At 36.8% G+C, this 122,346-nt stretch overlaps 3 protein-coding genes and 1 long non-coding RNA gene across 9 annotated transcripts; 2 read left to right on the top strand and 2 right to left on the bottom strand.

Annotated features, from left to right (window-relative positions):
* Positions 1-11,533: 11,533 nt before the first annotated feature.
* Positions 11,534-21,595, bottom strand: LOC141404668 (uncharacterized). Its single transcript, XM_073988226.1, has 2 exons — positions 17,449-21,595; positions 11,534-12,071 (listed from the first exon to the last, which is right to left on the bottom strand). The coding sequence occupies exons 1-2, from the start codon at positions 17,469-17,471 to the stop codon at positions 11,606-11,608; spliced, it is 489 nt and encodes a 162-aa protein (XP_073844327.1). The 5' UTR covers positions 17,472-21,595; the 3' UTR covers positions 11,534-11,605.
* A 4,553-nt stretch (positions 21,596-26,148) lies between these two features.
* On the bottom strand, positions 26,149-31,730 carry RNF220 (ring finger protein 220). The gene is made up of 2 exons (XM_073988210.1): positions 31,133-31,730; positions 26,149-31,015 (listed from the first exon to the last, which is right to left on the bottom strand). The coding sequence occupies exons 1-2, from the start codon at positions 31,496-31,498 to the stop codon at positions 30,080-30,082; spliced, it is 1,302 nt and encodes a 433-aa protein (XP_073844311.1). The 5' UTR covers positions 31,499-31,730; the 3' UTR covers positions 26,149-30,079.
* A 7,746-nt stretch (positions 31,731-39,476) lies between these two features.
* LOC141404591 (transmembrane protein 47) lies at positions 39,477-103,804 on the top strand. 6 transcript variants are annotated; one of them, XM_073988046.1, is made up of 7 exons: positions 39,477-39,644; positions 40,131-40,539; positions 89,898-89,973; positions 95,434-95,620; positions 95,769-95,918; positions 97,344-97,406; positions 97,483-103,804. In XM_073988046.1, the coding sequence occupies exons 2-7, from the start codon at positions 40,220-40,222 to the stop codon at positions 97,641-97,643; spliced, it is 957 nt and encodes a 318-aa protein (XP_073844147.1). In that variant the 5' UTR covers positions 39,477-39,644; positions 40,131-40,219; the 3' UTR covers positions 97,644-103,804. The 6 variants fall into 6 exon arrangements, with proteins under 6 accessions (XP_073844147.1, XP_073844164.1, XP_073844154.1 ...); XM_073988063.1 differs by having other exon boundaries at positions 39,478-39,538; positions 40,133-40,539; XM_073988053.1 differs by having other exon boundaries at positions 39,478-39,918.
* A 521-nt stretch (positions 103,805-104,325) lies between these two features.
* LOC141404585 (uncharacterized) lies at positions 104,326-122,007 on the top strand. Its single transcript, XR_012413054.1, has 2 exons — positions 104,326-116,866; positions 117,031-122,007. It is a non-coding gene; the product is annotated as an uncharacterized lncRNA (long non-coding RNA).
* The last annotated feature ends 339 nt before the right edge of the window (positions 122,008-122,346 follow it).

Below are 122,346 nucleotides of genomic sequence, written 5' to 3'. Positions count from 1 at the left end.
CAAATCAATGAAAGTGCAATAGAATTGTGCATATTACCACGATTTATTTGCAATTAAGAATTTTATCGTATATGGAGATGTACAGTCATAACTATTCAATTTTCAATTTCAAAATCTGTAATTTGAATGAAATCAATAATAGGCCCCAGGAATATAGGAATTTGGTATGGAAATCAAGGTTGGGAAGTGGTGCTTCTAAAAGGAAATGGTTTGGAAAATTACCAATCATGTGTACGAAAAGTACTAAATTTAGTACAATTTAGATTTGGGTGAACGTAAAGAGCTGGAAACCTGAAATTTGGAATTAAGGTTACTGTTGTAGTGTAGGATTGAGATATGAGGGTAGTTTTGGAAATTCGTGCTTATGTGTACGAAAAGTACTAAATAGTACTAAATTTGGTACAATAGGGATTTGGGTGAACCGATAGAGCTGGAATCCTGATATTTGGAATTGAGATTACTGTTGGAGTGTAGGATTGAAGAACTTTTGGAAATTCGTACTTATGTGTATGAAAAGTACTAAATGGTACTAAATTTGATACAATGGGGATTTGGGTGAACGGATAATAGCTGGAATCTCGAAATTTGGAATTGAGATTACTGGTGGGGGTGTAGGATTGAGGTAGTTTTGAAAATTCGTACTTATGGGTACGAAAAGTACTAAATGGTGCTAAATTTAGTACAATTTGGATTTGAATGAACGGATAGAGCTGGAAACCTGAAATTTGGAATTAATATTACTGTTGAAGTGTAGGATTGAGATATGAAGGTGGTTTTGGATATTAGTACTTATGTGTACGGAAAGTACTAAATGGAACTAAATTTTGTATAATGGGGATTTGGGTGAACGGATAGCGCTGGAATCTCTAAATTTGGAACTGAGATTACTGGTGGAGTTTAATATTGTGGAAGTTTTGGAAATTCGTACATAGGGTACGAAAAATACTAAACAACACTAAATTTTTTACAGTTTCGATTTGGGTGAACGGATAGGGCTTGATTCCTCAAATTTGGACTGAGGATCACTGATGAAGAGTAAGAAAGATGCACCAAAGGGTTTTTGGAAACTTGAGTGTACGAAAAGTAATAATTGGTACTAAATTTAGTACAATTTGGATTTGAGTGAACGGATAGAGCTGGATTCCTGAAATTTGGAATTGATATTACTGTTGGAGTGTAGGACTGGGGAAGTTTTGGAAATTCTTACTTATGTGAATGAAAAGTACTAAATGGTACTAAATTTGGGACAATGGGGATTTGGGTGAACGGATATAGTTGGAATCTCGAAATTTGGAATGGAGATTACTGGTGGGGTGTAGAATTGAGGTAGTTTTAAAAATTCGTACTTATTGGTACGAAAAGTACTAAATGGTACTAAATTTAGTACAATTTGGATTTGGGTGAACGTAAGTATGTAGCTGGAAACCTGTAATTTGGAATTAAGATTACTGTGAAGTGTAGGACTGAGATATGAGGGTGGTTTTGGAAATTCGTACTTATGTGTTCGAAAAGTACTAAATTTGGTACAATAGGGATTGGAGTGAACGGACAGAGCTGGAATCCTGAAATTTGAAATTGAGATTACTGTTGGATCATAGGATTGGGGAAATTTTGGAAATTCGTATTTATGTGTACGAAAAGTACTAAATGGTACTAAATTTATTACAATTTGGATTTGGGTGAACGGATAGAACTGGAATCCTAAAGTTTTGAATTAAGATTACTGTAGGGGTGTAGGATTGAGATAGTTTTAGAAATTCGTACCTTTGAGTACGAAAAGTACTAAATGGTACTAAATTTGGTACAATTTGGATTTGGATGAACGGATAAAGCTGGGATTTCTGAAATTTGGAACTAAGATTACTGTCGGACAGTAGAATTGAGGTAGTTTTGGAAATTCGTACTTATGGGTACAGAAAGCACTAAATTCGGTACAATTTGAATTTTAGTAAACGGATAGTGTTGGAATTAGGAATTAAGATTACTGTAGGAGTGTAGTATTGAGGAAATTTTGAAAAGTCGTACGTGTGCGTACGAGAAGTACTAAATGGTACTAAATATGGTACAATGTGGATTTGGGTGAACGGGTAGAGCTGGAATCCTGAAATTTTTGTTTGGGAAAGAAATGGTACTAAATTTGATACAATTTGGATTCGGGTGAATTAATAGAGCTGGAATCCTGAAATTTGGAATTACGATTACAGTCGAAGAGTAGGATTCAGGTTGTTTTGTTACGAAAAGCACTAAATGGTACTAAATTTAGTACAATTTGTATGTAGGTGAACGGATAGCGGTGGAATCCTGCAATTTGAAAGTATGATTATTGTAGCCCTGTTGCGTTGAGGAAGTTTTGAAAATTGGTACGAAAATTCTAAATTGTTCTAAATTTAGTACAATTTTAATTTGGTTTAACGGATAGAGTTTGAATCCTGAAATTTGGAAGTAAGATTACTACTAAAGTGAAGGATTGAGGTAGTTTTGGAAAATCTTTCTTATGGGTACGAAGAGTTCGACTTGATACTAAGTTTGGTACAATTTGGAATTGGACGAACGGATACAGCTGGAATCTTGAGATTTGGAATTACTGTAATTATTATGGAATTTACTGTAATTATTTTGTATTAATGTCCGTGTATGGCTGAGATATGTCGTCGAAATACGTACCATAAGTATACGAAAATTACTTAATGGTACTCAATTTATTTTTGGGTGTAGGGACAGTGCTGGAATTTTTATTTTTTGGAGTTAGGGTGTGTATTGGTGTGCAACGTTGATCTCGCTTAATGTGTAAGGGTGAGATACGGCTGATCTTTTTTAAAAACGAACTTGAGGGGTACGTACAGTACTTAGATAAAAATAAATATTGATTAAAATTGGTATTAGTGCGACCAAATTTTCAGTGTTTGTCATTTCCATATTATATATTGTTTATTTGTTTTTTTATATCCTTTCCGCATACGAAGTAGCGGGCATTTTGCTAGTAAAATATAAACAGTTTTCTCTTTTCTAGGATATCGTTTTTCCTTAGCCCTAAATTTTGATAATTTGCTATGAAATATGATATTATTGCACACAGCAACAAAGATTCTGTTCGCAATTATTGAAATTTATACTAATATTGCAGAAAAAGTTCGATATTGACCGGGTTTTTCCCAAAATATTTAACAAAAGTTACAAAAACCGAATATTTTTGACGCATAGAAAACAGGGTTAACAACTTCTTCTTTGTTATTCTCGCTTATAGGGTTGCCATGGATTTATGTTACCTACGTTTTTTAATTGCCACAGGACCAACATTTTTTTATGTATTTGGTTTATTGAATATTGGGAATGGGCTTCTAAAATACTGAGGTGTTATTATTGGTGAAATTGAAAACCGAATATTTTTGACACTCACTGTATGTTAATTTTAAATTAATTTCAAATTCATTTTATTTATTAATAATATGCAATTAAGTAATCATATGAAATATAGAAAATAAATAATAGAAAATTAATATAGAAATATAAATATGAATTAATTAAATTTGATGAGTGAGAAATTAAGTAATGAGTTTACATGTTTTTTTTTATAATTCATTTGAAATTTTAAGTAGTTACATGTTAATTAATTATTAATTATTTGATGTGATCTCAATATCGCCCAAATTTAATAAGTCCACTGAGGCCACTGTGGGACATCTGGCGATGTTGCGGCAGCATCTGCGTCCATCGTCTGTTGGTTGCTCATGTTGTTGGCGATTGTAAACGCCGCTATTATTTTCACACCAACCATTGGTCGGTTGCTGGTACCAGCCATGATTCAATTGATCTCTCTGGGGTTGTGCGCCGTACCAACCATTGTCATGGTATAAACCATTATTATCCCAGCCGCTCTGGTGTTGTTGGCGGTACCAACCGTTTCCATGATTTATACCATTGTCATGGTATAAACCATGACCACTACCATTATCCCCACCGGGTTGGTTGGCGGCGGTACCACAAACTGGTCTGTCGTGGTCTTCGTTTTTTGTTTTTCGGCTTGGGTTTTGATAATGTCTCTGCTGGAACCACATACACGATTTGGGAAGGGGCCTATAAAACAAACAAAAGAATTAGTAGGAAATAAAAGCAATTGGTCTGTTCCAGAACTTGCAGGAACAAAAATTGGCTTCTTGCAGGTTCTGGAACAGGCATATCTATATATATAAATGAGCTTGGTGATAAGTGATTGACTGACTGACTGACTCATCATCAACGCCCAGCCAAAACGGCTAAAGCTAGGAGCTTGAAATTTTACCAGTGGGTCACTGTTGACGCAAATGTGCGAGATAAGGCCGGGTTTTAGAAAATTCGTCCTGGAACCACAAAAAATAACAACAACAAAAATCCTTATTTTTCATTACTATTACGTACTTATTAACTTAGTTGGCCCTCTGCAAGACATGTGTAAAATTAACAATGCCATAACTTCTTGATATCGTAAGAGATCACACATAATTTCAAATTTTGTAGTTTACTTCTAGGCGCACTTATTTTATCGTAAACCACTAAATAATAGAAAGACAAGACATTTGTTATCTTCCATTGCAACAGATGTCGCAGTTGGTGATAATGGTGTATAAACATCAATTACGCAAATGAACAAATGAGTTGCTGTTGAAGACAACATTAGGGGAATAAATTCAGAAATCGGCCAGAAATAACAACAACAACTAAAAACTGTATGGACCTGACTTTTTGGTAATAACTAAATGTTTGCAAATCAATGAAAGTGCAATAGAATTGTGCATATTACCACGATTTATTTGCAATTAAGAATTTTATCGTATATGGAGATGTACAGTCATAACTATTCAATTTTCAATTTCAAAATCTGTAATTTGAATGAAATCAATAATAGGCCCCAGGAATATAGGAATTTGGTATGGAAATCAAGGTTGGGAAGTGGTGCTTCTAAAAGGAAATGGTTTGGAAAATTACCAATCATGTGTACGAAAAGTACTAAATTTAGTACAATTTAGATTTGGGTGAACGTAAAGAGCTGGAAACCTGAAATTTGGAATTAAGGTTACTGTTGTAGTGTAGGATTGAGATATGAGGGTAGTTTTGGAAATTCGTGCTTATGTGTACGAAAAGTACTAAATAGTACTAAATTTGGTACAATAGGGATTTGGGTGAACCGATAGAGCTGGAATCCTGATATTTGGAATTGAGATTACTGTTGGAGTGTAGGATTGAAGAACTTTTGGAAATTCGTACTTATGTGTATGAAAAGTACTAAATGGTACTAAATTTGATACAATGGGGATTTGGGTGAACGGATAATAGCTGGAATCTCGAAATTTGGAATTGAGATTACTGGTGGGGGTGTAGGATTGAGGTAGTTTTGAAAATTCGTACTTATGGGTACGAAAAGTACTAAATGGTGCTAAATTTAGTACAATTTGGATTTGAATGAACGGATAGAGCTGGAAACCTGAAATTTGGAATTAATATTACTGTTGAAGTGTAGGATTGAGATATGAAGGTGGTTTTGGATATTAGTACTTATGTGTACGGAAAGTACTAAATGGAACTAAATTTTGTATAATGGGGATTTGGGTGAACGGATAGCGCTGGAATCTCTAAATTTGGAACTGAGATTACTGGTGGAGTTTAATATTGTGGAAGTTTTGGAAATTCGTACATAGGGTACGAAAAATACTAAACAACACTAAATTTTTTACAGTTTCGATTTGGGTGAACGGATAGGGCTTGATTCCTCAAATTTGGACTGAGGATCACTGATGAAGAGTAAGAAAGGTGCACCAAAGGGTTTTTGGAAACTTGAGTGTACGAAAAGTAATAATTGGTACTAAATTTAGTACAATTTGGATTTGAGTGAACGGATAGAGCTGGATTCCTGAAATTTGGAATTGATATTACTGTTGGAGTGTAGGACTGGGGAAGTTTTGGAAATTCTTACTTATGTGAATGAAAAGTACTAAATGGTACTAAATTTGGGACAATGGGGATTTGGGTGAACGGATATAGTTGGAATCTCGAAATTTGGAATGGAGATTACTGGTGGGGTGTAGAATTGAGGTAGTTTTAAAAATTCGTACTTATTGGTACGAAAAGTACTAAATGGTACTAAATTTAGTACAATTTGGATTTGGGTGAACGTAAGTATGTAGCTGGAAACCTGTAATTTGGAATTAAGATTACTGTGAAGTGTAGGACTGAGATATGAGGGTGGTTTTGGAAATTCGTACTTATGTGTTCGAAAAGTACTAAATTTGGTACAATAGGGATTGGAGTGAACGGACAGAGCTGGAATCCTGAAATTTGAAATTGAGATTACTGTTGGATCATAGGATTGGGGAAATTTTGGAAATTCGTATTTATGTGTACGAAAAGTACTAAATGGTACTAAATTTATTACAATTTGGATTTGGGTGAACGGATAGAACTGGAATCCTAAAGTTTTGAATTAAGATTACTGTAGGGGTGTAGGATTGAGATAGTTTTAGAAATTCGTACCTTTGAGTACGAAAAGTACTAAATGGTACTAAATTTGGTACAATTTGGATTTGGATGAACGGATAAAGCTGGGATTTCTGAAATTTGGAACTAAGATTACTGTCGGACAGTAGAATTGAGGTAGTTTTGGAAATTCGTACTTATGGGTACAGAAAGCACTAAATTCGGTACAATTTGAATTTTAGTAAACGGATAGTGTTGGAATTAGGAATTAAGATTACTGTAGGAGTGTAGTATTGAGGAAATTTTGAAAAGTCGTACGTGTGCGTACGAGAAGTACTAAATGGTACTAAATATGGTACAATGTGGATTTGGGTGAACGGGTAGAGCTGGAATCCTGAAATTTTTGTTTGGGAAAGAAATGGTACTAAATTTGATACAATTTGGATTCGGGTGAATTAATAGAGCTGGAATCCTGAAATTTGGAATTACGATTACAGTCGAAGAGTAGGATTCAGGTTGTTTTGTTACGAAAAGCACTAAATGGTACTAAATTTAGTACAATTTGTATGTAGGTGAACGGATAGCGGTGGAATCCTGCAATTTGAAAGTATGATTATTGTAGCCCTGTTGCGTTGAGGAAGTTTTGAAAATTGGTACGAAAATTCTAAATTGTTCTAAATTTAGTACAATTTTAATTTGGTTTAACGGATAGAGTTTGAATCCTGAAATTTGGAAGTAAGATTACTACTAAAGTGAAGGATTGAGGTAGTTTTGGAAAATCTTTCTTATGGGTACGAAGAGTTCGACTTGATACTAAGTTTGGTACAATTTGGAATTGGACGAACGGATACAGCTGGAATCTTGAGATTTGGAATTACTGTAATTATTATGGAATTTACTGTAATTATTTTGTATTAATGTCCGTGTATGGCTGAGATATGTCGTCGAAATACGTACCATAAGTATACGAAAATTACTTAATGGTACTCAATTTATTTTTGGGTGTAGGGACAGTGCTGGAATTTTTATTTTTTGGAGTTAGGGTGTGTATTGGTGTGCAACGTTGATCTCGCTGTTAATGTGTAAGGGTGAGATACGGCTGATCTTTTTTAAAAACGAACTTAAGGGGTACGTACAGTACTTAGATAAAAATAAATATTGATTAAAATTGGTATTAGTGCGACCAAATTTTCAGTGTTTGTCATTTCCATATTATATATTGTTTATTTGTTTTTTTATATCCTTTCCGCATACGAAGTAGCGGGCATTTTGCTAGTATATATATATATATATGTATATATATATATATATATATATATATATACAGTGAATCACAGTCAAAAGTAGCCACTTCAGTTTCTTTCATTAAAACTGCGATTGCTAAGAACTGGTTAATGATAACGATTTCATTCCTATTTATATTTTTAAATTAGTGTCTTAACTTAAATACACTCCGGTTCATCTGAATAGAACCAACCAATATTTGCCTACAAGTACCGTTATATCTGACGATAGGAGAAGAATTGTAAAGTATATAGTTGTGGACATGTAGAGCATATAGTAGCCGATATTTTCAATACCTAACATATTTCACATATGCGTCATAACGGTACTTTTTACTCGCCTTCTGAAAAAATGTCAAAATATTAGCATTTTTAATGGTTCACCAGGACAGAACCACCCTAAGAATTTACACAAATCCTTTGTTAGATGTGGTAAACTTTAACAAAAAAACTATTTGTAATTATAAATAAATGCCGTGAGTGTTAATTGCTATCAAATATTGTGCAAAAATTTTTATTAGGGTCTTGAAATTTGATGAAAATCGATGCTTAGGGCTCCAAAAAATATTTTTATGAAGAAATCGGTAGAAATAATTTATAAAGGCAAAATTTTATAGTGAATTATGTTCAAAAATTTCTATACTACAATAAAATTGTAAATCTATGAACGCCAAAATAATAGGAAAGTTTCGTATGAAAGTTTTAGCGTGTAACATAAGAGAAAAGACTAGATTGGAATTTGCCTTAATGTTATAAGCTGTGCTCCTTTACTTACCTGGGGTTACCATTTTTAACCTGTAAAGCGTTCCTTAACCCCGAAAAGTGGCAGAACTGGAAGCAATTTTGAAGAGAGTGATAGTGGAGAGATATCGAAAATGGCTTTCTCTTCTACCACAGGATAGCAGCAAAATTTCTGCAGGTAAAAAATGGCAGAACTGATTTTTCGACTTTTGTTTGACGATTATTTCACAATGAAAAGGAAAATGGACGAAAAAGAGAAGAAGAAGTCGAACGCCGACAAAACTAAATTAAAAACTGTGAAATAAAAGACGAAAATTGATTTTTTATGTTTCTTTTTGACATTGTTGCCAGATCTACCATTTCTCCGTTCCTTTACTTTTCTGGTAAAAATGTTCATGATAGCATAGAGGCCATAGAAAACAGCTGATTACAATTTTTTCTATTGCTTTGCTTATTCTTTCAAATCATTATACACAAATGGTCTGTTCCAGTACTGCAAGAAAAAGAAAAGCGTTAAGTTCGGTCGGGCCGAACTTTTTATACCCTCCACCACAAATTTCAGCCATTTCGGTGGATTAATGTGGCCACAACCTTCAAAATACCGAAATTAGGAAGGTACCGTTCTATGGGGGCTATATGATGGCGTGGACCCCTACCTACAAATTTCTGGGGGAAAGTTTTATACGCCTAAAGAAGACTAAATACCAAATTTCAGCCATATCGGTGTGATAATGAGGCTAAAACGTTCAAAATATCGAAAATCGGGAGATATTGTATTATGGGGGCTATATCAACACGTGGACCTATATAAACATTTAATGGTAGAAATGTTTCTTAGCCTCTGGAAACACAAAATACAAAGTTACAACCGATTCTTTGGTCAAATGGGTCTAATACATTCAAAATATATTAAAATGACGCGTACTTTATAAGGGGTCTTATGTGGGGACTATACCAAAACGTGGACCTATATAACCCAACTTTGGTAGGAATGTTTTCTGGCCTCTGAAGACACAAAATACCAAATTACAACCAATTCTGTGGTCAAATGGGTCTAATACATTCAAAATATATTAAAATGACGCGTACTTTATATGGGGCCTTATATGGGGGCTATACCAAAACGTGGACCTATATAACCCAACTTTGGTAGGAATATTTTTTGGCCTCTGGAGACCCAAAGTACCAAATTACAACCAATTCGGTGGTAAAATGGGCCAAATATCTTAAAAATTCCTTAAAACGACGACGCGTCACGCGTTATTTTGTATGTGGGCTATACGAAAGCGTGGACCTACATAGCTCGCTTTCAATACCAAAAGTCCTACGTAAATATAACATATTTTCCCAAAATTTCATCAACCTACGTCAATCCGTTCGGACGCTAGAGTGATTTCCACAGACGGACAGACGGACGGACATGGCTATATCGATGTAGAATTGCACGTTGATCAAGAATATATATACTTTGTGGGGTCTACAATGATTATTTCGAGTAGTTACAAACGTAGTGACAAACTTAATATACCCCCATCCTATGGTGGAGGGTATAAAAATGTTATCGTAGTAAAAAATAGTACCTTCTTGTAGGTTCTGGAACAGAGCATATCATACCCATTGAAATTGAACATTTAAGATATAAACCCTCGAATTTATTTTTCAATTTTTATATAGTATTGAAATTTAGTTCCCTTCTTCCAGTTCCTTCGGGTCTCTATACGGTACCCATATGGCATTTTCGGGTTACTTATGGATTCGATTTATGCAATTTTGCATAAATTGTTTACATATTCTATAGACGGTGTCATGTCGTTTGTCAAGTTGTAGAAGATTACATCAAGAGTTTTTCTGCTGCCTATAGATGACTTAAAAAGGACTTGTCGTCTATTGAAGACCTGGGGCCTAATTATGTGATTCGATATCGAGTTGTTTCGACCTGAGTACTCAAAGTTGGGATGACAACACTCGTTATCGAGTAAAAATATCGAATAATTGAGCATAAATTTGCGATTAATTTCTCGAGGCCAAATTGCCTATCGCAAACAAATAAAATGAACGATTTTTTGTTGTCTTTTTGTTTAAAATGTAAAAATTGTTGTTTGTTGTCGTTTTATAGAAGAAAAACGATGTTAGTAAATAATTGGCAGCATTTTTTAGACAATATAACAAGAGAAATTGCGAAAAGTCCTTTGTAGTCGTTTTTAGAAATTGTAATAAATTTAGAATCAAAATGCAAGCAATCATTAACCATTAGTTTTGCAGTCATTAAAAAAAGTTGAAAAATAAGCATTTTTGCAAAACAGAAAAAAATATTTAATATTAATAGCCTTTATTTTATAAGTGAAGTACATTATAAACATTTCATCCCCCGTTGTTTACCAAAGGAAATATTCTCTCAGAGAGGCTAATGCAAAACACCCACCAAACTCTCTCTCATTTATTTTGAGAGAGGATTATTAAGGTAGATGTACTAGCAATCTGTTACTACAATGTCAAAAAGATTTTGCAAGAATTATTCATTTTCTTTTTTTTCTTAGCACAACTTCATTCAGAAATTATTATTCAATGTATTGTTAAACAAGCATTTACATTTTTCATTCATAATTTTGTTTTTATAGTTCTTCCTTTCAAACAAACACCATTTTTTACATCTACCTTCATAATAATCCCTATAGTACACATAGGTTTTCATAGTTCGATTACCGGTTACTCTCGAAACATTCGATCAACGATTTCGATCGAATCTCGTCATGCCGCTTTTTTATCGTGTCGAAATCTTTTTCACGAGCAAATACTCGATCGAATCGAATCACGTAATTAGGCCCCTGAAGAAGTTTCTGTCGCCTATAGCATCCGAATTTGGTCGGTCCCTTGACCGGTCTTGATACTGTATCTTCAGATCCAACCCTCTATATTAATAAATAAGTACAAAATTAATTTCAAATTCATTTTATTTATTAATAATATGCAATTAAGTAATCATATGAAATATAGAAAATAAATAATAGAAAATTAATATAGAAATAAAAAATATGAATTAATTCAATTTGATGAGTGAGAAATTAAGTAATGAGTTTACATGTTTTTTTTATAATTCATTTGAAATTTAAAGTAGTTACATGTTTACATGTTAATTAATCATTAATTATTTGATGTGATCTCAATATCGCCAAATTTAATAAGTCCACTGAGTCCACTGTGGGACATCTGGCGATGTTGCGGCAGCATCTGCGTCCATCGTCTGTTGGTTGCTCATGTTGTTGGCGATTGTAAACGCCGCCATTATTTTCACACCAACCATTGGTCGGTTGCTGGTACCAGCCATGATTCAATTGATCTCTCTGGGGTTGTGCGCCGTACCAACCATTGTCATGATATAAACCATTATTATCCCAGCCGCTCTGGTGTTGTTGGCGGTACCAACCGTTTCCATGATTTATACCATTGTCATGGTATAAACCATGACCACTACCATTATCCCCACCGGGTTGGTTGGCGGCGGTACCACAAACTGGTCTGTCGTGGTCTTCGTTTTTTGTTTTTCGGCTTGGGTTTTGATAATGTCTCTGCTGGAACCACATACACGATTTGGGAAGGGGCCTATAAAACAAACAAAAGAATTAGTAGGAAATAAAAGCAATTGGTCTGTTCCAGAACTTGCAGGAACAAAAATTGGCTTCTTGCAGGTTCTGGAACAGCCATATAATATATACAGTTAGGCAAGAAATGTATTGCAAAAACCAAAATTGTAGAAAATTTCATATTAATTGTTCGTTTATTGCAACAAATTATGTAAAAACTATACGGTTTTTTTTTGCAAATCTCTTGCTATAGGTCCTTACAACAATATTCCGTCAAAATATGCAAAGGTTATTTGCGATTTATAACAAATACGGTCAAAAATAAGAATTAACTACTATTTGGGGGTGACAATAAAAGTATTGCAAAAATTACAAAATCGATGGTTTCTTCGAGAGTTACCAAAGGTGTGTTCCTTAATGAGTTGTCTATCCACTTTGGACATACATTGGAGCATTAATGAGCTTAGTTGGACCAAAAATTAAGGCTCGGTATGTTCCACTCTAAAGATACTGGTTCCCCAATTTTTAGTAAATCTTGATCCTTCGTTGGAGGATGTTTTTGGAGTTTTTTTTTTGTTAAATTGGCCCAAACATTTTATGAGGGTTGATATCAGAATGTTGGCCCGATGTATTTATTGTGCATGGTAGAATAAGAAAAGGTAGCAGCAATACACAGCTGACTGAACTGGGTTGTAACGTTAGTGTCAAATTTCATATGACATTTTATACATTTATTTATATTTCGATGTACATTAGGGACATATATTTTTTGAGAAAAAAATATATCATTCGGAAAAAACCATTTCCCAGAAAGACTTCTTCATATCAATGATATGTAACCTCCTCCAAGTTCGAACGACAAGCCGCGCAGTAAATCCCCGCTTGCAGAGGTGATACAACGTTTATTAATATTTGAGGTATTTTGTTAAAATTTAAAAAATAAATCCCTAATAAACATGTGCTTCTTTGATTTCTAAAACAAAACATTGAAACAGCTTCTCCTTTTTCTATGAATTTCCAGCGACCCCAAAGTTTTTTGCAAGAATTCGACTTTCTGCGAGAATTTATGCATTTAGTGGAATTGACGTGGAAACATAAAAATTTAAAATGTAACGAATTTTCATTCATGTTTTCCAATATATTCAATCAAATGTGAAAAATTTTTAGTTTTTTAAATTCCAATAATTTATAGACATTTCCTTGTTTTGTTTACAAATACAACTGGCAGTAACGTTACAAACAAAAACAAATTCCTTTGTGGTTGTTGTTCGAGTTGTATTTGTTGTAGTATTAACTTTACCTTGTATTTGTTCTACCATGAGTTTTGTGTTGTTATATTACATCGGCAATTTACACAAATAAGATTAACATGTCATTATCTGGTCTTTGGAATGGTGGTAGTTGACTTTGTTTGAGCTTACGAGATCGATTTTTCCCACTTTCAGACTAATGACTATTAAATATTTCTTAATGATGTCAGTGGGGATGTCTTCCCAATCATTATTCTATCCGTGGACACAATTTCGCATACTATTTTCCATGGTAAAGAATATAGTATCCAAATATTCGGTATTCCAGCTTCTCCAGTAGCGGTTTAATTTCCATATTTGATGGGTTTTATTGGATTTGGCGCAATTTTTGGATTTATTATGATAGCAGAGGATAATGTCTATCCACTTAGTAAAAATTAAATCATATCAATTCCATTGAGAGGCGAAATATTGCTCTGTCGTAGGTCGTTTCAAAATACTACACTGGTGTCAATTTTTTCCATATACTTTCCAGAGGTATTTCGATGTTCTCAAAGCCAAAATCGGACTGTTTTGCATTGTTCCATTATCGTACAATAATTCATTCTTGGCATACTTTCCTGTGGCCGTTTCGTCATTGTTTATTGTTAAATATGGTCCCATGCGTTTTTTACCTGTCTGAAGACACTCCATGACCACATTTTTTATCACTGAACTTTATTACATTCAATACTGTTAGTCTATTATTCGCCGCAAAAGTCATAAAAATGCATAATGACCGCAAAAATTGTATAGTTTTATAGTACTGATTTTCCCGTTGTAATACTTTTATTGTCACCCCCCAAGTAGTAGTTAATTCTTATTTTTGACCGTGTTTGTTATAAATCGCAAATAACCTTTGCATATTTTGACGGAATATTGTTGTAAAGACCTATAGCAAGAGATTTGCACAAAAAACCGTATAGTTTTTACATAATTTGTTGCCATAAACGAACAATTAATATGAAATTTTCTACAATTTTGGTTTTTGCAATACATTTCTTGCCTAAATGTATACAGTCAACCAAAAAAGTCTACATACACCCTATAAATCTCGAGTTTTAAGGGTAAGGAAGCATTTTTATGAAAATCCAAGTACATAGTTCTATTTCATATCCCTAATAAACAATATTGCATACAACAAAAATATATTCCATAATACGAATAACGGTAAATTCTATAAATATTAAAAAAATGATAGGGAAAAAGTGTACATACACCCAATGAAATATTAAGATTACCGTAAAATTTATGGAATAAGCAATACAATTTTTTCATTTTATTGCTTTATCGAATGTATCTGGATGTCTATAATATATTTTAGACAAAATAGGAACATATTTGTGCTTTAATTGGCGTTATTTAAGGTCAGACTTCGCGTATAGCTCGTTAAGGCGGACCCTTGCAGATTTCTTTGAGTTTTTCAGTCTGGTAGTTTATGAAACCCCAGAAAATACAGTGGGACTAATTATTTTGAGATCCTAGGGAGCTTTGAAGTTGTTCTTATGGATAATATATGCTCCTGAGCTTCGCTAAATATGCGAATTCCAGAGTTTTTCATAAATTTTATAGTTCTATTCACATGGTAGAACAAATACAAGGTAAAGTTAATACTACAACAAATACAACTCGAACAACAACCACAAAGGAATTTGTTTTTGTTTGTAACATTACTGCCAGTTGTATTTGTAAACAAAACAAGGAAATGTCTATAAATTATTGGAATTTAAAAAACTAATAATTTTTCACATTTGGTTGAATATTTTGGAAAACATGAATGTACATTCGTTACATTTTCAATTGTTATGTTTCCACATCATTCCACTAAATGCATAAATTCTCGCAGAAAGTAGAATTCTTGCAGAAAAGTTTGGGGTCGCTGGAAATTCATAGAAAAAGGAGAAGCTGTTTCAATGTTTTGTTTTAGAAATCAATGAAGCACATGTTTATTAGGGGTTTATTTTTTTAAATTTTAACAAAATACCTCACATATTAACAAACGTTGTATCGCCTCTACAAGCGGGGATTTACTGCGCGGCTTATCGTTCGAACTTGGAGGAGGTTACATATCATTGATATGAAGAAGTCTTTCTGGGAAATGTTTTTTTTCCGAATGATATATTTTTTTCTCAAAAAATATATGTCCCTAATGTACATCGAAATAGAAATAAATGTATAAAATGTCATATGACATTTGACACTAACGTAACAACCCAGTTCAGTCAGCTGTGTATTGCTGCTACCTTTTCTTATTCTACCATGTTCTATTCAGATGAACCGGAGTGTATTTAAGTTAAGACACTAATGTAAAAATATAAAAAGGAATGAAATCGTTATCATTAACCAGTTCTTAGCAATCGCAGTTTTAATGAAAGAAACTGAAGTGGCTACTTTTGACTGTGATTTACTGTATATATATATATATATATATATATATATATATATATTATATGCCTGTTCCAGAACCTGCAAGAAGCCAATTTTTGTTCCTGCAAGTTCTGGAACAGACCAATTGCTTTTATTTCCTACTGATTCTTTGGTTTCTTTTATAGGCCCCTTCCCAAATCGTGTATGTGGTTCCAGCAGAGACATTATCAAAACCCAAGCCGAAAAACAAAAAACGAAGACCACGACAGACCAGTTTGTGGTACCGCCGCCAACCAACCCGGTGGGGATAATGGTAGTGGTCATGGTTTATACCATGACAATGGTATAAATCATGGAAACGGTTGGTACCGCCAACAACACCAGAACGGCTTGGGATAATAATGGTTTATACCATGACAATGGTTGTTACGGCGCACAACCCCAGAGAGATCAATTGAATCATGGCTGGTACCAGCAACCGACCAATGGTTGGTGTGAAAATAATGGCGGCGTTTACAATCGCCAACAACATGAGCAACAGACGATGGACGCAGATGCTGCCGCAACATCGCCAGATGTCCCACAGTGGCCTCAGTCGACAACTTCCCAGCAAAAAATTTGTGTGGTTGTGCAATTGGAGTTATGATTTCACAACATCTTTCTATGTAGTCCAACATAGCTATGAAAAATGCACTCCGTTTGATACATTTTATAAGCAGTTGCTGTAGAGATCCCTAAAGAAAAAACAGTTGGTTGATCCCTGCACATTTCTTCAAAAGAAAAACAAGAGTGTATACATTTCGAAGAATTTGTTATAATATAAAGAAATAACAACTTAAGTTGCGAACACTTTTGCGGTAATTCACGAGACCGAAATTTTTAATGGAGTGGAGTTGGAGTCCATGTTGAAAGCTGAACTAGTGATGAGAAGTCAACATAAAAAACCTTTAGAATGATGAAGCAAAATTAGATGCGCTTGTATGAAATCGAGAACGGAGGAAGTAAGCTCAAATGTGATTGAACTTAATGAAAACTTTTTTTAATTTGCGTTCATATAATAAAGTTCTTTTTTATTATTGTTTTACACAAATAATAAATGCATTTTATTTATTTTGGGATATTTCGCAATGGCTTGCATTTTAATTGCATCTTTGGACTGATTAAAAATGCAACTCGAAGAGTGCCAATAATAATACATCAAAAGCTGTGATTTGGATCGAAAAGCAAAGTGCATCCTAGCTGCGCGGTCTCTTGTAAAATTCATAAGTGAGTTCGTAGGAAAAGATGAACTTCAACGGCAAATGTCCCAGCAAAAAAATTTTGAAGTTGTGCAATTGGAGTTATGATTTCACAACATCTTTCGATGTACTCCAACAGAGTTATGAAAAATGCACTCCGTTCGATACATTTTATAAGCAGTTGCTGTAGAGATGACTACAGAAAAAAAACAGTTGGTTGATCCCTACACATTTCTTCAAAAGATAAACGAGAGTGTATACATTTCGAAGAATTTGTTATAAAATAAAGAAATAACAACATAAGTTGCGAACATTTTTGCGGTAATTCACGAGACGGAAATTTTTAATGTCGAAAGCTGAACTAGTGATAGGAAGGCAACACAAAAATCTTTAGGATGAAGAAAGAAAATCAGATTCGCAATGGCTTGCATTTTAGTTGCATCTTTAGACCGATTAAAAATGCAATCCGAAGAACGCATATAAGCTGTGTTCCTTTACTTACCTGAGGTTACCATTTGTTACCATTTTTAACCTGCAAAGCGTTCCTTAACCCCGAAAAGTGGCAAAACTGGAAGCAATTTTTAAGAGAGTGAGAGTGGAGAGAGAGCTAAAATGGCTTTCTCTTCTACCAAAGGCTACCAGCAAAAGCTTCGTTCCCGTACTTTTTAATAGTAAAACTCGTAAAAGAGAGAACTGCGAAAAATTTGTTGTCACACACAAGTTTTTTGAAATAGTTCGGGAACGGAAAAATGGAAAATACGTCAAAAAAAAACTGGAACAAATGTCAAAGTCGGCGCATCAGCCAATCAGACGCCGGCAACCATGTTACTATTTTTTTGCTCGCCCAAATTTGTTGTGTAAAAAGTTTTTAAAGAGAGCGTCATTCAGCGTCATTTTTGTTTAAAGAGAAGTGAACATTTTACAACTTTTTTGTGTACGGGAACGGCTTTTGGAGTAAAATGTGTAAAAGTCGTGAAAATTGTAAAAACTTTTTAGTTCTGGAACACAGCTAAAATTTCTGCAGGTAAAAAATGGCAGAACTGATTTTTCGACTTTTGTTTGACGATTACAGAAGAAAAAGTCGAACGCTGATAAAACTAAATTAAAAACGGTGAAATAAAAGACGAAAATTGATTTTTTTATGTTTCTTTCCGACATTGCTGCTAGACCTACCATTTTCCGTTCCTTTACTTTTCTGGTAAAAATGTTCATGAGAGAGCAATTTTGACACTTTTCTCTTTAACCACCCTTACCATTAAAAAAAGTAAAGGAACAAAGCTATAAATTCAATCCAAAACACTACATCAATAGTTGTGATTTGGATCGAAAATGGAGTGCATCCTAGCTGTGTGCTGTGGAAGCAAAGTGGAGTGCATCCTAATCTCCATGGAAAAAGAAAATTCAACACTATATAATTTCCTCAAAAGGAAATTGACTTTAGAAACAACAGAGTTAACCTGCATAACAAAACTTAGATCTTTGTCTATCCAAACACCCAAACACTTAAAATGGTCAACAAACTCAATGTCAATATTATTAATTCGAACATGAACGGACATATTAGACGTTGCTCCAAATTTAATAGCTTTTGTTTTAGTTTCACTGATAGATAACTTATTATATTGCATCCAATGATTTAATATAGAAGTTCCATGATCAATAACTGCTTGTAAAACATCCAAAAGGCCAGAACTACATTTAAACAATATCTGAATATCATCAGCAAAAACATATGGTCTGCAATTAACTGAAGCAAGACTCTCAAAAAGATCATTCGTGTACAATATAAACAATAATGGACCCAAGACTGAACCTTGGGGGACACCACTTAATACAGGCAACAAACTGGAACTACAACCATTAACCGAGACATACTGAAATCTTGAACACAAATAAGAAGACATCAGACCACAAGCACTAGGAGAAAATCCATATAATGAATTAAGTTTTTTAACGAGCAAAGTATGATCCAGACGATCAAAAGCTTTTACAACATCAAGTGACAGCAAAACACAACAATCACCATCACTAATTGCTTTCCTAACCGTATCAGTTAAGCCAAGTAACAAGGACGTAGAACTACGATTACGTCGAAATCCCATTTGACAATCATGAAGTTGGCCAGATATGGGGGCATGCTCCATAATCTGCAACTTAATGAGTCGCTCAACCATTTTTGATAATATGGGCATTATTGAAATAGGCCTATATTTCATAGTATATACGTCAAATAAATCGTAGTTCTAAATCCACTGGATTTTGTTTGACGTATATTGTATGTCGATGGTCAGACTAGCACGATTTCAACATGGCGACGTCAAGTTTATTGGCGAGGGGTATGAAGTAGTGAAACCCATGTACATGGTTTCCTGTGTTTGTTGTGTTGCCTCTTCTTGTTATTCGTTGCATGTTTTTTCTTCCATTTTCTTTCATTTTTATTTTCTCAAGCAAACGTTAACAACAAAGCAAGCATAAAAAGATGTAATAAAAACATTTAATTAATGAAATAGTGAAAATTTAACTATTAATATTAATTTAATTATTAATGTTAATTATTTTGTGTTGTTTTTTACAGTGTTTAGTTTATTTATGTTTGTTTTGTTTTTATTGGTATGAGAAACACAACAAACGCGAATGGTAAGATAAAGAGGTCACACAAAAATCTTAAATTTCACGTTAACGTGTGTGGACACTAGCGAAACTTGAAAAGAAACTTTAACGAAATTGGTTTCAAGAAACCTTGCTAGTCTGGCCATCGACTATGGGATTGACAGTTTAAATCATAGTATAATGTCCAATTTACATTAGCAACTTTTTCGTCATTTAGAGCTGTTTCGTCATTTATTTGCTAAAACAGGCAACATTTCGCGTCATTTACCATATGTTGGAGGAGATCATCATTTAAATGTTTTGTGTTTTATGTCGATTTGTTGTCCATTTTATTTTGTATAAATTATTATATTTATTGGGTCTTAAATCTTATTATTGTATTTGAAATTTATTAATTATTCATTTTTATATTTTATTCGACCCACACTAATGTTCTATTTGTTCGTCCCACCCTAATGTGTGTAGTACTTGTACTTACAGGGTGTTTTTGTAAAAATGCTTGCCTGTCACACGAACCGTTCGTACTAAAACGTAAACGTTCAAAATTTGGTTCTTGTAAAATTTTACGAACCATTCGTTTTTATCTGAAAGCTTTCGTCTATTTCATAAAAGCTTTTATATTTTAGGGTTTCCATGATACTTATTTTGTGAATATTGCATAGGCATCTGCACGTAAAATGTGATACTTGATGGCAACCCCGATAAACAGATGAAAAACAAAAAATAAGAAAAAAATGTAATCAAATTTGTCTAAAAATAATTCTGATAATATGAAGAAACGGATGTACATATACGCGTGTGCTTCTATGGAAATAAATAAAATTGCATTCCCTTCCAGTTTTCGTGTGTTTTGTGCCATTTATTACTCAAATTATTTAATTTTCATTCAAAACGATGGGTCTTTTCCATTCGTTTATTTTTGACGTATTCGTTCGTCTGATTTTGTTACGAAAACCAAAAAAATTACGAAAATAAAAAGCTTTCATTTGTTTGTCAAACGAATACAAACGTCAACCGCAATGAAAACCAAATTGTGTCTTCGTTCATGAAATTGACGAACGAATGGGCAAAAACTTTTTACAAAAACACGCTGTTAGTGCGTTTTCAGACGATAGGGTTTGACCATGGTACAATAATACAGGTAGCATTATCATGCCAGCTGATGGTAACATAATGTGTCAATTGCATTGAAATGATGTCAAATTTTGACATCTTATGTTGCCAACAATTGCCGATGCGGCTACCTGTGTATTTGTACCATGGGTTTGACTGCTCAAAAACGTGATTTCCGTTTTGACTCTCATTCGTAATTTCCACATCTAGTGTTGCGTTTTTGAAGTCAGTTTATAAAAGCGTACTTTTTGAACAAAAAGAAGTACGGTTTTACATAAATGTACCAAAAAGGTTTGTGTGTATTGTACATGAACATTTAAAAATGTAATTAGTAATAAGTAATAATTGGGTAAAATGTATGAGTTGCTAAAGTTGTTGCCTCATATCGCATGTCATGTAAAAAATAAAGTAACAATTCTTAGGTAAGATGATACTTTGGACGCCGAACTTTGTATAGGTTTTCGTGTTCTTGATATTTATTAATTAAAATCTCTATTAAATTTTTATCCCACATGTCACTCCTTACAGCATTTAACACAAAAATAATTATTTGTTTACATTTTTATTCCTACACATTTCGCACACACATTCACACATTCTTCGTTTTATAAAAATATGTGAGGAAAAAGTTATTACTTATACCATGATGATATTTACATTAGGCAATTTTCCTTGACGGATTTTTTCTTCTTTTATACAAACAATTCTGTTCGAACATTTTTTTTATTTCAAAACATTTAAAATAATCTCAATTACGAAGACTATATAAGAAATTAATTAAAAAATCATAACATGTTGTTGAAGTAATGTTTGTATAATATAAAATAAATAAAAAAATATTTAATGAACGAATTTATCAAAAAAAGTACTTTATGTACGTTTTCGTTCACTTACTTCCACAGTTTGTTTCAACACTGGCACAATTTGCGAATGATAACCAAAACGGACAACACTTTTTTGAGCAGTCAAACCCTATCGTCTGAAAACGCACTTAGAACGTTTTCAGACGATAAGGTTTGACTGCTCAAAAACGTGGTTTCCGTTTTGACTCTCATTCGTAATTTTCACATCTAGTGTTGCGTTTTTGAAGTCATTGTATACAAGCGTACTTTTTGAACAAAAAGAAGTACGGTTTTACATAAATGTACCAAAAAGGTTTATGTGTGTATTGTATTTAAAAATTAAAAAAGTAATTCTTGTGAATCCCATAAAATTGGGTAAAATGTATGCGTTGTTAAAATTGTTGCCTCATGCGCGCATGCCATGTAAAAAATAATGTAATAATTCTTACCACCTTAAGGTAAGATGATACCTGCGTTACCAGCGTAAATTTTTCAAGAAAGATTTTTATGAAATAGGGAAATACCTTTGTTATTAACAGGTACATAGAAGTCATGTTTTATAGAACACCTTTATTTGTTAAAAATATGATGAAACAGGTAGATAATATCTTACATGCTAGTGTTGTATGTATGGTACTTTATGTACGTTTTCGTTCACTTACTTCAGCTTCGTTCCCGTACTTTTTAATGGTAAAACTCGTAAAAGAGAGAACGGCAAAAAATTTGTTCTCACACACAAGTTTTTTGAAATAGTTCGGGAACGGAAAAATGGAAAATACGTCAAAAAAACTGGAACAAATGTCAAAGTCGGCGTATCAGCCAATCAGACGCCGGCAACCATGTTACTATTTTTTTACTCGCCCAAATTTGTCGTGTAAAAAGTTTTTAAAGAGAACGTCATTCAGCGCCATTTTTGTTTAAAGAGAAGTGAACATTTTACAACTTTTTTGTGTACGGGAACGCTTTTTCGAGTAAAATGGGTAAAAGTCGTAAAAATTGTAAAAACTTTTTAGTTCTGGAACACAGCTTTCCACATTTTGTTTCAACACTGACACAATTTACGAATGACAATCAAAACTGACAACGCATTTTTGAGCAGGCAAACCTTATCGTGTGAAAACGTTCTTAGTAACGGTGGCCCTTCTCTTTGTTTTGTGCGAATATTCTCGTTTCTGATGTTTCGATCGTTTTGTTTGTTTTGATCGTTTTAATTCGCATGTGTTCCTTTTTTATTTATGTGGCCCTACAAGAGGGATTAGAAATAAGGAAGTTTAGTTGATCTATGACCGGCAAACCAATCAAAGCAAAATAAAATTGTGAATTCTTATTGGAAGAAACTATCGTGTTTTCATTTATTGTTTTCGGGCTCAAAATAACTTTCTGTGCGAACACCATACAAAAATAAATGACGATAGCTGCGTCATTTATTCTAAACAACGCACGAAAACACCATACTATTTTACGCAACCCTGCTTTTTCGTCATAAACTACAAAAAAATGCAACTGTTTTATGATGTCTTTGTTTGTTTGTGTGTGTTGTAGAAAAACAAAAATACTCAAACGATGACAAAAGTGTAAATAAATGGTTAAAAAACTTGCAAAAGTTATATTTTTTAATTTTGAATTAATTCAAGTTAGTTGATAAACATTAGTGTTGTGAAATTTTTATTTTTCGGAATTAAAATTATTGTGTGCGTGTGTATGTGTTATTGTATAAGTGTATATGTGCGATTGTGTGCGTAAGCAAATGACGCAAAAAACAGATGTAAATACACTTCATTTGTTTCTAGGATTTCGTAAAACGAAATCATTTAATGTGCATATGTAAATTGGACTTAAGTTCATATTCTAACAGGCGTTTAAGGTAAAATGCGAAGTTATGCTTGGTTTACATTTGCGAAATCCACTCGATTTCATCTGTCAATTCCTTTGTGTATACGTCAAATGAAAACTCATCTGAAATCGATTAGATTTCATTTGACGTTTGAGCAATGGAATTGACATTTGAAATCGAGTGGATTTCGTAAATGTAAACATAGTATTAAACAGTTCCGGAGATACTTTACCGCCTTGACAAACACTAAAGTATAGTACACATTGACAAGCAAAACTGACAGTCATCGAGGCCTATTTCGTGAATATCAAAGCCTAACTGAAAATTTTCTTTTGTAATCCTAAAAGTACGCTGACTGTCAGTTTTGACTGTTAGTGTGCACTCCCCTTAATAAGGGGTCGATCATCGATAACAATTATCGTTGAGTGGCGCTGCCAGTTGTCAAAATTGATCCACGTATAGCAACTCTCAACTGAAGTTGCGAATCTCAGTTGACGAAGCGGCTGTTTTTCAGCAACCACCAATTTTCAGTTGCAGTGAACATTTTCGAAGAAACAGGAAGTAAAATAGAAGGAAAAATAAACATTTTATTAACAATTATTGATTCTTTGCATCATTAATTAATTTTGTGTATCAATATGGTGAAAATAACGACAAAGCAGCAGTTCGAAATATTAATTGATAAACTGAGTGAAAATCCAAACTTATACCCCGTTTATATATAACGGAATTTAACAAACCGACTGGGTTTTAAATGTCAATTCCATTGCTTATATTTCAAACAAATCCTCATAAACAAGGTTAACCCTGCAAAAGGCTATAATATAAACGCCGTGTTAGCCCGAGGAGTTCGGGAGTTTTGGTGAAACCAAAGCCACAGCGGATGAAGCGTGGAGGTCCATTTCGGACAGTTTAAACTGCCATGAACCTCCAACACGAACACCTGAAGAGTGGCAGAGTCTGGATTCACTTTAAAGCAAAGTTGAAAAAGAAAATGCCTCAAAATAAAATAAACTTCAACGACACTGGTGGTGGTCCATACAATATGTGAATTTATCGCCTTTGGAGCGGACAGCAACAAATCTTTTGCAAATTAATTTGGTGACAAATACAGTAGGTTCAGTTTAAGTACAAATGACGAACATCCTCCATCTATATAGCCAACTACACCAGAGAATTTCGTTTTTGAATAAAAATGGTTTTTATTTTGCCTTTTTTCCTCCTCTCTTCGAAACGATCCAATTTTGGCACAATTTGTCCTCTATCAAGTGGACAACTTCCTTCAATACTCTCGACAATTTAGATTGAGCCATGCAATTGTTGAAATCATTGCCATGGGACTTTTGGAAACTTTCCTCCTCCAAGAATCGCAACGCTGCGCACACTTTTAAACGTGGGGGTATTGCTGTTGATCTGTAACTTACTTTGAAGTCATCCTTACGTTTCCACAACGTAAACTACTGTATCCTTTGGCAATCGAAAATACGCCTTAAACCTGAAATAATTTACTGATTATACAGATCTTTCCACATGATCATCAGCTTACAGTGCAGATGGCAATTCCAATGGATTCGACTTGTCCCTCAAATTTCCTCTAATAGATGCAATGTGCTGTACATTTTCTTCATCATCAAAAAATAATTCCACCGAACTTATCATTTTTTGGGACAGCAAATAAAACTTGACGATCCGAAGATTCAATGGGCAGGTTATATTCCAATCTTGGGTTGTTTTCCAAATTTGCTCGAAAACTCAGCCAAAATATTAAAATATTGTCCAGAATACACAAAAGAGTTATCCAAAGCGCAATTATTTTTAAAACGTTTTTTTTTTTTTTTTTGGAGAATAGAAGTCACAAGTTTGAAAAAACACGGATCGATAACATGTTTATCGACCACCCAGTTGAGTTGACATTAATGGTACAACATTTCGTCTCAGTCGCGCAGACAACTGACAACGCAACTCAAGTTTAGTGGCAATACAAGATAGACCCATAAATTTCACACAGCAGAGCTTGCACTTGTTGCTCCAGAATCCCGTCGACGTTTCAAACTAGTTTAGAATATGATTTGTGAATTTCTTTAAGGCCATGTTTATATTACAGCCTTTTGCAGGGTTAACCTTCTTAATGAGGATTTATTTGACGTATACACAAGGAAATTGACATTTGAAACCCAGTGGGTTTGTTAAATCCGGTTATATATAAACGTATTAAAACATTGTGATATGATTGACGATATTAATGACATTTGGTAGGTCGAGTGCAATCAACACTGTTCTGTGTCAAAATTCATTGCAGTTGTTGTACTCCTCTCTTTGTGAAATGCATGCAGAGGATCGGCAACTGCATAGCTATTTGTAATTCTGGGAGGGAGTTTATGACTTGAGGGTATTCGTTACGCATGCTCAAAGTAAAATTGATCTGCTTGATTTACCTTTACTTTAGGTTAGGTTGTAAGGTGCACAGCTGCGCTTGTTGTAGAGAACTACTCCATTCGGTGAACTGCGGTCCATTGTGAGGGCGTGAATAGGAAAAGAGAAACGGGAAGGGGGGAAAGGCACCTTTTCTAGCCGCCTTGTCTGGATTCAGTAAAGAGCTCAACCTGTCCGTTTTCCAGACTTCGCGAACGATGAGGGTGTTTATCGACAAGTGTATTCGATTTTTTTAGCATTGTTATTGAGATTGCGCCTGGAAACCAACGGTTTGTTTTCTATGGTTATACAGTGGTATTACTGTTCCGGTCAAGTAAATTCCAAAATCTTTCCAGTGTTGCTTTCTATGAATATGAAAGTGTCCTTTATCTTGTGGTAGATTATGATTTGTGTTCTTTATTTTTTTATTATTATTGTTGTTGTTATTGTTTATTGTAACTGCACTGACGAAGTCTTAAAAGCTAAACACAATTTTTATTTTATTTATTTCTATAAAATACCTGTTTTTTATCGAGTTCTTCTGTTAGCCAAACAAAATATAAAAGTTATTTTTTTGTTAAAAATTATGGAACTTACACTACTCTCTACATAATCAAATAATTTATGTGAATATATCTCAAAGGACATACATACACATGTTGTATATAATAATGGAATATCTAACTTTTAAAAAGGGTAAATTAGAAAAAGAAGAAAAAAAAAACAAACATAATAAAAAACAATTCAAAGCAAATTAAGCGCCTCTATGGTTGTGGGGTTAAAGTTAGGAGTCCCAGAAGGTAGATAAATGAGCTACCCACAACGAAAAAAATCCCTATGGTACTTCGAGAAGTGGCTAGTTTTGGTTATCTCTAGTTATACAAAAACTAAAATATGGAAAAATACTTGGTTTCTTAAGAAAACCTCAAAAGAGTCGTTTTCATCATAGTTTAGTCGCCGATACGAAACGACGGGGGCCCTACCGAATCCTACTAATTGAAAGAAGCATTCTCACCTTCAAAACGACTAGTCCTAGTTTTACCATAGTTGGTGTCCGATTCGAAACGATCCGATTCCCTCCTTCATCTTAATGGATGCGGTCTTCTAAGGAAGTTCATCCAAACCCGAATATGCCAATGGAAGGCCATCTACCCATGTACAACGCACCGTCTTCTACGACTGTGAATGAAATAAAGCCATCCATATTATTGGATATAGATGATATAAGGATATTTTTGATATTTGATAGCATGTTTAATTCGTCTTCACTTCCTATAGTTGCTTCAGATACAAGTTCCTCAAGACCTGTTGTGCGATTCTTTAACTCATTTTTTGAGTTACCGATTGTCGGTAAAATTAAAATGCTTATAATTTCGGTAATTACCGGTGTTTTTCGGTAAGTTAGCGACGAATAAAAAGCAGTCGTAAAGGTCTACCGATAGCAAGAGTGTTGTCAACTTTTATTTGAACTTTTTATTCATAATTTTGCGTTTTAATTTTACCTATTTTTGTCGGTAACTCAAAAAATGTGTTAGAGAATCGCACTACTGGGGGTTTGTGCCGTTTAGCATTTGAGGTAAGGGAAAGAAAATCTGTGGTATGATATGTAGTGTCGTTATAGTCCCCGAACACATGTGCAGCCCAATGGGGGAAAAGAAATGTCAGAACGTTGCTCTGAGGACTGCAACAGTGTACCTCCATAATCCCTCTGTGAACCAGTTACATGAGGAGACAAAGATTCTTCACAAACGTCAGCAAAAACAAATGCTCGTTGCATGTCTGCTTTGGTAATTTCTTGGAAGTCATCGTAATCATCATATGGTGGATAAGACCTCTGTGGTCAGGCGTGTCAAGAATGATTTTTAAGATCTTCGATCTTGATTAAGTTTGAGAGAAAATTTACGATGGGCAAATATTGGACCAATGCCAGTAATTGGTTATGAATTTTATCGTCGATACATCTTCGGACTTGGTTTAAATTTGAGAGAAATATTACGATGTGCAAAGCTTGAATCAATATCAGTAATACCTTTCGATAATTATCGTTCTCCTCCAGCCTTTTATGTTGGCCACAGTACGATTTTTAACAGCTTATTATTTTGTCAGGAAATATGGACATGCCCACGAAACACATTATATGTGTGTTCGTTTACTCAAAATTTGTACGAATTTTTACTGGATGTTGTTCGTTTACTCTACAGTACAATGGAAAAGACCTTAATCGTTTACAAGAAGTTACTGGACTCGTACAAATTATTGAGTAAACGAACACACTTTATGTCGCTGTAAACGGGACCAGAAGTAGTAACTTCGGTAAAGATTTCAAAGGAACCTCGAGGAGGCTTTATACTTGAGATAAGCGAAAATTTTGAGGTTTTGTGCGGGAGCTACCGTAAATAGCTATCCGACATAGTTCACCTTCGAACTTAGTTTAAATGGAGGAGAAAAATTACGACGTGCAAAGGGTGTATCAATCCCAGTCACTTCTTCTATCCTGCCATTTTGTTTGGCCGCAGTAGGATGTCTTACAGCTTTTGGACCATTTTTCAGGAAATATGGACTTGCGCAAGAAAAACATTATGTAGCTGTAAACAGGGCCACAAGGAGTATCTTCGAAAAAAATTTCAAAGCGATCCTCGAACAGTCCTCAAACTGCACTTAAGCGAAAATTTTGAACTTTTGTAAGGGAAGTACCCGGAAGGAAGGTAGACTTTTGGCAAGGCTGGAAGAAATATTTCAATGTGCAAAGTCGGATATTCAATTGGTAAATTACCGTACTCATCAGTCATTTTAGTTGGTGCCCGGAGGGGTTTTTACTAGTGTTGGGCAATCTCGTTCATTGAGCGGATCGATCTTTTTCATTCCGTTCACCAAAAAGATCCGGGTCGTTTACTTCGTTCGTTGGCTCTTTTTCGTTCAACAATACATTTGACTTTATTATTTTCTTTTGATGTCGATCGTTCTCTGCTGCACATGACTCTGTCGCTCTTTTCACCGAATCGTTCTTTTGAAAATGTTCGTTCACGAATGACACATTGTGTGATAATGGGGGTGGTTTTGTTTCTGAACGTAGTGGTGGTGGTTTTGACATGAAAGAACCAGATGAACGAATGATGCAAAAGAAAGATATGACCGAGATGTGCTACTGAACGAGGTGAGTTACTGAGCGAGAGTAGCTCTCTGAATCATTGTTTGTTTTGTGTGGAAATTTGTGCTGTTTGCGCTAACGCAGCATTTGTTTAGAGTTTGACTGCAAAACCAATGCTGCTAATTTTGTAAGCAGCAATGATTCGTCCATCGGGGATCTAAATGAACGATATAAAAGAATGGGCTGGATACGGATCCGTTCGTTCTTTTCACGGAATCGTTCCTTTGAGCCGGTTCGTTCATGAACGACGCAACTCTAGTTTTTACAGCTTTTGGACCATTATGTCAGGAAGCATGGACTTGCGCTAGGGAAAACTATATCACTGCACTTAAGTGAAAATGTTGAACTTTTATGAGGAAGGTACCTGAAGGTATTGTCCGACTTACGATTTCGGCTAAATTGGGCACACGGATACCTAAACAATAGTGCTCATAATCTCAGGAATTAAAGACTTGTTTACGAAAAATGTTATATTACTGCTAACGGGATCAAAAGGGTGCCTCCGATACAATTGGACCGTCGTAATATAGGGGTTGCGTAGACAATCTGCCCTAAAATAGGCAAAACGAACTGGTCTTAAACTGCATATTTGCCAAAGATTATGAAATGTTGATCGAGGCTTATATATGTCAGGAAGAAATTTTACCATATGAAACGCTTGGAACATGCCGGCAAAGTTTTTTTGTCACTAAATCAGAAGCAATAGACTTGCGAACCAAAAGAATTGTACCATCGTAAAAGAGACCGCGAAGACAACCTGTTAAAAGAAATTTCTTCACGATCCCATAGCTGGGGTAAAACTGCATTTTTGCCAAAAATTTTGTGTGGAAGGTACCCGAAGAAGTACCCCGATACAGCAGCCTATATTAGAATATGATACATGTCTGGAATAAATATTGCAACGTGAAACGCCTGGGGCAAACCGTTTACTCCCTCCTAGAATTACATAAACTCTATTCCACTGCGACGTAGCCACATTTTTTATGCCAAGTCATCCTAAGTACCCATTTTTGTTTTTTAATCATATATCGCTGGGCAACAGCTACATAAGAATACACACTGAATAACATAAATCCCACAACTACCTTCTTCTCTGCTTAACAAAACTTCTTTGGGGAACTCCTTCTAACTTCACTCCACACATGTTACTTGTAAAACTCTAGTAAAGCTCTCCTTACATATAGATACGCCTCAAATCTTTGGGTGTTGTAATTAAGTTACACTGGGGACATAGTTTACGTGCACCTAATGAACGCAACCAACACTGTTCACAATGGACATGCCAACAGGCTACTGATATTGCTGGATTACGATAATCATCTAAACAAATTAGACACTTATACTTTCCCGGTATACACTGCTGTTCATAATGGCGTAATTTAGCCTTTAAGGAATCAATAATTTGTTGATATTGAGCAGGCGTTTTGGGTTCTTGATCGTCGACGACACTTGATGATGCTGACGATGTTGAGGCTAATATTGACGATGCTGTTGCTGTCGATGGTATAACTTTATCTATACTAATGTCATTATGGATTATAGATGAAGTAGCTGACAAGTGGGTGGAGGAATTCAAATTTAAACTATCAGTAGTGGTAGTGTTTGTGGTTCTACTAGTTATGCCGCCGCCGCCGACGGTCTGTGATGATGAACCTGCCGTTATTAAACGTCTCATATATGATGTGACATCACTTTCATCTTCATCCATTATGTGGGATGGTATAACATCACTTTCACCATACTGGGACGGCCCATAGATGTGTGTATCATCTTCATCGACATTTAGGTCTTCTTCATCGTCATCAGCTGCTGACGCTGTACACTGGCCATTCAGACGATTACCATTGGTACCAATGCCTATTGCTGCATAACCACCTTGTAATAAACTTGAGACACGTATACGTTTTTGGCCAGCCCATTCATATTCTTCATACTCCTCACTAGGCTCATCATCGTTACTGGAATGATCATCACTATTACTGCGCCCATTTGCAGTACGATTACTACGACGCAAACATTCTTCGGCATGTTGTTGAATTTCGTCTTGGGGGAAATTTACATTGCAGACAGGGCATGGATGTTCGGGTAAGACAGGACGTTTGCGGTTACGCTGCAAGTACGAAACAAAAATAGTAAAATTTTCTCTCACATTCTACTGCAACTTGCATCCGGCTTAAAGAAGCCATACAAATACCAGAATTGGCTGGCTTGATACTTTACTACTCACCTTCATGCGTGATTGGCGATTTCGTTGTACCCTTTGAAATACTGACCAGGGTTTACGTCGTTCATTAGTGGTTCCTGCATCTGCAGCATTAGAAGACGTTGTACAATCTTCACTATGATCCATGACCTCAGCAGCAGCTACTTTCGCTGTGGCCATAAGTGGTGTTTGTTTGAGCCGCATCATTTCTTCGTTAACATGACCAGCAACTTCATAGGGAAGCAGTTTCTTTTCACAACTCGGACATTCTATTGCCCCAGCAACAACACCATTCTCTGGAGCCAGTAAGGATGACGCTGTCGTCGCGTTCGCAGTTGTTGTTGTTGCAGCTGATATTGTTGTTGTTTTTGGTGTTTGTGCAGTAGCCATGGAGGATGGGATTCAGTCTGGGAATTCTTACAAAGCCATATGACAATAATTAAATAAATAACACAATTTGCAACACTGATTTAAATATTGTAGTTTTTTATTCTATTTTTTGCAATATTTATTTGATTCTCAAGATTTTTTGTGATTCTTCATTGATGTGATTTGCTGCGCGAATGAAATTCACTGTCATTAGAACAGAGTTGCCATTAGCCATACAACTTTATTTACGAATGAAACACAAAGTGCAATAACAATAACATGAATGGTATGGAATGACGGAATATGCGATTGAGTGGTCTTCTTCATTGCGAATACAAAGACATGAATACAAGATAAGACATTTTTGTTCCATCATTCTTCAGTGAATGGCTTTTGAATTGAACGTAATAGTCCTGTTCGAGGTGTGTTTACACTAGCCATCAATGTCATATGACACGAAAAAAAAACATTACATATCTGCCCACACAGACAATATGGAGACGTAATTTCACTACATTTTTGGTGGTGTGGACGCAATAAGTAAATGGCGCAAGGAAAATCCCCAATATTGCACACATTAGCGACTGTATAACGATGGAAAATTTCAGGTCATAGGACATTGATGGCTAATGTAAACACCCCTTAACTTCGCAAGTGAAAAGTAAGTCGATATTTACATTAGGCAATTTTCATTGCGGCAATTTTCAGTTCGATGGATAGAGTGGTGAGGCACATGGTAACCCTTTGCTTCTCAACACCCTCTCTCACCAACAAACTGGCAATTTCCGCAATGAAAATGGCTTAATGCATGATGAAATTATAAGGTGGCGTAAAACGGCCAGCTGATTGGTTTCAATCTGTCAAATATTTTGTTATTGTGAATAAATTGTATGAAAACGTAAACAAACATTTTGACATATTGAAGAATTTTCGGCCAAAATAGAGTTGTTGTTGTGCTACTTACGTGACCTGTTAAATAGATCTTGGCTTAATGTAAATATGGACTAATTACAAGTTCTTGCAACTACTTCTCATTTCTCTTTTACTGAACAAGTTTGTTATCGAACAGCATTTTGTAAAAGTTTGTACAAACTTTTGAGTTATCGTACAGACCTAATGTAATTTTACGATATGGTAAAATAACATTATTTTCATGAAATGTTCCTCCTAGATTGCTTTGATGGCTAGTGTAAACACACCTTACATTTTTTAGCAAGTCGGGATCTATAGTTCGAAAAATGGGTAGGCATATGGATCTATAGATTGAAAAAATGGGGTAAGGAGATGGATCTATAGATCGAGACGTCAAGGGTTGGGACGATGCGATAAATTTATGGCCTGTTCCCTTAATTTGTAATGTGGTATAAGTCGTAAAAGATTTTCATATAAATTTTGTGTACAGGAACGCAAAATGTGTTAAAGTGGTAAAAATTGTAAAAACATGGAAGTAGTTCTGGAACAGAGCTTTATTATTATGTCCGTGTTTATACGTTCAAACTGGAAAGGCAAATTTTCTTCTCCATTTGTTAAAAAATTTGCTTGCAGTCATGGCACAATTACCTAGGTCAACCGAGCTGATCGAATTTAAAACCTCAAAACGTTTTTTTTTTGTTCAATTTATTATTCATCACAAAAGTTTTTAATTCAAATGTATGCGTTGTTGTTGTCGGAGCAGGAAATAAAATGAAAGAAAATGCAGAATAAAACTGCGAAGAATAAAGAAAAAAACAGAATTTGCGAGTACTCCCTCTCCCATAAACTCAATTTTTTTCCCATTAACTTTGAACGTCTAAACACCGACTATGAAAAAAGCGAGCACTTCAATTATTTTTCCGATTTATATACAGATGGAAATGTTAAGGCCTGTGTACATAAGCTGCTTCGCATGGGTGCCTTGCTTTTATTCTTTTATTATGTCAGAAATGAAGCAGCAAAGCAAGGCAAGCAAGCGAAGCTGCTTATGTACCCATGCCTTTACTGTCTTATTAATCTGAAATATTTACCATAGATAGATCTCCATGCCCTGATTACGAATATTTACAATTTTACCGGCGGTCATCCGGTTATTGCAACCGAAAGTTTTCAGAACCGATATCCGTAGCAAACGAAAACTTATAAAAACACCTATCCAAAAATGTAACATTTCCATCTGCATATAAATTGGAAAAATAATTGAAGTGAATTTATTGTTCGCTTTTTTCATAGACATAGTTGAGAAAATAGTGCGTAAGATTGTCCGGTGTGTTTTTCAACTGAGAGTACATGCCCATGTTCGAGTAATTGAGTTAACTTTTGATTTACTTGGATTAAGTTGTCGTGGTTACATAGATCTACGTACAGTCTTACATTTCTATAAAATTGTGAAACAACACAACAACCTGAAATTTTAGTAAGTGAGTTCTCTTTTATAAATTCTTCTCGTAATATGCAAATTGACGTTCCCCTAGCTCGTACTTCTGCCCTTGATCATTCATTTCTGGTGCGTGTTTATCGAGTCTGGAATTATCTACCTAAAGTGCAGTACACATTGTCAGTTTTTAATGTCTATATTTCGCAATTATCGATAACTGTCAAACCGTCCAGCAACCACAAAACATTTTGTGGTTGCATGATGAATGACAAAAATGAACGGCCACACTAGCAAGCAACAACAAAGCTGTCATTCAAAACTGACAATGTGTGCCCAGCTTAACTCGCTTAAAATGTTTTGCTACGCTTACCATACTTTTAAAAGGAAATAAAAAGCGTTTTTAAATGATGGTTCTACTTAATTGTGAATTTCTTGAATTATATATTGCCGCTGCAGGACTCTTTATTACTTTTTTCTTATTTTTTCCAATTGAATTCATTTTTTAAATGGTGTTGAAGTTCAAATGGGCTTTTATAATTCAATTCGACTGACTTTCAGTCATATGGCAACCCTCCTTGTCAGAAATAGTCTACTACGTAAATGGTGCCACTTTGCGCTTTCGGCGCAAAGTAATATTGACATATTCTGACAAGAGAGGTTGACAGTTTGCCCGCCAAAGTCTAGTTAAAGCTGCGTTTGAGAGAGTGTGTTATTCGACACTGGACTTAACCAATCGGTTTCGGCTATTTCTAGCCAAATCTCCTCCATTGAGATAGGGTCTTCATTCAATAGACATTTATCTGTCAATGTTAATGCTTTGGTTCTTCCAGAACTCTCCAATAATTGCCCGTCTATTTCATCTGATATTGATCTGTCTTCTCGACTGCAAAATATACGTTTGGCAGATCCAACTACGTTGGATTCCGGTCGAGTGGATCTCCTACTAGGAGCGGACATTTATCCTAAAATAATTACTGACGGTATCATCCACAACGTAATTGACACTTTATTGGCACAAAATACTGTCTTTGGCTGGGTTCTAACGGGACCAATTCCATCATCAAATAATCGAACGTCTTCGAAATCAAACGTTTCCAATAATTGATCTTCCGGATTAAAGTTTTATATTTCGAAACATTTCTATCGATATCCGGTCGTCTTATTTTAAAACCGCTTCGCAAAATCTACGATAAACTATTGTAAGACGATCATTACCATGATCTATGCTAAGGCGTCTCCTCTACGGGAGTTTGCACTCGCCTTTCATAGTCACCATTCTAGGACTTTCGTCCTGAACGGCAGTAGACACCCTTCTGGTACTTCTAGCCGCAACTTAATGTCTTTCGACAAGATCAGCACGCTCCGCTCTCTTCTACGAGAGATTGCACAGCGGGCTGCTCCATATCAAGGCTTCGCCTGGACTATGATACGGCGTCTCCTCTACGGGAGATTGTACACGTCTTTCATAGTTCTTCAACAAATTAATATCTACAAACACTTGCTGGGATCATCGTCCCGGAGCCTGCTCTTCTACGAGAGCTTGCACAGGCGCTGTTTGTTTGATTAACCGTTAACTATGATAAGGCGTCTCCTCATCGGGAGTTTGCACTCGCCTTTCATGGTTATTCAAGAAGTAAATACCTTCAAACACTTGCTGGGATCATCGTCCCGGAGCCTGCTCTTATACGAGAGCTTGCACAGGCGCTTTCGGCGCAAAGTAATATTGACATATTCTGACAAGAGAGGTTGACAGTTTGCCCGCCAAAGTCTAGTTAAAGCTGCGTTTGAGAGAGTGTGTTATTCGACACAAGGCAGAATAGACGAACTTCGTTCACGGACTCCGTCCACTTAACAATACTAACAACAATTATTGTTTACGAAAAAAGGTAAAAGCTTTACGAGCAAAAATCCAATAAATATACCAAACACCAATACTAAAAACCCTTGTGTTTTAATTTCTCTTTGTTTTTCGTTTATTTACACCGCACAACCTCTACGAGGCAACCAACAACAAAAGCTACGCTTTAAAATATACAGTCCACTCATCATTTGGTGTCCCACCTAAACTTTCTACTTTCGCAGCTAAACATCTGGTCTCTTCAGGCTGGATTAAACAAATGGCCTTCTGCCATGAATCTAAATTTTAATTGTAATCTCACAATACATGTAAAATTGGCCTTGTAGGCTTTCTTTGTATTGATATTGAATAAATAAATAAAAAATATATAATAATAAAGGCCTGGGTACATAAGCTGCCTTGCCTGGTTTATTTCTGACATAAAAAAATAAAAGAATAAAGAAGGCCGAGCCAATTTCGAACTTGGTTGCCCTTTTCGGAACAAATTTCCTTTGCCGAAAGTTAGCAAATTTTTTTATTTTTCAAAAATCGTAAGGTTTTTTAATAGCCGGCCTTCGGCCGTGGATTTGAGTCTTTCTCCAATGGACAGGAACCAATCTCGAGAACGGGAACAACATTTTCTTTTAAATTAAAATTTTTCTCTAAGTAGCCGGCCTTTAAACAAGGGAATTTTCGGAACTTCAGAGGCCCATATCTCGGGAAGTACACATTTCCCCAACAAAAATTATACAGCGTTGGAATCAGCATAAAAAGCACTATCTGTGATAATGTTTTCATATTTTCCGAGGTTTTTACTGTTATAGCCCATTTAGATATGACTTCATTAGCCGGATTTAGCACATTATCAGGCTTTATTTGCTAAATCCAGCAAAAATCTACCAGATTTCCCATACAAAAATAAATCCTCGTATTGGGTGGATTTGTTTTAAATCTGGCATAATTCCTCGTATACAACTCTGTTTTCTGCAACATGTTGCTAGAAAATACAAAAAGTTGCAAGCTGGCACAAGAAACAGTGTAGATGCATCCATGATGAAATTTTAAGGTGGCGTAAAACGGCCAGCTGATTGGTTTCAATCTGTCAAATATTTTGTTATTGTGAATAAATTGTATGAAAACGTAAACAAACATTTTGACATATTGAAGAATTTTCGGCTAAAATAGAGTTGTTGTTGTGCTACTTACGTGACCTGTTAAATAGATCTTGGATGCATCGGTGAATTGCTACACTAAAAACAATTTAAAATGTAAAAATTTGTAAACAAGGCGGAAAACTAAATTTTTTTTGATGTGCAAAGTTGAATTTAATCAACAAAGACGAATATTTACGATGTCTAAAAGATAAAATAATTCGTCTATTTATTTTAGATGGGAAAACTGTGATAATATAATTCTTTATTTGCTCTTTAGTTAGCATTAGTAGCATAATGTGCTAACATTTTCAGTAATAAACAATAAATTTGTAATTTGACGTATGTTTTTTGAGACGAATTCAATTTACACAAAATTCTTTTGACGTTTCAAATTGGATCAGATGGGCTGATGCATCTACCTTGGTAATTGTGCTATGAACAAAAATCAGCTGACTGCCGTTTAAATCCTCCAAAATGTATATCTAAATGCAATGAGATTTGTACTGGATTTATTAAATCCAGTCGAGGATTTATGGCTAGTCTAAATGAGCTATTAGATTAATCTGATCCATGGTGGAATAAGAAGGTGTTACATCACATCAAACTAAACGTCAAATTTGATCAAAATAATGCATTACTGCGAATTGCTTGTTTACATTTTGTATGCGTTTTTATTCACAATAAAGCATTTTGGCAACTAGTATGATGATCAGCTGTTTTTGGCGTTGTACCTTTAATATTGTGCCATGATCTGATCTATAGATCCATCCATGGTACAATAATACAGGTAAAAGCAAGTCCCAGCTGATTAGGTTCACCCGTAATACTAGTGTCAAATATAATACGAAGTTTATGAAGTTGTTCTTTTCGTTAATTGTCAATTAATATTTATATTTTTTTTTACTTTCTGATAAACAAACATTAAACACATATTTTTGAAGTTATAGACTTCACGAGTAATATGTACGTGCGAACTTCGAATAAATAGATCCACAGGATGCAACTTTCGAATAGTTTAGCAATCTGTAAGGATGGTGTAAGAGAACAAAAGGCCGTGTAAAATGGTGTGTCAGGCATTGGGGGATAGAGGTCAGTGCTATATTTATTTAGGGTCAAGTGAGTATTTATGCACTTAAAAATATCACATTGCAGACAAGGATCTGATGGAAAACATCATGAATGAAATCTCAATATATTGGATGCACTGTGAATTATACGGAATAAGACAATTGCAGAGTATGGTTAAACTTCTATTATGGAACCTCAGTCGTGTTTTTTGGTTATGACGAATTAGATTTGTTCAAAATATCCCTAGTAGGCCCCTCTTGCTAAGGAAGAGTTATCAGAACAGCAGTTTCGTCTCAAGTGTTGCTGTGGTTGGCATTACGAAACCAGTCCTATGTGGTTCTTGTTTTTAGATGGATTAAACAGAGCATAAACCCACGTTCAGATTTCGTAAATCTGAACTTACTATAAGGCACGTTGAAACTCTCCTTTCGTTACACCTGTAGGATGAAAATAGTGAACCCATTTTGCATCTATGAACTTCAGCCAACAATTTTTGGGGATAATGTCCAAACACACTGATTTTATTTAAAACATATGTACATACATAGAACAAAATATATTTTATATATCGAATTGAGATGTTTCATTTGTTTATGCCGTATAAGGGAGTCAGAAATAGAGATGTTTGCTTATCCTGGCAACATCGGGTGCATTTCCTATTACATCAGGTATGTAGTTTTCTGCCGTACTGCATCACCATCGGCTTTTTTGATTTGTTTCTAGCAGTGTTTATTCATTAATGTTTATAAATTTCATTCTGAATCGTGGATTTCATCTTTTCTTCGCATAGTCTGTGTTTAAGGCCTGCGTACATAAGCTGCCTCGCCTGGTTGCCTTGCTTTCCTACTTCATTTCTGACATAATAAAAATAAAAGAATAAAGAAGGCCATGCAAATTTCAGACTGGGTTCCCCTTTTCTTTTTTATTCTTTTATCAGAAGCAAGCAAGGTAAGCAGGAGAGGCAGCTTATGTACGCAGGCCTTAAGACACACAAATTTCTCGGGAAAGTAAATTGAGTTTTTGGGAGAGAGCGGAGAGGAAAGAGCTCCTCAATACTCTTTCCTACCCCCTATTGCCTAAAAACTGAATTTACTTTCCCGTGTGTCTAAACACGGACATATAATATGTTTGGATTTGGTTAACTGAAAATTGTGATTCAATGTGCCCCATCTGAAATTAACCATGAATTATTAGTAATTCTGGATATTTAGATGCAGTGATACTTACCACTGTCAACATTTTTGGAGACAAGTTATACGCGGAATTATTATTGATGTTAGTTTAAATAGTTTTTAATTCATTTATTAAATTTACATATATTTGTATTTCATTAAACCAATATTTGTGAGACTTCAAAGCATATCGATATTTTATATTTTTGTTTACAATTTTCAAAAATGAAGTTGACACTAGTATTACGTACAACAACAAATTTCTATGTGGTTGTTGTATCGATTGTTGTACAACAACACTTGCTTTTACCTGTAATAATTGTACCATGAGATCCATCTACTTACCCCATTTTTCGACCTATAGATCCATATGTCTACCCATTTTTCGAACTACAGATCCCGACTAGCTCAAAAATTTTAGTTACACGAAAGTAAAGAGAAGACAACAGACATATAGAACGGACGGGAAAAATAATTGAAGTGAATTTGTTGTTCGCTTTTTCCATACACAATTTATAATTTTTCATCATTTTTTCTTTTCAATAATTTCCGTTAATTTCTCTCGTGTGTGTGGGTGTGCGCAAATGTAAGATGATTAAACAAAATATCACCAACCAAAAAATTAAAGAAAATTTATAACAAATTGTTTAAGCGAAAGTTAATGAAAAGTGAATCGAAACAAAAAATTAAAATAAATAGAACAAGTTGACGCCATTTTGGCCAAAAAGAAGAAGAAAAAATAACAACAACAAGCAAAGTTAGCAAAAAAAGTTTATATTAGAAGAAGAGCAATAATTGTGCGTGCCACAGTTTTGTATATATGCGCTGCGTTTGTGTGAGTGAGCGCGAGTGTGTGTGAAGTGAGTTTGTGGCCAAAAGGAAAATTGCAAAATATTTTTCTATTTTTAATACCTTTGTCGATGTCGTTTTCTCACAAACAAAAATATTAAGTAAAAAATATTGAATGAAAATTTAGTTAGCAAAGTAGTTGTTCCCCCTGTTAAAAATAGCGAAATATTTTAGTGCAAGAGAAAGAAATTGATGTGATTTTTTTTCTGTGTGTCAAAAATAGAGAATAAGAGAAATAACAACGAAGGACTGAAAAAGGAATAACAGCAACAACAACAGCAACGACGACCGAAGTATACAGCACTACAAACAATGGCTAAAGTTTACGAAAAATCCATTTCTCAGCTTAGCAACAATTCGTCGCTACAACCACAACAGCAGCATCTTTTGGTAGCTCAACTTTTACAACAGCAACAACAACGTCAACAACAGCAGCAGCAGCAACAACACCCAAATGGTTTGCAACAACAACAATCCTTGTTGAGCAATTTAAGCAATGGAAGCCGTGTCAATTTGAATCTTAGCAACAATGCCAATATTATTGGTGGCATGAGTTCATTCGATGATGATTCCCTACCAGATTATTCTGAATTTGATTCAGAATCGGTAACATTGGACTACTTCAAGGAAAGGTAGGCCCTTAAATGTCCTTGTGACCGACCGACGTGTTGACGTCGTTGTTTTGTGCTCGCCTGCCTGCCATTTTTGCCTGCTGGGTCTGTTGACTGTCCAGTTTGTTCCAAGTCCAACCCAAAAATCAAGGGGGAAAACTTGGAGTGCAAGAAAAAACATTAAAGATATTCTGCAGTTGTTTTTTGCTTTGTTTATTTTTGTTTTTATAGTATAAATGATTTGTAAAGTTTTGTTTATTTTTTCTGCTGTGTGTTGCCAAATAAATATGCTGCTAGCTTTCCTTTGAACTTCATTCGCTTTGTTTACATACTTTATTGTTTTCATTTCTTAAGACATTGATTTTCATTTGAACAACAACAACGTTATCTTAGTAATAATAATCATCATCATCCTTGTGCCACCATTATCATTTTGTGTCATGTTCGTTCCTTCTTTTTTATTTTGTTTGTTCAATGCCGCCCAACCCATTTGCCCGCTTTTTCTTTTTGTTGTTGTTTCCTCTCAGTTGCGTTTTTCTCTGTTCTGCTTGTTTTGTGCATTTTCCAACGACCCTCTTTTTTATTAACAAGTGTGTGTATGAATGTTGTTTGTTGTCTGGTGTTTAATTATAAAGAAGAAGAGTACATGCAATTGGAGATGAAGAGCATTCAATCTCATTTCATCAATGACATTACTCTCACTCTGCCTAAGTTGCTTTTGTTTACATTTTTTCGAATGTCGACATAAAATTTATTATTTGCCATCAAGTTTTTCTTTGTCTAGAAAATTAAACAACTCTTTCAACAAATATTTTTTTACATTGTTCGCGTCTACCCATAATCGTTGATATCTCTACACAGGTGTATTGAATGAAAATAAAAAGGGGAGAAGATTTTGTACCCATACAGACAGCAGTATGTGGATAGTAATGGAAAGATAATGGTGCATTTTTTGTTGGAGTGATTAAAAGCTTTTTTTTTTTTTTTTTTTTTTTTTGTGCTTAAAAATGTTGTTGTTCCCTTAGGGCTTCTTGGTCACGGCATTACCACAGCATATGTTTTAAAGGTACGCAAACCTTGTAACTTTAATGATGTTGTCCTTCTTAGACAACGGTTGTCAACAAAGACTTCTTTCTGAAGTAAAATTCACTGGTTAAACTTGATTCTCCTTGAGAAATTAACTATTATTGTCGAGGCCAAACTTGTTCATGAAATCAACGGTGGTTCTTGAGTCTTGAGTATATAAAAGGAAATCCTCTCGTTTGAGAAATTCTTCCGATGAATGAGGATAAAAAATTATCAACAATGACTTCATTCTTGATTTAAATTCACAGGTTAAAATCGATTTTCTTTAAAAAATTAACTAAGGCAGGTGTTTTATCTAGTCCGAAATTGTTTATAAAATCAGTGGTGGATCTTGAATCTTGAATAAGTGGATGTAAGCTTCTCTCGTTTGAAAATTTGTTGCATTGAAATAGGATATGATCAACATTTTCCTCTACGTCGCATGTATCACATAAGGTTGATGGCATAACATTCATTCTTCCAAGTGAGGCATTACAAAAGGCATGATCAGTCAGAATTCTGTTTATTTGCTTAGTCTCCAGAGGGTTAGTTTTGGCATTTTTGAACCATGGGCTTTTGAGTACATCAGGGAAGATGGCAAAATAATGAGAGGAGCTGGTCAAACCACGGTCCCTGTATTCCGCTGACCAAGCTGACCATAAATCTTCTGTTATGTGGATTATGGCATCAGAGATCGTCAAAGGTGTCTTTAATTCAGTACCGATTTCTTTGGCTCTTTTTGCTGCCTGATCTACAATTTCATTTAAGCTAATATTAGCATGGCCAGGAATATAATGAAGTTCTATAACGCCATTAATTTCGTTAGACAACCGCACTAACCTGTCAATTAAGTAGTTTCCTTTTCTATTATTTTTTATTGCTAGCAACCCACTTAAACTATCAGTTAAGATTGCCAATCTCGAGATATTATTACTTTTCGCATACTCCAATGCCTTTATCATGGCAATGATCTCAGCCGACATAGATGATAATTTGTTGTTATTATAAAAGGAGAAAACTATACCTGGTCCTTCATGAATAAATGCAGAACCCGTACATTCATCCATAACTGACCCGTCCGTGAAAAAGATTTCCAATTGTTTACTCTTAAGACAAGCCATTTTTTCTTCAAAAACTTGCTTTATAATGGGCAGGCCAACTTCAGACTTTTTATTCGAAACCCCTTTAAAAAAATCGTCATCAATTATTATTTTATTAAAATCAGGGCCTAAAGGTGATGTGGTGCCAACAGACTCCATTAGGCTTCTGTATCTAATGAAAATTTTATACATTCCCGTATTTATAGGGTGAGTTAAATTCCTGAAAGTTTTTACAATTGGACGTTTGTACGCAAAGGACTTCACAAGTTCCTTCGCCGCTGTTAGCTGAAATCTATATTTAGGCGGAAGTTCTGCAGCCAAATGGTACAAACATTCCACAGGGGTGGATCTAATCGTACCAAGAGCTTTTCTCAGGCATGAATTCGTAACTGTTCTTACCTTATTAAGCGAACCCTTGTCCGCGTTGGCCAGAGCGGCAGACGCATATTCTACTTTTGACCTTATACATGACTTATACAGCAACAAGGACTTAGATGGGTCCATACCTTGTTTACACCCCCCTACTATGTTTATGTATTTATTCCTTTTGTCAATCTCATTGAGTGTATGTTGGACATGCTCTTTAGCTGAGTTGTTTGATGCAACATAGAAACCCAAATACTTAATGCTACTAACCTGACTTATATTAATACCGTTGTGTGTCAAGTCCAACTGCCTAGGCCTCCTGTTGAAGTGAATAGTCGTTGTCTTATTTAAATTAAAATTCAGATTCAAATTATTGCAAATACCTGAAAACTCCGCAATCTTAGTTTCTAACAAATTTTTCGCTGTCTCAAAATCAGGATGAAAAACTACCATAAAAAAATCGTCTGCAAACTGATATAGCAAACAATTCGGTGACACAATACTATGAAGTTTAATAGTGTAAGAATTAAAAAGGATGGGGCTAAGAGCACTACCCTGAGCTAGACCAGCATTAACTGTAACCTTATGTTTTCCCAGAATGAGGTTTCTTCTTTGAAGAAAATCCACCACCCAGGAGACTACCGCACCATTGATCTGAAGTTCCTCCAGTTGTTCCTTAAGAATTCCCACCTGTACATGGTCATAAGCCTTCTCTACGTCTACACACAAACCCAAAACCTGATTTCCTTTAGCCTTCAACGCACAAACAGTGTTTATAACATCGTTTATGCACATGGACGTTGAATGTCCCGGGCGAAAGGCATAACATCTTTCTGGGAGTAGATTATTATGTTCAATGTGCTTCTGTATTAATTCTTTGAGCATTGCTTCTACGCATTTAAGCGGCACAGATAGTAACGAAATGGGTCTGTAGTTTTCAACCTTAGTTAAGTCCTTTCCAGGTTTTGGAGTCGGAGAAATTTTAATATTTCTCCAAACCTCCGGAATTTCTCCCTTCTGCCAAATTTCCGATAATATTTTGAAAAACTTATACAAAGCTTCAGGAGTTAGTTTTTTAAGATAATCATAGGAAACCAAGTCCACACCTGGTGCTGAAGCGGAGCTTCTAGATTGGAGAAAACGCTTAAAGCTTTCATAGGAAAGTTTTGGTTTAAAAACAGTCATATCCGGTTGATTCTGATGCGAGTCGGGTTCACTTGGAAGTGTAGCAGGGATGGCCGCAAGGTCCTCCCCAGAGAAATTAGCAATTAGTACATTATTTTGTTCAGTCTCATGCGATGTCCCTGTACTCACTGAAGCGTTAGGGTCAATAGTCCTTTCCTCCGGCGCATCTAACATATCATTAGATGCTGTGTTATTTGTTTGATTATGCGATTCTATATTAGCAGAAGACGCAGCTAAAATTTCCAAATACTCAATTTTTTGGTCCTCATCCCAAGACTGATTAACACTCTTTGGTTGCTTATATTTTCTCATGTTTCTCATGGTTCTCCAAAAATTTTGGGAGGAAGGGTTAGTCGAAAGTTCATTTAACACATTAGCTAGATTCTCATTTTTTAGTTCTTTAATTTTTTCGCTTAAGGCATCTGCAGCCTTCTGATATTCCACGAGATCATCAAATTTTTTTGTTTTAAAATATTTTCCCTTAGTCGCTTGCCTCAATCTAAACAGTTTTGAAACTTCATCATTCCACCATCTCTTTGGAACATACCTATTTCTAGGATGAATAGTAATAGTATTTCTATCCACTATATTATGGATATTATCATTGAATTCCTGGATGGATGAACCCACATCCATTCCCGCAATTTCCTCAAAAACTGCTCTTTTTTTAATTCTCCTAGTTCCTTTAGGTGGATTTGAATCAGATTGAAGCTCTATAATTATTGGTAGATGATTACTACTCGTTAATTTAACTGTATTGACTTTCCATGTAGGTACTGTATCTAAGTTTTTAGCAAAAGTGATGTCAAGAACTGAAGCATGTCTATCTTGCAAACGAAAAGTTGGCTGCCCATTATTTAAACTAAAGAAACCACACCTTGTTGCTATATCACCCAAAATTGAGCCACGAGAGTCCGTCACCGAGTCTCCCCATGACATAGACCTGGCATTAAAATCACCCGCAATTATTATTGGTAGAGAGGAATTCTCAAGGCGAATAAAAAGACTATTTACAAAAAATTCAAATTGAGAACGAGGGGTATTTGGCGGTATATACACCACTACTAAAATAAAATTTTTTTTAAGATTAAGAGTTTTAATTCCAATGGCTTCCATATCGATATCAATATTTACTAAAGAGAACTGAATCTCTCTTCTTATATACATACCGACCCCTCCGTAACCATCGGGACGGTTTTTAAAAGCATAATTATAATTGCATATATTTGACGACGCATTATCGCGTAGCCAAGTTTCTGTAATCAATGCTATATCTATAGCATTGTTTTCTAAATATAATTCTAGTAAATGTTTATTATTCTCATTATATAAACTTTGTATATTATACTGTAATAACTTCATGATTATTATATATTATTATTATTGTTATCATCTGCAATTCCTCTTTTTATATTCTCTAAGTCAAAATTAATACGACCACTATTTATTTCCCCTCTTAATTTTTCAATAATGTTAAGTTCCTCCTTCTTTACATTTTTGGAGGTAGCCACATAAGTGTTCATCATTAGTGTGATATCACTCATAACTTTCTCGAAATCTAAAACTTTGTCTTCCTCTAATCTTCTAAGTGCAGTGCCATTTGGCGACTTATAAGTTTCTCCTTCATTTAAAGCATCCTGGTATTGTTGCTGAATTCTCCTTGTCTTCTCATCCTCCTTTTCTTTATTTTTGTTAGATTTGGCTATGTTTGAAAATGACTGGTAACTATGCATGACTCGGGCAGATTCAGCAATGTTACCCTGAGCTGGTTTGTTTTTATTGTTATTGTTCGATCTTGGTACTGGAAGTGTTGGGAAGTCCCCTTCAATGTCATGATCCAGTAAATAAAATCTATTACTAAAAATAGTCGGGTATTTGGTCTTTGTCTCGTTAATTGAGAGGTTTTCCAACGTCATTATTCGTTTAATATTATATGCCTTGGTTCTAGCCGGGCACTTTTTCTCAGTTGGCTTGTGGTCATGATAACAGTTTGTGCATCTAACTGGCTCATTACTGCAAGCATCTCTAACCTCATGAGGTGTAAAACACATTGGACATATAGGTATTCTCTGCTTACAATGTTTAGCGAAATGATTATATCTATAACAGCGGTAACATTGAGCAAATGGAATAATCGGACGGACATTAATTTTCGATATGTTATATATCTTAATTTGAGCAGGCACTTGCACCCCTTTGAACAAGATTTTAACGCGTTTTGTCTTTATTAACTCATCCCCTTCTTTCCTCATAACTCTTTCTATCTTTAATATTGGCACTGGGCTAATAAAATTGGCCTTTATCTCCTCATCAGAAATAATAGTGTCTACTGGATAGATCAATCCCCATTTGGATAAGAAATGTGGAAAAATCTTAGGCTGCAGACCAGCTGAGATCATTCGTACATCCTTAACAAAAACATTGGCAGCGTTTGCATTTTTGAAAGAAACCTTTCCTCTACCATATCCAATCTTGGTAACGTCTATGACATCTTTGATGTCCAAAGATTTAACGAGCCGCGCCAAGGAAACAAGACTAAGCGGTTGTCTAACGCCATTTTTAGGCTCGGTATCAACATATACCACATAAGGACCTCCATGGGAGTCATCATAGAAAGACAAAATGTCTGTGTCAACAGATCCCGCTGAGACACCTTCAACCACATTTATGTTATTACTCGGTTCCACTGTAGCACTGTTAGTGCTCTCACTGGCCATTACATTATTAACTGATGCATCAATATTCATTGAATTATTTGGTAAAATATTCCGTGCTCTAGTTACACCCCTGATGACTTTTCTGCCATCCTCCACTCTTCTCTCTTTTGGTCTGGCCATCAGCCTCTCATTACTAAGACTCCTCTTACCTGTTACTCTCTTCCCATTGTTCTCCTCGCCTACCACATCCCCAACAGGAGGTGGAGGATCACCCGGATCCCCCGACATGCTTCACAAGACCACTGCAGATGTCACTCCAAGTTTAAAGCTTCGTATGAATTGTTGAAACAAATTGAATTGGTTAGTTCTTGATTATGATTGAAATTAAATTCTTGATGGATTCAGATTCTATGAAAAATGATGATGAAATCCAATTTCGGTATAAGGCTCCAAAAAAGACTGCGATTGATTGATGAAATGGCTTGATGAGATGAAAATTATGGAAAATGACTTGCAAATCCAAAAAATTCAATATGCAATTGATATAAAAAATTTTTATTTGTTTGGTGACGCTTCTAGAAAATTTCTCAAAGCACGCTTTGTTTTTTCTCTCTATGTGTACTTCACCTTTCGGTGGTTGCGACGAGAATCGTGATTAAAAGCTTGATTATGATTGTATTTTGTATGAAGTCAATGGAACCTGTGATGATCTTGGACAGGCAAAAGACTCTAGCATATTTCCTTTCTCAAATTATGTGATTATCATTTATCTTCGGAAATTTTTGTTCACTTTATGGACTTTATGGGCACAACCAGGGATGGAAAATTAAAAAATTCAAACAGTACTAAAATGGTACTTTTTTCATTGAAAAGGTATTTTTTAATATTTTTTTAGGAAAAAAATAAAAATTTGTTATTCAGTAAAAAAACAACAACAAAGGCAATCCCGCGACGGCCGGTTCTATGCACCGGATTGACTCGGAGGAATCTTCGACCAGGGGCCGTCACCTCAACAATTATGTGTTTGTGTTCGTGTATTTTTTTCACCATGGGAGCGGTAATTTATCCCGGAATGCCTGCTCCGAGGTCCGTGCCGGGATAGAAATGAACCCCGGGCCAGTATGGATCTGTTCCGTTTGCCAGATCCGCATCCACCACATGTCAACAATGGTGAGATGTAATGGATGGATGGAATGGGTGCATTTTCGTGGGTGCTCTGGCCTTAGTAGCACCCGGGATTACAGCGACAGGTATGTTGCTGCTTGCTGCGTCAGCGCATCACCCAGTTCGTCTTCTACGTCGTCGTCTGACTCTTCGTCGTCGTCGGAATACGAGACGCCCCCGCAGTCTCCCCAACAACAACAGCAAATGCAGCATCTAACACCACATGTTGTTGTTCAACGGCCCGGGAATGCATCATTCCTGCAATTCAATTGCAACGGTCTCCGCAATAAGGTCAGTGAAATTGTGGACTTTATGAGTCGGAAAAACATCATGGTCGCCGCGATCCAGGAAACAAAGCTCACCCCCACCTGTAGCTTACGTTGTGATGGTTACAACGTTTTGCGGAAGGATCGCACAAGAAGCGGAGGAGGAGGACTTGCTTCCTAATACACCAGTCTGTCCAGTACAGACCTATCTCGCTTGAGCTTGGCTCTAGTGACCCATACATGGAGTGTATGGGGGTAGCAGTAAAGTGTGGTACTGTCGAGGTAGAGCTGCTTAATGTGTACATACCGCCGATGAATAGCTGTGCCCGACGTTATATGCCCAATATTAGGGCGATAACCGTCTGGTGCTAGGGGACTTCAATGCTCATCATGAGCTTTGGCACTCCGTCCTAGGTAATGACCAGCGGGGTACAGCGCTGGCAGAGCAAATCGATGGCTCCACGTTTTGCACGGTGAATGAAGACGCTCCTACGAGGATTAGAGGAAACTGCCACAGCTCGCCAGATATCACCATTGTGGCAACAGGTCTGATAAATGACGTAACCTGGCAATCCGTCATTTCCCTTAGTTCGGACCACCTTCCTATCATCGTCTCCGTAAACAGACCACCCGACTTCATAACCTCTGAACGCCGTACTTTCCTGAACCATGGGAAAGCTGATTGGCAAGGTTTCAGAGAATTTACCAATCACCGCTTCAGTCAATTGCCCACCCCCTCAGATCCTCGGGTAGCTGAGAGAACTTTCAGAGACATCATCACTAAAGCAGCCGCTCGCTACATACCTGCTGGTCGAATACCCGAAATAAGACCAAATTTCCCAGCAGAGGCGACGGGACTAGCAAATGAACGTGATGAGCTTCGTCGTACGAACCCCGAAGACCCAAGAGTTAGAGAACTTACTCTTGAAGTCAACAGGCTAGTGGGCGAACATAAGCGGAAAAAGTGGCTAGACCATCTGAAGCAGTGCAACATTGGTGCAGGAATAAGTAAATTGTGGGCAACGGTTAAATCACTCTCGAGTCCGGAAAGAAGGATGACAGAACGGCTGTTACTTTCAACGGCGTGACAGTAACTGACCCAAAGAGGTGCGCGTGTTATTTTAACCGGCAGTTCATAGAGCACCCCGAGAGTGATAGGGCGAAGAGAAGTGTGCTACGCCGTATAAGAATAACTCTTCCAGCCGAGGAGGTACCACCACAATTTACGATGAGCGATGTTGCAGATGCCATCCGAAACGCTAAATCATCCAAAGCGTTGGGCCCGCACCGAATATCGATGGTAATGCTTAAGCAGCTGGATGAACCTGGAGTTGAGTATTTAACAAGTGTTTTCAACCTATCGTTAGCCACCCATGTTGTACCGGATGCCTGGAAAGTTGGAAGGGTGGTCCCGCTACTGAAGCCTGGCAAGGATGCCAGCAGAGGTGAATCGTACAGGCCGATTTCACTCCTGTCGCCAGTAGCAAAGATCCTAGAGGCGCTACTCCTCCCCACGATGAGAAGGTGTTTTCCAGTTGCCCAACATCAACATGGATTTCGGAAAATGCATAGTACTACAACAGCATTAGACGCCATATCCACACATATCAGTAGATGACTGAACAAGAAAAGGCCGTGCGACCGAACAGTCATGGTGGCTCTTGACCTATCGAAGGCCTTCGATACCGTCAACCATGCCAAGCTGTTCGAGGATATAGAGAAAACTAATCTCCAGCCATGTTTGAAACGTTGGGTAATCAACTATATGTGTGGACGCCAGTCGTTTGTAGAATTCAGAAACAAGAAGTCCAAACCCCGTAGAGTGAAACAGGGAGTTCCCCAAGGAGGGGTGATATATCCGGAACTGTTTAACCTCTACCTTTCTGAAATTCCACATCCTCCAGACGGCATAGAGATCGTGATGTATGCGGATGATTGTACGATCTTGGCGTCGAGTCCTATCGTCGATGACATATGTGATAGGTTAAATGTCTACATAGCTGACCTAGTGCAGTTCTTCCATCTGAGGAATATGAAAATATCCGCCGTTAAATCCACAGCCACGCTGTTCACCACATGGACGGCTGAGATGAGGCTCCCACTGAACATATTGGTCGATGGTGCACTGATTCCGACCACTAACTACCCTAAAATACTGGGTGTAACGTTCGATAGCATGTTCAAGTCGTCCGCGCATGCCACAGCTATTTGCAATAAGATCAGAAGTAGGAACAAGGTTCTCAAGTCGCTGGCCGGCAGAACTTGGGGTGCTGATAAAGAAACCTTGTTGACCACCTACAATGCAATAGGCCGGTCTGTGGTAAGCTATGCGGCGCCAGCGTGGTCCGCAAAGGTTAGCGCATCGCAGTGGAAGAAGATTCAAACCTGCCAGAATGCCGCCCTGAGGACTGCAACAGGGTGCCTCCTCATGACACCAGTGGACCATCTTCATGAGGAGGCGAAGGTTTTACCGGTGCGTCAGCACAATAAGATGTTGTCGATGCAGTACCTGCTTGGGTGTTACCGCAGTGAGCATCCCTGTCACGATTTAATGGACAGGCGCCCCCCACCCAGGCACGTCAGGAGAGACCTTCATGACCTAGAGAGAGAGAGGTCCAAAGGTATAAAAGAGAACCGCTAGATCAACGAGCCTATCAGGCAGGCTTGAATCGCATTCACACCAACATGGTTGCAAAAGCAGTACGAAGATACAGTGTGAATGCCGTACTTGGAAACCATCCCCCATCCATCGCAGCAGAAGAACGACAGCTGCCAAGGCAAACGCGAGTGGTTTTAGCTCAGTTAAGATTCGGACGATGCAGCCGCCTCAATTCGTATTGGGCCAGAATTGACGCCACGATACCCAACATATGCCCAGCATGTGGATTGGGACCACACGATACTCTGCATTTATTCAACTGCCCAGCTAACCCCACTCACCTGTCTCCTCATTCTTTATGGACGCAACCAGTCCAGGTTGCAGAATTCTTGAGTCTGGATACAGAGGAACTTGATAACTGAAATAATACACGAACGAACATATATGCGTTGCTACAACAACAACAAAGGCTTATATCTATGTAATCTGAAGATTATTTCAAAACGGTATATATTTTTATACCTTACTGAAGGGTATAATTAATTTTGTCATTCCGTTTGTAACACATCGAAATATTCGTCGGAGACCCTATAAAGTATTTAACCAGGTCCGTTGAATTCCAGATATATAATTGTTCCACAAACATCCCAGATGGGACAAGGGAGACTTCTCTCATATCAATGAGTGCACCCCGATTCATATTAGCTCAATGATATAGGACCTACTGTTTATTGCCGAGTCCGAACGGCGTGTCCTAAGACACCACTTATAGAGAAGTTTTACAAGGCTGAAATACTCAGAAAATGTCGCCACCATCACTGAGGGGTATTTTGCCACCGTTGAAAAATTTTGATGTTGTCTGGCCTGGGAATCGAACCCACGACCTTTAGCGTGCAAGGCGGGCGTGCATACCATTGCACCACGGTGGCACCCGTTGAATTCCAGATACAGCTCTCAATATTTAATATGGACATTTTTTATTTGGTACAGAAGCTTCAATTACTCTATCTCTACCGGTTCACGTTTTGATATAGCTCCAACACAACGGTACCTCCCGATTTTCGGTATTTGGAAGGTTTGAGCCACATTATCATACCAAAGTTTTTGAAATTTGGTATTTTGTCTTCGTTGGGGCTACAAAACTTTCCCCCAGAAATTTGTCAGTGCGGTTCCACGTTCTGATATAGCCCCCATAGAAGGATATTTTAAAAGTTTTAGCCTCATTATCCCATCGAAATAACTGAAAATTGATACTTTGTATTCGATATGGATATAAAACACTCCTATAGAGAATGTGGGTATAGATGCACGTTTTAAATAGCCTAGAGCTGGCAAACTATCGTTAGTTCGACTATCGTTTTGATCGCTGTCGTAAAGCCTTGTTTATATTGAACTCTAAACAAATTATTTTTTAAATAATTCGTGACAGATAGTCCAAAAAAGTTTTGGTGGCCGATATAAACTTTGTTTTTCGTCAGTAATCAAAACGATAGTCAGACTGTCTTGGTTTTGTAGGACCAATATGGCCCCCATAGAAGAGATATTGCAGATTCTCATATTGGAATCATGGTAGAACAAACCAGGTAAAGTAAATACTACAACAAATACAACTCAACAACAACCACATAGAAATTTGTTTTTGTTTGTAAACGTTAGTGTCAACGTACATGTAAACAAAATAAGGAAATGTCTATAAATTATTGGAATTTAAAAAACTAATAATTTTTCACATTTGATTGAATATTTGAAAAACATGAATGGAAACTCGTTAGATTTTCAATTTTAATGTTTCCATATCATTCCACTAAATGCATAATTTCTCGCAGAAAGTAGAATTCTTGCAAAAATGTTTGGGGTTGCTGGTAATTCATTGAAAAAGTAGAAGCTGTTTCAATGGTTTGCTTTTGAAAACAAAAAGGCACATGTTTATTAGGGCTTTATTATTTTCAAGTTTAACAAAATACCACGCATATTAACAAATATTGTACCGCCTCTATAAGCGGTGTTTTAGTATATGGCATGTCGTTCGGACCTGGAGGAGGTTACATGTCAATTATATGAAGGAGTCTATATGGGAAATAGTTTTTTTCTGATGAATAAATTTGTTCTTCAAAAAAATATATATCCCTAATATACATCGAACATAGAAATAAATATATAAAATGTCGTATTGAATTTGACACTAACACTACAGCCCAGTTCAGTCAGCTGGGTATTGCTGCTACCTTTTCTTGTTCTACCATGAATATAAACAGACGTTTTTGTCACTTAATTACTAAATCTCGCAATATGTATGAGACTACGTTTACATTAACACTCATTATCATGACAATTGTTATTTTATTTCATTTTAGGTTTATTTTTTATACATCAAGAGAAGAACACTGTAATGAGAACTAGTGTAACAAATGTATGAGAATACTAATAATAAATTTATTCTCGGATATTTTATAATATGTAAAATCTTTAGGAAGTTTACGGCGGTGTTCCTCCTTTCTTTATATCCATCGTTGTAATGGCGAAATAATCTCAAACAAAATCTCTGTCATTTTTCTTATAAAAGAGGGAGAACTGAAAGAAAATGACCAAAATTAGTGTAATTCTTTAACTCATTTTTTGAGTTACCGAAAAAATTGGTAAAATTAAAGCGCAAACTTATAAATGAATAGTATCCATAAAAGTTGACAACACTGTTGCTGTTGGTAGGAATTGGCAATTTTTTTTTGGTGAAATTACAAAAAAAAATCCGTTAATTACCGAAATTATAAGCATTTTAAATTTACCGCGTTTTGTCGGTAAATCGAAAAATAAAAATGTACCTATTAAATATTTAAATATTCTGCATATTAAAAAAAATATTTTAAAAAATTAGTTTCCAGTGTTTTATTTGTAAATGCACTTAAAACTAGAAAATAATTTGACGCTCAGCCTTAATAAGTATATTCTTCCTCATGATGGAATCTCTCAAATAAAACGCTTGCCGTTTAATATTGTTAAATTTGTAATTGAAATGCAAGACAAAATGAAGACAAAATCCTCAAAACAACTGAAATCGGGTGGTACCGATAAATGGGGGCTATAGAAAAAAATGGACCCATATTGGTTTTGGTTTCATATTCATGTATTGCCATCCAAATCTGAAAAGTGTCCAAAGTTTCAGTTCGATTGGTCAACTGCAACTGTGTTAAAAATGAGTTACTAGATTTGAACTAAATCGGGTGGTACTGCTTTATGAGGGCTGTAGGAAAAAATGAACCGATATTGGTTTTGGTTTCATATTCATGTATTGTCATCCATATCTAGAAAGTGTGCAAAGTTTCAGTTCGATTGGTCAACTGTAGCTGTGTTAAAAAAGAGTTACTAGATTTGAACTAAACGGACACCAAAGCAAGTTAAATAAAACAATGTAAAAAAGAAAACACAATAACTATAAATCGGATTACATTTGGCAAATTTTCGAAGTTAAATTGATGTATATTGTTTTCTTTTTACAGTAGTCTGTTGTAAACGTATGGATATATGTGAGCAATATCTGGCAACTGACTCTTGCCTCTAATTCCACTTATAAAATGTTACGGGGAGACGTATTGAGATATACATGTGTATTCCTAAATTAAGTAGCTGGTTGAATTTCCCAGCTGTTTTGGCTTATGTTTAGTTTATGTGAACACTCGAGTTGCTCTTAAAACGTTAACAGAAGTATTTTAAGTTAGAAGTTCAATGATATAAGCCTGCCTTCAGTCGGGGATTCAAGACTTTGTCCGATGGAGAGGTAAAAAATCGACCAAACGAAGGGAATTTTTTATTTATCATTGTCTTTTATTTTTAATTAACATTTTATTCTTTCTAGCCAATCTTAGGGCCGTATTTAAAAACCCTCTCGTATGGATAGCTGCTAAAAGTAGACTTCATAAAAAATGTTTTCTTTCGAGTTGGCAATTACGCCATAAGGAGTGAATTAATGAATGATATCTAACGTAATTTCATAAACATCCATACACCCGTGCCACTGACGCTGTGAAAGGCTAAACAAAGATTGATTTTTGAAATTCCCATACTTTCTATTGGACAAGGCCTATCTGTAATACAATTGTCAGAAAGAAGAGGGTACAGCTGTTATTGTATCCTGTTTAGAGACACCTCTAAGAGAGCGGAGGTGACTTCCTCCAATTGAACTTTTCATCAAAATATTGGCCTGTTCCCCCCTGAGTGCAAGGAGTGGAATCGTATATAAATTGTTTTTAATCCGAGCACACACTGATTCATTGTCTTAAGATGTCCTAACCAATCTTAACTTTTTTGAACTGATACCATTGTCATTGTCGTCGTATTAACTCATGGTTAATACGACGTGGATATTCTTCGCCTACGCAAATTGAAGAAGAATATTTCTCTTGAACACATTACATACCTCGCCTCGTCAACTTCTAAACCAGTTGTACCAGTGTTTCATATAGAGTGACTTTGGTTTGGCGAGACGTTAATTTGCTTTTTAAATTCTTGCTAAGTCACAAAGCTTATGATTTTTGTTTTGTTAAAGTTGGATTTTTTTTTTCAAATATCAATGTATATCGATTCCACTGATTGTTTTGCACGTTAATACCATCAACTAGATATTTTTTGCCTTCGGACCCACTTTAACTGATTCTTTTTTGTCTCTAAATGCCTGATACTGGAGTGGTTTTTAATAATAAATAGATATCCCCAGTAGTGGGCTTCTCTAACGCTTTTTTTGGTTACCGACTTAGGGACAATCAATCTTACCGAAATTATAAGCATTTCAATTTTAACGATTTTTGACGGTAACCAAAAAAGCGTTAGAGAATCCCACTACAGTCCTCCACCAGACAATACTTTGGTGTCGTACCCTGATGATTGCAGAATTACCTGCGCAGACTTTAATATGTGCGAAGTGCTAAAATATGCAACTATCATTGCCATTGCTCATTTTTTCCGGGAACTCAATCTTCAGTTATCCACATTGTTACTTTCCACTTTCTAGACGTGAGAGGTCAACCTGAATCTTGCATTTTCGTCGAAGACATGTGCATAACCACACTACATAAATAATTCGAAAATACTTGGGGTCATCTTCGACAACATCCTTGATTTTTCCTTGCATGTTGGCACCTCTTGGAACAAAGATAAGGAAACACGCATAGCGACATATAAAACTCCCCTTAATTTAGCTCTGCTGTCTGGTCTTCATTTCCCCTGGAGGAAACTGCAAACAATGGATAATAACGCAGACAACATAATGTACTCCCCCACCAGACTTTTTGGTCGTCTTGCACGATCACCTCCTCAGGCATTATTATACGCTACCAATATCCAACTATTTAGCCACCATCACTCATTTCTTCCGAGAACCCAATCTGCAGTTTTCTTGTACTGAGACTGTGGAATTTCACTTCTAGGCGAGAACCTGGCATTTTCGTAGAAGACAGTAAATAATTCGAAAGTACTTGGCGTTGTCTTCGAAAATCTCCTCCATTTTTTCTTCGCACCCACTCAAAGCAGCCGAAAAGTGAAAGCTAGAAACGATCTTTACCTGACTCCTCCTGAGCAAAGATAAGGAAACTGTGATAGCGCCATATAAAGCCATCGGTCGTTCCTCTCTTAACAGCAAACAACCGAAAATATGGGCGATGTCAGTCCACTCCATCGTTTACCTCCCCCACAAAAGTTCAACATTTTCAGTAAAATGGTGCGCACTAACTTTCTTCCAAACTGAAAAGAGGGACTGAATTTAGACTATCCTTGCACATCATACAATTTCCGATTCTGCCTTCAGTGTCGGTTTCGCCAATAACTGCTACCTAAAGACTATCTAGTATTAGTGCTCCGATTGTGACCGCATTGCCGACTTTTCCAATAGAGCTCCGAGTTTAAAAGACAAGTTATTACTAGGACCATAATTGTATGACTACCTTGCATGGTATATATTGATAGCTCATTAGAGACAGAATGTGGTTTCTTACATGAGTGACCCTATTTGTGGTAGAGTTCGATCATCCCTGTGGTTCCACAATTTCGCAAGAAGAATTCTCCGCTGAATCACACCGTTGACTTCCTGTCACACGCCTGAATATTTGCCTCAGCACAATTCGTTTGATTTCTCCACAGCGGAACAAGATGTATGGTTGAAAGGGTGGTAAATAAGAGTTGGCATGGATGTCGGTACATCCAAGGCATTGTGACTTGGTTAGGCGGCGTGATGGCATTTTTATCTTTGGTTTTTAATCGTCAATGACGTTGCTTGATAATTAATGGTTACAATCAATTTACATGTCACCTCCCGATTCTTTTGAAAATGTTACCACAGATTAGAGGTGGGCGATTGTCGTGCTCGTGGCACTAGATAGCACGACACAACAAAGCTAAAGGGTTTAGGACTTAGTCGTCGCTAAAGTGTTGTTGTTGTGTATGTGTGTATTTGTTGTTGTTGTAACAGTGTTTGTTATTGTATGTTGGTTGGTGTTTTCGTTCTTCTGCTCAATCTGGCTCTGGGTCTATCTCCAGTTCCAGGAAAGTGGCTGCTTCGATAGGATGTAACCACAGATCCACTGGAGTTAGATGAGTAGGTTTGGCTGGGCAGTTGAAAAGGTGTTTTTGTCGTGCGGGCCCATGCCGCATACTGGGCAGATGTTTTTCAGAATGTTATCGATCTTTGCCTTGTAAGAATTTAGGTGGCTGCAATATCCCGAGCGTAGTTGAGCCAAAACTACTATGTTTTGTCGTGGCTACGATATATGGGGGATGTACTCCGAGGACTTTATTCACACTATAGTTGCTTATGACCTTAGCAACTACGCCCGTGTGAATGCTATACACACCTGCTTGTTGATCTAGGGCTTCTCTCCTGTATCGTTGGACCTCCCTTTCTAGAACGCGAAGATCCTTCTTGATGTGCCTGAGTGTGTCGGGCCTATCAATCGGATGGTGATTGGGATAGATCTCACGGCAACACCAAAGCAACTACTGCAACGAAAGCATCTCATTGTCTTGCTGTTCCGGAAGTCCACTGAAGATATAAGAAGGCACCTTGTTGTTGTTGTTCTCAGGGCTGCAAGTATGAATCTTTCCCCATTGCGTATCACATAAACTCGCGGACCAAACAGGTGCCACCGACCGGCCTATCACGTTATATATGGTCAACAAGGTTTCTTTATCTGCACCCGAAGTGTTGCCGGTTAGAGACTTGAGGACCTTTTTCCGGAGATACCTATCACCCCACCTTGGGGAACTCCCTATATTACGCTACGGGGTTTAGACTTCTTGTTATTGAATTCCACGTACGACTGGCGTCCACACATATAATTGTTTATCCAATGTTTCAGATTTGATCGGAGGGTTGTCTGCTCAATGTCCTCAAACAGCGTGAAGAACGTTGACTGCTTGGAGATTATTTGCAGCGCTGTAGTAATTTAGAAGCTGGGGAGGACTAAGGCCTCAAGGGCCTTTGCTACAGGCGACAAAACGGAAATCGGCCTGTACGTTTCACTCTTGCTGGCAACCCTGCCTGACTTTAGTTGCGGGACCACCCTGCCCATTTTCCAGACTTCGGGAACAATGAGGGTGGCTAGCGACAAGTTGAGAACTTTAGTGAGATACTCCACTCCAGCTGTTTCAGCATTACCATGGAGATTCCATCAGAGCCCAATGCTTTGGATGATTTAGCGGAGTTAGAGGCAGAGCCGAATCAATAGAATAAAGACAGAAACATACATACACAACAACAATCATAGTTAGCTACAGTCTGTCGCAAAAGTTAGTATACACCGTTGAAACCAAAATGTATTAGGGATAAATATCACTATAACTTATTGAAAACAACAAACGATTAGTTTTATTTGATAGACAAGAAGGTTGTCTTCCGTAATAACAATTAAAAGTGCGCAATATTTGCATACATTAGCAAATTTACGGTTCGAATCCCAAAAAGACCAAAATTTATGTCGCAAAAGTTAGTATACAACGGAGAATCCTCGTGGAACTGTGTAAAAAATCTTGATTTTTTTCAACAAAATGAAACTAAATCTGTACTTAAGATCATAAAGAGTATACTAATTGGTTTTAGTGGCAGTTATAGTACTTATAGTGCCAAGTCCAACGTACTCTGGATCGTAAAATCCACAAAAATTGGTCATCTACAAATACAACAAATGTAGCGACAAAATTCCGGGTGTTATGTACTGTTTAAGAATTATAAAGCCATGAAATGCTCAGAAAAGCTCTAAAGTTTCAATATGGGTTGATCTTGATCGAGTTTCGACTTGTCCTTTTTCAAAAAACGGGCATTTCTTGAAGGAAACCCATACTTTTGAGGCCGTTGTCGTTTTGAAACATGTAATAATCCTTAATCCTTACACATAAGCACTTTCCTTTTCATTTAATTTTCTCAAAAATTATGTCCCGTTTCACATCCCCACCAAAAATAAATAGTAGGAGAACCTCAAGTTCTGGTGTAGGGTGATACTCCACCACCACAGAAGGATATGATAGCTAATTTAAAATTTTAATACAGAGTTTTCTCTACTGTTATAACGCTTGGATTGTGCAAAAACGTTCTGAAAAGCTGTGTTCGCTTCACTTAGGACCAAAATACAACTAAATGGATCAGTTAGAAGTAGTTCAAAAGACATTAGTAGTACATTAGACACTAGGGACACGAGAAGAATGTCCGATACTGCTAAAAGGCCGGTAGGACAGTGTAACTGTAGGGCTTACAACGGAACTTGAGGTTCTCCTACTATTTACTTTTGGTGAGAATATGAAATGGAGCAACATTTGTGAGAAAATTAACTGAAAAGGAAAGTTCTTATGTGTAAGGATTAAGAATAATTACATGTTTTAAAAGGACAATGGCCTTAAAAGTATGGGTTTCCTTCAAGAAATTCCCGTTTTTTCAAAAAAGACAAGTCGAAACTCGATCTAGATCACCCCATATTGAAACTTTAGAGCTTTTTTGGGCATTTCATGGGTTTAGAAATCATAAACAGGACATAACACTCGCTACAGTTGTCGTATTTGTAGATGACCAATTTTTGGGGGTTTTACGATCCAGTGTATGTTGGAATTGTTACTATAAGTACTATAACTGCCATTAAAACCAATTAATATACTTTTTATGATCTTAAGTACAGATTTAGTTTCATTTTGTTCAAAAATATCAAGAATTTTTTACACAGATCCACGAGGATTCTCCGTTGTATACTAACTTTTGCGACATAAATTTTGGTCTTTCTGGGATTCGAACCGTACATTTGCTAATGTATGCAAATATTGCGCACTTTTAATTGTTATTACGGAAGACAACCTTCTTGTCTATCAAATAAAACTAATTGTTTGTTGTTTTCAATAACTTATAGTTATATTTATGCCTAATACATTTTGGTTTCAACGGTGTATACTAACTTTTGCGACAGACTGTATGTTTTATGTCCAAGTGTGTTTGTTTCTTTCTACTAATAAAGTTTGTATTAACCCCAAATCTAGTCTTATAATCTCTTCATAACCTTATTACAAAAATTTGTCTCACATCTTAAAACCGAAAGAAAGCTACAAAGACAATTATTTACATTACATTTGAAAAAGTAATTGTTACAATTGTGACTTTCTTTAATTTAGATAAGTTCATTTGTTACACCCCAATGACTCGCCATTTTTTTAGTTGCGACATAAATTTTACTCATAGCTGGCCGGACCGACCGACTCCCTTAAAACAAAAACTATTATTAACTGTTGCAAAATGAAACTTTTCTCTCGGTAAACTTGGCTGAACGGTTGTCGAAAAGAAACCAAGATAACATTTTTTATGTATTCAACAATTTCTGTGAATTATTTTGTAGCCGCAGTAGTGGAAGCAGCAGCAGATTAATTTGCTCTTGTATAGACAGACAACAATAAATTAGCATAGACATTTTATCTAACCCACACAAAAAGGGACACATGCCGGCACGGCACGCCAACAAAGGTGTGAGAGATGCGGACTAGACGTCAACATAAGATTTTTGCATTACTGCTTTCTCTTCATCTCCTTGCTATGGGACAAACGAAAGCACCAACAAAAATGTCTTTAGGAAAAAGAAAAGAGTTGGCTAGAAGACGGCAATTGTTGGACGAAACATCAAAAAGGTAATAACAAAGCAAGCAATTGCCAAAGTCTTGAAATACCTATTCCATGGAATAAACCCAACCAGCCAGCCAGGCATCTAGGCAACAAGCCGTTATAATCTATTTTAATTAAACTAAAATTAGCACATAATCCAAATTGCCGCCATGTCTTCTACTTGGTTTTGGTTAGTTTAGTTACTTTGTGTGTGTCGTAACGACCATGGATGACATTCCAAGTTACTTTTTTCTTTGTGTGTGACATTATTACTGCCTCTTTTCCATGGTTAGGCTAGAATTTCGTCTATTGTTTCTTTTTACTTTCTTATTTTTATAGAACAATCCCAAAGCAACAAAAGAGTAGTTATGACACCAATTTGCCCCGAAAATTTCGTTTATTCCATTTTTTTATTAACAATAATTTTGTGGTCATGATTTTCGTGGCGTTTGTTGTTTTCAACGACGTCGTCATTGTTGCCTGCCGTCACATCTATCTGTCTGCTTGCCTGTTGTCTGTATGTCTCTGTTTTTGTTCGTTTGTCTTATTACCAAATGTTGTTAGGAACAACATTTTTGACAATTTGCCAAAATGTGTGTTGAACTTTGTCTGCATGTATGTATGAAACCAGCAAACCAAATGTCGGTTGTCCGACACATCTGAACAATTTCGGAATCAAAATCGTTCCGATTTCTATACGATTTCTCGTAGGGGAATTTCATTTCATTTATTTACTAAGTAATATAAACAAGCCAATATGGCAAATATAAATAGAATTAACAACAAAAAATAGCATTTAAAAACTAAAATTAATTACCTATCATAAGAAATCGATTTATTACACAAAATATACGTCCTGACATTATCCCAACACACACTGTACCTTTCTAAGCAAATACTTGGAAAAAGTATAGAGAGAGAAGGGATCAAGAAGAAATAATCATTACCTATAATTCGCTCCACAAACATGGAGCAGGTATAGCACTACAAAACAAAGTAAATGTAAAAATAAATCTAAAGCTAATCAAGCAATGCAAATGTGGCTCCCCATCCCAACAAGACAAATACAAATTTAAAAATATAACCCGTAATTAAGTCAAAACGCAACTCAAAAAATCATAAAGAGTTATTCTGCAAGTACTCAAAGCACCTTTCTCTATATGTTCCTGGCAAACCATTAAAGTGTCGAAGCTCTGACGACAACTGGTTCCATAATCTAACAATCCGAACAATAAATGATCTTTCACCAATTAGGGACTAAAATCTGGGGTACAATAATTGATGGTTACGTAAAGACCTACACATTACAATTCGTTCTGATTTCGGAGAGAATGGCGGAAGTAAATTTCCCTTCGAATATACCAATGTTTTTCTTCCGACGTCGATACGAATTCGGATCGATATGTCGGAAACAAATTTCCCTTCGCACAACAACCATCTTTTGTATATATCTATCTATCAGCAAGGGGGTGGTTTCATTTTAGTTTCGCATATACAATTTTTATATGTTTTAAATACAAATGCAACATATAATAACACTGCAACACTGAAAATGCAAACAACTTCTAGTATGGATTTTTTGAAAGTACATATGTATTTAGACTACAAAAACCCTAGTAGGGTTTTGTCCTGTCAGATCCAGTTCGGATTTGATGGCGTCATCTAAACCGGGCTAAATACACACTTTTTTGCATTTATTGGGCCTTTATCTCAGAAACGAATAGGAATTTGGCCTTGCTGTCTTTAGCAATATTGTAGCCCTAAACTAGTAGAACTGATCTTTTGAAAAAACCACATAAGAAAAACTCCATCTAGGGCATCAAAATATATAAAAATAGAAAATTTTACATAATTACTGAAATTCTGGTCAGTATCGGCTAAACTATTGGGAGTTGAACCAAGTAACCTTTTGCACAAATCTTCAAACAAAGTTCTCAACAAATCTTTAGAAAATTCTGAAACTCTAAAATACTTACTTCATGTTGTTTCAGAGGTATTTTGCATCATATCTTTTACAACACGTATTTCAAATACAGTTGACACCAACGGTTTATTCTCGCATTTCAGATTTCACCACATTATTGACATTTTTATTAAATCGTCGTTGAAAAATGTACTGAAAACAACCGCATAGAGGCAATTTACAACAATGACATGTTCTGAAGAGTTACGGTTTTGGAGATACGGTGCAAAATGTATAAATTGTGGAATTTTTGCATCTATTTTGAAATTTGAGGCAATAAATGTGGTTTTTTCGAGTTCATTATTTCTCCAAATATTTTATTCTTGTCCTTATCTACAAATTTGCTTCAGAGGTCAGAAGAAGATTAGCATTGGTTTCAGAGATATAGCCCCGAATTTCTTTAAAAACTCAATATTTAGCCATGTTTAGATGGGGCCATAAAATCTGAGCTGGATCTGACACAACAAAACCCAATTAGGGTTTCTTGTCGTTTGGGTCTGCACTTTCAAAAAATCCTCAGATCGAAGTGTTTGCACAAGATCACCTTAAAAATGTTGCACAGTGTAATTCAAGCTAGTGCTGATAGACCCAACATATTCGTACACAAATATGTTGTAACAAAGAAAAATTGATCAATAAAAAAGAGGCGACAGAGAAAAATGTTTTCCTTCGATATTGATACATTATTCTAAAATCGTTCTGAAATCTTTACGAAAATCCGAAAGGTATCACCGATTTTTATACGACATTATTTCGAAATCGCTCAGAAATCTGTACGAAAATTCGGAAGACGAATTGCCCCAGGATTTTCTTTCGATTTCGTTCCGAATTCTGACCGAAATCAATCCGATTTCGCTCCGACATTTCGTTCCGAAATTGTGTCAACCACCTCATACAACTTTCGTTAAGATATCGTTACGATTTTGGATCCGACATCGGACGTAGCGTCCGAATTTTGTTCCGATTTCTTTACGATGTCGGTACGATTGGTTTGCTGGGATGTCTATGTTCACATGTCTATGTGTAGATAGTTACATTAAAATATTGTAGGATCTGACAAAAGCGAAAATTTGAAAATCATTCCGAGAATATTAGAATAACATCGATCTTCCTTCTTGTTAAAATATCTTCCCTATAGTTGATGGTTGCTAAACCTATTAACTTTAGCATCTTCCCTTATCACTTCACTTGTCATTGCAATATTATCCCTTCATCACTTGCTCTCTTTTGAAGTTCGCGCTTCGTTTTGAGGAAGTATTGAAATTATTATTTTAACCTAATTTTGGCTTTGGAAATTTGACTGTGGTAGGCTTATTTTTTACATCTCTATCTTCGTTGGTATCCATGCTATCAGTAGCCTTGGTTGATCATGAATTGTCTCTCATCTTTTCGTCAGCAAACCAGGATGGTTTCGTTTTTATCTGTTTGTCTTAAACAGTTGCTGTTCGTTGACACCGTTGGCTCTTTATGTCTTTGAATAGACGTATTCTGTACTTGGCTAATGAACTATCCGCCAACACGGTAGATGCTGATATAGAGCAAACTAAAGTCGAAGTTATGTTCAACTTAGTTTCTTTTTATCAGCGATTATCAGACCGTTGACTCCAGATGGATGATTCTACGATCTTGAAGTCGCATGCTATAGACCCGCAAGACTCACTGCACCTCTTCAACTGAACTGCATCCTACTCATTAAATTGCAGTTGTTTTGTGGCTACACCTAGATGTGGAGGTATATCCTGATAAAGTTGGAAAACTAGCGCAGCATAGAAAGCCTATGTCCTGACATTGAACTTCAACAGAAATTTCACAGCAGATAACCCTGATGATATTGTAAAGTGTAGCTTTTACGAAACATAAAGTGAAGTCTTTCTAGAGTTAATGTTCGAATTGTGATCTGTTTGCCTGCTTTTTCACCAGTGTTCCGAACTATACAATTTGCTACTAGAACTGCTTTTGTGGCAGTGAGTCGTCCTCATCATCAGAATACGAGGTTCCCCGTTATTATTCTTATCGACAGTTTGTCGAGCAATCCCGGAGTGGCAAATACCATCAGGAACGCTAAATCATCCAAAGCGTTGGACCCTGGTGGAATCTCCATAGTAATGCTGAAACAACTGGAAGTACCGAGAGTGGAGTATCTCGCCAAAGTTCTCAACCTGTACCTAGCCTAGTAGTGCAAGGATGCCAGCAAAGAGTGACTCGTACAAACCAATCCGTAGCAAAGACTCTTAAGACACAGAATCAAAAGTTGTTTGTGGACATTGGAGGGTAGTCTGCTGCCCTCCGCCCAAGTTTGAAATGTTGGATAATCAATTATATGTGTGGACGCCAGTTGTACGTGGATATGTACGTAATATCTCCGGAACTGTATTCTCCTGTATTCCATCCCCTTCAGACGACATTGAGATCGTAACATTCCCTGATGTCGTTTGTGAAAGGCTGAACTCTTATTTGACTGATCTACCCTCAGCCTTCAGGCTAAAGAGGGTATTTACACTTTGATACGACCAAAAATGTGCCTCATCGAAATAATGGTTTTAGACCCCAAGTATGTTTGTACGATATCCGTTTCAGACAATTTTGAGTAGATCTAGCAATGTCCGTCTGTCTGTCCGTCTGTCTGGCTGGCTGGTGCGCACGATAACTCTCGAACGGATCAATCGATTCGGTTCAAATTTTGGGTATCGAAATATTTTGTCCAGATTCGATTTAAGTTCGAAGATGGGCCATACAGGTCCACTCCTTCAGGTACCTCCCCCACAAATGTTCAAAAATTGTCGCAAAACTTGTTCGCACGATAACTCTTGTAGGGAATAACCGATTTGGTCCATACTTTGCACATCGTGTAATTTCTACCAAACTTAGATGAGGTTCGAATATGGACTCAATCGGTCCACTCCTTCGGATACCTCCCGCAATAAATTTCGGAAAAGTTCAGTTTAGGACCTGGTCTCGAATCGCTTTGATTTTTGTTTACTTAAGTTGTATTCGCTGTCCTCTATACGACGCTGTAAGTTTCATTAGGGGCAAATCCATACTTCCTCAGAAAATAGCCTGAAAGATACAAAAAACCCTATGACACAGTGTGTAGTCGAACGGACCTGCCGATTCGGTCCAAAATTTGGCTTTCGTAATATTTTGTCCAAACTTAGTTCAAGTTCAAAGATGGATTATATCGGTCCACTCCTTCCGGTACCTCCCCCACAAAAGTTCGAAAATGTTCGGAAAATTTGTGCGTGCGATAACTCTTGAAGGAAGTAACCGATTTGGTCCATACATTGCACATTATGAAATTTCTACCAGACTTAGATGAGGTGCCAATATGGACTCAATCGGTAAACTCCTTCGAGTACCTCCCACACAAAATTTCGGAAAAGTTCAGTTTAGGACCTGCTCTCGAATCGCCTTGGTTTTTGTTGTAACATTTTGTATTCACTGTCCCCTATACGAAGGTACAAGTTTCCTCAGGGGCAAGTCCATACTTCCTGAAAAAATAGCCTGAAAGTTGAAAAACAAACCCTATGACACCATGTTTATGGGTGGAAGCGCAATATAATTCTCGAACGGAAATGCCGATTCCGGCCAAAATTTGGCCTTCGTAATATTGTTTCCAAACTTAGTTTAAGTTCGTAGGTAAGCCATATCGGTCCACTCCTTCAGGTACCTACCCCACAAAAGTTCAAAAATATTCGGAAAAATTGTGCGCACGATAACTCTTGATGGGAGTGACCGATTTGGTCCATACTTTACACATTCTCATAATATCTACCAGATATAGATCAGGTTCGAATATGGAATATTCGTACCTCCCACACACAATTTTGGATAAGTTCACTTTAAGACCTGCTATTAAATCACTTTGATTTTTGTTGAAGCAGCTTGCATCCGCTGCCTCAATTACGGTGGTAAAAGTTGTTTCAGGGGCAAGTCTATACTTCTTGAGAAAACAGTCCGAAGGGTGTAGAAACCCCCTATGGCACCCCCATGGTCTATGTCGGTCTATTCCTTTAAGTACCTTTTCCGCAACATTTTTGAACTTTAATCCTAATCAACATTTTTGTCGGTTCATACGAGCAAAATTTTGAAACCCCCTAAATACATAAGTTTTTTTTGTGAAAAAAGTGTTTCAATTTGCACAGGCTGAGGGTGTATCTCTGTCGGCAAAGCCGACTGATACTTTTTAACTTGTTCTATGCGTGGTATATGCAAATATAATTTACAGCTACTCTTTCCACCATATGGATTGCGGAGGTGAGAATTGAGCTGAATGTCATGATCGATGGTAGCAGAATTCCGATCACAAACTGCAGTAAAAATCTAGGCGTCACAATCGACAGCTTCACGTCGTACACCTATCTGCGACAGCCTGAGATGTAGGAACAGGGTTCTCAAGTCCCTTGCCGCCAACATTTGTTGTCCACATATAACGCCGCGAATATAAGTGCAACACGATTTGTCGTGGCAGCTGATGCTCCTCAGCTGCGGATAGAAGGGGGTTGTACTCCGAGGACTTTATTCACACTATAGTTAGGTTGCTAATGGCTTTAGCAACTGCGTCCGTGTGAATGCTGTTCTAACCTGCTTGATATCCTTGTTGATCTAGCAGTTCTCTCCTGTATTGCTGCACCTCTCTAGAACGTGAAGATCTTTCTTGATGTGCGTGGGTGTGTCGGGCATAACCACCAGATGGTGATTGAGATGGCCGTCACGGTAACACCCAAGCAAGTACAGCAAAGAAAGCATTTCATTGTGTTGCTGTAGGGGTTAAATAGGAGTTCACAGAGGTCATTACGGAAGGTACCTGACGCCATAATCATTCAAATAATCCGCATACGTTACCTTCTCGATGCCGTCTGGAGTGGGCGGAATACAGGAGAGGTAAAGGTTAAACACATCCGGAGATATCACCCCACCTTGGGCAACTCCCTGTTACCATCTAGGGGGCTTGGATGTTCCTGAATTCCAGATACGTCTGGCGTCCGCATATTTAATTGATTAACAACAACATTGCAGAGTAGGCCGATCGGTTGTCTGCTCAATGTCCTCAAACAGTGTAGAGTGTCTGACAGTACGAGGGCTGCACGAAATCTCGATAATCACGGCAATAGTGCATCTTAAATCGTTGTATGTCTATAAAGGACCACCCTATAGCGCTATGAAAAAGTAGTTTAATGAATTCAATCGTGGCCGACACTCGCCAAAGAAAAAAATTAAGCCGTGCGTGAACGGATAGTGCAAGATCGCCATGTTATATACCGTGGGATAGAGGCATCCGTGAGCATTTCTTCCAACTAACATTTGATATTGCATGAACACATGGCCGCAAAACTGGAGTTTTCTCGTTAGATCCGGCAAAATTGGACAATCGCTCAAAAAAAGCTCTTATACCCTAGACAGACGGCAACGTTATTTTGCATTAAGATGTGCATTTAATTTTAACCTGACAGACGACAGTTTCTGCATTTACGAAACAGCTGATTTCTTTTACGCCACTGTTTTGTTGTCTGCAATCATTGATGTCAACGCCTGCACGTTGTCGTAACAACAGAGAAGAAGGAATTTAAATGAGAGCTATGTCAGCCGTTGTTTAACAAGGTTACATTACACTCCCATCAATTATCTCTCATTTATTTTGGACATCAATGTCTGCAATGCAAATTGTGTGTCAGAGCATGAATATGCTCTCTCTAATACAGGTAAGACACTCTCCGCATTGCAAATCAATGGCAAATCAGAAATAAAGAGAGCATACGTGTGGTTTGTTTTTACGCTACCGTAAGAAAGCGAGCACCAATGCTCTAATACATTATCCGGCAAAAAGGGGCACACGTGCCCTTGATGAGAATAACAACAGAACAACCACCACTCAGTCTTCGTTCAGAAGTCAAAGAAGAAGGTTCTGTTGTCGGTTGTTTCAATGATTTTTAACAAACAATGCGTTTGTATTAGTGCCGGATACTGCTCTAATACACGAATATGGACTCTCTTTTATAGCATTGCCATATTGATATACCTAACATCAGTTTAAATTCACTTTGATTTTGTGCATTAAGAATGTGGATAATGCCCGAATTAATTTGAATTAAGGCAGTTAATGCAAATTAACGCTGCCGTCTGTCTATGGCATTATGGATAGGTGCAAAGAAATTGTGAATAAGAACTAAATCGCCACAGATGACGAATCTTGGATCTATGCTAAGGAGTCCGAAACTGAACAGAAATAGATCGTTTAGATCTTCGAAGGCGAGCCAAATCCAACGAAAATTGTTCATGTAAGAAGCACTTCGAAGCAAATGGCCGCCTGTTTCTTCTGAAAAACTGACCGTGTGGTGACTATACGGCTTGAAAAATATAGGGGGGTTTATTCTGTGTGGTACACTACAATAAGCCCCTGAGAAATTCGAAAAACGAACATGAGAAGGCGATCATTCTGCATGATGACAATGGGAGCTCCCATATACCAAGTCAAACCAGCGCCTGTTTGACCGGACAAAACGTGGATTTGATGGGTCATTTGCCATACAGACCTGACTGGGGATCCAATGACTTCATTTGATTCCAGCATATCAAGAGAAAAGGCGTGTTCAACAATTTTCGTCGCCAGAAGTTGCTGTTGAAGCGTTCAAAAATCATGTTTTGGGGGGTGGCAAAAGTGCTTGAACAAATAGAAAACGATAAAACTATTTTTGATGGTAAATAATCGCGTTTTCATTGTTAGGCCAGATAGTTGACATGCAACCCTCGTATGAAAGGCTTTTGATAAGTCCAGCGTCACCCTCACTGTTCTATCATTATACACGTGTTAGTATTTTATGTTGCAAAATATTGACCCCAAACAATCTGCCTTTCCATCTGACTGTAGCTCTCGCCCAAATAATGTAATTTTGTCTTGTGATTTGGAACTTTTTGAAGACTATATACCCCAGACAGTATTTGTTGCCAAAAATTTGTATAGTTTTTTTTTCGTTTTGTATTTTTCTTCAGTACTTTTTCTCTATTGCCATTCGCTTTTCACATTCACTTCCTCAACGGAGGGGTTTTGTCTCTTTTTTTTTTTTTTGACAAAAGATGTTCATAAATTTTGTTCCTATTGTGTCTAGCGAAAATGTTCAGTGTCGTGTTTTTTTATTCATTCATTCTTTAACGAGAGACTTATCTTCTATCAGTTTGGGAATCTGTAAATATTCTTGCATTGCTTCTGTTGTCGCCGACGTCTTCGTCCTATTGTTGTCGTATTGTTGTGTGGGTCACAAAAGCAAGAAAAGGAAAAAACGTGAAAGAAATTGTGCTTTTCTTGGCTGTTGGCTGTTAATATGAACATGACATTGCTCTTAGGTTTTTTTCCTTTTTTTCTATTTTGGTCACTACTATGCCAACATATTGACCATTGTGCTGTACCATAGCCATCATCATCCACACTCTACTTAAATGCTTATAGCCATGAATTGTAATAAAACTTGTATGTAGTTGTGGTTGCAGGTTGTTTGTCGGAAAGAAGAAGTGGAGAAGAATGCTATTTTGTTGAAAGATCTGTAATTCGTTGTGACACCCTCTTTTCCCCCCTTTTGCATTTCATATCAATGATTCAATACTCATTGATGCTTAGACAGACCATGACTACATTGATGACTACTGCAACTTGATTGTTGTTGTACTCCCGCCCGCACATGTGAACATGAGTACGTACATACATATGTTTTTTCCTCCTTTACACTTCAATGATTGCTAGCTAAATGGTCGACTAGCTGCCTGACTGGCTGCCTGGCTAGTTGTCTGTCTAACATTTTGGCTATTAACAACTTGGCATTGAATCGTAATTTTCAAATAAAAACCAAAATATTTACAATGCGTTGAAATATTGCAGTTCAGAAATGTGTGATTGTTTCACAAGTTCCGTTTTATATTTTCTCTTTTGTACTTTACCTTGAAATGATCTAAGGTCTTGATGTTTATGTTTATATCTTCAGAAGTATTAAAATGTTTATACTTTATAAGGAATTTAGCCATGAGTTGTGTAATTTAAATATTTATAACCTACATAACTATGTGATGGTGTTTCTCTGGGATGTAATCCAAGGACCGAATTCATACAATGTTGTTGTTCTAACAGCATATGGTTTGTAAGTTTATTTTTCAGCTTAATCTGTTTCTGAGTCTATCCCCAGATCTGGAAATTTGGCTGCTTCGATGGGTTGTAAGTACAAAACTACTGGAGTTGGTTGAGTGGATTTGGCAGGGCAGTTGAACATGTGCACTATGTCGTGCGACCCTGTCCCGCATGCTGGGCAGATGTTTTTCACAATGTCATTAATCCTTGTCCTATAAGAATTTAGACGGGTGCACCATCCCAAGCGTAGTTGAGAAAAATTACTCTGGTTAGTCGTGGCAGCTCCGAGGACCGCATTCACATGATAGTAGTTTATGGTATCTGCAACTGGATCTGTGTGAAAGCTATTTAAATTTGATTGATAGGCAAACGGATCTAGGGGTTCTCTCTTGTAACGTTGGACCTTTCTTTCTAAATAATGGAGATCCATCCTGACATGCCTAGGTGGGGTGAAGAGGGTCCTATTAAACAAATTGCAAGTACTGCAACTAGAGCATGTCATTTTGTTGCTGTACTCGAAAATATTCGCCTCCTCATGTAGATGATCCACTAAAGACATGAGGAGGAACCCTGTTGCAGTTCTCAGGGCGGCATTTAGACAGGTTTGAATACTTTTCTATCGTGTTGCACTTATATTAGCGTACCAAACTGGCGCCGCATAGCTTACCACAGACCGATCTATCGCGTTTTATGTGGTCAACAAGGATTCTTTATCTGCTGTACCCCAAATGTGGTCGGCTAGACACTTGAGGACCTTGTTCCTACATTTCGGCTTGTCGCAGATCGCTGTGACATAGACGGATAACATGAACATACCGTCCCTTAAATTTTCATGCAGTTATTGGCCGGAATTCTATAGAAGCAGAGATGGTTTATAGAAGCATCATTTCTTTCAAAAATGTTCGATAGAAGCACAATTTCGTTCAGAAAGGGTCTATAGAAGCATTTGAAAAATTTTGAAATTGTGTGTAAAGGTAGCTGAAGGAGTGGACCTATATAGCCATTATTCGACCTGATCTATGTCTGTAAGAAATTAAAAATGGTCAATAGAAGCACTCTTTCTTTCAGAAATGGTCAATAGAAGCACCCTTTCTTTCAGAAAGGGTCTACAGAAGTACACTTTCTTTCAGGAAGGGTCTATAGAAGCGCCATTTCTTTCAGAGAGCGTTTATAGAAGCATCCTTTCTCTCAAAAAGGGTCTATAAAAGCACCCTTTCTTTTAGAAAGGATCTATAGAAGCACCCTTTCTTTCAGAAAGGATCTATAGAAGCACCCACTCTTTCAGAAATGGTCAATAGAAGCAGAAACGACCTCTCTTTACGAAAGGTTCTACATGAGCAGTCTTTCTTTCAGAAAGGGTGTACGTAAGCATCCTTTCTTTCAGAAAGGGTCCACAGAAGCACCCGTTCTTTTAGAAATGCCCGATCGAAGCTCAGTTTCTTTCAGAAGGGGTCTATAGAAGCATTTGGAAAATTTTGAAATATCCAATATTCGACCTTGATCAATGTCTTCAAGAAATTACTCCCTTCGAAAATTTAAGATATCTGTGGATAAGGTGCCAGTGCACAGTGGTCGAAACCACTGATCTAGCGGCGCGAAATTAATAACTTGGAAACGAATGAAGATATCTTTCTGAAATTTTGCACAAACTCAATCTGTGTCTGTGGGTAATTGTGGACTAAATATGAACAACATAGGCAAATATTTTGGTATAGCCCCCATATAACGGTACCTCCTGATATTCGATATTTTAAGGATTTAAGCCACCTTTTCCTTCCAAATTAGTTGTAATTTGGTACTTAGGGTTTCTAGTGATCACTAAACCTTTCCACCAAAAATTGTGGACATAGGTCCACGTTTGGGTATAGGCCCTTTTAAGGTACCTGCCGACTTTCAGTAGTTTGGGGATTTAAAGCTATATTTTCCCACCAAATTAGGTGTAATTTGGTATTTGGGGTTCCCAGTGGACACACAAATTCTCCACCAAAAATTGCGAACATAGGTCTACATTTTGATATAGCCCCCATATAACCGTACCAACAGATTTTGGGTATTTTGAGGATTTAAGCTATTTTTCAAGACCATTTATCAGCAAGATTTGCAGCTAAATTTTGGTTATTCGGAATCTAGGGAGTCCAATTTAATTATTAAAAAAATAACTGGACCGAACCTCGGTGGACCTTTGTAGTTACGCTCCATCCAACAAAAGTATATTGCACTAAAAACATACAAAAAATAATAATTTTTGAAAAATTATTGCTTTATAACTATGTCACTTCAGGCCACAAACTTTTTTTTTTAATTTAACTAAAACCCTCCCCTATCAATAAAAAATAAACTTTGTTTAGTTTTATTACGAATTTATTTAACAATTAAACAAATATGAGATCAGGTTTTTAGCAACAATTTTATTAAAATCTGATCCGTCAAAATTTCTTGCACTTGACAATGAATAACTGAGTGAATATTTACAACAACAAAAAAGTAAAAACAAAATCTTAGTCAGCAGAGTGTCTGTAATCGATATAATGGAAAACATTTCGCAATTTTATACTTTGATTTTTTGACTTTCGCGCCGCTAGATCAATGATTTCGTCCTCTGTGCAGTGGGCCGATATGTGGTCGGCTAGGCACTTGAGGACCTTGTTCCTACATCTCGGCTTGTCGCAGATCGCTGTGACATTGGCGGATGAGGTGAACGTACCGTCCCTTGAATCTTCGTGCAGTTATTGATCGGAAGTCTGTAGAAGAACCCATTTCTTTCAGAAAGAGTCTATAGAAGCATCCATTCTTCCAGAAGGGGTTTATAGAAGCATCCTTTCGTTCAGAGAGGGTTTATAAAAGCATCCTTTCGTTCAGAGAGGGTTTATAGAAGCATCCTTCCTTTCAGAAAGGGTTTATAACAGCACCCTTTCTTTGAGAAAGGATCTATAGAAGCACCTTTTCTTTCAGAAAGGATCAGAAATGGTCTATAGAAGCATCCTTTTTTTCAGAAAGGGTCTACAGAAGCACCCTTTTTTATTCAGAGAGGATTTATAAAAACATCATTTCTTTTAATTCTATGACACACGTCAAATTTTAAAGAAGTTCCTAAAAGTTTTCTCCGCTTTTGATATCCTTTTTGTTATGAGAATTTCCTTTCCCGCAAAACTAATTATTCACTTTTAAATGCGTTAAATATTTGAACCAATTTTCTTCACACTCAATGGCTTTTAAGCCAAACGCGAAAACACAGGAAAAACCCCTCAAAATGCAATTTAAGGATGCCGGGAAATGAAAACAAAAACAATTCATCCATAATCGATTCCAAGACCACTTTACATAAATTCAAATGCTAATTTTTGGTAAATGAAAGTGGTCGTCGTCGTCGTTGTCATTACCAACCAACAACGCCTCACTATGCCCAACAATATTTATGCGTCTTTAGCCTACTACACTCCGTTCCACCGGCAGCAATAGCGGCAAGCTTCAATTATAAACCAACCAGTCAGTCAGCCAGCCACCAACCTCTAATGTTAACGCTAATTATGTGTAAGCAGGCGAAGAGCACTCATACTGACACTTGAGAGAAGATGTTGTTGATGAGAGAAAGAGAGTGAACATGAAATAATGTTAGTGTGCTGCTGTACACATCCGCCGCACACATGTAAGGCTATAAGGATAACGTCCCAGCAAACCAATCGTACCGATATCGTAACGAAATCGGAACAAAATTCGGACGATACGTCCGATATCTGATCCGAAATCGTAACGATATCTTAACGAAAGTTGTATGAAGTGGTTGACATAATTTCGGAACGAAATGTCGGAGCGAAATCGGATCGATTTCGATCAGAATTCGTAACGAAATCGGAAGAAAATCATTGGGAAATTCGGAATGCGATTTTTTTCCTCCGAATTTTCGTACAGATTTCTGAACGATTTCGGAATAATGTCGTATGAAAATCTGATGTACCTTCCGAACTTTCGTAAAGATTTCTGAACGATATTGGAATAATTTCGTGTGATTATCGAAGAAAAAAAATTTTTTTCTGATGTCTTCTTTTTTTTTCATCAATTTTCTTTATGTTTTTTATTGAAAGATTATAATTTCAAAGGTATCTAATGATTTTCACTGTTGTTATCATTTTGTAGTTCTAGTAGATCAATGTGAACTTTGTGTACGAATATGTTGAGTCTATCAGCACTAGCTTGAATTATTATATGTTGCATTTATATTTAAAATATTTAAAAAATGTATATGCGAATTTTATAACCAACCATTTTGTTTTTTCACAACAAACTAAAATGTTGCTTGTTAGATACAGTGCTGGACATATCAATGGAAACTTTTTTCAGAAAACTAAATATAATAATTTTTGACTAAGTACATTTATTCCTTACCCAAATATACCTGCATATTTAATTTTATGCAAACATATTCAGGTATATCTAGGTAAGGAATAAATTAATTTAGTCAAAAATTATTATATTTAGTTTAGTTGAAAAAGTTTCCATTGATATGTCCAGCACTGTATATACAAAAGGTGGTTGTTGTGCGAAGGGAAATTTGTTTCCGACATATCGATACGAATTCGTAACGAAATCGGAAGAAAAACATTAGCATATTCGAAGGGAAATTACTTCCGACATTTTCTCCGAAATCGGAACGAAATCTGAACGGATTCCCCTACGATAAATCGTATAGAAATCGATTCGAAATCTGAACGATTTTGTTTCCGAAATTGTTCCGATATGTCGGACATCCGACATTTGGTTTGCTGGGGTTGTTGATGGCATCGAAGAAATATCCCACTAAACAATTGTTGCCGAGCGCTCTGATGTTAGATTTTTTTAAGCGTTTTTCCAATGTATGATCAGAATATATTCCGATTTCTCAGAATTTCCTTCAGAAGTTGAACCTATTATCAGCCATTTTTTTAAGGAATCTCTGCACATTTTCTTGTGCTTGTTTTCGAAAATCTGCCAATATTCTGCACATTCTCTGATGGAAAATTTTGATTCGTTTCTCTTTCTCGCTAGTAAATTCCCAGAGAGATTATTTTAAGAACTACAAAGACAAGGTAGAGTTTTTGTTTTGTTTGCATGCTGTGGTTTGTTTTTTTAGTTATTTAGCAACTGTTAATTGACAAAGACGTAGCGGAACAAGTTATTTTGTGATTTAAATCGCAAAATAAAATTGTAAGTTTGCAAACACATAATGGAATAATCAATATTTTTAATTATATCAGGATGGACTGCGACTATAATTTTGCAATTTTTGCGGGCAGCAGCGGTGAATAATATAATATATCCCCATTGTAATTATGAACATAGGTATATAGCTTAAATAAAGAAGTTCTTATTTAAATTGCAAGAAATTCGAATCAAATCCGAATAAAGATTAAGAATTTTGGGCGAATATATTTGGAACATCTAATGAAACATCAGAATAGTTTCCGACTTTCGGATAGAACGTAGCACATTTTTTAGAATAAGTTCCGAAACTTTCCAGAATCTAGAAACACATCTCCGAATGGAATACATTTCTGCAAATTTTCGAATACTTCTTCAGAGTTTTGTCCGAGATTGTTACGAAAATCACAATTTACTTCAGATTTTTTTACGAAATTTCTTCAGAATTCGAAACTAATTTTTGTGGAAACTCGAATGATCTTTTCGAATTTCCCTCGACAAATTGTTCCGAATTCTGCGAACCGCTTCACACAAAAACGGACATGTTTTGCATGCGAAGACGGCATCAGAAATGGAAACTTGTGCAGAGATTACGTCCGAATTCGGTACGATTTCGGCAAAAATTGTTTAGTGGGATATCCTACCAAAATTATGGTCCAAACATACACACACACACACCACCAAATATCGACTAACGCAAATTAGTTTGAAGTGTAAATGGATTTTTTGTAACGCTAAAAAACAATTGTGAGCTTAAGGTGGGGTATAAAAGGTGCGGTAGGTAGGAGGGAGGGATTGCAGGGATAGTTTTTCATCAAATATACATTTTTTCCGAAAGGAGTTGTCCGATACAGTCTGATGTTCGAAAGTCTCTATTTCTTCTGCATACTCACATAAACTACAGAAATTCCGAATTGTCAGATACTTTGCAGTTTTTAAACTTCGTCAAAATATTTCAGTTGCACACTTATGCATTGTTCCTCGAAAATGCAACCAAATGCACAGATATAAAAATTGTGACGTTTTGAAGTAGATAGCTTCGCATTTGCTAGATATTGCGGCGTTATGTTTCGGCCAGCGGCTGCCAACCCAGCATCAAATCTATGGTTCTACGTAGGTTTCATGCTGCTACAACAACAACAACCAGACTAGGCTAACAGACCTAGAGGTAACTGGTACACTTTAGAGTATACGCAGTTTTGTCAAAGAAATTACCGGTGTCCATTGAACGAGATAGTGATCAGGATCGTTCAATTGAACGAGATTGCCCAACTCTAGTACCCTTGGTCCCAGAATTAAGTCTCTAGCACAACCTCGTAATCAAGAAGACTACGTGCAGGTGGCTTCCACACGGAGCCGAGATTGGTGGCCCACTCAATGCCACTGTCATCCCACTTTTGAAGTTAGAGATCTCACTCTACAGCAACCCGTAATAAGTCCCACAGATTTTTTCATCCCTAACTTGTCGAGTGGGAGGTCGTTTTACGAACAGATTGTTTTTGATGTCCCGCATCCTGGTTCCATGAGCTATCTTCGATGTGTTTTCTCAAGTTGATGTACCGATGTAGTAGCACATCACCTGGAAAATCCATAGACTTAGAGCCAGCTCGAGCTAGTTCATCTGCTTTTTCGTTTCCCATTATGTTACTACGGCCTGCCACTGAAAGATGTTGCAGATATCATTAAGCTTAAATGAGTCTTTGATTAATGGGACCTTCGTCGTGGACCCATCTGTATATATTGCTACATCGTCCAGAGGGGAGCTATCTTCAGCCCAAAGTTACCGATAATGCGTCACACCTGATGGAGAGAGGGAGAATCCGCTAAATCCGCATCCTATTTTTATACAAATGAATTTCCTGGACTAGGGCTATGGCGATGTCTATGATCGAGAGGTTTATCAGGAGTTTAACAGCAGCTTTGCAATGATTCTGACTTATCTGCCCAAAGCTAAGCTGTTGCTGCTTCCGTTCTATTGGTGCTCTGGAGGAATTCAAAAGCACCTAACATTCCTAGCACCTAGACTTCTTCTTAGGCAGTCTTCTTCAGATTTGTCGGTGGAAACATGTTGACAAGTCCGTCGTTCTACTGAAAGGAACTAAGAATTCTCCATTTCCCATTTGAAGATCGATGTTCACGACTAACTTCAGTATTCTTCCAAAATCCATTGAAGGAGGGAACCACACTGAAGTTATCATAACATATGGCATAACTGTAACAACAGGTACAGCTGCCAGTTTGCTGCCTTTTCGAAGCGAGCCAATGAATAAGAAAATCTACTGATTCCTTATTTTCGCAGCAAATTACCCTGACTCTTCTGTATAGAGCTGCCTGGCCGAGCCGTACGTTGATCAGTTCAGTTCAACGTACGAGATGAGAATGTCCCTAAAATGACCTGCCAGCAGCAGCCAATGATCCCATTGGGAAGATTACTGAACTTCACGTTATCCTTGCCATTCTTAGCAAACGTACGATGTTTTGAAGAGTATGTACAGACTGAAGAGATCTACAGACTGAGAAGAGTACAGATTGATCTTCTCACTAACCTTCTTGGTAGTGATTTTGGATCAGTCAATCGAGGACCGGCGATCTTTGAGAGTAGTTGATGCAGTTACAGACCCATCCATCAATGATTCGTCTAGCTTGCTAGCTTTTAAACCTAAGTCGGATGATTTTCCTTTAATAATCAGCTGACTCACTTTCATCGCCATTTTGCGGGGGTTTGAAGTAGCAGATTAGGAGTCAGTGAAACCGTTTTAAAATAAGGCAAAGAAGGCATCGATCTTTGCCTTTATTGGCTTCTTATCTGCAGCTTTTGAAGGTTGTGACTTAGCCGCTTTGGGCGAAGATGTTTACTTATTTAAACAAGAGGTCACCTCGGTCGTCCCCACCTTAGGGAACTGGATAAGGGTTCCTCCTGTTCTTGAAGTGGGAATTTCGTTTATATGAAGTTCTCTCTCAGTTGTATGGGGATAGTTCCTATCCATCTTCCTCACAAACTTCATTTTAGATATTATCACCTGAAATTCCCTTACGCTGATAGCATTCGGATCCTTATTTGCGTACGTATTGTATTATGTAACTGCCCTTCCGCGTGCTTTCTTATCCTTTGCTTTTTTGCTTTGGAATTTATGGAGGTGAATCATCCGCCTTATTATGGGTGCTTCTTCTTTACCACTTTCCTCCTCGCATTTGTTCGACACTAAAACGTCGTTGTATGTTCCTGTTTCTGGTTCTATCTCCAGTTCTAGGAATGTGGCTGCCTCGATGGGATGTAACCATAGATCTACTTAAGTTAATTGAGTAGGTTTAGCAGGGCACTTGAAAAGGTGCAGTGTATCGTGCGGGCCTGTGCCGCATGGTGGGCAGATTTTTCGCACGGTGTCATCAATCCCTGTCCTATAGGACTTCAGACGGCTGCACCATCTCGAGCGTGTTTAAGCCAAAGCTACTCTGGTTTGTCGTGGAAACTGACGCTTCTCACCTCCGATAGATGATTGTACCATCTGCGACTGCAGATGCAGTCTGCATCCATGTGAATGCTATTTAAACCGGCTTGATAGGCTTGTTGATCGAGGGTTTCTCTCTTGTAAAGTTGGACCTCTCTTTCTAGATTATGAAGATCCCTCACCTTGGGGAACGCCATGTTTCACTCTATGGAGTTTGGACATCTTTACTGAATTCCACGTTCGACTGGCGTCCACACATATAATTGATAATCCAATGTTTCCAACTTGGCTGGAGGGTTATCTGCTTGATGTCCTCAAACAGCGTGGAGTGCTTAACAGTATTAAATGCTTTTTATAAGTCAAGCGCCACCAACACTGTTCTATCGCATGGCTTGAAATGTGTGTGGAGATGGCGTGCAGCGTTGTTTTCGTGCTGTGCTGCTTACGGAACCCATGTTGGGCAGGACTAAAGCCTCAAGGTTCTTTGCTACGGGCGATAAAAGCGAAATCGGTCTGTACAATTCGCTTTTGCTGGCATTCTTGCCTGGCTTCAGTAGCGGGACCACTCTCCCCATTTTCGACTACCAGTTGTTTCAGCAATACCATGGAGATTCCATCAGGGCCCAACGCTTTCGATGATTTAGCATTCCTGATGACATTCGCAACATCATCTGGAAGAGATCTAATGCGACGTAGTATTCTTTACTTCGCCCTGTCACTCCCGGGGTGCTCGACGATCTGTCGGTTGAAATAACTTTCGCACATGTTCGGCCCTATGCTCCCCAAGAAGTTAATTGGAAATAAAGAAAATGGAGACCTCTTCGCATCAGTCAGCGTAAAGTCGTCAAACGTGACTAAGGTCATATCTTTCTTCTTTCTTGGGTCCGAGGGTGGCTTAACCGTTGCCCACAATTCACTTATTCCGGCTCCAATGTGGCAACTCTTCAGATGATTTAACCACTTGTTCCACTTATGATCACCGATCAACCTGTTAACTTCATCAACTTTTTAGCCGGTCTTGAGACCGGCTTCGGTGGAGTTAAAACATACTTGAGGTGCAATACTATTATTTCGACATTTTTGGTCGTATCAAAGTGTATATTCCCTCGTTTACTATGGGTTGAGGGTCTAAACATCGAATATTGGGCTGTTGGTCCTTGTTAAAGTATTCTTAAAAAATCCAAGTTTTCGAAGCTGTTGGTCTTTGATGAAATTTTCCTAAAACCCCATGCTTGACGAGGTTTTGATGTTCCATAATAATCAAAATAATAACTGTACCAATCCTCCCCCTGCAATTATCTAAACCTCAAAACAACACCCAAAGATACTTCAAATCGTTGAGACTAATTGAATTCAAGTACGCACCCTACCCCCTCCACTTCACATGGGCGCTCTTGCCCATTCAAAAAAACGGAACAAACCCATTGTCAATTGTTTTCGAAAAGTAATTAGATAATATGCATCAATAGCCACAAATAAATAAATGAACTGGAACAACAGTGATAACAGAAAAATAGATGAGTTCAGAGGTCATGCGGTTCAAATGTTGGAGTCATTCTCGCTCTCTGTCTCTCCTTCACATGGCTTCCACTTTACAACAATGACTTTACACATCTAAAAACAATAACAATTTTGACAATGAACAATTTTGGAAACAGACAAGCAAACAAACAAAAAAAAAAACTACGGAAGAAGAGGAACAACAAACAAAACGAAAGAAAAAAATTGGAACCATCCGCTAAAAATGAGTTCAAATTTTGTAATAAAAACTAAATTGAAAAGCGCCACTTGAAACGAACAACAAAAACAAACCTAGACCAAGTGGTGTATCTCAGTGGTTGTTGTTGTAGTGGTGGTGGTGGTGGCGCTGTTGCTCTTTCTCCTGCCACTCGCTCGCTCTTCTTTTGCATTTGGTGTTTTATGGCAATTGAACTTTTCCCCCCAAACCCTGACAATAGGACGATGTGTTCCACAAACCCCCCGAAAAATTAACAAACAACAAAGCATTACAGACAATAAATGGGTTCAGAAAGTCGGTTGTTCGAATGGTGCTAACATTCAGAAGTGTTTTGTGTTAATTCGAAAAAGGGTAATTACTTTGGATTTTTTAAGCACAAACGAAGCTATGGCCACCTGATCATTAACCACTCCACTCAGAAATCTTGGGTCCAATGTGAGCATGCTAGGTTTTATTCGTCGGTCTTTATCTCTTTTGTATTTTTACATCGTTTCCAGTGGTCAACACCGTTTACATACATATGTTCCCACAATGTCCCCTGAGGGACAAGGGAGACTTCTCACATATCAATGACTGCACGACGATTTAAATTGGCTCAATACTACGGTACCTACTTATTATCGCCGAGCCGAACGGCGTTTTCTTCGGCTTCATCAGAGATCAGAGAAGTTTTCATGGCTTAAATTGGGTTTGAACCGCAGAACTTCTGTGTGCAAGGCGGACGTCTTTACCAACCCGCCACGGTAGCTCCATACACAGTTTACACTACTGGCAAGTCTGGTCTTACTTCAAGTATTGACAAGCGGGTACATTGGCAAGGAGAGGCTAAAGTAATGATAGTGTCCATGTAAGTTTCCCATACTACTTGAGCATCAGAGATTGCAAACAACGTTCCTACAGTCTTAAAAATGTACGACGTTCCAAGGTTATGAAGGTATGTGGTCAGAGTCAAATGAAAGTACGTATTATCAATCCATATCATTATGCCAGGTGCTCCATTAGTGATCTGGCTCTGAGTCATCTACAGGTCTTCACAAAGCGACTGGAATTGATTTCGCAGGGCAGTTGACAAGGTGCAGTGTATCGTGCGGGTGTGTGCCGCATGCCGGGCAGATGTTTTGCACGATGTCAGCAATCCTCGACCTATAGACATTTTGACGGCTGCACCATCCCGAACGTGGTTAAGCCAACACTTATCTGGTTTGTCGTGGCAGCTAATGCTCCTCAGCTGCGATACATGGGGACTCCGAGGACTGCATTCACACAATAGTTGTTTATGGCATCTGCGAACTGCATCTGTGTGAATGTTATTCAAATATGCTTGATAGACTTGTTGATATAGGGGTTCTCTCTTGTAACGTTAGACCTCTTTTCCAGATCATGAAGATCACTTCTGACAAGCTTGGGTGAGGGGTTCTATCCACCATATGTTGATTAGGATGGCTCTCACGGTATCACCCAAACATGTACTCCAACGGGAGCATGCTATAGCTAACCATAGACCGTCCTATCATGTTATATGTGTTCAACAGGTTCCTTTATCGGCACTCCAAGTGCTGCCGGTTAGAGAGTTGAGGACCTTGTTCCTACGCAGACGACTTAAACATGCTGTCGAATATGACTTCTAGTATCTTGGAGTAGTTGGTGGTCGGAATTCTGCTGCCATCGACCATGATATTCAACTCAGTGCTCACCTCTGACTGGGTGAACAGACTGGCCGTAGATTTATTTATTTGGTATTTCTGGCGATGGGGAGGAATAATGTCTGAAGAGTCTTTGCTGCGGGCGACAAAAGCAAATCGGTCTATACGATTGCCTAGCTTCAGTAGAGGGACCATTCTACCCATTTTCCAGACTTCAGGCACGATCTGTGTGACTAGCGACAGGTTGAGAACTTTGTTGTAATACTCAACTCCCGGCTTATCCAACTGTTTCAGCATTGACATGGAGATTCCATCAGGGCCCAACCCTATTGATGATTTAACGTTTATGGTACCAATTGCAACATCATCCATTGTAAATTGTGGTGGTTCCTCTCCAGCAGGAAAAGATCTGATGCGACTTAGTACTCTTATCTTCGCCCTATTACTCCGGACGTGCTCGACAAACAGTCGATTAAAATAGGTGGCGCTCCTCTTCGGATAAGTCAGCGTAATGTCGCCAAACGTGACTAAGGTTCCTTCTTCCCAGTGTTCGAGAATGACTTAGCCACAATTCACTTATTCCAGCTCCAATGCTGCAACTTTTCTGATGATTTAACCACTTGTTCCGCGTATGCTCATCGACAAACCTTTTTACTTCCAGTATAAGCGCTCTTACTCTGGGGGTTGCACGAGAAACTCTTCAAGCTCATTTGCTAATCCCGTTGCCTCTGCTGGAAAATTTGGTCTTACCGCGGGTAATCGACCAGCAGGTATATAGCGAGTGGCTGCCGCAGAGATGATGTGCCGGAACGTCCTTTCTGCTAACAGAACATCAGAAGGGTTGGGCAGATATCTGAAGCGGTAATAAGTGATCTCTCTGAAACTAGGTCAATTAGCTTTCCGATGACTGATGAAAGTGCGGCGATCAGACGTATTGAAATCGGGTGGTCTACTGATTGAGACAATTATGGGGAGATGGTATGATCGAAAGAAATTACGGGTTGTTAGGTAACGTCATTTGTCAAATGACGCGATGACTATATATGGCGAACTATGTCACTCTCCGCTAATTTTAGTAGGCGCGTACTCATGGGCCGTGCAAAACCCCTTTGGTAATTGCCAATGGCCGAGAGACCATTCGGTTATGTCCTTCCAAAAGCGGTCTAATTTTGTGCATATACCCTGAAATACAGTCTGATGAACAAAAGGCACGTGCTATTTGGTTTCCACGAGATAACATATCTCTCAACAACATTTTCCAGGGAATTTTATAAACCCGGGAGATAAATACTTTCCAAATACCTCAAGTCTGAGAATGTTAATTTCCTTGAGTTCCTCTCCAATAACCCTATGACATATACCAAAAAGTTTTCTTTTTCCCCTTCCTATTTTTAAGTTTGTTTTTTGTCGGTGTTTTCATTTCATATTTTCATGAATTGTTTTTTAAATGGTTTTCATGTTTTGTCATCTGAACTGTTCTTTCTCCGTTCTTCCTTGTTGTCATTTGTGTTATCTCCATTTATTTTCATTGTTTCAGATGATGCTGTCGTTGTTGTGTGTTTTGCCTGGGTTTCCATTTGAAATGATTTGGTTTGTTTTTCGTTCATTTTTGATTTGCCTTGTCTTGTAATGAGGATTGTTGCATTTATTGCATGCTGTTGTGTAAAAATATACAACAAAAACAACAAGAATTAACAGAATGATTTCAACATTTTACCATTCTCAACTTCAATCTTCTCACTAAACTGATATTTGAAACGTTTTGTATTGTTTGTCGATTTTTTTGTTTTCCGAATGCTTCTCTACGTCATTTTGTGATATGAATGTGATAATGCATCATCAACCAATCGTAGATCATGAGAAATGTCGGGAGGGAGAGGGTGATGTGCCATGAGGAGAAGGGGGGCTTGGTAAAACAATGGGAAGAAGATGCATTTTCACATATCTGGGTTTATTTGTAAAGATAAAGAATCGTCCTGCTTTACCGACATACTACGGACAGTTCCCTTATTAAAAGATAATAACATTTTCGTAGGTGACGAAAGAAGTTGCGGAAGTTTTCAGCGTACATTTTTAGACGTGTGTGGAGTAGGTATCATAAACAGTGATTGGTAAACAGTTGGTTGGCAGACCTAATCAACACATTCTACGCAAAAAAAAGCATTTCTTGAGAAACGGGAGAATTTCTTAATAAAGTGACATATTGGGGGATATACCGATTCATCATAATGTCACAGTGTTCTGCTACCCAACAGAAATTGATCCCATTCTGATAAAGTAGGGTTTGAGAGCCAAGTGTCCCGCCTGGCGGTCGACAAACACCACTATCGGCGTCTCATAACCACATGAGTTGACGTGTATCAGCACCAGTAGTGGAATTCTGTAACTTATTTTTCGAGTTAGCGACAAACATTTTTAAAATTAAAACGCTAAATTTTGAATGAAAAATTCAAATAAAAGTTAGCAATACTCTTGCTATCGGTAGAACTTTACGACTATTTCTTATTCGTCGCTAACTAACCGAAAAACATCGCTACTTATAGAAATTATAAACATTTTAATTTTACCGATTTTTGCCCATAGGCTATCCTTTCTGGTCGGAAAACGGTACAGATCTGATTTAACTTATATGATTCCCTGACATCGAGCTCCTCGGAAAAAAGTCCGAACCCAGTACCTTTTCTTCGATTTTAGATCCATCTGTATAGATGGCTAAGCATTGAAGTTATCTCCCATGGGTGCAGTCAATCCTGGTTGGAATAAAGATCTTCGTTGCTCTGAAGTTAAGTGTTGGTGAGAGGGCATACATACATGACAATACATTCAAGATGAGCTAGACCCTAATTTTATACATCCAATATATAACCTGAGGTCTTCACCCCCCAACTTATACGCATTGAGTTCTTACAGGAGTATAGTCCGATTAAGCCTTTCTTTGGTGTGATTGGACCGACATCTTGGAACTGGATCTAATTGTTATAGTTGTCGTACCCACCAGCGTAGATGTTTAGAGCTTTTGGACTATTATATCCGCAAGATACTGACCGATATGAAACTTCTTGGAACTTTATGTACGTTTGGAAAACATATTACGATGTGCAAGAATCGGATGCTCATTTCGTAAGTTGTTGTTGTGCAGCAATCATTTTAGCAGATAACGACATGGTTTTTTAAGAGATTTTGTGCAACTATCACAGGAAGTATGGATTTTCCCCCGAAGAATTGCACCATCTAAATATGGTCAGCTAGGATAAACTGCTAAAAAAATTTTTCAAAACAATACGAGAAGAGCTCTTAAATTTCACATTTGTGTGGGAGGTAACCGAAGGAGTGGACCAATATAACCTGATCCAAAGGGGTCGGTGGTGCCCATGCTGACAATACCCTTCAACAGAGGATCTTCTTTATTCTCACAGCCGCTAGTTTGTACTCTACCCAGAGTTCGCACTTTACCCGATGCTACCTACCCTGTTAACAATGAATTCCTACGATTTCTTGTTCTCACAGCAGATTTTATTCCCCTTTAGGGGGAAGCGCCACTAAACTGCGGTTGGTTTGAGACGATCCCCATCGCCTGAAACCAAATATATCGCAGACGATCGTTGATAATACCCTAGACAGACGGCATCGTTAATTTGCATTAAGAACTGTATTTAATTTCAACCTGACAGACGACAGTTTCTGCATTTACGAAACAGCTGATTGCTGTTTTGTTGTTGTTTGCACTGTAATTTTTAGTTTTCCTTGTGTCTCAGAGCATGAATATGCCTCCTCGCTCTCTTTTACGGTGTTGCCATATTGAAATACCTAAATGCCTTTTAAATTCAGTTTGTGGATAATGCACGAATTAATTTGAATTAAGGCAGTTAATGCAAATTAACGCTGCCGCCTGGCTAGGGTATAAGCAACCTTCAATTATCACTGATTTTCCCATCAGCTTTATAGATAACCATCATTCGAAGATCATATGTAACTATTGGTCTTTGGTGCTCCTTCCAGTGCTGCTACACGTTAGAAAAGATCCCGAAGACACATTGAGGCTTTTATTTGCGTGTACTGCTAACTTGGCAGTGGTATCTTTCCGGATCTCAGTCTTTTCATAGTAGGCTGAGAAATTCTATCGGCTCTGGTTATTGGGTGTGGTCAGTTCTTAGCCTTCTACTTCGCTTTTTTTTTGCTGACTCATCATCTTTGAATCCATTTCCTTCAACTTTGAGGATTGTCCAGCCGGTGTGATGTCTGAGCCTCCTTATGAAAAAGTGTTAAGATCAAAATGGATGAATAACTCTTGGGTAATTGAGGTAAATCAGCACCTCTCATGTTGTCACCTTAAAGGGCTGGGCTTTGAGGTGGATGCTGAATTTAATTTGCCCTCTGGGATATCAGTTTGAGAGAAGGAGAGTTTGTTAGGCCGATTCATCTTCTTTGACTTCATATCCTTCAACTTTGAGGGGTGTCCTGCCGGTGTGGTTGCAGAGCCTCCTTTTGAAGCAGTTGTTGAGGTCAAAGAGAATGAATCACTTATCAATCAAACCAATTAGTCCTCTAGGGACATCGGGAAAAAGAGAGCTTGTCGAGATCAGAATTTCTCTTTGACAAGTGAGGGTATTTCCTTTGGAATTTGCTCACCGCCTTGAGGTTAATCTTGATCAAGTTGCACTCTCATCGTGATGGACGAGGGTAGTGCAAAGACCTATGGTAGGCCCTCTTTCCTTTGGCCAACCGATCTGCGACAGTAGTTGGGGTGGGGGAACATACCCGACTAATTTGTTTGCGAGGGATCAAAATCGAAGATCATATTCTATTGGGTTCGGGCTTGAAACGAAGATAGGCATGAGTTCGCCTGACATCACGTCATCATAGGGCCTTTGATGTGTAGAAGATCAATACGTGTATAACCTTTGGTTGCTAACACATTTCCAGGAAATTGTGTCTTTAAGTCCCCGCATCGCGTCAAGATTGTTATCCTTGGCGAGAGGTGTTTTTCCCATAGAAGACTTTAAAAATATTTAACAATCTTTTTCTCGTTCATTCTTTTTCTTATTAAAGTCCTTTAAAAGTGCTTCTTGCCAATGAAAATATGTAAAGGGTCTTAAAACCCCGCAAGTCCTTTAATATGGTTCGCTTTACCCCGCTACACATCGTTTGACTGTTGCCCTCCGAAAGATGATTCTTCCTATTGAAGACTTTTGAGAGGTTGCCTTCTCCTAGAGGCCCTTTAAAATATATTTTTCATAGAAGCCAATTAAAGAGGTCTTCTTCCTTTAAATTATTTTCTTCTTATTATTTTTCATGATTTTCATGATTTTTTTAATGAATCTACCAAAATTTTTATGTAGTTTTTTTTCTACATTTTTTGAAATTAATAATTAGAGGTAACCCTTAAATAACTTTGATATATCTTCTTCCCATAGAATACCTTTGAAAGGTGTTTTTTCTATAGAATACTTTCCAGAGTTCTTTTTCCAGTATTAAATCCTTGAAAAGTATTCTCCTTATAGAGTACTCTATAAGGTTTTTTCTTCCCATTAAAAATCCAGCACTTATTAAAATGCTAGAGTTGTGCCAAATGAACTATATGGAACTATCCGTAATATCACACTTTAGATTTTATGAGGTTACTCATACGTTTTGGAACTGGTACAGTGAACTAGGAACTAGAATATCCAACTCTATAGAATCCCGAATGTCTCGTTTACCCATTCCTTTCATTAGAACTTGTGAGATTTCTTCTGCCCATTATAGACCCCCCAAAAAAATTCTTCTCATAGGAAACCTTAAACATATCTTCTTCTTATTAAAGTCCCTTAAAAGGTCTTCTTGATTAATACCCGAATCCTCATTTTCTCCTTTGCCTGTTCTCCTTTGGCTGTCAATAAAATTATTTTTTTTTCTTTAATTCATGGCAAGCTGTTCCAATTATAATATATATTAAACATATTTTCTATACATATAAAAATATTACATTATATATTTTTCGTCGATTCACTTTTGTTTTCATATAACTATATTTTGCTTATAAAAATTCCTTTAATAATCAAAAATTAACATCTAATCCTTCCGACAAAGGTGTTCGAAAGTGCATTAAGGACAACAACAATAATAAAAAAACAACATAACCTAAAGACATTTCCAATTCAAAACGCAAACAAGAGGCTACTACTAATATTTCAAAAAGCAAAGAACAAATTTTAAAATTAACACAATTGCTAATAAAAAAAAAAAACAACTAACAATAACAACAGCAAACATTAATGCATTCCCTTAAATATAAATCAAAACATAAAAGAAAACCAAGAGACGAATTAAATCTCAAAAAAGACAAACTTTTTTAATACATATTTAACCCAAAAACAAAAACCAAACCTCCCTAACCAACCAGCAACCAACCAACCTACGAAACAAAGTCAAAGCATTTGTTATTTTTTGTAAAAAGAAAGAAAAAATATATATTCCAATAAGAATCTCTAACCAAATAAGCAATTACCAACAACTACAAAATTCGCATCATCATCAAAAATTCTTCATATTGTTGAAACAAAGCATCAATTCGCAAACAAAACAAAAATACAAACGCAATTTTTAACGTAACATAAGTAACATTAAAGCTACAAACATTCTGTTAAAAATTGGTAAGTGAACAACAAAGCTATAACTTGTTATTATTAACCATTTTCAATTTTGTGTTTAATCTAAGAGAAGAGCTTTTGTGGCAATGCCATCAAATTTATAAAATTTTTATCTTTCTTTTATTTACGGCATTTTCTTTTTTCAACATGAAATTGCAGTTCACGACGTCCATCACCATCGAAAATGGCGCCCACAACGACTATCGAAACCATAACAATCACCCGACCGTTAAAGGTAAGTCGTAAATTAAAAAAATTATTAAGAATACATAAAACTAAAAAAGATAGGGATAATAGGTATACGTATGTAAGTGCTAGTTGTGGAGTTGCAGTCATGTAAACGACTTGTGTCGCGCGTTCACCCATAAGAAAGTGAAAAACTTGGACTGGGTTAGTAACCTATCCCTCCAAAAAGCAACATACTATGAAAGGATTTATAGTTGGTCGAACGTTGAAACATTTGGTCTCCAGCTTCACCCTAGTGAAAGAAAGACTAGCCACAATACGGATAAAAGCAAAATTCTTCAACATCAGCTTTATTTGCGCTCATGCTCCCACTGATGACGAGGACGAGCCGATCAAAGATATATTTTACGAGCGCTTAGAAGAAATATTTGACCGTTGTCATGCCCATGACTTTAATATTATTCTAGACGATTTTAATGCCAAAATTGGAAATGAGAATATCTTGGGAAATTATGTATCCACAACATCTGACAATGGAATGAGGCTCATAGAGTTCACAGTGGCAAAAAAAAAAAACATGAAAAAAAAAAGATTTAAGCATTTCGACATTCACCTCTGTGTCTCTAAACCAGAAAAAAAGAAATCAAATTGATCACGTTGTGATAGATGGAAGACATTCATCGAGCGGGTTTGGATGTACGATCATTTCAGCAAAGCTACCTACCCGATTAAACGTAGCAAATAAAGTACGTCTGTACGTACAACACGGAAGTCGGTCATCAGTAAGCTTCAATCACAACAGATAGCCATAGCATATTTCAGTCAACTGGCCCATTGCCTAATCAAAGCACGATAGCATATCAGCACAGTGGTAAATTATTGCCCACTTCATGCAAACAGCCGCAAAAATCCATACTTGTATACCAGAGACCCCCAACAAGGAACCCATATTATGACCAGGAGTGTCGTGCTGCTACCGAAGAGAAAAATGAGGCATACAGGGCTACCATTTCTAATCAGTAGCAATGCGTAACTCACGAAAGGGATTCGTGGGAAAAGTAGAGAGGAGAAATGTCTTTCCAAGGAGTGAAGCATCAAGCTGATGATTTTGGTATAAGCACATCCTCCTGTAAATACCAGCAAGGTAATTTGGTAAAGATAGTGCGCTTAGGGTGTGGGTGCCACCGTGGTGCAATGGTATGCACACCCGCCTTGCACACATAAGGTCGTGGGTTCGATTCCCCGTCCAGGCAACATCAAAACACTTTTCAACAGTGGCAAAATACCGCTCAGTAATGTTGGCGACATTTCCTGAGTATTTCAGCCATGTAAAATTCTCTACAAAAGTGGTGTCTTAGACACGCCGGACTCGGCAATAAACTGTAGGTCCCATATCATGAGCTAAAATGAATCGGGGTGCACTCATTGGTATGAGAGAAGTCTCCCTTGTCCCTTATGGGATGTTTGTGGAACAATTAAGTGTGCTTAGGATATGGAAAGAGCACAGATACCACAGATCAAATCCCAGAAGAAGGTATTGAATGTATACCACCCGGCCAAGATGAGGTAAAGACAGCAATAAACCAGCTGAAGAATAATAAGGCAGCAGGAGTCGATGTCCTACCAGAAGAAATGTTCAAAACCGGAGGCGACACGCTGATAAGGTGTATGCATCAGCTAGTTAGCACAATCTGGCAGGAAGAACGCGTACCCGGTGATTGGAACCTTAGCATAAGATAAGACTGTATGCTCCACCTATAGGGTCATAAGTCTCTTCTCCCTATTGACTACAAGATAGTTTCAGTGATATTGTGCGAACGACTAAAGCCTGTGGTGAACGAAATAATTGGACCATACCAATGCGGCTTTAGACTTGGCAATTCCACCATTGACCAGATATTTACCCTGCGGTAAATCCTGGTGAAGACCTAAGAGATTCAGATCGACACCTACTATCTTTTTATCGATTATAAAGCAGCGTTCTGAATTTGGTATCCCCGCAAAGCTCATTTGGCTTTGTAAGATGACATTAACTGATACCCACCCGGCCCTCAGTTAAAATAGGAAACAACCTCTCCGAAGAGTTTAGTACCAAAAGAGGTTTCAGATAAGACCAACTATGAAAGTTGGTTCATATAATTTTAAGGTAGTTAAAGACTTCGTGTACCTCGGCACCGTCATAAAAACAAACAACATCAGTTGTGAAATAAGAAGAAGAAGAAGAATTGAACTGGCTACCAGATGCTACTTTGCCTAAGTAAGCAGTTTAAAAACAAAGACACTTCTCGTCAAACAAATATAACACTTCACAAAACACCGATACTACCCGTGCTAATATATAGTTCCGTAAGCGTGCGTACTGCGCAAGCATATAAAGCAGTGGTTGGTGTGTTTTTTGAGATAAATTCTTCGAATGATCTGGGGGCCAATATGCGCCGACGGTGAAGAAACCATTAGCTGTATCGGCAACGACATCGGTATAGTTAAACGTATCGAGATACAACGATAGCATTGGCTAGGGCATGTAATAAGAATGAGCGATGATGAACCTGCTAAAAAGACGTTCAAATACGGACGGCATGGCGGTATTGGCAGAACTGGAAAGCCAAGGCTTCCATGGAGTAAACAAGTGGACGACGAAATTGAAAAACGCGGTATTCCTAATTGGAGAAATAAAGCAACAAATATAGGAAAAATATCGGGCTTTTAGGACAAATATCCTTTAGAGGACCAACTAAGTAAGTAAGGAAGTATTTGTAAACGTACTATTAGAGTCCTACAAATTAAACGGTACGGCCGCAAGTAGGTCTAAGCTCTCCCTTGTTGTTAAAATTATAAGTATTTAATTTTCCAGCCGATTCAAGCGACAAAAAATTTCTGACTTGAGAAGATAACTGCATCATTGTGGCCAATGGATTAAACATAGACTAACTGGAGGACGAAATCAATGTCCACCTCGTCACCTACAGCTATCAGTGTGACACTCCACAGCAACAATTTTCACGTCATGGATATGGCGATATTGAATATTAATAAATGTTGGAGGCAAGACAATAACAGTCCAAAAGCCGAAAGTATTCGGTGTGATCTTCGACAACCACTTTACCTTCTCGAAACATGCGGTCCCTGTTACCAAATATAAAGCAGTCGCTCAGTTCTAAACGATGCAACCCTGGCTGAAGGCAATTCAATAAATTCGTATAAAGTCAAACTTTTATTACATAAACATCGAGAGGTCCCTGCCAACAGTCACCATAACTACCCAGGCACAATTGAGATCTAGTTGGTGTACAATCTTAAACGCATACCAAGCTAGAATTATCCCAGGTGTTGAAAACATATACTGCCTGTTTCGGCAGATACCACACGATATGCCAGACATTTTCTCCTGTCCGGGCTGGCCGACCTGTAAAATGGCATCCTACAGCTACAGGTTCCATCAAATAACTAGTACAATTATCACCATCGTCCATCAAACTGGTAGAAGAACAACAAAGTAGATGTCCGACCGACTAATTTAATTTCTATGTCAATTAACCTTTCGATTGTAGTCAATAGAAAAGAAGAAAGGCTAATCGGTCTATAGTCTATAGGTAACTTGTGACTTGGTTTCCCAGCATTGGGTATTTTACCTCTATCTACAGATTAGGTATGTACGAGAATCGCCACGGAGATTTGTAAGGGTGAAATATGTTATACGCCCAAGACTGTTGTTCCTCAGAAGACATTCTCCTCTTCGCGATCATTGGTCGTACGATAATCTCGGTTTGGTCGACTAAGGAATTACGACCATTCAAAGGGCCTCTCACAAACCTATAAATATTCCGCCTTTTTCCGTCTGCATCTTTGAGATTTGGCCTTTTCACCAGGAATTAGGAGTGAAAAGGTTTGGTAGGTGATATAGATGAGTAGCCCAGTTTTAGATCTGCCTAAAAAAGTAACATGTTTACATTAATGTACAGTTATTTACACACACACCATTAGGTCACACACGAGGCTGCCTTCCGTATCGTCAGATGCTTTGTGGTTTTTAAATTTCCGTTGCACAATCGTGCATTGTTTCTAGAAAATGCAACTAAATGCATCAGAAATAAAAATGATACATGTTTTCTTTTTATCTGCGTTAAAAATGCGCAATTGTGACATTTTTAAGTACATAGCTTCGCATTTGTTAAGTATTACGTTGATATGAAATACAATACTTCATACATTTGCAGTCATTTGCTAAGTATCTGACGATACGGAAGTCATCCGTAGTAACTTTTTTTGGAACCGTCAATTGGTATTCAAGAGGAGAAAGAGGGTATATTAAGTTTGTCATTCCGTTTGTAACACCTACAAATGATAATTTTAACCCCAAAAAAGTATATATTCTTGATCTGCATAGCATAATGCATTTTCTGGTGGCAGACAGCTGGGCTATATCGGCCCACGTTTTGGCATATCCAAAATATAACAACACCTCCCGATTTGATTTATTCGAATTTGCTGTAATTTAGCTTTTTAGGTGCCTAGTGGCTACATACATAACTTTCCCCCCAAAAGTTTAGGCATAGGTCTATGTTTTGGTTTATTCGTAGGTGCGTGTTTCGGTTTAAATCCCATGTGACATTTCTGCCCGAGTGTGGCCAAAATAGATCTCGGATGTTCAATGGCCAAGATTGTACATATATGAATATGTCAAAAACTAAAATTACCATTTCGCGGTGCCCGGCCATCCTGGACCGTCGGTGGTTCTGTGGTATCTCTATAGTTGTTCAATATTTGGTGCCAATGCTATTTAGAGTTTTCTGAATCTATTACCAGATTCACATCATGAGCTCTGCAGAAGATTGTGCCTGTACCATTCCGCCATACAAAAAATGTCAAAAATTGCGACGTGCTCGGTCTCCATGGGCCGTCGCTTGTTCTGGGGCATTTTCGTCGTCGACAATATGTGATACCAAGAGCATGCTAAAATTATCGTCGTTCTGTCGATGCGCTATCTGTATCAGTTTCCAGGCATCCACCATTCTGCTCTTTTACTCGTTTCATATAATGAACTACCCATAATTCTTCACATGAGCAACAAGATGTTGTGAACAATAATGAGCACTACTCGTTAATAAACAGACGGAATCCATATCCTTTGAGTTTCGTTTGAAATCCATCATTGATGACATTACCCAATTATTATTAAACATTTATAATAATTACTACCAGCTACAACTACTTACATACGTAGAAAGGAAAAAGGACATTACAAAAACATACCACATAATGAGAGGAAATCAAACAATAACAAGTCGCCCGCCATCTATTGTAAATAAATTTATTGTTATAACAGTAGTATTGAAATAATAATTTTATATTATTGTGTGTGAGTGTAATAAACTAATTTATATTTCGTCTTTTTTCATTTCATTGCTCTACACTCCTTGTCCCGCAACAAAACCACCTAAACATTTGTCCATTGGATCTCTAAATAAACAAAACATGAAATGAAATATGCCCACGAACACCACCACAGGTCATTGCATTTATTTGTGGCGTTATTGTTATACTATTAATGATTATGGCATTGGCATCCACCGATTGGCTAATGGCTGAAGGCTGGCGTCAAGGTCTATTTGTTCATTGCATCGAAGAGGATGTATTGCCACCACTTCCATTTAATATAATTGATCCTCCAGGCTGTTATCCCAGTCGTGATGTTTGTAAGTATTTCTATTCATTGTTGTATATGTGTTTTTGTTGTTTTACTTGTCGTTGCTGTCCTGCGATGATGACACACGTGTATACCCAATTATTGACCACAATTAATTAAATTTCGTTGTTTTTGTTGTTCTTTTACTTTTTTTCCAGTTTATATTAAAGCAACAGCTGTACTTTGTGTTATAACGCTAATAACGGATGTTATTGCAACAATATTAACCGGACTTGGTTTAAAAACTCAAAATCACACATTAAAATATAAATTTTATAGAATTGCGGTATTAGTAATGCTATTATCATGTAAGTATGGCGATAATTTTGAATTAAAAAAATGTGAAAGAAGTTAATTATTGAAAATAGCAAATATGCAGGATATAATAACACCCTTCAGATTACCTATAAATATACTCTATAGAGACTACTTTTAGTTCTTTTATAAGGATTCGTTTAAGCACATCCATTAAGACTATAAGGCTCCCTTCAACCCGTCTATATAGATTTCCTTCCCTCAGGTACTCTAAAAAAACCCCAATCAGCTCCTCTATATAGATTTCGTTCAGCTGGCCTATAAAGGCTCCTTTAAAAGAGGCAAGACTCCATTCAGCTCATATAAATATTCCCTTCAGCTGGTCTATAAAGGCTATAAAGACTACTTTCAAATTGTCTGTAAAGACGACCTTTAGCTCCTCGTCTATAAAGACGAACTTAAATTCCTCGTCAATAAAGACGACCTTTACCTCCTCTTCTGTAAATACGACGTTTAGTTCCTTGTCTATATAGACGACTTTTAGCTACTCGTCTATAAAGACGACCTTTATCTCCTCGTCTATAAAGACGACCTTTTTGCTGGTATATAAATCGTTCATAAAGTCCCCTTTAAGCTCGTCCATAAAGACTCCCTTCAGCTCATATAAAGATTCCGTTCAGCTGGTCTATAAAGGCTACCTTTAGCTCTTCGTCTATAAAGACGACCATTAGCTCCTTATCTATAAATGCGACCTTTAGCTCTTCGTCTATAAAGACGACCATTAGCTCCTTATCTATAAATGCTACCTTTAGCTCCTCGTTTTTAAAGACGACCTTTAGCTCCTCGTCTATAAAGACGACCTTAAGCTCCTCGTCAATAAAGACGACCTTTAGCTCCTCGTCTATAAAGCCGATCTTTAGCTCCTCGTCTGTAAACACGACCTTTAGCTTTTCGTCTATAAAGACGACTTTTAGCTACTCGTCCATAATGACGACCTTTAGCTTTTCTTCTATAAAGTCGACCTTTGTCTCCTCGTCTATAAAGACGACATTTAGCTTGCCTATAAAGACGTTCTTTTTTGCTGGTCTATAAATCGTCTATAAAGTCCCCTTTAAGCTCGTCTATAAAGACTCCCTTCAGCTAATATAATGACTCTCTTCAGATGTTCTCTAAGGGTACTTTTAGCTCGTTTATAATGGCTACTTAAACTTGTCTATAAAGACGACATTTAGCTAGTCAATAAAGACGACCTTTAGCCCGTCTATAAAGACAATCTTTAGCTCCTCGTCTATAATCACGACCTTTAGCTCCTCGTCTGTAAAGACGACCTTCAGCTCCTTGTCTATAAAGACGATTTTTACCTATCGTCTATAAAGACGACCTTTATCTCCTCATCTATAGAGACGACCTTTCGCTCGTCTACAAAGGCTCATTTTTGCTTAATTATTAATTGTTTTTATTGTTATTTTGTTTTTCAGTATTAGCTGTATTATCGGCCTTAATTATTTATCCCGTATGTTTTGCTGGAGAACTGAATCTAGGTAAATTACAAGAAAAACAACTTTTATTTGCAATAAGTTTATATTAATAAAATCCTTATCTTGTCTTTGTTTTCAGCGAATCGACCAATTTGGGAATTTGGCTGGGCCTATGGCGTTGGCTGGGGCGCTGCCATTTTCCTATTTGGAGCTGTTGTGCTATTACTGTGCGATAAAGAATCCGAGGAGATTTACTATAAGGAAAGAAAAATTGTACATGAAAACCAAATGCGCGCCTAGGCCAGGCCGCACGACCTGCCTGACGTCGTTCTTTAGACATATAAGTATACTTTTTGAATTGAAAACGAAACAAATATTTTTAAAAATTATAATTATTTTTTATTATTATTATTTTATGATTAATATGATTTTGAATCTATTAGTTTGTATCCCCTTATTTCACTTATGTCTCTCTTCTATGTGTATTTTGAGTTAAATTTTTTGCGTTTTTTTGTTTGTTTTTCTTATATACAAAAAATGTCAATGAAACTAGAAATCAACAACCTTCTACCATTTACATCCAATCCAAACCATTTCCCTTTTCTCACCTCAAATCCCCTCATTCTCCACTTATCATCGTCATTATACCATATATAAAATCGCAGCATAAAACCACAAACCCGACAGACAGACAATTAGTTTTTTCATGTTTTAACAACAAATTACACTCATATATAATTGTATTCAAACCAGCAGCAGCGTATAAGCGAAATTATTTAACACTAAAAACAAAACGAATCAAGGATGATGAAGAGAAGTAGCAAAAAACAAAAAAAGAAAAATCACATTAACGACGCATAAATTTCAAAACCAAATTATTAAAAAAACAATGGAAACAAACTGCAAAGAACAACAACATAAACACAACAAACATATTTAACAACAACAAGAAGAAGAACAACAATGAACATCATAGGCATTATTAGAATTGCATATAACAAAAAATATATACATTACATATATACATCAAAAAATACATATATATCGTATAACTACATCATAGAATGAAAGTAAAACTGAAAGAAAACCCAACAATATATATGTGAGTCATACTATCATATATATAATTATATATAACAACAAAATCATCGTATATATAAAAGAACAAAAGGCACGTTTGTTTGGAAATATTTTTTTTTTGCTTTAGTAATTATTGTTTTATATACAAACATATTTTTGTATACGACTAATATGTTAAGTTTATTTAATTTGAAAAAAAAAGAAATAAATATATTGTAAAATTTTAAATTTTATATAATATTTATATCTTTTTGAACCTATACCACCTTTATGTGAAAATTGAGAGACGGTGAAAAATTGAGCAATTTGATTTGTTATGAAAAACTTGTGACAAAGACCATCGAGGACCTGAGACAGGTTCTAACCTTATGACCCCAGTGGACTAGTAAGGGAATGCGAGGATTTTATATATGTATGTGTTAAGGTAATAAAATTTTGACTAGATTTTGATCATTAGATCAACTAAAACGAACTAATTGTTGACCCGTAGAAGGCCTGCTGTCTTTAGAAAACCTGTTAAAGATTTTCTAATGGAAAGCATGAAATATCTTGCAGAAAAATGTTGTATCTGTAGAAGGCAGAAGTGGGCGCTATCATGATATATTTCTTTGCATTGACCTTTCTGTAGAAGATCTGAAGAAGATTAATGTTTTTTTTTTTTCTATAGAAAATTTAGAGCCTTTTTCCGCAGAAGTTGTGTCGGGAGCTACCCGTGGTACGTTTGTTGGTATTCGCCTGTTTGTTGTAGAGTTGGACTATCAAGAGAACAAAACATTTTTCAGTGGCGGCAAAATCTTCTCCACGTAAAAATGGCTACTGAAGGGAGTTATCGTGGTACAATTGTTGGCATTCCCCCTTGCGCACAGCATGTCTGAGCTCGACTCCTAGGCAAGATACACTTTTTTAAGTAGCGACATGAAATCCTAATCGTAATGGTGGCTACTTTACAGCAGTATTTTCTTCCATGTAAAAATTGTCTCATGTGGTATGCGGTCTCACATCATTTATCTTAGGTTAGGTTAAAGGATTTGTAACTGTGGTAATTGACAGTTACTTCACTCAGAGACATTATGGTCCATTGTGTTCATCAGACAAGTATATTGTGGAAGGAAGGGGAAGTTTTAAAACGGTATAAGTATTAAGAAAATGAAGTGAAAATAAAGGGTAAGAGTTCAGTGTGGTGCGGCAAATTTTTCTTGTTGCAGACCTAAAGCAAAAAGAAGCAGACTTTTTGGTTCAGTTTCACAAAAGGTTGAGAGAGATCGGATCGTGTGATTTGCAGTCTCCTGCTCGTAAGCATTGAACATCGAGATTATAAATGCTCGATTGTCTCTATTTCGTCCTCATATTCCTCAGCATTTTCGGTTCTACCCCATTTGTAAGACATTGCTTTAATATTACAATGGACTGTGATTATACCTACTGTTAATCTGAGATGAGGTCTTGCGTTTGGAGAGGAGTGTCCAAACTGCTTTGGAAACCCTACAGCAGGGTTCGTTTTGCCAAATCTGGCTAGCCTTATCCCGATAGCCTTGTTCCACCAGCGGCATAAAATGACACAAAGATGGCTTGACTGCGTTATCAATAGTAATATCTTGTGACTCTTATCCGCGACACGCCAATTCATCGGACATTTCTTTTTCTACAATGCAATGACCAGGGACCCAAACCAAAGTTTCATTTGATTTTAGGTCCACCAAGACTTTATTACAATCCAAAACTGCCACAGACTTGATAGAGTAGGACATAAGTGATTTGAAGGTTGTTTGACGTAAAGAGTCCCCGGTCCATCGATGTCCCTTTAGATATAGAAGTGTGGAATCTAAATATCTCTGTAGGAAACTAGGAGGTTTCCTTTTAAAGAAGGCCAGTGTAAGATACTGAGGTGTTCAGCGGAAAGTTGGGTTAGATTGAAGAATGCGCAGCTGCCATTGACGTATACAGTTACATTGCTCGGTGATAAGCAGCAGTCCATTGGGTACATCCTGAAAAGAGAAGAGGAAAGGGAAGAAAAAAAGAAAGGAAATGAAGATCTGAAATGGTCCTCCCCTTAGCCATTTAAGGCTCCCACAGTATTTTAACAGGGCCGCAGGTTATATGTCAGTGTAGCACCTTTATATACCCTTAGCCTTTAGGCTAAGGAAGGTATATACACTTTGATACGATGAAAAACCTCATCGTGGGCACAATAACTCCCGAAAAGGATAACAGATTTGGTTCATACTTTGCAGATCGTAATATTTCTTCCAGAAATAGATCAGCTTCGAATATGGGCTATATCGGTCCAATCCTTATGGTAACTCCCACACACAATTTTAGTTCGGTGCAGTTTGAAACCTCCTCTCGAATAGTCTTGATTTTTTTGCAGCAGGATGTGCTTGAGACCTCTATTACGAAGATAAAATTTTTGTCAGGAGCAAGTCCATACTTCCTGAGAAAACGACGCTGTAAAAACCTTTACGGCCAGCATAGCAGTGGCTGGAGCTCACGACAACTTTCGAAACGGCTACTGCGTTAGTTCAAACTTTGCACATCGTAATATTTCTGGGAATCTTAAAGTTCGAGGATGCTGCTAATCCGTTAACTCCTTCCGGTACCTACCCCACAAAAGTTCGGGAAGATGGTACGCGGTATGCCTTTGTTCAAACTTAGTTTAAGTTCGAAAATGGGCCATATCGATATAGTCCTTAGGATGATTCCTTCCTCACAGAATTTCAACATTTTTGTTGAAGTGCAGTTTAAGTTCTGTTTAAGTATCCCTTTAGAAATTTTTACCGAAGCTACTCTTTGTGGACCTATTTAAAGCGATATTATGTTTATCGTGGGCAAGTCCATGCTTCTTGACATAATGATCCAAAAACTCTTAATTATTGGTCAGTGACTGGTGGCCGCGATATCTATCGAAAGGAATGACTCTCGAAATATGATTCACTTTTAAAATGGTCTATGTCGGTCAAATCCTCCGCAACATTTTTAAGCTTTAATCCAAATCAATATTTTTGTCGTCAAGTTCTAATGTTCAAAAAGGGTCACAAAATTCAGAAAATCCCATAAATACATAATTCTTGGGAGAAAGGATTTTGGTTGTGTAGACGGTATTGAATCTGTCCATAGATGAAAGTTTTAATTAACATAGGTTCAGAGTATATCTATTGGAAAACCCGACTAAAACTTTTTTACTTGTTGATTTGCAGTATAGATTCCCTGACTCTAAGGATGATGCCAAACATAATATTCATGATTGGTGGTGTAGGTTATTATAAATTTGATATCCTGTTTAATATATTTTTCTCCATATCCTCAAAATTTTAAAATATTTGTTTTAACCACTTGTTTGTTTGTCCCTTATAGTCCCTCCTTTTATGTTTTTTTTTTTTTTTTAAGCAAAAAATGTGAAAAAACGAAAAAACTAAAACAAATTTTGGCTATATTATCGTACCATGTGTAGTATGTGTGTATGTGTAATTGTAAACGTATTAGAAACAAATTTGCTCTACTTTTTCTCCTTAATCTCCCACAAATACCTACATACATATATCACTCGCTTTTCATAACTATTTATATATGTATTCAAACTCAATTTATAATCCAAATAGAGATCACAACACGTTTTCACCCAGACAGTTATTTATGTTTATATATGTTTTTGTTTCATATTTATAAATGTATTTCAAGTATATAATCATAGTCAAAGAAGTATATACCAACCAACATACATATATACGAGTTGAAAGTTGCAAGATCATATAAACAAGCAAACACCAAAAATTAGTAATTCATAGCCATGAAATAGTAGATCATCATCACCATCCAAAAAATCGAATGTGAAAAGATGTTCATATTTATGTAGATCGTTGTTTTTGGTTTTACAATTTCCTCCGACTTATAAAAAAACACACACACTAACACGAATCAACCACCATTGAAATGATCACCCACCACCCTTTCCTTATTATTAAAGGATATCTTCGTTTTTTTTTTCTTGGTCCTTGTTTCACCAAAAGATCAGCTCCCCCTCAAAAATAGCAAATCATTCTCATTTATTCATCTATAAGTACCCGTTAGGACATGGAACTAGATGAGATCTAACAGTGTGACTATAAAATTTTATAAATTCAAAATTCTTTTTGTTATTGTTAGAGACCTGCTACATTTCAGCCAATTTAAGGTCTTTTTGAAATTCAGTACAATTTTGTAATTTACAGAATCGACACTATTTTGCAAAACTTGCAACTAGCAATAAATCCCCTTAAATTGACGACTCATTTTGGCTACCAGTGACGGGTACAGACCACCACCAAACATTCATACATTTCATTCAATACATACCAATAATTTGATTTCCACTTTAATTTTAATTATTAAAAGTTTTTGTACTATGTAGAAAATTTTTGTTTCGTTTTTTCTTCAAAATGTGGTAGTTTCGAAATATTGAATACAACTCTTCTTGTTCTCTCTCAACTCTCTTAATTTTTATTATACTTTAACTTGTTTTAATTATAAAACTAAAAATTTAATTTATTAATACAATTTTTATTAAAACGCAAAACAATGCACTTTTTCCGCCCCTCCCTCCCTCTTTCAACATGTTCTTTGTTATATATACAAACCACAAATTTATTAACTTTATACAAACATAAACGTTTAACAAAAGAAAAAGGTTTCAAATATTTATTATTTACATAATTATTTTCCAATTAAAATTTTGTTTTTTTTTTTTTAATATACATGACGAAATACCTTTGCAAAAGGGCAGCTAAAATAAAGTCGGCATCTATCTATATTTGAATATTTTATTAATTTATTTCTTTCGATAATAAAGACGACAACATACCCTTACTGAAACAGTAACAAAAACAAAATCTAACAACATATCATTATAGCAAAGTGCAGAAAGAAAACGTATTTTAATGTAAATTATTTATACAATGTTTTATTATAAATTAATGTTCTTTTTAATTTTGTATTATTTTTTCTTGTTATTTACAATTTGTCTTAATTTAAGATAATAATTTTTTCAAAGAACAGACCCATATGTCCGAAGAAAAAATAAAACGTTTTAAAACTGCTACAAATATTTGAAAAGAAAAATTGAAGCAAATGCAAACTTTGCTATTCTCTGCCAATAACACAGTTTTCTTTTTAAGAAAATTGCAATGTTTGACTCCCAATATATTTCAATATTTTTTGTCTTTAAACATATAAAGTATACAATTCAAACTTCTTATGATTTCTAAGAAGCTAAGGTTTCGTTAAAAATTTGTCCGTGTTTTAATTTCCTTTTAAATATTTATTCGAATATGGAATGTACAATTTAAAATTAAGTTTTATTATTTGTAAAATTTGTTTGTTCTTCAATAAAAAAACTCGTTTTTATTTAAGGCTGTTTTCTTTGTTTTTATTTTGACTTTATTTTCTTCTTATGATTTACTGGAACCATAAAAATGTAATAATAATATAACTTACTTTTAATGTCTTCTTTAACTTGTAGAAGCACCCTTTCATTTAGAAAGGGTGTGTTAAAGCACGCTTCCTTTCAGAAAGGGTGTAGAAGCACCCTTTCTTTCAAAAAGGGTCTGTAGAAGCATCCTTTCTTTCAGAAAGAGTCTGTAGAAGCACTATTTCTTTGTGAAAGGGTCTATAGAAGCGCCCCTTCTTTCAGAAAGGGTCTATAGAAGCACCATTTCTTTTAGAACCTGGCTATAGAAACACCCTTTCTATCAGAACGGGGCTTCAGAAGCACCCTTTCTTTCAGAAAAGGTCAATAGAGGCACCATTTTTTTAGAACCTGGCTATAGAAGCACCCTTTCTTTCAGAACGGGTCTACAGACGCCTTTCAGAACCTGGCTATAGAAGCACCCTTTCTTTCAGAACGGGTCTACAGAGGCACCATTTCTTTCAGAACGGGGCTATAGAAACACAATTTCTTTCAGAACGGGGCTATAGAAACACCATTTCTTTCAGAACGGGGCTTCAGAAGCACCATTTCTTTCAGAACGGGGCTATAGAAGCACCATTTCTTTGAGAACGGGGATTCAGGAGCATCCTTTTCTTAAGAACGGGGCTCCTGAAGCATCCTTTCTTTCAGAACGGGGTTAGAGAAGCATCCTTTCTTTCAGAACGGGTTTAGAGAAGCACCCTTTCTTTCGGAAAGGGTCTACAAAAGCACCCGTTCTTTCAGAACCTGGCTATAGAAACACCCTTTCTTTCAGAACGGGGTTATAGAAGTACCCTTTCTTTCATAACCTGGCTACAGAAGCACCATTTATTTCAGAATGGGGCTATAGAAGCACAATTTCTTTCAGAACGGGGCTATAGAAGCACCCTTTATTTCAGAACGGGGTTACGGAAGCGACCTTTCTTTCAGAACAGGGTTACGGAAGTGCCTTTTCTTTCAGAACGGGATTATAGAAGCACCATTTCTTTCAGAACGGGGCTATAGAAGCACCCTTCCTTTAAGAACGGGGTTATAGAAGGACCCTTTCTTTCAGAACGGTGTAATGGAAGCGCCCTTTGTATCAAAACGGGGCTGTAGAAGAATACTTTCTTTCAGAAAGAGTCTGTAAAAGCACCCTTCCTTTCAGAACGAGGCTATAGAAGAATCCTTTCTTCCAGAACGAGGCTATAGAGGCACCATTTTTTCAGAACGGTCTATAGAAGCACCATTTCGCTCAGAACGGGGCTATAGAAGCAACCTTTCTTTCAGAAAGGGTCTGTAGGAGCAACCTTTCTTTAGGAAAGGGTCTATAGAATCACCGTTTCTTTCAGAAGAGGTTATAGAAGCACCCTTTCTTTCAGCAGCCTTTCTGCAGAAGCACTATTTCTTTCAGAACGGGGCTATAGATGCACCCTTCCTTTCAGAACGGGCCTATAGAAGCGCCCTTTATTTCAGAATGGGCCTATAGAAGCGCCCTTTCTTTCAGAACCTGGCTATAAAAGCACCCTTTCCTTCAGAACCTGGCCATAGAAGCACCCTTTCTTTCAGAACGGAGTGAGAGAAGCACACTTTCTTTCGGAAGGGTCTATAAAAGCACCCGTTCTTTCAGAACCTGGCTATAGAAACACCCTTTCTTTCAGAACGGGTTATAGAAGCACCCTTTCTTTCAGAACTTGGCTACAGAAACACCATCTATTTCATAATGGGGCTATAGAAACACAATTTCTTTCAGAACGGGGCTATAGAAACACCATTTCTTTCAGAACGGGGATTCAAGAGCACCCTTTCCTTAAGAACGGGGATTCAGGATCACCCTTTCCTTAAGAACGGGGCTCCTGAAGCACCCTTTCTTTCAGAACGGGGTTATAGAAGCATCCTTTCTTTCAGAACCGGGTTAGAGAAGAACACTTTCTTTCAGAACGGGTCTACTTTCTTTCAGAACGGGTCTTTCAGAACGGGGCTATAGACGCACCATTTCTTTCAGAACGGGGATTCAGGAGCACCCTTTCCTTAAGAACGGGGCTCCTGAAGCACCCTTTCTTTCAGAACGGGGTTAGAGAAGCATCCTTTCTTTCAGAACGGGGTTAGAGAAGAACCCTTTCTTCCAGAACGGGAATAGAGTAGCACCCTTTCTTTCGGAAAGGGTCTATAGAAGCACCCGTTCTTTCAGAACCTGGCTATAGAAACACCCTTTCTTTCAGAACGGGGCTATAGAAGCTCCCTTCATTTCAGAACGGGGTTACGGAAGCGACCTTTCTTTCAGAACAGGATTACGGAAGTGCCCTTTCTCTCAGAACGGTGCTATAGAAGCACCATTTCTTTCAGAACGGGGCTAAGAAGCACCTTTCCTTTCACAATGTGGTTATGGAAGCCCTTTCTTTCAGAACGGAGCTATAGAAGCTCAATTTCTTTCAGAACGGGGCTATAGAATGACCATTCCTTTCAGAACGGGGTTGTGGAAGCGCCCTTTCTTTCAGAATGGGGCTATAGAAGCACCAGTCCTTTCAGAACGCGGCTATAGAAGAACCCATTCTTCCAGAACGAGGCTATAGAGACACCATTTTTTCAGAACGGTCTATAGAAGCACCATTTCGCTCAGATCGGGGCTATAGTAGCACCCTTTCCTTCAGAAAGGGTCTGTAGGAGCAACCTTTCTTTAGGAAAGGGTATATAGAATCACCGTTTATTTCAGAAGAAGTTACAGAAGCACCCTTTCTTTCTGTCTCTGTCTGATGAAGACGATTATAAGGAGAGAGTCTGACCCAAGAGACACAATAGGTTGCCATGTGACGCAATTTATCAGATCATGTGAACTGTAACACTTTCCGCTAATTCTGTTTAGGGCTATCAATCTGCTCTGTCAGTACTAAATCTCTCTGGTCATTGCCGAGGACCGAATGCCACAACTCCTGATGACCATTTAAGGAGTACAGCTATTTATCGACAGAATGTACATTTTAAGCAAATTCACCTCGGCAGTTCAACACCTGCTACTGTTTATCCCATACATTCCATGTACGGATCATTAGAGTCAGGCTCAAGCGGCGAAGGTCTGTGTTGGTCAGATTGGTGCAATAGGAAAGGTAATCCTCCACCCTTATTTCGGTGCGATCCTTCCTCAGTACGTTGTAATCAATGTAATCATCACAACGCTATAAGCTGCAGTGGCTGTTGAATTTTTTTTCTTGCACCGTAATATTCTTCCGACTCACGAAGTCCACCATTTCCTCGAACTTACTACGAAGATCATTGCAATTAAATTGCTAAAAGGAGGCACCTTCAGATGTTGGAACAGCAACGACATGTGTTAAGGGCTGTGTGTGCTGTTGAGTCTCGTATTCACGCAGCATGCACCAATATAGGCTCTGTTCCTTTACGTGCAAGAATCTTCAAGTTTAACCACTTTTTACTCGAAAAGCGTTCCTTTACTTCTGACACCATACACTTCATACGGGAGCAGTTTACAACTTCTACTATTTTTGCCGGTTTTACCATTTTTAAAAGTAAAGGAACAGGCAAATAGTCTATGTCGTTGTCACTCATGGACGAGCCATGAACAACCCCTGATATATTTTGTATCTCACCAAATCGTGAGTGTGGTTGATGCGACAAACCGAGCACATCCACATTGGCCCTGGGGTTTCCTCCGTCACGGCACGGCTCACATTAATTGGGAGCAGACATCCCGGATTATGTTGTTAACAAACAGAGCGACGATACAAACCCAAACATATCGACATTGAAGTGGCTGGAACACGGAATATAGTACATTTTTTATGTCTATTCATATTGCAAAGCATTTGGACTTTTTTTTACAATTATTATGAATTCCTCCCATCGCACAGTGCAAAATATGAGCACTTTAGCGGAACTTTACTAATAACTTTTAAAGGAAAAGGTGTAGATTCCTAAAATTTTGCACAAATGTTTCTTATATTAGTGGACAGTGTGGGACTCAAATTGGGCCACATAGACCCGCGGTTTCATGTAGCGGTCATGTAACGGTGGCTGCCGTTTTTACGTTTTACATTCATTTTTCAATCGATTTTGATACAAATTGGTATATTGAGTTTTCAGCGGATAGAAAACTTATGTACAAAATATTTTCAATATAGGTTCGCGTTTTGGAATAGCCCCACATACCGGGTTCCCTCATATGGGGTATTTGAAAGGTTAAAGACAAAAATTGCAGCCGATTTTGATGCAAATGTAAATTTTAAGATGTTAGCGAATAAAAAACCTCCTCACACAAAAGCTGTCAACATAGGTCCACTTCTGGGTGAAGCCCCACAACCCTACACATCTATTAAGGAGTCAAATGTCAATATTTTTTGTTTTCATTTGTATCTATAATGTTTATTGGTCCATTCAGCAGGTCTGTACCATTAATTTTGTTAATAATGTCTATCAGATCAAGTTCAGGTCTGCACTGCATTAAAATTTTTAACGTATTTTGGTATTTGTACCGCAGCATCTAAAAATGTTGCACTATATGTAAATCACCAACATTTAGAGGTCAAAACTATCAAAAATTGCGAGAGGTTTCTTAATTTTACAGAAATTATCACTGTTAGAATTAGTGAGTCCATTTCTTCAAAACACAGTCAACAATGGCGATCATTGTCGCGTTTACCTTCCACTTTTGGAAAATGCAACTGAATGAAATTCCCGAAGTCTTTTTTGAAAATCTTGAATATCTCTAAAGACCGCGCGATACCGCACCAGTTTTATAGCTTTGCGAACAGAGGAGAATCCAATCTTTCAGATTATATATATCTTATCACGTGAATGTACGTAATTCACTTTTGAAATGACCACGGAAAATAAAAAATTACAATTTTGAAACCTTCAAAAAATCACTTCTTTCCGACTAAAATTGCACGAAAACAATAAGGGTTTTTTGCATATTTTTAAAGTGTAAAATATCATAATTCTTTTGTAAAATATTAAGAAAAATAAATCATGGCATACTGACCTACCATTTGTCCGCGCCACTCCATTTTTTTAATGAATCAAAAATACATTTCTTACAAAAAAAAAAAATTATTAAACAAAAGTGCAACTTTAGGTGCATTTTTAGTCGTTTCGTGGAGTAAATCGGCAAACTGAGTATGGACCATTTGCAGTGGAGTACTTAGCTAACGAATTCAATAAAAGTTTAATTAATTCCATTTCTTTGAAAATCCCTTAAAGTTCCACTAAACTTCCCAAATTTCGCACTGTGCATCGTCCGGAATGGTACATTTCTTCTCTTGAATGAAAGAACAATCTCCTATTGTTGATATTTTTGTCCATATCTTCTATCCTGTGGCAATCCAAACATTGAGGGATATTTACATATCAAAAGAAATATAAAAATTTAAGAATTGATCTACAAAATTAAAAAAAAAAACAATTCTTAACATTTTTGGCGCCCAACCTACACGACGGAATTTGGTGATTATACGGTTTTATTTAGTTACTTTAACTCATATTTTTTAAAGTTTTCCTGGTTCCAGATAGATGCCATAATCACTATTTTAAAGACTTGAATAAAAATTACAGAGTATATTATTACCATTACAACTCTTCACAACATATGTTTATCAATTCTCTTGGTTTTTCTTTAAACTGTTGATACAAAATAAGACTTGACAAGAAATATCACAACAAAATTTATGGATTTATTTTGAAAGCATACCAAAAAATATCTACTATGACAAACTCAATGCAATTTGTGTTCCATGCAATTCAAGTTTTCCATTTTTTTAGAAAAAACGGCAACATAACTATTTTTTTACAAAACTATGTCACATTTTCTAAACAAAAGACAAGCAATAACTTAAACCGTCTCATAAAAAATATCACTATGGTTTATTTTGTGAAATAATTTATTGTTTGATTTTTAATAACATTTTTTAAATTATATTTTTATTGTCATTTAATAAAAAAAAAAATCAAATGCAAACAAATACACTGTTCCAGAACCTGCCAGAGTTTAGTATTTTTGAAACTTTCATAATTTTTTCCTTTGTAAAACAATATTCCAGGGGCTCAATTCTGTTCAAAGACATAAATACAACAAGATAAGACATTTTTTTGCTATCATTCTTCAGTGAAAGACTTTTGAATTTAACATAATGTTATATTACGATATGGTGATATAACATTTTTTTCTTTTATACATTTTTACGTATTTAACCAAATTTACCGATCCAATTGACATGGAATTATTCTTGAATAGATCCTGGAATTAATAAATTTCGTTTCTGATACCATTACATGAAATGTTCCTCCTTGGTTGCGATTTGGAATTAACTGCAACCTGTTAAGGATAATGTTTCTATACAAAGTTTCGTAAACATTTTTTTGTTGCATGCATTTTGTCTAGTCTTAGTTGTATTTATGTCTTTGTTCTGTTTCTATGAAAATGTGAAATGAAAACTTTAATGAAGGATAAAACGTCAAATGAAAAAAAGGAAATATTTTTCATTTCAAATTTTTATAGAACAAGAATCCAGCCCCAGAGCAAAAATATCCAAATATTTATTCAAAATTGAATCGTGGGGGAGTAACCTTTGGAGCAACCGACCTAAGGATATACTCCAAATACATCTACGTTACTTCAACTGATATATCATCCACATGAACCTTCCCTCAAAGTATGAACTTGCGCATCTACATACGTGAACCAGAAAACTCATATTGGTGGTTCAATAATAAGACGTTGCACTTTCAACAACATGAAATCTTAAAAAAAAATGGTTGTTATACCCCGGTTACACTTAACCGGATTAACCCAGTGGGTTTGGGTTTCAAATGTCAATTCCATAGCGCAAACGTCAAATAAATCCTCTCGAAGTGGGTTAACCCGGCAAAAAACTCTAGTCTAACCGTACTATTACTTTAACTAGGAGTTTACACACAGACAGTACTGGCAAGACAATAGCAAAGTTGCAAACCATTTTCACCAATGCATTCATACTTTTCTCTATACATACACGTCGCGTCACGCGTTAAAAACAACAACCACATGAAAAATGTGTAAGTGATGCCAAGTTTGTTCTTGATGTTTTCATGTGGTTGTTGTAATGCGGCACTCAACGGAACGTATGTGCTGAGCCCTATAAGCTCTAAACACACCCAACGTTTGAGTAAAGTTTTGTGTCATTTCTAGTAGATGAATAAAGGAAAAAGTGCTGCCAAGTTTCAATTTTTCTTTATTCTTCTACCAGAAATGACACAAAACTTTACTCAAACGTTGGATGTGTTTAGGGCTTTAGGGCCCAACGCATCGGTCCGTTAATTGCCGCGTAAAAACAACAAGCAAATGAAAACATTAATTTTAACAGATTGTTTCCGATTCTCCATTCAATAATCTGCATCCATCCTGCCGAGGATGGGCCACCACAATTTACAATTGACACATGGATGTGATGAATTTAATGCCATTTGTGAAAGGCTGAATTCCTATTTCATCGACCTTATGTTCACGTCGACCGTGCATGGAACAGCTTTATGAGACAAGCAGAGAAGTAGGAACAAGGCCCTCAAGCTCCTATATAACCGATCATATAAACTCTTTCCACGCGAGGAATATGCAAATAATCGCCACTAAATCTACGACCGCACTGTTCACCATACGGACTGCGGAGATGAGCACAGAAGTGAATATCAGAATACCGACCACTCTAAGATTTTAGGGATAACATTCGACAGTATGTTCACGTTGTCTGCGCATGCCAAAGCTATCTGCGGCAAGCATAGATGTTGAAAAAAGGTCCTCAAGTCCCTAGCCAGCAGACAAAGAAACCTTGTTTAACACATCTAACGCGACAGGTCGGTCCTTGGCTATGCGGTGACAGTGTAGTTCACGAAGATAAGTGCAACCTGTTAAAAAGCGACCCTAAAAACTGTAGCTGCGTGCCTTCACATGTCATCAGTACTGCTCTCGTTGCTGTAATTGTTCGGTTGGTACCGTGAGAGTGATCCTAATTACCATATGCCATAAACAATGCGGTACTTGGAGTATCTCCCATCTATCGCAACTGGCAAAAAAGACAAACATTTTAGTAGTTATGGACCTTTGTTAAGTCAGGATAAGTGCTAAATTAAAAGTAGAAGAATTGGATCTGTGTTAGATAGGAACGTCAGAGTATCTATCTCATATCTACCTAGTATTCGGTGTCGTCTTATTTGCAATAAGGTGCCCCTTGTACAGAGTAGATGTTCGACAGTCTCTATCTCCTCTGCATCATCACATAACCTGCAGTTGTCAATGTCACTATCATCGCATTTTGAAGTTAGACATCTCAGGTTATTCTAAGACGAGAGATCACAGGCCAGATGGCTTTGGAGGTCCTGCAACCAGGTTCCAGGTGTTTGCCGATGTAGTAGCATATTAGTGGCCGGACAGTTTCATCAACTGGTAGGTCGAAAGACATATGTAGTTCATCTGATACTTCGTTTCCCATTATATTACTATGATCCGGAACCCAACATAGTTTAACGATATTGCGTATGTCATGCAGAGCTTTTCTGCAATCAAGGATAGCTAGAGACTTGTTGGCCCTGAAGGTCGATTGTCTATCGACGAATATAGTCATCGGTCCTGTAAGATTATCTTCAAGTCCTTTCAACAATTCTCTGCCGCTTTCCTGATTGCGATAATATCTGCCTGAAAAACGCTGCAGCTATCTTTAAGCTCGTATGAGCGTTTAATTAGTGGTTTCTCGGCGTCTAAAAGCCGTTCTTGCCCCTTGAAACTGTATAAGTATGTCCAGAGGTTGGAGATCCAGAACAATGTTGAAAGCGGGGATGTGAGAAACCAAAATATATCCTAGACTTTACCATTTTAAAGTGGATCAGGGCTCGTCCTTGGTATCTATCATCCCCTACGTCATGAACAGTCAATGGTGATAACAAATTTTCAAGTTCTTTCTAATGTTTTTATGATATTGGGCGCCACCGTGGTGAAATGTTAAACACACACGCCTTGCCCGGGTTCGATTCCCAGGCCAGGCAACATCAACGGTGTCAAAAATTCAGCGTAATGTTGGCGACATTTTAGCCATATAAACTTTGGAGTGGTGGTGCAGTGGTAGGCACGTCCGACTTGCACTCAGAAGATTTGCGCTTCAATCCCTGACCAAAACATAAAATGTTTCGGCTTTGGCAAATCCCCTCAGTGTAATGCTGGCTTACAGTTCCTTAGTATTTTAGCCATGAAAACCTCTCTAGAAGTGGTGTCGCAAGACACGCCGTAGGGACTCGACGATAAAAAGTAGATCTCATATCGGAGTACATTCATTGATATGAGATAGAGATCTCCCTTGTCCCATTGGGGATGTTATGGGAATGTATGTAAAACTTCCCTACAAGTGGTGCCTTAAGTCACACCATTCCAACTCGGCGATAAAAAAGTAGGTCCCATATCAATGAGTTAATATGGGTTATTCTGAATGAAAACTCCCGTGAGTTTTGTCTCTCTTCCGTTTCAAGAGAGAGAAAGAGAAAACTCACGGGAAATTTACGTTCAGAATAACCCTCAATATGAATCGGGGTGCACTTATTGATATGTGAGAAGTCCCTTCTGGGATGTTGTGGGAACTATTATTAGGTCCGTTCGATAATCCAAAAATTTGTACAAACTTTTACAAAATGCTGTACGATAACAAACTTGTTTAACTTGTAAGTACTTTTTACTTGCGAAGTTATTGAACAGGCCTATTATTATGTTTTTATGATATTGAAAGAAGTTTGCATTTGATAGTCCATATTTACATTAGGCAATTTCCCCTGCGGAAATTGTCAGTTTGTAGGTGAGAGAGGGTGTTGAGAGGTAAAGGGTTACCGGTTACCATATGCCTCACCTCTCTCTCTCTCCATCAAACTGACAATTGCCGCAAGGAAAATTGCCTAATATAAATATGGACAAACTTTTATAAAAAAAAAATTGTTTATAAATTTTATAAGTTGTTATTATTTATTTACTATTTTTGTATAAAACAACAACAACAATCACAAGGACTTAGCAAAAACAAGTGAATACGTATATATTAAAATTATGCAATTGTATACATTAGAACGGCAAAAAACAACAACAACAAACAAAACAAATACGACATACTAAAAACAAGAAAAAACTAAATAAAACAAAAAATCTCTCTAATTTTGTTTTTAAATATAGCAATTTATGTTTTCAATAGATTTTCTATGATTTATTTTATTTGTTTTTGTGTGCTAGTTTTGTTATTAATTTTTAATTTCAATAAAAACAATTGACAAACAATAACAAGAAGAAGAACAACAACCAACCAACAACTACAACCAGCAATGGATATTTTTATGTTTTAACAAAAAAGGTTATATTTATATGTGAACAAATAACAACAACAACAAAAATCGTAGGCAGGAATCGTGCGGTGGTAAAACAGCAAAACAAAAACAAAAAAAAACAACAACTATAATTATTTAATATATACATAATTCTAATTAGTTATAAGACAAACAAAACACAAAAATGAACTATAAATATTAGTAATTAAAATTAATTATAAAACAAAAACGAACAAATACCAATTATTATTAATAATGATAATGAATTACTGATTACTGATAAATTTATACAGATACAGATATACATACTTACATATATAAATACTTATATGAATTAAAGAGAAAAAAAGAAACAAAACAAAAAGAACTACAAACAATAAGTAACACAAAAGCAAATTATTAATTAAGTCTAATTTAAAATTTAAACAAGAAAATAAAAAACAAATTAATTTACAATAAAATATGAATTATAAATAATAAAAAAACTTGGGATCAGCCCAATCCTCAACCCATACCCTTTGAAAATATTATTTAATTTCCTATGAAAAATTCTTTGAGTTTGTACGTAAATTAAAATAAAAACAATTAAATTTAGAAATATTTTTAAGTAATTTTCAACTAAACTTAATTATTAGTAACATCTCAACTTAATTCTTAATACAATACAATATTGTTTTTGTAACGCTTTAACGAATATTTCACAGCTAATTTCGGATACCCCAACATTAGACAACTCAGAATTGTTTGCTGGGTTATTAATAGTGAGGGAATGACAACAAATCGATTTCTTCGTTATTCTTTAATGTCGAATATATAAAAGAGAAAACTGTAATAAGAAGATTGGGTGTCACCGTGGTACAATGGTATGCACACCCGCCTTGCACGCTGAATGGCCGAGATGGATTAAAATTTTCAACGGTGGCTGAGTATCTTAGCTATGTAAAACTTCTCTACAAATGGTGTCTTACAACACGCCGTTCGGACACGGCGGTAAACAGTAGGTTCCATATCCTTGAGCCAATATGAATCGGGGTGCACTCAGTGATATGAGAGAAGTCTCCCTGGTCCCTTCTGGAATGTTTGTGGAATAATTATTAATAATATTATATTATTATTATTGCGGATTTAGGGTTTAACTTAATCCCGTGAAGAAACTGTTTTATTCCCCGGTACGATATGTATCAAATAAAACTAGGGTTCGTTTAGATTACGATTTTACAATGCTTTATTAACGTTACTTCACTTATTCACTTTAACTAGTTCTCGATTTACTTCTTTACTAGCGGACGTTTTTAGTTCGCGGTATAATTTACTACTGACTGACTACCTCTCAATTCCCAATCGCTTCTCGTTGAAGATGTTTCCTGAAGATCTGGTAACATCTTGAAATCAACTGTGCAACAAACACACAGACGCACAACTCGCCTAGGCGAACAACAACACACACACCCATATATGTACGTGCGAGAGAGCGACAAATACAAGAGAATCGAGAGAACAGCAATGACGTCACTGAACTATCAAAACAAACATGAAAAGGTACAACAAAAACAATAGCAAATTAAACGATAATTGCATGATTGCGAATATAAATAAAAGCACATCAATAACATGGAAAGAAAGAATCTGAAGAATTGACAAAATTCTATACAGTAGTTGTTGTTGTAAACCTAATAAAATAACTGCATAATAAAAATCTACGTTACAATTCAAATTTTTAAATTAACGGAAATTCATCTAAATTTATTCAAATTTATTAGTTACATACGTAATATTATTAAAAATAATAACAAAAAGAGGGAGATTAAAAATAATAAGATCTATTGCATTTGAAAATTTTTAAGTTTGAAAATGCGACTGTGAAGGAGCCCCTTACCCTCCCTTCTTATCCATTAACTTAAAGATTTCCATATGCAATTTTCGACGGGTGAGTTCGAAAGTTCCAGGACGCCAAGAATATTTCGGGTAAAGGAATAAAGAACGACCAAGACGAATTTGAATTACGTTTTTCATTTATTCTTTTATTGGAGCAAAGCGAACAAAGAAAGCAATGAGCTGATTGTGTTTCTACCTTTATACCTTCTGTCCATCTAATTAAAGATATCCTCAATATGATCACGGAATGATATGTAAGTTATTTAAGGTTCTTGACTTCAGAACCAGCCATCAAATCAAGAGCCGATTTGCCGTACGTGTTATAAATCCATTGGCTTATTCGCTTGAGTCAAAGTATATGTGAAGACTTAAATAACTAAAGGACTGCTAGAACCACTTTTGAATTAGGTCGATGATGTCTTTTACTCTTTTACAATCCAATCGCTTAATGTGTAAAGCCGTAAAGGTGTGAACAGAATGAATTACGCCGCTTTTTTCACGCTCAGTTTCATGTAAAAGATTAAAGGCCAAGTACTACCTAATTCAAATTCTGCCTAATTCATTTGAATTAGGTAGTACTTGGCCTTTAGTCTTTTACATGAAACTGAGCGTGAAAAAGCGGCGTATTTCATTGTGTTTCTACCTTAATGGCAGAAACACAATGACTTTTGTTGCTTGCTTCACGCTAAATTCCATGTAAATGGAAAAAGGCCAGGTACTACCTAATACAAATGCTATCATGAATTCATTTATCCTTTTACGGAAATTAAGGCTTCGATAAGCATGCATTTCTCATTGTGTTCTCACCTTTAAGGTGCAAACGCAATGAAATTCGTCGCTTACTTCACGCTCAATTTCGTGTAAAAGAATAAAGGGGAGGTGGTACCTAATTAAAATGCGATCTTGTATTTCTTTATTCTTTTGCATAAAATGAGACTTGAATAGGCCTGAATTTCTCATTGTGTTTGCACCTTTAAGGCCTGGGTACATAAGCTGCTTCGCCTGCTTGCCTTGCATGCTTCTAATAAAAGAATAAAAAAGAAAAGGGCAACCCAGTCTAAAATTTGCTCGGCCTCCTTTATTCTTTTATTTTTATTATGTCAGAAATGAAGCAGACAAGCAGGCGAGGTTGCTTATGTACTCAGGCCTTAACATGGTAAAAATTTTATCAAATGAATGCGGTCTGAATTGTCATAACAACTACAATTTATTCCATATTCATGACAATTTCCTCCCTGCCGTAGTCTTGTTTTTGATCAGGATAAATAAATAATCCTAAAGCTGACATATTTGAAAGTTTTCATCCGCAGGATAATCCAACTCGGCTTTGAAGATGTTGGAAATAAGGCAAACCTCCATTTTTTGTTCCATAACAAAATGGGAATATAAATTTCCACAATCCCACGACAGCCGGTTCTATGTACCGGATGGACACGAAAAGACATCACCTCGAATAAGGGCCATCACCCCAAAAATTACATGTTCGTGTTCATCTATATTTTTATTTCGGGAGTGCTATGTCCCGTGATAGGGATTAGGTTAGGTTGTAGGATGCTCCGCTGACCTTAATTTTTGACAGCCACTTCACTCGGGGACCAGTGGTCCATTGTTTTAATCCTGAAATAAGATAAGAAAGGGGGTAGGAGGGGAAAGGAAGGAGGAAGAAAAGGTAGAAGGAAAGTAGTAAACACAGAGAGTTGGGGAAGAAATAACTACTTCTCAACTTTAATAGTGTATGGCATGGATAGGCAATGTGCGCTTACTGAGAGCAAGTGAGCGAAAACTTCAATGTAAAATACATTGAAATGTATGCTCACTTGCTCTCAGTAAGCCCACATTGCACAGAGGATCCACCCATTGGCCAAAAATAAAAAATAATGTCAAAATTTTGGTACAACATCTGGCAACTCTGATAGCTATGACATGGACATTTTTAAAAATATATTAGTTTTTGTTTCATTCGAACGCGATCTTCTTAAGAATAGCTTCAAAAGTCGGGAAATTTGTCAATTATTTTTTGTTGTGAGTACAACGTATATTTTAAGTGAAAGTAAATATATTCAAAATATCGCGAAACTAATACGTATAGCAAAATATTATAGTGGATTTTGAAGGAGAGGGTAACAGTTTAATTTTCATTAAAAAATAGGGTTTTAGCTTGTGGAATTCTAGTTAACTGCATATTTTCTTAGTGTATTTTGTAATGCCAATTCGATCATATACTTAAATTTGACATAAGGTTTTAGTCATGATGCCCACCAGTGCCCACCTCGGGAATAATTTTCCAAAGTTGGTCATGGGTTTAAGATTATTCAGTATTAAAATCAGCTGTCATCTAGTGCCAGACTATAAATGGTGGGTCGCTGACTAAAGCTGCCCTAGAGTAGGGTTTCTATGGATATATTATCGTATAACTCTGTTATCTGACCACGTACATTAACATAATTGGCATCAGTGGCAAGATGAAAAAATCTTCTTCCAAATTTGTCTAACGTTGGCGGTAGGTGCCTTTCAGGAGGAGCGCTATAAGATCTATATTTTAAAAATTTTAACAATTTTCATACAAAAATGTTGATTTTTTTAATCCGCTAAATTGGTTGGATTTTATGTTGTTTTGGAGATTGTTTTGTTTCCCCAAGCCTATTTTTGCATCATAAGATAATCGGGACCTTTGTACATGTCATTTTGTATTAACATCATTAAACAATTCTTACAATATACCCCCTCCAAAGGGGGGAGAACGTTACGCTCTTAAAACACTCTTCGCAGCAGCACAAAGCTGTAACCGGCGTATTGGCTTGATTTTTATACTCTAAATATTTTTGGCCGCTTTCTCCATACAAGTGGATCCACTGTGATTGCCTATTCATGGTCTATGGTGACCCGCCCCATAGCCACTTAAAGCTCCTGCAGCAGGTTAACAGGGCTGCAGGGTCAAGGTAGAAAAAATAAGAGAAAGATACCATCTCATGCACACCAAACAGCATGTGTCTTTTGATTGACATTCTAGGACAGGGAGGCAGAGAAGGTGCTGGATTGTTTTAGTCTCTTCCACATCCTCATATAGCCTGCAATACTCAATGTTGTTCTCCTCCCACTGATTTCGGATGTACATACGTAATGAGAGAAGGGGTGCAGTTCTACCATCTGAGATTGACGGCCAAATTGACTTCGACACCTTACAACCAGGTACGTCATGCCAAATGCTTACAGTTTGAGAGAATGAGAGAAGGGGTGCAGTTCTACCACTTGAGATTGCCGGCAAAATTGACTTCGACACCTTACAACCAGGTACGTCATGTCAAATTCTTACGGTTTTCTCTCCGTAGAGCTTACTGAGTTTTTTGAGGAAGAAACAGAGCGGCGTCTTTACAAAGTCCTCCACCCGGAGGTCCGATGAAAGTATCCCCGGGTCATGGTTTTGTTTCGTCTCTTGCCGTGAATGGATACTTTGCAGGAAAAGGGATTATGTTGCTGCTTTGTGCTGCACCAACATGATCACCATAGAATCTTCGCCGTCGTCTTTAGTTTATGAAACTCCCCCGCAATCTTTACAGCGGCACTACCAGCCGGAGACACTGCCACCAGTTCCATATAACGTGGCATTCCTGTAGTTTAACTGTGATGGTCTTCTTAGGAAAATCAATGAAAATGTAGATTTTATGAATCGGAAAAGGACAATGGGCAATTCTAAACATCTCCGTGTTGTGATGGATACAACGTAATGCGCTTGGATCGCATGAGAAGTGGAGACGGCGGACCTTCACTAGTCTGTCCAGTACAGACCTACAGTGGCTCCAAGCGAAAGTCGTACAGCTAATGAACATTTTTTAATTGACTTATATCTCCGATACAAAAAGGGATATGAAGAAAGTTTTACGCAGCTTTGTAGTGCATTTAGTCGACAATTTAGAAACACGATATAATAAAATAATCAACCCGTTTACATTGTTATAAAATTAAAATATCTAAAATACTAAGAATTTTAGCACCAAGCGAAAGTCGACCTCACAGTCGTCTTAATAGACGACCTCACAGTCGTCTTAATAGACGACCTCACAGACGTCTTAATAGACGACCTCACAGTCGTCTTAATAGACGACCTCACAGTCGTCTTATAGACAACTCACAGTCGACTTAATAGACGACACCACAGTCGTTTTAATAGACGACCTCAAAGTCGTCTTAATAGACGATCTCAAAGCCGTCTTAATAGACGCTCAAAGCCGTCTTAATAGACGACCTCAAAGCCGTCTTAATATACGACCTCAAAGTCGTCTTAATAGACGACCTCAATGTCGTCTTAATAGACGACCTCACAGTCGTCTTATAGACAACTCACAGTCGACTTAATAGACGACTCACAGTCGTCTTAATAGACGACCTCACCGTCGCCTTAATAGACGACCTTAAAGTCGTCCTGATAAAAAACCTTAAAGAACTTCAGCCTTGTGAGAACTTCAAACTTGTCTATCAGTCTTGAAGAAGACAGAAATTTAAATTTCTGCCAGTTGATCCTTCTAGGTTTCCTATAAGGCGGCTGGACTTTTACTTCTATATGGGACCTGAAAGAACACATCTCCAATACCCTCCAGTCTGTTGTAGAAGTATCCTCCTCTCTTTCCCTATTCTAGAAGGTGGCCGTATTTCTTATATAGCATACTCACTGATTATTAACTAAAATGAAATCGAACATGGACTTATCTCTCATAATGGTGTCACTGATTTCCTAGTAGAAGTGATGAGCATTTGCATTACCAAACTGCAACTGTCTGATTTCTCTGTAATTGTAGAGTTGAATAGGATATAGACTTTTCTTCGCTGCAACACAAGTTCTTAACTTCTACCCATCGTTTAGTCCAGAAACCAGCAGGTGCATGGAATGAGTTTTTGGAATTGAGAGAAAAGTAAGAAATTCTTCAAATCCAAAAACGTTAAACACATTAAATAGTATTGCCCAATTTTACGCTCTTTTATGTATTCGATAAAATTAATATTTTATTAAAACGAATTCCATTTTAATTTTCAAAACCATACAAATTACAATAAATACAGGCTCTGATGGGTCCAGTATTTAACAAACTTGAGTATTAAAGTAAATTCAGTGAGTTTCTACAAAACATATTATTAATATAAAAGATTGTGTTAATATTGAAATAAAAATTCGATATAAAAAAGATCCCCAAAAAATTCGAAAACCAAATTTAAATAAATAAAAACAAAGAGAAAAATATCAATTGCTAGTGATTTATAAATACATACATATATACATATTATCTTATATAATAAAATAACAAATAAAATTAATAACAATTATTTGGAACAAAAGAAATTATTACAAAACACAAAAAACAACAAATTATATATTTACAAAACAAAGTGAAGTGGAAAAAGTTTTAATTGAACAAAAACAAATTATAAAAAACCATAATATGGACTTCATGAGAAAAAAAAAACAAAAAATTTAATAATTTATATTTAACGAAAATAAAATACTTATCATTTGTCAATTCATTTCGGAATTACTTCTCTGAATGCATTTATTACAAAACCAAAGAAAATAAAAGAAAAAAAAACAAAATAATTTTATTTATTTTCAAAATGTATTTTACGAACCATTTACGATAACAATGGATGATGAGATAATAATTAAACTGTAATAGCATTAATTTATCCAAATTTAAAATAACAAATACAGAAAACCAAACAACCAACCAAAAAATAGTAAAAATTGTTTCATAAAAAATTAATATTGAAAGAAAAACCAACACACACACATTAACTATACATACATACCATACCAAAACATCAATAATAATATTTTATGTCGTCCCATGGAACAAATGAAAAAACAAAACAAAAAAGCAAATTGAAAACAGTTTAAGAACAACAAAAAAAAAACCAACTGAAGAAAATACATTTTAAATAAAAAACTCAATAATCAAAAAAAAAAAACTTTACTTGTTTTATTAAACTTCGGACTGTACAAGCAAAAAGGTAGATGGATAATTACGGTGACCCACCTTACTCTATTTTAAATACAAATAGGTAAAAACCTCAGACTCCGAGGTAAGAACTTCCCTGTAACGAATACTTCTCTATAACGAAGCTGTTTTTTTTAATGTACAAGTGGAAATTCTCCCTCAAAACAAACTCTCTATAAGGAATGTTCTCTATAACATAGCAATTCATCGGTTCCCAAGTTATAGAGAAGCTCGAATGTAGTGGATTTCATGAGTCGGAAGATTATCACGGTCGCGGCAGTGCAGGAAACCAAACCCAAAAGCAACTGCA

The sequence above is a fragment of the Musca autumnalis genome, unplaced genomic scaffold, assembly GCF_047663935.1.
Source record: "Musca autumnalis isolate F117 unplaced genomic scaffold, ASM4766393v1 scaffold_1, whole genome shotgun sequence".
Classification (NCBI taxonomy): Eukaryota; Metazoa; Arthropoda; class Insecta; order Diptera; family Muscidae; genus Musca; species Musca autumnalis.
This window is presented reverse-complemented; position numbering and strand designations above follow the sequence as displayed.

Coding starts and splice junctions, on each gene's coding strand:
- LOC141404668 (XM_073988226.1), bottom strand. CDS start 17,471: ATGGTAACAAATGGTAACCTCAG. Junction 12,072..17,448: donor GTAACAAATGGTAACCTCAG/GTAAGTAAAGGA, acceptor TTTGTTTTATAG/GCCCCTTCCCAAATCGTGTA.
- RNF220 (XM_073988210.1), bottom strand. CDS start 31,498: ATGGCTACTGCACAAACACCAAAAACAACAACAATATCAGCTGCAACA. Junction 31,016..31,132: donor ATCGCCAATCACGCATGAAG/GTGAGTAGTAAA, acceptor TCGTACTTGCAG/CGTAACCGCAAACGTCCTGT.
- LOC141404591 (XM_073988046.1), top strand. CDS start 40,220: ATGGCTAAAGTTTACGAAAAATCCATTTCTCAGCTTAGCAACAATTCG. Junction 95,919..97,343: donor ATTAGTAATGCTATTATCAT/GTAAGTATGGCG, acceptor TTTGTTTTTCAG/TATTAGCTGTATTATCGGCC. Junction 97,407..97,482: donor TGCTGGAGAACTGAATCTAG/GTAAATTACAAG, acceptor CTTTGTTTTCAG/CGAATCGACCAATTTGGGAA.